This window comes from Natrix helvetica, assembly GCF_964273705.1.
Source record: "Natrix helvetica genome assembly, chromosome: 3".
Taxonomy (NCBI): domain Eukaryota; kingdom Metazoa; phylum Chordata; class Lepidosauria; order Squamata; family Natricidae; genus Natrix; species Natrix helvetica.
The window spans coordinates 172,566,739-172,709,645 of NC_138549.1; the positions used below are offsets into that span (position 1 = coordinate 172,566,739).

Here is a 142,907-nt window from a genome sequence, read left to right on the forward strand (position 1 = left end):
GGTTTTTTGGCGGTTTGGGGGCATTTTCCAGGCTTTTTCTGGCGCTCCAGCACCCGCGAAGACCAGCTGGCTGGGGCACATGTGCATGCTGGAACTCAGAAGAGGAAGAGGCGACGGCTGACATGCCCAAAGAGATGATTCTGTGTGCCACTTCTGGTTCACCATCCCAGGTATAGAGTTTCCTGCCCGAGCAGGGACTAGAAGACCTCCAAAGTCCCTTCCAAGTCTCCTTATTCTGTATTTTACGATCGTAGGATTGCTCGGCTCAATCAAAACGCTGGACCAAAACTACCCAGCTCTTTTGATGCTAGTCCGTTGCTTGAAGCCTGCCATTTCGGGTGAACTGAAAGAAGCAATATTCATCCCACCTTCCCAGAAGGGGACAGTTGGGGGTGGGGGGGGCAGCTTTGAAAGAAATTAACCAATTCACTTAGGGGGCGGGCGATGGAACACACAAATTGCAAAGCGGCACGACTCGTTTGGGGGATTCTGTTTTCATTAACCCAAGCTTTTCCAGATGTGGCGTCCGTTTCCCTTCCTTGGGGCTTCAAAGCTTTTGGGTCTGTGAGTTCAGAAGGAGCTGTGACAGCCAGTGACGAAACAGGGACGACCGTTGATGTCTGAAAAGACACACATGCACACAAATTTTGCCCCCGTCCTCCTCATGCTGGGCCTGGAGGCCTCCTCATCATTGCACATTTGTGCAGTCTGATGTCCCCTATAAGTCATGCTCGGTGCAATGTGCTAACAACATGGCACAAGGGGAAGAGAGATTGCTCAGAACGGCTCGGGAGGGGGGGAAGGGGGCTCCTCCCCTCAATGGCACACGGGTTGCGAACTTGGTGTGGGGGGGGGGGGCTGGAGAAGAAGCAAGCGGGCCGTCCCTCTGCGGAGGGTTTCATAATGATTTGGCCGCCTGCCTGTTGTTTTTTATTTTATTTCATTTTTGAGCAGCCGCCGTTGCAGCCCGCGACTGGCAACTGGGCCATGTGGATGCAAGGCGCCTGGTTCTCAGCGGGATCTTTCTCAGCAATTCTGGGGGGCCCAGGATTCGGCAGGCCCGGCTGGTTGCCAGCGAGGGACTTTGGTGGCTTGCAAACCGTGTGGCCTTCTCAAACCCTCCTCCTCCTTTTCTTCCAGGGAGGGCAGCCGTTAACTCGCTTTTATTTAGGGTGGAGAGAAATTGTATTTTGTTCGGATTCTATTCGAATTCTATACAGGGAGTCCTCGACGTACGGTCACGAGGGAGTCCAAAATGTATGTTGCTAAGAGAGACAGGGGTCAACTGAATATTGACCCATGTTACCATAGGACACGGTGGCTCAGTGGCTAAGGCGCTGAGCTGGTCGATCAGAACGGTCGGCAGTTCAGCGGTTCGAATCCCTAGCGCCGCGTAACGGAGTGAGCTCCCGTAACTTGTCCCAGCTTCTGCCAACCTAGCAATCCGAAAGCACGTAAAAATGCAAGTAGAAAAATAGGAACCACCTTTGGTGGGAAGGGAACAGCGTTCCATGCGCCTTTGGCATTTAGTCATGCTGGCCATGGGGAGTGTTATAAATGTCCAAAAACGGACATAAGTGCCTTTTTTTAGTGCCTTTGCAACTTTGAACGGTCACTAAGTGAGGACTATCTGTGTATATGTTTTCTATAGTGTTATCCTTTTTAACATTGTATGCTGTTCCAAAGTTATCTTGTAATAAGATGGGCGGCCAATAAATTGAATAAATTTGAATAAGTTGATCAGCAGCCACCAGATTTTGGCTGAGTGAGGCTAAATTGTAAATCAAATGGTAAATTGTAGGGCAGGGGTGTCCAAACTTGGGAACTTTAAGACTTGTGGACTTCAATTCCCAGAATTCCCCAGCCAGCCATGCTGGCTGGGGAATTCTGGGAATTGAAGTCCACAAGTCTTAAAGTTCCCAAGTTTGGACACCCCTGTTGTAGGGCAAATGGTTGAAGGAGCTTGGTAAGTCTAGCCAATGGAAGAGAAAGATTAGGAGGGACATGATAACAGAATAACAGTCGGGAGGGACCTTGGAGGTCTTCTAGTCCATCCCCCTGCTCAAGCAGAAACTTACATGCAGCACCCACAACTTACGGAGGTGAGTCATTCCACCGATTCATTGTTCTCACTGCCAGGAAATCTCTCTTTAGTTTTAGATTGGATTTCTCCTTGATTTGTTTAACAGAATAACAGGGTTGGAAGGGACCTTGGAGGTCTTCTAGTCCAACCCCCTGCTCAAGCAGGAAACCCTATACCAGGGGTCCCCAAACTTGGCAACTTTGAGACTTGTGGACTTCAACTCCCAGAATTCCCAAGCCAGCCAGAAGGGGAATTCTGGGAGTTGAAGTCCACAAGTCTTAAAGTTGCCAAGTTTGGGGACCCCTGCCCACTACCGTTTCAGACAAAGGGTTGGCCAATCTCTTCTTAAAAATTTCCATTGCTGGAGAATTCACAACTTCTGGAGGCAAGTTGTTCCACGGATTAGTTAATTGCCACTTTTTTCAGTGCTGTTGTACCTTCCACACTAAATGAACTGTCTCCTCAGTTCTAAGTTGCTTCTCTCCTTGATTAGTTTCCATCCATTGCTTCTTGTCCTGCCTTCAAGTGCTTTGCAGAATAGGTTGACCCCCTCTTCTTTGTGGCAGCCCCTGAGATATTGGACCGCTGCTATTATAAGGTATCACAGAGAAAAGGGGATTCAGCATCAGAGGGTAAGAGAGGAAATGATGGGTGGAAGATAGTTAAAGAGAAATACACGCTAGAAGTAAGACAATTAGAACAATTAATCAATGGAATAACTTGACTCCTGGAGTGGTGGGTGCGCCATCGCTGGTTTTTTCCGGAAGAGACTGGACAGCCATTTGACTGAGATGGTATAAGGTCTCCTGCCTTGAGCAGGGGGTTGGACTAGAAGGCCTCCAAGGTCCCTTTCAGCCCTATGATTCTATGTTCTATGAGTCTCCCTGTTGGAATAGGATCATCATATTGAGAGAGGCAGTAACAGATCTGCATGGCAGGGCGTCCCTTTGGGGAGAGGGGGCGGTATAAAAATCTAAATAAAAGTAAAGTAAAAGTAAAAGTAAAAGCGTCAGTGATTCAGCCTAAACTTCCTTTGTATTGTGAGGATGCTAGGTTTTGGAAAAACAGAATGCTAGATTTGGCTTTTTAGAAAAACACGATTCTAGATATTGCTGTTTGGAAAAACGTAATTCTAGATTTGGCTTTCTGGAAAAATGCAGTGTTGGAGGTTGGCCTTTGGAAAAACATGCTAGCTTTGGCTTTTTGGAAGAACACAATGCTAGATGTTTCTTTTTAGAAAAACACAATGCTAGATTTGGCTTTTTAGAAAAGCACAATGCTAGATATTATTATTTTTTTGAAAAACTCAATGCTAGCTCTGGCTTTTTGGAAAAACACAATTCTAGGTTTGGCTTTTTAGAAAAGCACGATTCTAAATATTGCTTTTTGGAAAAACACAATGCTAAATATTTGGCTTTTTGGAAAAACACAATTCTAGGTTTGGCTTTTTAGAAAAGCACGATTCTAAATATTGCTTTTTGGAAAAACACAATGCTAGATATTTGGCTTTTTGGAAAAACACAATTCTAGGTTTGGCTTTTTAGAAAAGCACGATTCTAAATATTGCTTTTTGGAAAAACACAATGCTAGATATTTGGCTTTTTGGAAAAACACAATTCTAGGTTTGGCTTTTTAGAAAAGCACGATTCTAAATATTGCTTTTTGGAAAAACACAATGCTAAATATTTGGCTTTTTGGAAAAACACAATTCTAGGTTTGGCTTTTTAGAAAAGCACGATTCTAGATATTGCTTTTTGGAAAAACACAATGCTAGATATTTGGCTTTTTGGAAAAACACAATTCTAGGTTTGGCTTTTTAGAAAAGCACGATTCTAAATATTGCTTTTTGGAAAAACACAATGCTAGATATTTGGCTTTTTGGAAAAACACAATTCTAGGTTTGGCTTTTTAGAAAAGCACGATTCTAAATATTGCTTTTTGGAAAAACACAATGCTAGATATTTGGCTTTTTGGAAAAACACAATTCTAGGTTTGGCTTTTTAGAAAAGCACGATTCTAAATATTGCTTTTTGGAAAAACACAATGCTAGATATTTGGCTTTTTGGAAAAACACAGTGCTAGATTTGGCTTTTTTGGAAAAATGCAGTGTTAGAAGTTGGTTTTTGGAAAAACACTATGCTGGATTTGGCTGTTTGGAAAGAACACGATGCTACATGTCACTTTTTGGGAAAAACACGATGCTAGATTTGCCTTTTTGGAAAAAACACTTTTTGGAAAGTGCCCAGGCAGCCGTAAGATGGGCCCTCCAGGGAGACACGAACGTGCCAGAGCTGTTTTTCACCATACACTGGTGGCGTCTATTTAAAAAAAAAACTCCTGTCTCTCCGATCCTCTCGGCGGCTGCAGACTGCAGGAAGATGTCCGTGGGGTTTTCTTGGCAAGAGTAGAGAGGGAGCTCGCTTCTCTTTCTTCCCGGATGGCTTTTCAACTTTCCCGTCTAGCCTGCAGCCCTGAGATTTTTCTCACGGTCTCCCCACACTCCAAATCCTGACCAGGTCTGACCCCCCCCCCCCGGGAACCGTTTCAAGAGCGGCCAAGGTGGGCGAGGTGTTATGACAGCCCACATGAAAAGGCCCTGCTGCCTTCAAGGAGTGGCGAGCCCATTGATGGGAACCGAAGTCCCTTCCTGCCTAGCGCCAATCGTCATACAAGGTCTGGCCAAACAATGGAGTTAAGATGCCGATTTGCATGGAAGTATGTCTATAGATTATTGGGCTCAGTTTGGCATCCTGCCTTTCCTTCGTGTGTGTGTGTGTGTGTGTGTGTGTGTGTGTGTGTGTGAGAGAGAGAGAGAGAGAGAGAGAGAGAGAGAGAGAGAGAGAGAGAGAGAGAGAGAGAGAGAGAGAGAGAGAGTGTCAGAGATCAGAACAACAGAATAAGGGACCTTGTAGGTCATCTAGTCCAATCCCCCAGCCAAGCAGGAGCCTGTATGCACAACATTTCTGACAGATGGCAGTCCAGTCTCTTCTTGAAAGCTTCCAGGGATGAAGCTCCCACAATTTCTGAATAACAGAATAATAACGGAGTAACAGAGTTGGAAGGGACCTTGTAGGTCATCTAATCCAACCCCCCGCGCCTCCACCCAAGCAGGAGACTCTACACCATTTCTGACAGATGGCAGTCCAGTCTCTTCTTGAAAGCTTACAGCAATGAAGCTCCCACAACTTCTGAAGGAAACTTCTGTTCCATCGGTTGATTGTTCTCACTGTCAGAAAATTTCTCCTTATTTCCAGGTTGAATCTCTCCTTGGTCAGTTTCCATCCATTCTTCCTTGTCTGTCCTTCGGGTACTTTGGAAAACAGGTTGACCCCCTCCTCTCTGTGGCAGCCCCTCAAATATTGGAAGACTGCTATCATGTCTCCTCTGGATCTTCTTTTCTCTAGACTTGTCCAATTTCCCTGCAAGGTAGGTTAAGGTAAAGGTAAAGGTTCCCCTTGCACATATGTGCTAGTCGTTCCTGACTCTAGGGGGTGGTGCTCATCTCTGTTTCAAAGCCGAAGAGCCAGCGCTGTCCAAAGACATCTCTGTGGTCATGTGGCTGGCAGGACTAAATGCCGAAGGAGCACAGAACGCTGTTCTCTTCCCACCAAAGGTGATCCCTATTTTTCTACTTGCATTTCTTACATGCTTTCGAACTGCTAGGTTGGCAGAAGCTGGGACAAGTAATGAGAGCTCACTCCGTTACGCAGTGCTAGGGATTCGAACCGCTGAACTGGCTACCTTTTTGATCGACAAGCTCAGCGCCTTAGCCACTGAGCCACCGCATACACTGCCTTCCCTCAAGTAAAGGATGCAGATCAGAATGAGCAATTTTCCTCTTACGTATCACAGCCTCAACCATTGTGGTTTCCCCTTCTAAGGGACGTTGCTTATCATGGAAGGGGTCTTCACTGGGGAAGAACCACAGCTAGTTTTTACTACAGGAGCAAAGAAAGAAAAGACAGGTTCAAGATATAATCTGAAAACCGTCTCAACTAGCCAGAGTTTCACCCGCAAAACCAACACTGAGAAATCCAGTATACAGCATGGCTGGTCTGTTCCCAGGGAATTTCTACCTCTGCTATTCAATCCCCTATTCCTTCTTTATTTCTACTGTAGATTAATTTAATCCAGTGTTCAATCAGAAGGTTTCGGTGTCAGGAGAAATTTCACCCTGAGCTAATGAGGTCTTAGACCGACGGCTTTTCCAAACAGCATATCTTCAAGAAAAACAAAAATAAAAACCCGAGAACATGTTCTAATGAAAACAAGCTTTAATATGAAAATAAGAAAATAAACAAATCTATCTAATTATTACATTTTGGCAAGAGCAGTTTGTTGCCACCTTCTTGGCAGACGAAAAGAAGATCAAAAGTAAAGAAGTCTCTGGAATGTGTGTGAGCAGGCACAGTACATCACTTGCTGATAAGGGCCTATGACCTGCGCAGTAATTATTCAGCTCGGCTAGCAAACAATTAACACAGTGACACCCCTTCTTTTGCTAGTTGGGCTGATGTCATCAAATCATCAAATAAGGCACATTCTTTCTCAGATTCTCGTGTCGTGCTGCTGAAAGTGGTTTGTTGAGCATGTCAGCAATCTGATCATGTGTAGAAACATATTGCAATTGAACAAAACTCCGCAGTGACATTCGGAGATTTCAGGTGCTACAAAAAGCTCTTTTAGAAAAGCGTTTCTCAACCTCAGGCCCTTTAACCTGTGTGGACTTCAACTCCCAGAATTCTGGGAGTTGCAGTCCATATCTTCTGGTTGTGGAATTCTGGGAGTTGCAGTCCGCACCTGCTAACTAATGAATTCTGGGAGTTGCAGTCCTCACCTGCTGGCTAAGGAATTCTGGGAGCTGCAGTCCATACCTGCTGGTTGGAGAATTCTGGGAGCTGCAGTGCACACCTGCTGGCCAAGGAATTCTGGGAGTTGCAGTCCTCACCTGCTGGCTAAGGAATTCTGGGAGCTGCAGTCCATATCTGCTGGTTGGGGAATTTTGGGAGTTGCAGTCCACACCTGCTGGCTAAGGAATTCTGGGAGTTGCAGTCCACACCTGCTGGCTAAGGAATTCTGGGAGTTGCAGTCCACACCTGCTGGCTAAGGAATTCTGGGAGTTGCAGTCCACACCTGCTGGCTAAGGAATTCTGGGAGTTGCAGTCCACACCTGCTGGCTAAGGAATTTTGGGAGTTGCAGTCCACACCTGCTGGCTAAGGAATTCTGGGAGTTGCAGTCCACACCTGCTGGCCAAGGAATTCTGGGAGTTGCAGTCCACACCTGCTGGCTAAGGAATTCTGGGAGTTGCAGTCCATATCTGCTGGTTGGGGAATTTTGGGAGTTGCAGTCCACACCTGCTGGCTAAGGAATTCTGGGAGTTGCAGTTCGCAATTGCTGGCTAATGAATTCTGGGAGTTGCAGTCCGTACCTGCTGGCTAAGGAATTCTGGGAGCTGCAGTGCACACCTGCTGGTTGGGGAATTCTGGGAGTTGCAGTCCATGCACCTCAAAGTTTCTCAAGGTTGAGAAACACTATTTTACAAATATAAGCCAGTTGGACTGGAGAATAGCAACCGAGAACTGCAGTGCTCTTATGAAGCAGAAAATATGGACACTGATGTTAGGAGTGGAGGGCATTCTTCTTCCCCATACCCGCCTCTCCCCACTTGGTTACCATCTCAAAAGGCACATTCCAGAGACCAACCAACTCAGGATTGTTTCTCAAATCCAGCCAGAAGCTGGCAGGAACCTGTTTTACCTGACTTAATAGGATAGGTAGAAAAACACTCCAGTGGAGCTGAGGATACTCAAAGCAAGGCACCACTGGCATTTGAAAGCCAGAGGTTCTGGAGGAAGCATTTGGTACGTATGCACCCTGCGTGATGGGTTGGGAAGCAGAAAGAGAGAGGACAGTTTTTTCAAAAGAGGCAGTTGGATAGTAGTTAAGGCATCAGGCTAGAAACCAGGAGACAGGGAGTTCTAGTTTTGCCTCAGGAATGAAAGCCGGCTTCGTGACTTTGGGTCAATCATCAGGAGATGGTGAGTTCTAGTTCTACCTTAGGAATGAAAGCCAACTGGGTGACTTTGGGTCAATCATCAGGAGATGGTGAGTTCTAGTTCTACCTTAGGAATGAAAGCCAACTGGGTGACTTTGGGCCAATCACCAGGAGATGGTGAGTTCTAGTTTTTTCTTAGACATGAAGGCCGGCTGGGTGACTTTGGGCCAATCACCAGGGATTGGTGAGTTCTAGTTCTGCCTTAGGAATGAAAGCCAACTGGGTGACTTTGGGCCAATCACCAGGAGATGGTGAGTTCTAGTTCTACCTTAGGAATGAAAGCCAACTGGGTGACTTTGGGCCAATCACCAGGAGATGGTGAGTTCTAGTTTTTTCTTAGACATGAAGGCCGGCTGGGTGACTTTGGGCCAATCACCAGGGATTGGTGAGTTCTAGTTCTGCCTTAGGAATGAAAGCCAACTGGGTGACTTTGGGTCAATCATCAGGAGATGGTGAGTTCTAGTTCTACCTTAGGAATGAAAGCCAACTGGGTGACTTTGGGCCAATCACCAGGAGATGGTGAGTTCTAGTTTTTTCTTAGACATGAAGGCCGGCTGGGTGACTTTGGGCCAATCACCAGGGATTGGTGAGTTCTAGTTCTGCCTTAGGAATGAAAGCCAACTGGGTGACTTTGGGCCAATCACCAGGAGATGGTGAGTTCTAGTTCTACCTTAGGAATGAAAGCCAACTGGGTGACTTTGGGCCAATCACCAGGAGATGGTGAGTTCTAGTTTTTCCTTAGACATGAAGGCTGGCTGGGTGACTTTGGGCCAATCACCAGGGATTGGTGAGTTCTAGTCCTGCCTTTGGCATGAAAGCCAACTGGGTGACTTTGGGCCAATCACCAGGAGATAGTGAGTTCTAGTCCTGCCTTTGGCATGAAAGCCCGCTAAGTCACTCTGGGCCGGTCCCTCTCTCTTATCTCAAACCACCTCACAGGATGTGGCTGTGGCGGAAATAGGTGGTGGAATAAGGTACATTCTCCGCCTTGAATTTTGCAAAAATAATGAAGGAGGAATTAATTGTTTTTTTTTAAGTTCTAAATCTCTAAAGTGGGGGGAGAATATGCTTTAAAATTCATGCAGCAGGGAATGCAATGTTGCCACTCTCACAAAGCTGTGCCTCTCTATTTATTTCCAATAACAGTTCCACTGCCACTGGTCATTTTACAAATGCTAGATCATGTACATTCGCTGTCCAGAGTCCTTTGCGTAAGATAAACCTCCCGAATAAATAAAGCAAAGCAATTAAACGCCTCCATGTCTAAAGCATTGGGCTGCAAGGTGCTATTAGTATGATAAGGGCGAGGAAGAGGAGAAGACAGTCCAAAATCTTTGCAACTGAAAAATGCATTTACCTTGCAATAAATGTCGAAATCTGGGAGCAGGTTGACCTGTGAAGATCGGAATTCCAAGCCAGTTTTATGAATGGCTAAGAAGACAGAAGGAAATCAAGCCAGCTGTCAATCATTGGGCAAAGGCCCTCCTCCTCCCTCAAAGGAGGGGACTGCTATCTGTAAAAGGTGGCAAAGATTATAAATAGATAATATAAATTATAAATTCCAAAGAAGAATTTGTCTTCGTTCACAGATTTTGAGCTGGGATGTTGAACAGTCTGTCTGGCTCGAAGGTCCCCTTGTCTCAAATGATATAAGCTCCCTTGCTTGAGCAGGGGGATGGACTAGAAGACCTCCAAGGTCCCTTCCAGCTCTATTCTGATTGGGTCTGTCTCAGGCTTCCAGTCAGCCCTCTTGCATCCCAATGCTTTCCCTCCCCCCTCCCGTTACAGTCGTCGGCTTGCAAGTGGGTCAGCCATGACGGAGGGTTATGTTGTTAAGTGAGAAAGTTGTGAGTCTTGCCCTGTTTTACGACTTTTCTTGCCACCTTTGTTAAGTGAATCACAGCAGTTATTAGTAACTCGGCTGTTAAGTGAATCTGGCTTCTCCATTGACTTTGCTTGTCAGAAGGTCGCAAAACGGGGCATGTAAGGATGTATAATTATATAAATATAATGATGAGAATAACTGTGAATTGTAACCAGGTGTACATTAATTAGGCTGTGTTGGGGGAGGTGGGTTTAAAAGCACAATGACTATACATGTATACTTTTTTGTTCTGTTTTTTTTTTAAAAAGGAGGAGAATACATTAAAATTAAATATGTATATTGAAAAGGAATTATAAACGCCATCAACATAAAATGGAGCTCTCTCAGAAGCTGAAATATACCCAGTAAATGAGATGAAGAGTGGGAAGTAGAGGAGAGAGAGGGAAGAAGAGAGAGAAAGGAAAGAGGGCGGGAGGGGGGGGAGAGGAGGAGAGAAAGGAGGAGTGGAAAGGGGAGAGAGGAGAAGGAGAGAGGAAGGGGAAGTAGAGAAGAGAAGGATGACAGAGGGAAGAAAGGAGGTAGGGAGGAAGAGGAGAGAGGGAAAAGAAAGTGATGGATAAGAACAAATATAGTATATGGAAAGCAGAAGAGCAATAATTGTTTTTGGGAGTGGATGGCAAGACGAATTGATGTAAACATTTAATAATAATACAATATGATGTTGGCTATGTAATAGGATACACGTGGATTATATGTTATGAAAATGGCAAAATAAAAAACTTTATTTAAAAAAATGGTCGCCAAAGGCAAATCACGTGACTCCGGGACCCTGCAACCGTCATAAATGTGAGACAGCAGTCAAGTAACTGAATGAAAATCTCACGACCATAGGGTCATAAGAGCGAAAAACGGTCCCAGGTCCCTTTTTTCAGAGCTGTTGTAACTTTGAACGGTCACTAAACCAACTGTCATAAGTCGAGGACAACCTGTACATTGCTGGTTGCCCCAATATGAATCACAGGCTTCTGACGGCGGTAAATGCAAACAACGGTTGTAAGTCAATTTTTTTTTTGACTGCCTTAGTGCGGTCACTAAACGAATTGCTGTATGTCGAGCACTACAGCGGTGGGTTTCACATTTTGTTACACCAGTTCGCCACGCACACGCTCAGCCTCCCGCGCATGCGCTCTGTTTGTGCACACGCCTTCTGCGCATGCCTAAATAGGATGGCATAGAGCAGTGATGGCAAACCAAATGCCAAAAAAGATCGGGCAGAAATGCTCGTCGGGGCCGTTCCCCGGAAAAGCCGAACTTCCGGGTTGTAGCGCACATGCATGACCAATGATCAGCTGAAAGTCGTGCATGCGCACACCGGTTTTCGGCACTTCTGCACGTGCAAAAGACAGCTGATTGTCATGCATGCCAGACACCCAGAAAACAATAGGCAAGGCCATGCGTGCCATAGGTTTGCCATCACGGGCATTGAGCCTTCCGCGCATGCCTAAATAGGAGGGCATAGAGTCGGGGCACGTGGGTGGCCCACCTGCGATTTCCGCTACCGGTTTGAGCGAACCAGTTCTGGTCGCCACGATGTAGAAAAGATGTGGAGACTCTGGAAAGAGTGCAGAGAAGAGCAACAAAGAGGATTAGGGGACTGGAGGCTAAAACATATGAAGAACGGTTGCAGGAACTGGGTATGTTTAGCTTAAGAGAAAGAAGGACTAGGGGAGACATGATAGCAGTGTTCCAATATCTCAGGGGTTGCCCCAAAGAAGAGGGAGTCAAACTATTCTCCAAGGCACCTGAGGGTAGAACAAGAAGCAATGGGTGGAAACTAATCAAAGAGAGAAGCAACTTAGAACTGAGGAGAAATTTCCTGACAGTTAGAACAATTAATCAGTGGAACAGAAGTTGCCTCCAGAAGTTGTGAATGCCCCAACACTGGAAGTCTTTAAGAGGATGTTGGATAGCCATTTGTCTGAAATGGTATAGGGTTTCCTGCATAGGCAGGGGGTTGGACTAGAAGACCTCTAAGGTCCCTTCCAACTCTACTATTGTATGTAGAACCAGTCTGAAGCGGCTGAAATCCACCTTTAGAGCATTCCCTTTAGGAGCATCTGGCAAACCTGGGCTGAATTTGAACAAGGTAATTGGGGGCAGGGGTCATTACCTTTGGAGGAGAAACTATCTGGAGATTTCAGGGAAAATTGGCTTCGGCGTCCTCTTCCCGCTGTCCTTCAGCAATCTTACTTTTGCTGATTATGTTACCAGCCCTCAAGACTTTGTCCTCTTGCAGGAGGACCATGACTAGGCATTTTTAATTGGGTCACTTCAATGTTCCCTTTGTACACAGTCAGCAATTAAGCTAACGACTCTCCTGAGGCAAAACCCGGCTCTAGTTACCTACAACTCTTAGAATAACAAGAGTTGGGAGGGACCTTGGAGGTCTTCTAGTCCAACCCCCTGAAGGGGTTCTCCAAAGCATTTGAGGGCAGGACAAGAAGCAATGGGTGGAAACTAATCAAGGAGAGAAGCAACTTAGAACTAAGGAGGAATTTCCTGACAGTGAGAACAATCAATCAGTGGAACAGAAGTTGCCTCCAGAAGTTGTGAATGCCCCAACACTGGAAGTCTTTAAGAAGATGCTGGATAGCCATTTGTCTGAAACGGTATAGGGTCTCCTACCTGAGCAGGGGGTTGGTCTAGAAGACCTCCAAGGTCCCTTCCAACTCTGTTATTCTAGTAACAGGTCCCCAGGAACACAATGGTTTGTTCCAGTGTTGGGTTGCTGCCGTTTCGGCCACACCGGTAGTGGAATTCAGGCCTGGGTGACAGATCCAGGCCTGCCATGCCCCCGAATGGGTCCTCTCACCACTGTTGGGCCACCGCCATTTTGTTTTTTAGTGCCTGCGTGTGCGCAGTTCACTGTAAATTGTTCTGCGCATTCGAACCAGTAGTAAAACCAACAGCAACCCACCCCTGGTTTGTTCGCAGGTAGTCCTCGACTTACAACAGTTCATTTAGTGACTATTCACAAGGTACAACGGCATTGAAAAAAACCGACTTATGACCTTTTTCAGACTTACAACAGTTACAGCATCCCCGTGGTCCCGTGACTTACATCCAGATGCTTGACAACCGACTCACATTTATGACGGTCGCAGGGTCCCGTGATCCCCTTTTACGACCTTCTGACAAGCAGAGTCAATGGGGAAGCCCGATTCGCTTAACGACCGTGTGACTAATTTAACACGTTCGGCGAGTCCCTTAACCCACGTGGCGGGAAAAGTGGCAAAACGGGGCAAACTGACAACACACATTTCGCTTCGCGACAGAAAGGTTGGCTTCGACTGTGGTCGTAAGTCGAGGACTGCCTGCATAACTGAGGGTAATGGGGGGGGGGGGAAATAGCTCCACGCCCATCAGATTTGCTCGGAAAGTCATCATTTTGACCCAGAGTACATCTCCTCTGCCGTTTAGAGGCCAACTTCCAGAAAGATGCTCTCTCGCTTTAAGAAATGCCCCCGTTGAAGTTTAGTCTGAGTGCCAAAGCAGAAGCACCAGAAGAACATCTGGCTGCTTTTAATGTGCAGCAGAGATGCTGGTGGCCACCTGGATAGCCTTTTTCATATCGCTGCCCTCGCATGGGCCTTTTGAAATGCTCCTCGAAAAGAACAGAAAGGTTTAGCAACCAGGATGACGAGGGGACTGGAGGATAAAACATATGAAGAATGGTTGCAGGAACTGGGCATGGCTGGTCTAGTGAAGAGAAGGACCAGGGGAGACAGGATAGCAGTCTTCCAATATTTGAGGGGCTGCCACAGAGAGGAGGGGGTCAAGCTATTCTCCAAAGCACCTGAAGGCCAAACAAGGAACAATGGATGGAAACTGACCGAGGAGAGATTCAACCTGGAAATAAGGAGGAATTTTCTGACAGTGAGAACAATCCACCCATGGAACAGAAGTTGCCTTCAGAAGTTGTGGGAGCTTCATCCCTGGAGGCTTTCAAGAAGAGCCTGGACTGCCATCTATCAGAAATGGTGTATGACCTCCTGCTTGGGAAAGGTGGGGGTGGGGTGGACTAGATGACCTCCTAGGTCCGTTCCAATTCTCTCTCTCTCTATCTATCTATATCTATCTATCTAAGAACAGTTATAAGAACTGGGCAGGGCCAGTCTAGTGAAGAGAAGGACCAGGGGAGGCAGGATAGCATCTTCCAATATTTGAGGGGCTGCCACAGAGAGGAGGGGGGGGTCAACCTATTTTCCAAAGCATCCAAAGGCCAGACAAGGAATAATAATGGATGGAAACTGACCAAGGAGAGATTCAATCTGGAAATAAGGAGAAATTTTCTGGCAGCAAGAGCCATCAACCAGTGGAACAGAAGTTGCCTTCAGAAGTTGTGGGAGCTTCATCACCGGAGGCTTCCAAGAAGAGACTGGGCTGCCCTCTGTCATAAATGGTGTAGGGTCTCCTGCTTGGGCGGGGGGGTTGGACTAGATGACCTACAAGGTCCCTTCCAACTCTGCTAGTTTATTATTCTGAAAGAGATTCTCTAAACTAAAGGAAGGCTGAGGGACAGAAGGCTCCTTCACATCTAGAGAATCCGTAAGAGCAGAGTTGGAAGGGACCTTGGAGGTCTTCTAGTCCAACCCCCTGCTCACGCAGGAGACCTTATAGCATTGCAGAAAAAAAAATCTGTCAAAATGATGGGGCACCTACAACTTCTGAAGGCAACCAGTTCCACTAATTACAGATTGTTCTTGATTTAGGACCACAATGGAGCCCAAAAATCTCTGTTGCTAAGTGAGACAGTTGAATTTTGCCTCATTTTATGACTTTTCTTGCCAGCGTGGTTAAATGAATCGCTTCGGTTGTTAAGTTAGTGACAGGGTTCTTAACTGAATCTGACTTTGCTGATCAGGTCACAAAAGGGGATTGCATGACCCCCAGCACACTGCAACGGTCACAAATATGAGTCAGTTGTCAAATCTCTGAATTCTGATCATGTGACTACTATGGGGAACGCAGCAACGGCTGTTAAATGAAAAAAAAGGGTCACTTTTTTTCAGTACTGTTGTAGCTTCCACCAGTCACTAAATCAGGGGTGTCCAAACTTGGGAACTTTAAGACTTGTGGACTTCAACTCCCAGAATTCCCCAGCCGGCTGGCTGGGGAATTCTGGGAGTTGAAGTCCACAAGTCTTAAAGTTCCCAAGTTTGGACACCCCTGCACTAAATGAACTGTTCTAAGCAAACCACTTGTAATTGTTCTCACTGTTTGTAAATTCCTCCTTAGTTCCAGGTTGCTTCTCTCCTTGATTAGTTTCCATCCGTTGCTTGTGGGACTCATTGGGGTAGATTGTAGGGGTGACACTGAAATATAATGTTATCATATTTCATTTATCCACATATTAAATTATTGTATTTTACTCCAATTTCATTTTAATTGTATATTTATTCCAGAGGTAGGTTCCTATTTGGTTTGGACAGCTTCGGCCGAACTGGTAGTTACTTGGTGGCCTGGGTCGCAACTCCCAGAATTCCTTAGCTGACCCGGGCCTGCCATGCCCCCAAACCAGTTCTCCCACCGGTGCCATAGGTCATCTTATCTTTGCCTTCTGCACGTGCACAGAAGCATTTTTTCGTACTGGGCATGCACGAGCGATCTCTGATTTATTCCAATTTCATTTTAAATTGTATTTTATTCCAATTCCATTTTAAATTGTTCTTAATCAGATTTTAGTAATAATTTATGTTTGGAACTCTGCACTTTGATATGGCCCATAGGCTAATCAATAAAGTAAACTAACTAACTAACTAACTAACTAACTAACTAACTAACTACCTAACTAACTTCCATTGATTCTTGTCCTGCCTTCAGGTGCCTTGGAGAATAGCTTGACTGCCTCTTCTTTGGGGCAGCCCCTGAGATACTGTAAGACTGCTATCATGTCTCCCCTAGTCCTTCTTTTCACTAGACTAGACATACCCAATTCCTGCAACGGTTCCTCATATGTTTTAGCCGGACATCTGAACCTGATCCACCCTTGGTTGAGTTGGTAGAAACCATTGCAGGAAGTTAGCACCCACCCCTCTCCTCTACATGGGGCTTCCCTTGGGACGCGCTCGAAGACTGCAGCTAGTCCAGAATGCAGCCGCGCGGGCTATTTTGGGGAGTACTAGGTACTCCCACGTAACACCGCTCCTGCGCGAGCTGCACTGGCTGCCTGTGGTCTTTCGGGTGCGTTTCAAGGTGTTAATCACCATCTTTAAAGCGCTCCATGGCTCAGGACCTAGGTACTTGCGGGATCGCATCCTACCACACACTTCCCTGCGACCGATTCGCTCTCACAGGGAAGGACTCCTCCGGGTGCCGTCCACTAGGCAGTGCCAGCGGGCGGCACCTAGGAGTAGAGCCTTCTCTGTGATGGGCCCAACCCTCTGGAATGACCTCCCCCCCCGATATCAGAACCACCACCGACTTTCTCTCCTTTCGACGAAAACTGAAGACTCACCTGTTCCGTTTAGCCGGCCTGGACCATTCATAACCTTATTATACCTCCTGGCAGATATATTTTAACTGGGTAATTTTAATCGGGTATTTTTAGGATTGTTGATATACTGTTTTTATCTGCTTCACCTGTACAGTGTTGTATTGCCTCCTCTTCCATGTTTTTATGTTTGTATGTTTGTAGTCCATTTTATCTATTTCATTTGACTGTACACCGCCCCGAGTCCCTTTGGGGAGAGGGGGCGGTATAAAAATCAAAATAAAGGTAAAGGTAAAGGTAAAGGAAAATGAAATATTTTAGGAAATATTAAAAGGGCAGATTATTTCCCTAAAAGGAAGGCAAAAAACTCTCTCACACACACACCACCACCTTTGTCAATGGGCCATTAAGGCCTGGGCCAGTCTATTCTACATAACAAAGATCTACCTCCTTCAGGCAGAGCCATAATAGGAATCCCAAAGCCCTTTCATTACATCATCACCCAGCAAGAGTCAAACAAGCCTGGGACTCAGGACGGCCTATAGAGTTGCCCCTGCATGGCCCCATGGGACTCTGACAACCAATCCGAATACAAGCTCAAATTCAACAGCTTGCCTCCAGAAGTTGAATGCCCCAACACTGGAAGTCTTTAAGAAGATGTTGGATAGCCATTTGTCTGAAACGGTATAGGGTTTCCTGCCTAGGCAGGGGGTTGGACTAGAAGACCTCCAAGGTCCCTTCCAACTCTGCTATTGTATTGTAAAAGCCCAGAGAGGGCATAAAACCAGGGACTCTCAGCATCTCTCCCCCCCTCTTTTTTTCTTCTTCACACAACATCTTCAAGGCATGTCATCCTGTCCACCATTAAACCATCTTTCCAAAACAGCCGCCATTGTTTCCAGTGTCTTTCCCCCCAATTGGAACTGAACCCAGAAGGATATTTCATCCAATGCCATCTCATACGTTCCTTTGGTGGAGGGGAAGGGGGAACCAGAGAAGATTGTCACTGCAGGGATAAGTCACTGGGACAAGTTCTCAGGCTTTGTGGGTTGTGTTGTGATAATCAATAAAAGTTACAATTTAACTCCAACCCAGGCTCAAGGATCTCCTTCTGGATGGCCACCTATAAAAGAAGTGAGGCATGTTGACAGTAGACTCCGTCTGAAATAAATCCTTTCCTGGCCTTAAAAAAAAAGTATCAGATTAAGAATTCTACGTTCTGATTTCCTTCTCCTGCAACAGCACCCAAAACAACTCCAAAGGTTACAAAACGCGACCAACAGGTGCAACACAGCTGCATTGGCACCGAGGAATTGCTGTTTGTGACCGGCGAACAGGGTGCAAAGGCGGGGAGTAGCTGAAATTTCGCTAAAGTCTGGAAAGGTAAGCATTGGTGTAAAGCAGGAGTTGAAGTCCACAAATTGTAAAGGGGTCAGCCATGCTGGTCAGGAATTCTGGGAGTTGAAGTCCACAAGTCATAGAGAGGTCAGCCGTGCTGGTTCAGGAATTCTGGGAATTGAAGTCCACAAGTCATAGAAAGGTCAGCCGTGCTGGCTCAGGAATTCTGGGAGTTGAAGTCCACCAGTCATAGAGAGGTCAGCCGTGCTGGCTCAGGAATTCTGGGAGTTGAAGTCCACAAGTCATAGAGAGGTCAGCCGTGTTGGCTCAGGAATTCTGGGCGTTGAAGTCCACAAGCCATAGAGAGGTCAGCCGTGCTGGCTCAGGAATTCTGGGCGTTGAAGTCCACAAGCCATAGAGAGGTCAGTCGTGCTGGCTCAGGAATTCTGGGAGTTGAAGTCCACCAGTCATAGAGAGGTCAGCCGTGCTGGCTCAGGAATTCTGGGAGTTGAAGTCCACAAGTCATAGAGAGGTCAGCTATGCTGGCTCAGGAATTCTGGATCCACAAGTCATGAAGGGGCTATTGTTCTCCCCACCCTGGTGTAAAATATGCCTTACACGAGGTTGTGTAATATACACTGTGGCTTTATTTGGATGGGTCAAGACTCAAGTTAGTTATGATGCTTAAGATGCTCAGTTTACCCTGAGTAAGATGGGCAGCCAATCAATTTTACAAATAAATTAATTAATCTAATGTGTTGTACAGGTAGTCTTCGACTTTCAGTGCCATTGTAACTTTGAACGGTTGCTAAATGAAAAGTTAAGGACTATCTGTATTAGATGTTACTGGAAGAGTGCTTTAGTGCTAGGGGTTCCCGAACTTGGCTGAGGAATCCTGGGAGTTGAAGTCCACAAGTCTTAAAGTTGCCAAGTTTGGAGGCTCCTGGTTTAGGCGTAACTAACCTCCCCATCAGCTGGGCTGCATGATGAGGCATAAAGGGTGAAAGCCCTAGAGGGGCCTTAACTATATGGAGCCAATCTAGGAATCCCATGACGATGAGGAAGAGGATGATGGAGAATGAGGAGGAGGAGGAGGAAGAAGAAGAGGGAGGAGGAGGAGGAGAAGAGGAGGAGGGGGAGGAGGAAGAGGAGGAGGAGAAGAAGAGGAGGAGGAAGAGAGGGAGGAGGAGGAGAGGAGGAAGAGGGGGAAGGAGAAGAAAAAGGAGAAAGATTACTATAATTCACTTCCGTAGAGACATATGAAGGGAAGGAATAACGTGGAAAGAAAGAGAGCTCTTAAGCATTTCCAAACTCCATCTATGGGGTCCTGACTGCATCACTGTGGTTTGGTTTACTTAAAAAATAAATAAAACCCCACTGGGGGAAGCCACCGCCTCTGAGCCATCTTTGCAACATCTGGACTTCCAGGACTGATGCCTGCACTGGGCAGGGCAATCTTATTTGTCTCGCTGTCTCCAATATTCCCCCCCCCCCAGCTGTGGTTGTCAAACTCTACAACGCCAGCCATGAGAAGAAAGAGAGTCCTTCTTTCTTTGCAAGAAAGAGACGGTTGGGGACCTTTGAAACCCATGGAGAGAGAGTCCTTGACTTACCACTGGTTGGTTAGCAATCATTTGAAGTTGGGCCCAGCTGAAAGAAGGGACTTAGGATACTCAGATCTGAAGTGCCAAGAGTTAAAGGAGGGGAGGGGGGCACTCCCTTTATGGTCACCTGACCGCACTTTAGAATAGAACGGAACAGAACGGAATGGAAAAGAAATAAGGAATAGAATAAGAATAGAAATAAGGAATAGAATAAAAAATAGAAATAAGGAATAGAATAAGAATAGAAGGAATAAAATAGAATAGAATTAAGGACTAGAATAAGAATAGAATAGAATGGAATGGAATGGAATGAAAAAGAAGTAAGGAATAGAATAGAAATAAGGAATATAATAAAAATAGAAGGAATAGAATAGAATAGAATAGAATTAAGGAATAGAATGAGAATAGAATAGAATTAAGGAATAGAATAAGAATAGAATAGAATAGAATGGAATGGAATGGAATGGGATGGGATGGAATAGAATGGAATAGAAAAGAAATAAGGAATTGAATAGAAATAAGGAATAGAATAAAAATAGAAGGAATAGAATAGAATAGAATTAAGGAATAGAATGGAATAGAATAGAATTAAGGAATAGAATAAGAATAGAATAGAATGGAATGGATTGGAATGGAATGGAATAGAATGGAATAGAATTCTTTATTGCCCAAGTGTGATTAGACACACAAGGAATTTGTCTTTGGTGCAGATGCAATGTGGAAATACTGACTCCATTTTCATATCCTATTTGAAGATCCTAACTTCTTTATAAGAAAAAACCCAGCAAGATCAGCTAACAAACCCCACAAATTGCCTATTTTTTTTTCCTGTAAGCGGTTCGTTATTTGATGACCTCTGGTTTAAAACAAAGCTGTAATCATTCAGAAATTGCAGTCATGAAATCTGTCCAAGGTCCATATCTCTGGATCAATTCAGTGAGGAACGTTAAGGAGGATTGCATATTGTGACACTTTTGATCATTGGGCCAATAAGGCACCTCTGCAATTTTCTGAAGCTTGCGCAAAAAAAAAAAATCAAGTTAAACCTCTCCATACAAGTGGATTCTACCCCTGGTTAATATTTAATGTTAGAGATTATATGTCTCATAAAAGTGTCATAATATAAGCATTAAAGAGAATTCTGCACACCATAAATGATCTCTTTTTACTGTCTGCGATTGCCGGGCTTGACAGGTGCACGAGTCATGAAACCGAGCCAAATAACCTAATTCTATTTTATTGTAAACTATATAGCAATAGCACTTAGACTTATATATCGCTTTACAGCGCTTTTACAGCCCTCTCTAAGTGGTTTACAGAGTCAGCCTCTTGACCCCAACAATCTGGGTCCCCATTTGACCCACCTCGGAAGGAGGGAAGGCTGAGTCAAACATGAGCTGGGTGGGTTTGAACTCATGGCAGTGGGCAGAGTTAGCCTGCAATGCTGCATTCTAACAGGATGTATGGATGGATGGATGGATGGAAGGAAGGAGGGAGGGAGGGAGGGAAAAGGGGTGGGTTCCAGCAGTCACTACTGCTGGTTCGCTTGTGGGTATGCCCCATGCGCATTTGATGCACGGACATCAAGTGCATGCATGCGCAGAGCAATAAAAATTGTTCTGCACATGCGCAGAAGCAAAAAAACAAGATGGTGATTCCAGCAACCCAAGCTGCCAAACTAACGCTGGCTGTTTCGGCTAAACCGGGCCAAACCAGTAGGAACCCACCCACTGGGAGGGAGGGAGGGAGGGAGGGAGGAAGGAAGGGCAATAGCAATAGCACTTAGACTTATATACCACTTCACAGTGCTTTACAGCTCTCTCTAAGCGGTTTACACAGCCTCTTGCTCCCAACAATCTGGGGTCCTCAGTTTCCCCACCTTGGAAGGATGGACGGCTGAGTCAACTTTGAGCCTGGTGAGAATCGAACTGGCAACTTGCCGGCAGCCGGCAGTCAGCAGAAGTAACCTGCAGTACTGCACTCTCACCACTGCGCCACCACAGCTCTTATATTAACAGAATCTCACGGTTTTGACGGTACAATTCTCCCGCCATCAACTTTAACAGGCTGATAACATTGCTGGCTGGAGAATTCTGGGAGTTGAAGTCCACGCTTCTTAAAAGGTGTCAAGATTGAGAAACACTGAGTTATGGGTGTAAGGATAATCCTCAACTTGCAATCACAACTGGGCCCCAAATTTTGTTGCTAAGCGAGTGAATTTTCCCTCATTTTACAATCTTTCTCGCCACGGTTGTTAAGTGAATCTGGCTGGCCCATCGACTTTGCTTGTCAGAAGGTCGCAATAGGTCAGGGGTGTCCAAACTTGGCAACTTTAAGACTTGTGGACTTCAACTCCCAGAATTCCCCAGCCAGCTCTGCTGGCTGGGGAATTCTGGGAGTTGAAGTCCACAAGTCTTAAAGTTGCCAAGTTTGGACACCCCTGCAATAGGTGATCACGTAACTCTGGGACACCGCAACCATCATAAAGATGAGTCACTTGCCAAGGGTCTGAATTTTGATCCGTGACCACGCAGATGCTCCAACGGTTGTAAGTGTGAAAAGCGGTAATAACTCATTTTTTTAGTGCCATTGTACCTTTGGATGGTCACTAAATGAACTGTTGTAAGTCGAGGATTACCTGTACTACATATTAGACATCCCTTGGCTTTGTGAGGATGGGGTCTGGTCATTGTTTGCACGCCACCCAGCTGGAAAAATCCAAAAGCCCACCACCAGTTGGGATACCGTTGGGATGGCCTTCTCAAAATGGTTTCTATTATTTTCGTCTTCTGGTTGCTTCTTCACAGGTTCGTCTTGGATTCTGCTGGGTGAAACATGTCCAGAGTCTTCTCCACCAGCCTCCGTTGCCGGTTGCCCGTCCTGCTCTTGGTCTTCCAAGGGGCCCTCCTCTTCATCTTTCTGCTCTTCGCGACATACGACCGACACACGGATGCTGCCGGCCAGACTGCCGACGTCGACCCGGCTGCCAACCAACTCTACACCTTCTTCTCCCTCTTCCAAGACATCCAGTTGATGTTATTGGTCGGGCTTGGGTTACTGCTGGCATTTATGAAAGGCTACGGCGTGAGCGCCGTGGCCTACAACTTCCTCCTGTCCAACTTCTGCATGCAGTGGGCGCTAATTGTGCAAGGGTTTGTCTACCACTACCATGAGGGAAAGATCCATCTAGGCCTCTACAACCTCCTGACTGCGGAGTTTGCCACCGTGACTGTCCTCATCTCGGCAGGCGCTATCTTGGGCCGAACGAGCCCCATTCAACTTCTCCTCATGGGCTTCTGTGAGGTGCCCCTCTACGTGGCTTCCGAGTGGCTCTTTTTAAGCTACTTCCGAGCGGTGGACATTGGAGGGAGTGTAACCGTCCACGTCTTTTCTTGCTATTTTGGCCTGGGGGCCTCCATAGCTTTGTACCGGTCGGGACTCCAGGCGAGGCACCCCAAGGAAACTCCTTCTTACGTCTCTGATCTTCTCTCCTTAGTGGGTGCCGTGTTCCTTTGGGTTTTCTGGCCCAGTTTCGTTTCTGTTCTCGTCCACCCGGGCGACGGCCAACACAGGGCGGTGCTACACACCTGGATTGCCCTTAGCGCTAGCGTCTTGACCACATTTGCCATCTCCAGCCTCTTGGAGAAGAAGGGCAAGGTCAGCATGGGCCACCTACAGAATGCCACCTTGGCCGGAGGTGTGGCTATTGGCACAGTAGCCGACATGGCCATTCATCCAGGCGGGGCATTTCTCCTGGGGATCATGTCCTCCGTGGCCTGCATCTTTGGCTTCAAATATATGACTCCGTTCTTGGCCAACAAGCTCCATATTCAAGACCAGTGTGGGATCCATAACCTCCACGGTCTTCCAGGCATCATGGGAGCTGTCGCTGGGATGGCGGCCATTTTGTTAGTCCCAGATGAGGCCTACGGGCACCAGCTTTACCACGTCTTCCCTGCGAGGAGCCCGCCGTTACAAAATGCCACCGTGGAGACCACCTTCATTGGAGAAAGCTCAGGAAGGAGCGCTTCACAGCAGGCTCTTTTTCAAGCTGTAGGCCTGGGCATCTCGGTCATTGTGTCCTTCGTTGGAGGGTACCTCACGGGGCTGCTTTTAAAACTCCCCTTCTTGGCCCAGCCCCCTGACCCATTCTGCTTCGACGATGAGCTTTATTTTCAAATCCAGAAGCCCCTGGAGACCTTGAGTATCCAGCCGGCGGAGGACCAAGCGGATGGAGACCTTAAGATGCCATTGAAGAACAAAGTTTGATTGCCTTTTATTTATCCCTTGTAAAGCGGTAATAAAATTCCTCTGTGGAGTATCATCCAACGCAAGCCTAGATTTCAAGGAGGGTCCTATCTCTGTGAAAATTCCACTGATCAATATTGAGAAGGTGGGATCTGCTAAATTTGGGGGGTGCTTAGCTTTGAATCCGTGACAAAACCTCCCCTTACAAACAGGGGAAACTCTGCTATTTATATCTCACTGCGTCGCACAGGTAATCTTATTTTATTTATTTATTTAATTGTCAACAAGTACAAGGAAAAAGGTATGAAAACACATGGGAAAAATGGCACAAATAAATGGATATAAATAAGCAAAACATAGCCATAAACACATACAAAGAGTACCGTATTTTTCGGAGTATAAGACGCACTTTCCCCCCCAAAAAAGAGGGTGAAAATTTGGGTGCGTCTTATATATTGAATATAGCCCCACTCATCCACTGGCCTCAACCCTTTGGCCTCTGTTTCCCAGCAATTTACCTCTTTGCAGCGACTTCAATAAGCTATAGCAACCCCTGCAGCCTGTAACAGCTGATGATCAGGAGAAATTGAAAGTGAAACTTGCTGTTTGCTCCATGTGGCAAATTGCTGGGAGGCAGATTTTTTTTTTTCTTGTGCTCATCAGGCTGTTTGCTGCAAGGAGGTAAGTCAACAACTATAAATGCCTATAGAATGTTCAAATGATTAGACTTATTTTTTAAAGACTGCTTTATTATTATTCTAGACAACTTAACAAAATGAAGAGGCTCTTTACAATAAATGCTTGATCTGAAGAGGCCCAGTGCTATTGTTTTTTTAAAAAGTGCTATTCTTTTAAATAGCAGAGAATAACTATACTCCCAGAAAGCACATAAATTTTAACAGCATCTGTACAAGTAAAGTCTGAAATATAACACTACCAACAGTGTATATTGTCTGTACTCTTTGTTGCAAGGAGGCAAATTGCTGAGAGGCAAAGGCAGATATTTCCCCCCCTCTTTTCCTCCCCAAAATCTAGTGCGTCTTATACTTTGGAGCGTCTTATACTCCGAAAAATACTGTACTTATAAATGGGGACAGTAGGGCAGGGACGGTAGGCACACTGGTGCGCTTATGCACGCCCCCTTAGGGACCTCTTAAGAAATGTGTGAGGTCCACGGTAGACAGCTTAAGGTAAGAGGTTAGAGCAGAGGTGTCCAAACTTGGGAACTTTAAGACCTGTGGACTTCAACTCCCAGAATTCCCCAGCCAATGTTGTTACAGGGGCTTCGGTCTCTCGAAATGAATACTCCAAGGTCTTTGACAAGAGTGTGGCTCATCTTTCAGATCGTTTGTGTCCTTCACTTATGACCGGTCACTTAGCAACTGTTCAAAGTTACAGCAACCTCCTCCCGCCCCACAAAAAAAAGGACTTGTGACCCAGATTTAAAGTTCTGATGATGGCCACGCCCCCCCCCCAAACTATGTGACTGCATTTTGCGTCCTAGGAAAATGGCCGACATTTATCACTCTTTGCAGGGCCTTACACTCATGTCACTTATTCGCAATATTTTTGCATTTACTTTCCATTTCCAGCAATAAAAACACCCACCCCATAGCATGCAATGGATTTGCTTAATGGCCATGGTGCTTGCTTTATGACCTTCGCGTCCCTTTCACAACTGCACCAAAAGAAAGGGGTAAAATTGGTGAGCCACGACTGCTTCTACTGTTGTGTCAGGAGCACCAAAGCGCTTTCAGGTTGAATTGGACGTGACAAAAATGCTTTAATTTCACAACATAGAGACAGGTTTAGCCACAGTTTCAATTGGGAAAATGTGGCCATCCCAGACCAGGCCAAGTGCAAAAAAGCCAGGGAATTTCTTAGAAGCCTGGCGCTCTGACAAATCAGCCATCAACAGACACATAGAGATTAACAACATCTACAGACTTTGCAAAAGAGACAATCAGCCAGCCCAAAAAAGAGAAAAAAGATTTCAAGACTTCTCCACCAGTAATCAGCACACAGATCAGCCTAGATCAACTCCAAGGTCAATTCCAGACCAACAATCAAGTAAGCAACCCCCCCAATCAAGAAACTGCCAAAGAGCCATCAGCAAATAGCCAAGCAAAGAATCTCTAAGACAACCCCCCCACCCAACACAGACAGGCAAGACACTAGAATATAAGCTGACAGCAAACAGCACTCCTTACTAGCACTGATGATGTTACCTAGTTGGGTCATGAAACGTCTGCAAGAAAACAAGCAAGCTCAGAGAGCAACATGCATCCCACAGTTCCCCTCCTCCTCCTCCTGCTTCACTTCCTCCTCTCCCTTCTAGCACTGATGATGTTACCTAGTTGGGTCATGAAACGCCTGCAAAAAAAAAAAAAACAAGCAGGCTCAGAGAGCACCAAGGACCCCTCATTTCAACGTTGAGCTACAAATATTGTCCTTTATTGTGACATCACCGCTACTTGAGGGATGCCCACTTGGGGGGCTCCTTTCATACCTACCTGTTATGTTGCCCAACTAAGTGGTGCCCATTTATCTACTTGCTATCACCCGCTTTCAAACTTCTGGATCGGCAGGAGCCGGAGCATGTGACAGGAGCTCACCCCATCATCCCGTGGCAGCAACCAGCTCTCGAACGCCGGCCTGCCAATCGTCAGACTGACATCCTAACTTTGTGAGACTGCCCCATTCCTCGGCCCATTTAACGACTGCAGTTGCAGGCTTCCATTATTGTTGGAAGTTCAAGGACTACTTGTACAGGCAGCTCTTCTGCCCCACAGATGCCCTCCGGTGTTTGGGAGAAGGAAGCAGAGAAGCGACCCGTAGATGCACGCCGTTGTTCGGAGCTCTGCAAGGGATTATCTTCGGTTTCCCGGTGGCGGAATTGAGGATTTAATTTAGCAGGGAATTCCAGAGGGGTTTAATTTAGTAGAGGAGTAGCCTCCGGGGGTGGCCTCCAACAGGCTGGAGATCAGAGGAGGAGGAGGATCCACCACCCTCACCACCCACAGTACCCTTCCTTTTGAGGAGGCCACAGTAGCACGACGCACTCTTTGGCAAACAACTGTGCAACAGGCATCCGTGTGTGCAAACGGAGGCCACAAAACCTCACTCCGTGTTGTTCTGAGGATTTTCCTGCTGCACCCGGGGGTGGATGCAAGGAGTGTGTGTGTGTGTGTGTGTGTGTGTGTGTGTGTGTGTGTATGTGTGTGTGGCCTGGGTCCCCAACATACTCCCCCTCCCAACCTATTATAGGTAATCCAGTCCATTTAATGACCAAAGTTACGACGTCACTGAAAAAAAAGTGAATTAGGACCGGTTTTTTCCCCCCACATTTCACAAACATTACAAGATTCTCCACAGTTACATGATCAAAATTTGGATGCTTGGCCGCTGACTCGTAGTTGTGACGGTCCCAGTGTCCTGGGGGGTGGGGGTGGGGGTGTTGTCAACGTTTGCGACCGTTTTTTTAATCAGTAAAGTCAATGGGGAGACCAGATTCCCTTATAACAACCGTGTTGCTAACGGAAACAACGGCAAGGATTCACTTAACCACCGAAGCAAGAAAAGTGGTGAAATAGGACAACGTTTTCCTTACCAACAGAAATTTTGGGCTCAATGATGGCCATAAGCCGAGGACTACCTGGACACAAAGCAGGCAACTACTTCGTGGAGTTATAATGCGGGTCAGTCTTGTTCACCAGCGGCAGCCAACATTTCAGGTTTTGCAAAGGTTAATACATTTCTAAAAATTTAGAATGACCGAGTTGGAAGGGTCATGGGAGGTCTTCTAGACCAACCCACTGTTCAGGCAGGAAAACCTACACCACTTCAGACAAAATGGTTATCCAAACATCTTCTTAAAAACTTCCAGTGTTGGGGCATTCACAACATCTGGAGGCAAGTTGTTCCACCGGTTAATTGATCTCACTGTCAGGAAATTTCTCCTTATTTCTAGGTTGCTGACCTTTGCCATAAAACGAGGGTGTCCCCAGGTGCGCTTTTTAAAAATAAAATAAAATAAAAAGTCAAAATGGCAGCCACCACAATGCAATTGGATCTCGATTCAGAAGGAATTATATTTTTTCTGTTCGGCAGGCCTTGAGAAAAGTTAAGATCAGAGTTCAGGTGAGGCTGGACTGCAGGGCATTTTTCATATTTAGCTAAAGCAGTGTTTCTCCACCTTAGCGACTTTAAGTCCTGTGGACTTCAACTCCCAGAATCCCCCAGCCAGCACAGCTGGCTGGGGAATTCTGGAAGTTGAAGTCCACAGGACTTAAAGTCGCCAAGGTGGAGAAACACTGAGCTAAGGAAAGCCAGGTGCATCGGTAGGGGCCCAAAAGTCAATATGGCAGTCGCAACAATCCAGCTGAATCTCAGATTTCTTTTTTTCTTCTTCTGCCACTGTTGAACCAGACCATCATGTGATAGAGCTAGAACTGTTAGCTGGAAGGAAACATGGAGGTCTTCTAGTCCAACCCCCTGCCTAGGCAGGAAACCCTATACTGTTTCAGACAAATGGCTATCCAACATCTTCTTAAAGACTTCCAGTGTTGGGGCATTCACAGCTTCTGGAGGCAACTTCTGTTCCACTGATTAATTGTTCTAACTGTCAGGAAGTTTCTCCTCAGTTCTGAGTTGCTTCTCTCCTTGATTAGTTTCCACCCATTGCTTCTTGTCCTGCCTTCAGGTGCTTTGGAGAATAGTTTGACTCCTTCTTCTTTGTGGCAGCCTTCTTCCAGGAGACCAGGGTCCCCAGCCTTTGGGCTGCCAAAACCAGTGGTGTTATTCAGCCAGTTCTAACTGGTTTGGGCAAACCTGTAGAAGTGGCAGGGGGAGCTTCTGCCCACCCACCTGGACGTCATCATCATGTCCCATTTTTGATGCACTGCACATGCGCAGAAGGTTCTGCACATGCGCGCAGGCTCACATTTGCAAACCAGTAGCAAAGGTACGTTGATTTCAAACCTAGCTAAAACATACGAAGAACGGTTGCAGGAACTGGGCATGGCTAATCAGGTGAAGAGAAGGACCAGGGGAGACAGGATAGCAGTCTTCCATTATTTGAGGGGCTGCCACAGAGAGGAGGGAGTCAAAACTATTCTCCAAAACACCTGAGGGTAGAACAAGAAGCAATGGGTGGAAACTAATCAAGGAGAGAAGCAACTTTGAACTGAGGAGAAATTTCTTGACAGTGAGAACAATGAATCAGTGGAACAGAAGTTGCCTCCAGAAGTTGTGAATGCCCCAAGACTGGAAGTCTTTAAGAAGATGTTGGATAGCCATTTGTCTGGAACCATATAGGGTTTCCTGCCTAGGCAGGGGGTTGGACTAGAAGACCTCCAAGGTCCCTTCTAACTCTGCTATTGTATTGTATTGACCAAGGAGGTATTCAACCTAGCAATAAGGAGGAATTTTCTACAGCAAAGACAATCAACCAATGGAATAGAATCAGTGGAACAGAAGAAGCCTTCAGAAGTTGTGGGAGTTTCATCAGTGGAGGCTTTCAAGAAGAGACCGGACTGCCATCTGTCAGAAATGGTGTAGGAGAGTCCAACTTAAGGCCCATGGGCCAGATCCGGTCTGCAGGGTGCTTAAACGTGGCTCGTGGGACTGGCCTGGAAATAGCAAAGGAATAAACTGTGGTCCTTTGCTATTTGGTCTGGCAGCTAAAAAGGGGCAGGGGAGGGGGGCTGCGTGCGCCTCTCCCCCCACAGCCTGTTTTCGGCCTGGACGGCCTCCCGCAGCACTCTGCCAGCCAAAATGGGGCACCAGGGGTGCGTTTTGCATCACATTTTGGCTGGCAAAGTGCTGCAGAAGGCCATCCAGGCTGAAAACAGGACACAGGGAGACGGTTTTGTACCACGTTTTGGCCGGCAGGGTCCCATCCCCATCTCTGCCCCACCCACAACCCGTTTGCGGTGGAGAACTACAATGCTGATCCGGCCCTCGAAGAAATCCAGTTTGACACCCCTGGTGTAGGATCCCTTGCTTGGGAGGAGGGGGTTGGACTAGATGACCTAGAAGGTCCCTTCCAACTCTGTTATTCCGTTCTGTTAATTCGGCAGGAGGCTAGAAGTGGGACGGAGGGCTCTTGCGTACTTGGGGGGAGGCAAAGCTTGTGGGGCTGTTGCAAAAACCGGGTGCCAGTTACAGCGTCAGCTTCTATTTCTGAGGATTGCCATCCAGAGGTCGGGAACGTTCCCACGCTGGGGAGTCACCTTAGGAGGACAGGGTGGCGCCCTATAGGCTCGGCGGGAGAGGAGAGGGGGAGGAACGGTTCAGCTTCGAGGCGCCCTGCCCGGAGTCAGGAGCTCCTTCTGGAAGGCGAGAGCTTCTGGAGAGTGGATGGAAGGCTTGGCACGGGGCCACAGGCTGGAGAGAGAGAACGCCCCTGCGCCAAGGCTGGGGGTATTGTTCAGCAAATAATCACAAACAGACCCCAGCGGCCGGAGTTTGTTTTGTTAATTGTCGGAATAAAATACGGCCCGAAGTCTGACGAAGGAAGGCCAAGGAATCGCTCCTCGGATTGGAAAATAAGAAGAATTGGAGGTTTCCTTGGGGGGGGGGAGAGCAAAGCAGGAGGAAGGGGCATTGGGGGTGGGGGAAGGAGACATTCTGGAGTTAGGGGAATAAGGGTTATGTACACTGAGAGCTTATGCGCCAAAGACAAATTCCTTGTGTGTCTAAGCACACTTGGCCATTAAAGAATTCCTATTCTATGAATTCCTATTCATTCCATTCCATGTTCTCTTCTCTTCTCTTCTCTTCTCTTCTCTTCTCTTCTCTTCTCTTCTCTTCTGGTCTACTCTAGTCTAGTCTATATTCTATTCCATTCTATTCCATTCTATTCTATTCTACTCTAGTGTAGTCTATTCTATTCTACCCTATTTTACTCTACTGTACTCTACCCTATTCTACTCTACTCTACTCTAGTGTAGTCTATTCTACTCTACCCTACTCTACTCTAATCTAATCTAGTGTAGTCTGTTTTATTCTATTCTACTCTACCCTATTCTACTCTACCCTCTTCTACTCTTCTCTACTCTAGTGTAGTCTGTTTTATTCTATTCTACTCTACTCTACTCTACTCTACTCTACTCTAGTGTAGTCCATTCTATTCTATTCTATTCTATTCTACTCTACTCTAGTGTAGTCTGTTTTATTCTATTCTACTCTACTCTACCCTATTCTACTCTACTCTACTCTACTCTACCCTCTTCTACTCTTCTCTACTCTACTCTAGTGTAGTCTGTTTTATTCTATTCTACTCTACTCTACTCTCTTCTACTCTTCTCTACTCTACTCTAGTGTAGTCTATTCTATTCTGTTCTACTCTACTCTACCCTATTCCACTCTACTCTAGTGTGATCTATTCTATTCTATTCTAGTCTATTCTACTCTAGTATAGTCTAGTCTTGTCTGTTCTATTTAGGTCTCAGGAGGGCCTGTGTTGTGGAGAGGTTTCCAAATGGTGTGGGAAGGGGTTACAGCTCAAAAGAGCAAATACTAAAGCAGTGCTTCTCAGCTTTGGCAACTTGAAGATGTCCGGACTTCAATTCCCCAGGTGGCTGGGGAATTCTGGGAATTGAAGTCCGGACATCTTCAAGACTTAGACTAACTCTATTGTCACTTTGAATGTACACTAATCGGCATACATTAAAATGAAATTTCATTGCCACCACCTCCAATATACACTCCATAAAACATGACGAAATAAGTAAGCAAATAAATGCAAAATAGCCACATATACATATAGCTACATATATGATATGACACAGACATATTATATGTCAAGTTGCCAACACTAAAGTGTTACTGGGCTATGGTAGGTCATCCTCAACTTACAGCATTTATTTACCAACCGTTTGAACTTACAACAGTACTGAACAATGTGACTTACGACTAGTCCTCACGCTTGTGACCGCTGCAGCATTTCCTTGGTCACCTGATTAATATAGGCAGTCCTCAGCTTATGACCACAACTCTTTTCCTTTCCTTCTATTTTTCTCTTTTTCCTGTCCTTTCCTTTCCTTCTATTTTTCTCCTTTTCCTTTCTTTTTCCTTCTATTTTTTCCCTTTTCCTTTCCTTCTATTTTCCCCTTTTCCTTTCCTTTCCATTTTTCTCCTTTTCCTTTCTTTTTCCTTCTATTTTTCTCCTTTTTCTTTCCTTCTATTTTCCCCTTTTCCTTTCCTTTCCTTCTATTTTTCTCCTTTTTCCTTCTATTTTTCTCCTTTCCTTTCCTTCTATTTTTCTCCTTTTCCTTTCCTTTTCTTCTATTTTTTCCTTTCCCTTCCCCTTTCCTTTCCTATTTTTTTTGCCTTTTTCTTTTCTTTTCTTTTCTTTTCTTTTCTTTTCTTCTTTCTTTGCCTTTTTCTAAGATGTTTTTCAGCCTCCCAACCTTGCCTTACACCTCAAAAACAAAAAAAAACAAAAACCCTGATCATTTCCCATCCGATTCCGATCCAGATCAGCCAAGACCAGCTTGGCGCGCTGCCAATGTCTGAGATTCAAGCATCTTCTCCAACGGCTACAGGTTAAACACGTTTGACCGCCACTTCGGCGACAGCGACAGGTCACGACCCCTACTTCTAAAGTTTTTTTTTAAGCCATTTAAAAAAAACAGGAGAGCTACCCACAGCTGCAAAATCACTCCTTATTCCTTTCCGAGGTCAGAGAACGCGAGTGAAGAGGATGTCGGAAAGACGAACGCTGAAGTCACCCGCTCTGAGTACTATTCCACATGGTGGAGCAAAGAACAGGGTGCGTTTCGAGTCCTGTCTCCCCAAACGGCCATTTTTTCATTTCCCGGTCTAAATATAAAAAATCTTACAAATGTCTTTTCCAGGGCAGAGATCGGTCATTGTGCAAAAGACGGTCATTGCACTTGGTTTGTTTTAATTGAGCAATTCATGGCGAGGACTTACAAAGGCCTTTGCCAACGGTGTCAAAGTACTGTTCCGTGCAATATCAGTTAAACGCGATTTCTTCCTGAGACTTTCGCTCTAATGGAATAATAGAATAACAGAGTTGGAAGGGACCTTGGAGGCCTTCTAGTCCAGCCCTCTGCTTAGGCAGGAAACCCTATACCTTTTCGGACAAACTTCCAGTGTTGGAGCATTCACAACTTCTGGAGACAACTTCTGTTCCACTGGTTAATTGTTCTAACTGTCAAGAAATTTATCCTTACTTCTAGGTTACTTCTCTCCTTGGTTATGTAAATCCTTGGTTGTAAAAACAGAGGCACAGACTCAAAATCAGGTAAAGTATTAGTACAGCTTTCTAAAGCTTTAGACCTGGAATGCATTTGCAGAAATTCTGCTTTCCATCCATCTTTTAGGCACAGGTACCACTGATTATGTTATCTACTTGGGTTATGAAACATCTGCAGAAAAACAGCAAGCTTGCAGATTGCCAAAGACCCCAGAGTCGTCGTCCTCCTCCTCCTCCTCCTCCTCCTCCTCCTCCTCCTCCTCCTCCTCCTCCTCCTCCTCCTCCTCCTCCTCCTCCTCCTCCTCCTCCTCTTCTGTTCCTTTTCCTTCTTTTATCTCTGCAAACCCCATTCCCTTCCAACACTGATGATGTTGCCTAGTTGGGTAATGAAATGTCTGCAGGAAAACCACCAAGTTCAGAGAGTACCAAGGACCCCACTGTCTTCCTCCTCCTCTGCTCCACAAATGCACTCCCTTCAGGCACTGATGACGTTACCTAGCTGGGTAATGAAACATCTAAGAAAACAACCAAACTCATACAATACAAGGACCCCACAGTCATCCTCCTCCTCCTCCCCTCCTCCTTCTCTCCACAAACCACACTCCCTTCTAGGACTGATGATGTTACCTAGTCGGATAACAAGAAGTCTGCAAGAAAACCGCCGAGCTCAGAGAGCACCAAGGATCTTACAATTCAACCCCGGCCTCCAAATATCCTTTAACTATGAGTAACACCAAACTCTCGTCATCCCATTGGTGGTAACTGCATCCGTTGAAAAGCTTGCATTACGTAATAACGGTTCAGCCAGCCTGCAAAGAATGCAATGGAAGATGAGTTAATGTCAGGCTGTGGATCACTGAACCCAATCCAGTTCTCTCTCACACACACCCATTGCCCATGTTAGGAATGTAAGCTAACAGTTGGGTTAGCAATATATAAACCAGGATGGTAGTACTGTTTCTTTAAGTACTGCTGTAATGTGATTGGTTGCTGTTACCTCAAGCAGCCATAAGATGGAGCCAGAATGACTGTTAGCTCTCTGTTTGTTAGATGCTGATCGGTGGATGTATCATGAGTTACTGTGTTTTTGCTACTGTTAGCTGCTTTGTGTGCTAAACTGATTATTTGATACTGGACTGTGTTTGAAGGATGATTCTTTAACTGAGAACATTGATAACTGACTGACTGAACCGTGTGTGACTTGGACTTTAAATTGAACTCTGAATACCTCTATATTTCCACATAGTAAACTACTATTATTTATACTATTCGGTGTCTCTGTATACTGGTTTGTGCGTTTTTTTCCATACCACTCTCATTACGCTTCTCTGCACACTCGCTCTCCTAACGGGGAGCTTACTTACTTAACAGCCCCCCCCCGAAAAAAACGTTCAAGGTACTCGTTTCTCTTCCTTGTTCTGTTTTTCACATACCTGCCAATCAGGGATAGGATTCAGCCGGTTCGCCCCAGTTCGGGCGAACTGGATGTTAATTTTACATCTAGTTCGCCGAACCGGTAGTTACAAGGACCGGCTCTGGATGCCCCCCCCCATTCCGCCTCGCACCTCCCGGGAGTCTCTGCGCGGCCACTCATCATACTAGGTAAGTGCAAGGCCCGCGTGGAGGCTCTGGGAGGGCAAAAAACGTGCCATCCGGAAATGGGCCTGTTTCCGGTCTCTGGAGAGCATCCAGAGTCCAAGGGAGGCCGTTTTTGTCCTCCCGGAGACTCAAGAAAGGCCTCCGGAGCCTTGGGAGGGTGAAAATGCCTCCCCCATCCCCAGCCATTTTGTAGTAAGCCAAGTAGGCCACGCCCACCATGGCCACGCCCACCAGACAGAGAACCAGTTGCTAACATTTTTCAATCCTACCCCTGCTGTCAATCTATCCTTTTCCATCCCATCCTATCTGCGATTCCCCTTGTCTGCCTGGAGTCATGGATGGGACGCCTGTAGGACTGGCTGGCCTTCAAAATGGGGTTTTCTGCCCCAGGACCAGGCAGAAAAGTGGATGATTATTTTTTCTGCTCCACGTTTTTCTTACGGACTTGTAGTGTCCATCAGGGCCAGATTACAAGACCTAGGGGCCAACTGTGGCCTAATACTCTACCTTGCTTCGGAGGTAGAGTTAGTTTTACACCTTTAAAAGGAAAGTGCTGCGGCTTACTGTAAGCCGCTCAGCGCTAGAAGACGCACCTAGCTTTTGGGGAGGAAAACAAGAAAAAAAATATCTGCCTCTGCCTCCCAGCATCCATCCGGTATTCATCTGGCCTGTTCACCACAGCCCGTTTGCCGCCGGCGCCCATTCACTGCAGCCGGTTCACCAACGCCCATTCACCGCCGCTGCCTGTTGGGCACCGCCACCACCACAGCCCGTTCTAGAACAGCTGATTGGCACTGCACCAACCCCTCCCCCCTGCCACAATATTCTCTATATAAGATGCACAGGCATTTCCACCCACTTCTTAGGGAGAGGGGTGCGTCTTATACTCTGAAAAATACGGTAATTTAAAAAAAAAAAAACCTCACCCACAGCTTCCTGGAGTGATGGGCTACTTCTTTCAAAATCTATTTGATTTGGAAGTGTCATTGTATAGGTACAGTTAGTTCTTGACCGACAAGCCACTCGTTTAGTGACCAGTTTAAGCTCTAAGGCACTGAAAAACAAGTGAGTTGCGGCTATTTTTCACACTTATGGCCATTGCAACATCCTCGTGGTTATGTGATCAAAATTTGGGTGCTCCAACATTGGGGGGTTTTCAGGAGAGACTGGACATATAGGGCAGAGATGGTGAACTCCTTTTGGCTTGCCTGGGCAGGGGGGTCGTGTGCGGGCATGCCACACCCATTATGCTATGTGCATGACCCCAGCATGCAAGCACGCGCAACCAGCGCTTCCCCCTCCCATTTTTGGCATGCTTTTTTCACCCTCCCCAGGCTCCAGAGGCTTTCTAGTACCCTGGGGAGGGCGAAAACAGTTTCCCCCACCCCCCTTGAGGCCCTCCGGAGGCTTCAGGAGCTTCCCTGAAGCCTCCAGGGCATAAAAAACTGTTTGGAAATGGAGTTACTTCTGGTTTGTTCGTACGGCAAGTTTTCACGCTCCTGAGCATTCAGGAGGCTCCAGGAGGCTTCCCTGAAGGCTCCGGAGGGTAAAAAATGACCCTACGAGCCAGTGGTGGGTTCCGGATCCTGTTCCAACCGCTATGGTTGGAACGGGCCCAGCGTCACCCACATGGATGTGCATGGCGCGCGCATGCGTCGTACCTGCCTGCGACGCCTCCGCAAGCCTCCGTGACGCTCCAGCTGCTCGGCAGAGTATCGCGCAGGTGCTGTACGCACCATGCGTGTGCGCGGAAGCACCAAAGTCTTAAAGGACAGGTAAGGAGCTCAGGCGGGCGGGTGGGCCCTCTGGAGCATCATAACGGAACGGTACCTGGTGCTCCAGGCAGGCTCCGGTACTCCCGTACTGGGATGTACCGTCTGCAACCCACCACTGCTACGAGCAAAGCAGAGGTCACTTTTGGTTTGCTTGTAGGGCCGGTTTTCGCCATCCGGAGTGTTCATCGGCCTTCAGGAGGGTGAAAAATGGCCTCAAAAGAAGACTGAAGTCAGCTGGCCAGTGGCACATGCATGCTGTAGCTGACAGGGCAACGTCTCATGTGCCCTAACAAATGGCTCTGCATGCCACCTGTGGCATGTGTGCCATAGGTTCGCCATCACAGCTATAGGGTCTCCTGCTTGAGCAGGGGGTCGGACTAGAAGATCTCCAAGGTCCCTTCCTGCTCTATTCTATTCTGTTCTACTCCTTATTCTGTTCCTTATTCTACTTCATTCTACTGTACTCTACTCTGTTTTCTATTCCAGTTCCAATCTATTCTATTCTATTCCATTCCATTCTTCTTTCTCATTCTATTCTATTCTATTCTATCCTATCCTATCCTATCCTATCCTACTCTAATCTTGCAGGCACTTCCAGGGCCCGAGTTCCAGTTCCTCCCAAAGACGGTGGCTCTTTAGGGGAAAACTATTCGCCCGCCCTCCAATATGCTGCATCTCAACTCTGAAACCGAGATATGGAATGGAGTTTTGCAGGATTCCAGATGTGTGTTGAACAATGTGGCAATAATGTCCGTCCAGGTGTTTGCGGTGGCCTTGGAGGTTTCTTGGGCTTTCCTGAGGAAGTTTCCCTCCCAACCCCTGTCTTGTGTTCGGTCATCTCACTCTCTTGGCTGGCCGCTATTTTGGTGTCTTTCCCCCCCCCCAGTTGTTTTGTTCTTTTCCCTTCTCCATCCCCGCGCTCTTTCCTCTCCTCTTTCCTTCCTTCCGTCCCTTCTTTCCATGCTGTCAGCCTTCCTCCAAGGCCGGATCGGGGAGGAAGGGAGGGGATTTCAGGGTTCAACCAAGAAGAAGGGATGGAGGGCCCAGAAAACCTAAAAAAAAACTCTCCAGATGTGGCTGAGCGTGTTTTTGAACTGAACAGGAGCAGCAGAGAAGGGGAAAGAGAGGAGAGAGAAGATGAGAGGGAGAGGAGGAGGAGGGAAGAGAAGAGAAGAAAAAAGAAGAGAAGAGAGAAAGGGGAGGAAATAGAGAAGAAACTGGAAGGGAAGGAGGGAAGGGACGGAAAGGAGAAAGACGGGAAGGGAAGAGAAGGAAAGGAGGAAGAAGGGAAGGACAGGAGGAAGAAAGGAAGGGAAGGGAAGAAGGAAAAAAGGAAGGAAAGGAGGAAGAAGGAAAAGAACATGCCCATCTTTTTGGAGAGCAAGCCTAGAGGATTTATATAACTTTTCCCCAGGAGGATGGAGGGGAAACCCAGAGTAAGTAGTGTGAATGTCAGGGGGTTGGTTTTCTTGACTTCTTACTATAGCTCTTACCAGCCCGTGTCCTGAAAGGCAAGGGATGCTGGGAGCTGTAGTTAGCAATCAACACCCAGATAAGCAGTGATGGACTCCAGACAAACAATTAAACAGAAAACAATAAAGAAGCTCAGATTTAATATGAGAGTCCCTCGGTGCTCAAGCTGAGGCCCTAGCTTGTTTTTCTTGCAGACGTTTCATTACCCAACTACGTACCATCATCAGTACTAGCTGTAGAATTCTGGGAGTTGAAGTCCACAGGTCTTCAAGGAGAGACAGCCGTACACTAAAAGTAAGGTAAAGGTTCCCCTCACACATACAGTACATGCTAGTTGTTCCCAACTCTAAGGGGCGGTGCGCATCTCCATTTCGAAGCCGAAGAGCCAGCGCTGTCCGAAGACATCTCCATGGTCATGTGGCCGGCATAACTCAATGCCAAAGGCGCACGGAACGCTGTTCCCTTCCCACCAAAGGTGGTTCCTATTTTTCTACTTGCATTTTTACGTGCTTTCGAACTGCTAGGTTGGCAGAAGCTGGGACAAGTCACGGGAGCTCACTCCATTACATGGCACTAGGGATTCGAACCGCCAACCTTTTTGATCGACAAGCTCAGCGTCTTAGCCCACTGGCTCAGAACCGGCAGCGACCTAGAACTTGCCACACCCCTGTACCGGTTCCCGCGCCATTGCTGATGCCGCCGCCATGTTGTTTTCTAGTGTCCACGCGTGCGCAGTTCCCTGCAAATTATTCTGAGCATGTGCAAAGAACAATTTACATTGAACTGTGCACCTGGGTGTGCAAAATAGCGTGCGAGAAGCAAACCAGTAGTAAAACCGGCAGCAACCGGCGCCAATGTGCGTAACACAACCCTTTTCATATCCTTACCCCAAGCACTGAGGGCCTGGGGCGCTTCAGCAACTGCAGGACCATACAGCCACGGACCCACTTCAACAAAAAATTGTTCATTCCTCCGTTATCGCTGAAAAGGGTGAAAAAATTAAACCTGGCTGGCTTCCTGTTCTTTTTTATCTGTAGCTGAACTGACAAAAAATTTAAAAAATCAGCAGGCAAATCTTTTGCCAACACTTCTGTCCTTGCCAGGAAAAACTTCCGCTTCTAAAATAATTCCATGTTGAATCCCAGTTAAAGACGCAGAGGAGAGGAAAAAATGTTGTGTAACTGCCTGGTTCCTTTCGTGAGGTTGCCATGATCCTTCTCAGGGGCTGCTCTTCTGCTCTTAATCCAGAGAGGCACTCTTTCCAGGCCCGAAAGCTGCATTTTAACGTCACAGGAAGTCTTCAATTTACAATAGAATAGAATCAGAGTTGGAAGGGATCCTGGAGGTCTTCTAGTCCAACCCCCTGCCTAGAAAGGAACCCCTACACCACTTCAGACAAATGACTGTCCAATCTCTCCTTAAAAACGTTGAGTGTTGGGAGCATTCACAACTTCTGGAGGCGATTCATTCCACTGATTTATTGTTCCAACTGTCAGGAAATTTCTCATTACTTTTAGATTGCTTCTCTCCTTGATTAGTTTCCATCCATTGCTTCTTGTCCTACCCTCAGGTGCTTTGGAGAATAGCTTGACTCCCTCTTCTTTGGGGCAGCCCCTGAGATCATTCAGTGACCAAAGTTGCAACAGCACTGCAAAAATGTAACCTGTGACCATTTTTCACACTTACGCCCATTGTAGCATCCTTATGGTCACCTAATCAAAATCCAGCCATTTGGCTACTGGTTGATATATATGACGGTCGCATGTGATCCCCTTTTGTGACCTTCTAACCAGCCAAGTCAACGGGGAAGACACATTCACTTAACAACCGTGTTACTAAATTAATAACTGGCTGGGGAATTCTAGGAGTTTGTTTGTTTGTTTTATTGCAGGGGTGTCCAAACTTGGGAACTTTAAGACTTGTGGACTTCAACTCCCAGAATTCCCCAGCCAGCCATGCTGGCTGGGGAATTCTGGGAGTTGAAGTCCACAAGTCTTAAAGTTCCCAAGTTTGGACACCCCTGTTTTATTGGATTTATATGAGTTGAGGTCCGCCTGGCTTAAAGCTGCCAAGGTTGGAGACCCCCTGTCTTAAAGTTGGGTTATTCCATTAAACATGGGGGGTGGGAGGTGGGGAGTGGCCGGAATAAAGACTTATGGGTGATTTTTCATTCTATGGCTTTTAACTCTATTTATAGAGGTCGGGATGCACACAGTTCTGAGTCATTCCCAACTGGAGGACACCTTTAACCCCAGGAGCGTGAAATAAATTTATATGTTCAGAAATGTCCCATTTTCGGATTCAGCAACGAATTAGAGGTAGCCCACTAGTGCCCCCTTGTGGCCAAGAGTGGCTGTGGTGGCGTTACATTTTTTTTTTAATTAGGGATGTTCTACCTGTAATTCAGTTTTTCAAACTTGTCCCAGAGGTGCTTTTTTCAGAAGGCAACTCGTAGGGTCGTTTTTTGCCCTCCAGAGCCTTTAGGGAAGCTTCCTGAAGGTTCTGGAAAGCAGAAAACAGCCCTACAGCCAAACCGGAAGTCCGTTCCTGAAGTTCCGGTTTGCCCGTAGGGCCGTTTTTTTGCGCTCCGGAGGCTTCAAGGAAGCCTCCGGGGGACGAAAAACGGCCTCAAAAGAAGGCCGAAGTCTTATGGCCAGTGCGTACAGGTGCGCTGGAGCTGACAGGGCAACGCCTTGAGTGCCCTAACAAATGGCTCCTTGTGCCACCTGTGGCACGCGTACCATAAGTTCGCCATCACCATTATATGCCAAAACAGTTATAGGCAATCTTTGACTCGTTGCTTAGTCATCGTTCAAAGTTCCCACACAGATCCGGAAAAATGTGCAAATTTACACACCACATTCGGTTTTTGTAAACCAAATGTACAAACCAGGTTGAGTTAAGACGCTCCCATTCCTGTATTCACAGGGTTTTTAACGCAGGTGTGTCAACCCAGACGCGAACCAGCCTGAGGCCATTTTTACGACTTTAGAGTTGCCACAAGAGAAGGGCGGGGGGAGGAGAGATTAGCTGGGGTTTTGTAGTCAAAGCAAAATGTTTCCCTGTGGGAACCAAGGACATCGCAACAGGTGGCGGGGAAGAGGAGGAGTCGAGTAACTAAGCAACCGGACGGCACCTCTATTGGACAATGTGACTGATGATTGGAGGCGGGGGGGGGGGGGAGCTTTCACTTTTTAGTTAGGTGAAAACCTCAGGAACTTTCAGAGTCGGTTTTCACCAGTCGTGCCAGTAAGATGGATCCAAAAAATTGGTTCTTTGGAGGAATCTCGCTGCCTCGGAGTTCTGCTTTCAATGGGTCCATTATTTGGTGTTCCAGTCGCCCAATTATTTTCACTCGGTTGATATGTCCCCTTCATTTTGGGGGTCCTATCAAAACCATCCACACTGGCCCTTTGGGGAGGAATTAAAAACAGAAAACGATCCGGACCAAATTGATTCGGCACCAGACGGGCGTAAAACCTAACCCAGTGATGGCGAATCTGTGGCAGGTGGAGCCATATTTGTTGGCATTCCAGCCGCCAGCTGATTCCCCCCCCCCCTTCGGGAGCGCTGGGAGAGGCTGTTTTCACCCTCCCTGGGCTTCAGGAAAGCCTCCGGAGGCTTGGAAAGGCTAAAAACAGCCCCAACGGCCCAACCGGAAGTTTGGGAACAAACTTCCGCTTGGACCATTGGGCCTGTTTTTCACCCTCCCCAGGCTCCGGAGGCTTTCCTGATGTGGTGGGGGTCGTGCGTGTATACGCAGGGAGGGGTGAAGCGGTGTAAGCACGCACACGCACAAGTTTGGCATGCCGTAAGAAAAAGGTTTGCCTCCACTGCCCTAACCGGACTTGTGTTTCATAGCAACGTGCGAGTGTTTTCATGTACAGCCATTGTGGGTGAATGCGACTTTTTCCCTAAAAAAACAAGGATACCAGGCGAAAACATTCTGATATGTTTTAATACACACACACAAAAAAAAAAGAAATTTCCTGAATGGACAGGGAATTTGATCTGGAAGGGGACTCCAGGAGGGAAGAGATAAACCAGGAATGTCTTTTCTTTCTTTCTTTCTTTTTTTTTAGAAAAAGGAAAAGTTTCAAAACACAAGATCAAAAACTATTGCTATGAGAGGAACAACAACTTTACATAAAGTTTGTTTAGGCCAGGGGTGTCCAAACTTGGGAACTTTAAGACTTGTGGACTTCAACTCCCAGAATTCCCCAGCCAGCAGAGCTGGCTGGGGAATTCTGTGAGTTGAAGTCCACAAGTCTTAAAGTTCCCAAGTTTGGACACCCCTGGTTTAGGCAATGTCTTTATACTACTACGGCAAGGAGGAGCCTGCGATTAAACCCCTTCCCTTCCACCAAAAAGCTTCTCCTTTCATACAGTGTCCGCTCTTTAGGTCTGTCCGCCCGCCCTTTTAGGAAATAAATCGGTTGCTTAAACACATCCCCCCCCCCCCCCACGCACCCTCATTTATTCCTTCCTGCTTTTTGGTATAACTCTTCTACGGATTTGAAAGCACGGTTGTTTAAAATTCCAAAGAGGAAACAAACGAACAAAACTTCCAAAGAGAGAAAAGGGGGGGGGGAGGGGAAGCAGCCCGTGAGAACGGTACCTTATTTCAATTCCGCCCCCCCCCCACCAAAAGCCTTTTGACAAGATGGCCTTGACTTCACCAGCTTCTCCTTGGGGCAGCCTTGCCTGGTTCTCCCTCCACTTTCCCTCCAACCAGAGTTTTGAATGATGTGCCGCTTTCTAACCGGTCTGGGGGTTTCGTGACTTGGTCCTCTTCTCGAAGATAAATGCCTAGCTGAAGATTCCTATAGAAGAATGGGGCACCCAAAAAATGGGGTTTTAAAACCCCTAGTGGGCTTTTTTTTTTCCTGGTAGAAAAATAGATGATGCTCTTTAAATAGCGAGGAGGGGGAGAACAAGAAGAAGAGGGGGAGGAAGAACAGGAAGAGGAGGAGGAGGAGGAAGAGGAAAAAGAAGAGGAGAAGGAAGAAGAGGAGGAGGAGGAAGAAGAGGGGTAGGAAGAAGAGGAGGAGGAGGAGGAGGAAGAGGAAGAAGAGGAGAAGGAAGAAGAGGAGGAAGAAGAAGAGGGGTAGGAAGAAGAGGAGGAGGAAGAGGAGGAAGAGGAAGAAAAAGAGGTAGAAGAAAAGGAGGAGGAAGAAGAAGAGGGAGAGGGGGAGGAAGAGGAAGAAAAAGAGGAGGAAGAAGAGGAGGAGGAGAACAAGAAGAGGAGGAGGAAGAGGAGGAGGAGGAAGTGGAGGAAAAAGAGGAGGAAGAAGAGGAGGAGGAGGAGAACAAGAAGAGGAGGAGGAAGAGGAGGAGGAAGTGGAGGAAAAAGAGGAGGAAGAAGAGGAGGAGGAGAACAAGAAGAGGAAGAGGAGGAGGAGGAAGTGGAGGAAAAAGAGGAGGAGGAGAACAAGAAGGAGAGGAGAAGGAAGAGGAAGAAGAACAGGAGGGGGGAGAAGAGGAAGAGGAGGGGGAGGAAGAAGAGGAGGAGGGGGGAGAAGCAGATGATGAATTTAAGTAGGCAAGCTGAATATTAGAAAACATTCTGGGTCCCTGGGAGGGCCCACCGGCCAGAAGCTTTTCAAAGGAACTTGGAGAAAGCAAACAAACATCTGGGGACCTCAGACAGCAGGGGAAACATCTGCCTGTCAGCTGGGACCGTTGAGTTCCTGCTGTTCGCTCTCAAGAAGGGCGAAGCTGCTATACAAAACATCTCCTAGGCAGTCCGTTGTCCTGGGGACTGGTCAGCTGCCAGGGTGGCACGGCCTGGGGCAAATAGGCTACCCAGCTCTCTCTCTCTCGGTCGATGGTGTGGGCAGGAGGGGAGAGCCAAGAAGGGTCCTTTGATCCTCTTCCTAGAAGGTGTTCTTGATCTTGGCGGCCACCAGCAGCAGGATCTCGCCAATCTTACTCTGCCAATTGCTGATGTCCTTGGAGACCTCGCACCACAGCTCCCCGTGCCGCGGCTCGGCGTTCTCGCAACGCTTCCTCGCCTCTTCCTGCTGTTCCTGTATTGGCATGAAAGAAAGGGGGGGCGGAGCTTGTTTTATCCGTACGGGGTTTAAAAATGTTTGCAATTGTATTTTTATCCTGCCTTTATAAGTTAACTAGTTGATAACCCGGCGTTGCCCAGGAATTTATTTATAGGGGGGAAATGTCTGGACCAAACGTAATTTCTAATGTTGAATTACCAGAGGGAGCCTCATGGTGGAGTACTTTGAAGCTGTTACCATGGCAACTCCACTGCTGTACAGTAGAAGCCATTTTAAGGCACAACAGGCTGTATCTTAACAAAACCTACACCCTGGGAGGTTTTAGGGGTGTCTTATCGCCACAGTATTTGTTTCCAGAGAGTAAGTCATCTGTGTACCAAGTTTGGTTGAAATTGCTTGAGGCGTTCCAGAGTTACAATGGAACACACACACACACACACACACACACACACACAGACACACACACACACACACACGTCAGATAATGTCAGATAATATCAAGGGGGTAAATATATCTAATAGTCCTTCCTCCTCCTAGTTTCCCCACAACAATCACCCTGTGAGGTAAGTTGGGCTATGAGTGAGTGACTGGCTAGTTTACCCACCTGGCTTCCATGCCTAAGGCGGGACTAGAACTCACTGTCACCTGGTGACTGGCCCAAAGTCAGCCAACTAGCTTTCATGCCTATGGTGGGACTAGAACTCCCAGTGTCTTGGTTGATCCCAAAATACTCAGTAACCTTCGTGCCTAAGGTGGGACTAGAACTCACCATCTCCTGGTGATTGGCCCAAAGTCACCTAGCTGGTTTCCATGCCTATAGTGGGACTAGAACTCCCACTGTCCTGGCCAATGACCCCAAATACCCAGTAACCTCCGTGCCTAAGGCGGTACTAGAACTCACCGTTTCCTAGTGATTGGCCCAAAGTCACCTAGCCAGGTCTCCCCGATGAGCAGAGTCTCTCCATAAAGTCCCTGGTTTGAGTTACGCCGCCTTTTCCTTACCTCGGTGCCGTGCTGAAGCTCAAATTTATAAAAGAACGCCCAAGCATCTCCCAGGTCCGAATCGATCTTCACGGTCCGATGGAACCATTCCCGAGCCTTGGTTATTTTACGTTCGCTCCAGAACAACCTGGAAGGAAGGAGAAGACAAGATAAGGAGACCAGGAACATCTTTTCTGGTCAAAACAAGAGTCTGGATGAGGACGACCATTTGACTGGGATTGCTGTAAGGCAAAAGTCTTCAAACTTGGCAACTTTAAGACTTGTGGACTTCAATTCCCAGAATTCTCCAGCCATCTGGAGTTAAAGTTGCCAAGTTTGGGCATCCCTTGCTATAAGGTCTCTTGCAAGGGGCTGGACTCGTCTGTAGAGATCAGTGGTGAAATTCAAAATTTTCCCCGACTGGTTCTGTGGGTGTGGCTTGGGGGGGGCGTGGCTTGGGGGGCAGTCATGTGACTGGGTGAGCTTGACCAACCTTTAAAAAAAAACTTTTTAAAGCATTTTTTTAACTACCAGTTCTCCCAAATGCTACCCGTTTGCCCAAACCAGTAATAAAAAAAATGCTTTAAAAGGTTCCAATGATCGTAGGGCGCAGCCGATTGTCACAGCTGATCGTGTGTGTGATTGTGTGTGAGTCCGCTGTGTAGCTTTTGTGTTAAGTTTTGTGTAAAGCGTGATAGTTGGTTTTTGAGCTCTCTGGGACTCTGTGAAGTTCCTGCTTGTTGCAGGGGTCATTTTTGTGTGAACTCCAGCTGCCTTTTGCATTGTGTGTGAGTCCGTTGTGTAGCTTTTGTGTTGTTTTTGTGTAAAGTGTGATAGCTGGTTTTGGAGCTCTCTGTGAGGTTCCTGCTTGCGGCACCAAGCCATGCCCAGCCAGTCACATGACCACCAAGCCACACCCACCAAGCCACGCCTGCAGAACCGGTAGGGAAAATTTTGGAATTTCACCACCTCTCTCAACACAAAGCCACTGGAAGGTGGACTTCAGTCTCCCTGTCCAGCTGATCTCTGCTGGTCCTCCATTCTGAAATATCCCGTTTAAAAGAAATTCCCCGAGTCAGAGCAGCAGCCTCCGTGCCATGTGTTACAGGGAGCGATTCCGCCTAGCGGGCACGGAGGCTCCATCAACACCCAGGGAGTTCCAGTTCTTGACATTTATTTAAAAGGCTGCTTGGCAGATTATGCTGTTCCAGCCAGCGTCTTTATGGTCTAATAAGCCCGATTGGGGGCAGAGGACACGTCCCTTCAATTGCCTAAAAGGGGTGGGTGGGAAGGGGGGAGGGGAGAAAGCTCTTTGCAAAGTACGTAGGACTTAGAAGCAGGAGGTTGCTGAAAGCTATTTCAAAGGCTTGTGCTTAAGAGAGAAACAGGCAAATCCTCTTTTGTCACTGCGAGAAGAGAATCTTACTTTATTTTCATCTCACCTTTGCTACTTTATGTACCGTATTTACAATACAATACAGTACAATAGTAGAGTTGGAAGGGACCTTGGAGGTCTTCTAGTCCAACCCCCTGCCTAGGCAGGAAACCCTATACCGTTCCAGACAAATGGCTATCCAGCATCTTCTTAAAAACTTCCAGTATTGGAGCATTCACAACTTCTGGAGGCAACTTCTGTTCCACTGATTAATTGTTCTAACTCTCAGGAAGTTTCTCCTTAGTTCTAAGTTGCTTCTCTGCTTGATTAGTTTCCACCCATTGTTTCTTCTACCCTCAGGTGCCTTGGAGAATAGTTTGACTCCCTCTTCTTTGTGGCAACCCCTGAGATATTGGAACAATTTTTCGGACTATAAGACGCACCAAGGTTTTGAAGAGGCCAATTTAAAAAAAAAATGTTTTTGCACTCTGCAAACCTCCCCAAAAACGGCCAATTTTTCGCGAAAAAGGGTCCGGTTTTTCTTTTTTTTTTTCAAAAAAGGGGCATGCATACCCTTTAGGCGGCTTGTAGAATGCCCCTGAGGAGTGGGGGGGAGGAGGGGGAGAGCAAAAAAAGGCATGGATAGCCTTTAGGAGGTTTATGGAGTGCTCCTGAAGGTTGGGGGCAGCGGCAAAATTGAGCAAAAACCGGGCTGTTTTTCACTCATTTCTGCCCCCCCCCAGCCCACAGGACCTCCTGAAGCAGTGTTTCTCAAACTTGGCGACTTTAAGTCCTGTGGACTTCAACTCCCAGAATTCCCCAGCCAGCTATGCTGGCTGGGGGATTCTGGGAGTTGAAGTCCACAGGACTTAAAGTTGCCAAGTTTGAGAAACACTGTCCTAAAGGGTCTGCAGGGCAATTTTGGTGAAGGGGGCGGGGTTTTGGGAGGCAAAAAAGGCCGCATTCAGTGTATAAGACACATCCAGATTTTCAGCCTCTTTTTTGAAGGAAAAAAGGGGCATCGTATACTCCAAAAAATACAGTAAGTAGTTCGAGGCAGCAAACATCCCTAATATTTCTTCCTCCTCCTCTTTTTCTTCACAATAACAATCCTGTGAGGCGGGTGTTCTGACTTAGGCTTCCCGAAACCACAAAGCAGACTCCTTGTTGCGACAAAAACCCCTTTTCATTAATTGACTGTGAATTCTGCTCATTCACATCCAACAAAGCCTTTCAAGGGAGGATTTACGGTCACAGACCTTATCTGGCTTGGAGAGCTGCCAGGCCGATATCTGCAAAACTTGGCAAGGAGTCTTGGAGAGTCACGAACCAATGAAGCGAACTAATGGTCTCCTGCAAACTCCACTCCCCTTTCGCTCCTCTTTTATACCCTATGGGAGGGGCCACTCATCGTCCACCTGTGGCCTTACTCCCAAGTCGGCCCCTGTTCTTTAGCTGTTCCCTTCGTCTGACAGCTCTGCGCATGCGTACACTGGGAACAGGCTCCAGCTGTTCCTCTGCCTCACTGATGTCCGACTCCGAAGGCAGCTGATAACTGGCATATCGTCCTGACCCCCTCTCTGCCTCCGACGCAGAGCCCTCATCAGAGCCTTCCCCAGACTCCACGACTGGCCCAGGTTCCTCCCCAACCTCCTCACTGTCCGAATCTGCTACCAGGTCTGCTGGCCACTGACGGGTCACAACAGTGGGTTGGGTTAGGGTTAGAAAATGACTCTCATCCAGCCGGTTTTCATGCCTAAAGCGGGACTAGAACTCGCTCTCTCCTGGTGATTGGCCCAAAGTGTGGGCGAGGGTTGTCTTAGAGATTCTTTGCTTGGACTATTTGCTGATGGCTCTTTGGCAGTTTCTTGATTGGGGGGTTGCTTACTTGATCGTTGGTCTGAAATTCACCTTGGAGTTGGTCTATACTGATCTGGGTGCTGATTACTGGTGGAGAAGTCCTGAAAACTTTTTTCTCTTTTTTGGACTGGCTGATTGTCTCTTTTGCAAAGTCTGTAGATGTTGTTAATCTCTATGTCTCTGTTGATGGCTGATTTGTCAGAGCGCCAGGCTTCTAAGAAATTCCCTGGCTTTTTTGCACTTGGCCTGGTCTGGGATGGTCATAGGGATACCCTCCGGATATTAGGAATACCTCTGACCTCCGCTCCTTTCGTATAAAGCTCAAGACCCACCTATTCCAAGTAGCTGGCCTGGCTCAACTTTGATCTAACTATATCGCTCCTGACGGGTTTTTATTTGGGTATTTTAATTGCATTCAATTACTTAGGGGTTTCTAAACATTGTATTTTATTGTTTTTATTCATTAGCCGACCTCCTCCTGTACATGTCGTGATATATGTTTTTGTAACATGTATGTCTTGTCTATATATTTATTTCATATGTTTTATTGTACGCCGCCCTGAGTCCTTCGGGAGAGGGTGCGGCTAAGAAATAAATATTTATTATTATTATTATTATTATTATTATTATTATTATTATTATTATTATTATTATTATTATTATTATTATTATTATTATTATTATTATTATTATTATTATTATTATAGGGGACAATCAACCAGCCCAAAACAGAACAAAAAAGGACTCCAGTACCTCTCCATCCAGAATCAGCACAGATTAACTCCAGAGCTCACATCAAACCAACAATCAAGTAAACAACACCCCAGTCAAGGAACAGCCAAAGAGCCATCAACAAACAGCTCAACCAAACTATCTCTAAGACCGCCCTCACCCACACAGACAGGCAAGACACCAGAATATAAACTGACAGCAAACCATACTCCTTACTAGCACTGATGATGTTACCTAGTTGGGTCATGAAACGTCTGCAAGAAAACAAGCAAACTCAGTAAGAGCAACAAGGACCTCACAGTTCTCCTCCACCTTCTCCTCCTCTCCCTTCTAGCACTGATGATGTTACCTAGTTGGATAATGAAACGCCTGCAAAAAAAAAACAAGCTCAGAGAGCACCAAGGACCCCTCATTTCAACGTTGAGCTACAAATATTGTCCTTTATTGTGACATCACCGCTACTTGAGCGATGCCCACTTGGGGGGCTCCTTTCACACCCACCTGTTATGTTGCTCAACTAAGTGGTGCCCATTTATCTACCCGCTGTCACCCGCTTTCGAACTTCTGGATCGGCAGGAGCCGGAGCATGTGACAGGAGCTCACCCCATCATCCAGCTCACAAACGCCGGCCTGCCAATCATCAGACTGACATCCTAACTTAAATCTCTTATGCGTGGACTTCAACTCCCAGAATTCCACTCAGAGAACTCCAGATAAGCATGGATTAACACCAGTGACACAATCAAGTGGAAAACAATAGGCCAATCAAGGAACTATCAAGGGGGAGGGGAATCACATTCCCCCCCAGTACTGATGAAGCAAGCCACTGTATATAAACAGAGAGCCAATCCCACTCCCTTCTAGCACTGATGATGCTACCTAGTTGGGTCAGGAAACGTCTGCAAGGGAAAACCAGCGAGCTCAGAGAGCACCAAGGAGCCCTCATGTCAACCCTGAGCGACAAATATTCTCCTTTATTAATGGCTTTCAGGGCAGGGAGGGAGAAAAGACGCCCAGCCTCTCCGGAATCTTTCCCCAGTCGATCTGGGCTGGGAGGGGATCGGAGAGCACATTGAGTGCCCATTAAAATAATGGGAAAGGACCATGAGTGCTGTTCCGATGTCAGGGATGGTAACGAAGAGGGACTCCCTGGCATGAACCCACGGCATGCTCCGGAATGTTTCACAGCCGAACGGAAAGGACTAAAGGATCCACTCAGGCTTAATTGCAAACAAAAATGAATAAAAATCTGCTTGGGTGTGCTAGAAGCCAGACGCTTGGTTTTTCCAGAGCGCAGCATCGACAAGTCACATGTCCGCATGACCTTTTGGGCATTCAGTGCCGAAAAGGTTCACTATCACTGCCTTATACAATTTCAGACAAGTGGCTATCCAACATCTTCTTAAAGACTTCCAGTGTTGGGGCATTCACAACTTTTGGAGGCAATTTCTGTTCCACTGATTAATTGTTCTGACTGTCAGGAAGTTTCTCCTCAGTTCTAAGTTGCTTCTCTCCTTGATTAGTTTCCACCCATTGCTTCTTGTCCTGCCTTCAGGTGCCTTGGAGAATAGTTTGACTCCCTCTTCTTTGTGGCAACCCTTGAGATATTGGAAGACTGCTATCGTGTCTCCCCTAGTCCTTCTTTCTCCTAAGCTAAACATACCCAGTTCCTGCAACTGTTCTTCATATGTTTTAGTCTCCAGTCCCCTAATCCTCTTTGTTGCTCTTCTCTGCACTCTTTCTAGAGTCTCCACATCTTTTGCCTTTTGTTTCCCCCCCCTTCGGCAAAAAAGATAGAATACATAGGGTTGAAAGCAACCTTGGAGGACTTCTAGTCCAACCCCTTGAAGGGGAAAAAAACCCTTCCCTCCTACTGAAGCTTTCGTGAGCTGCCTTTTAATAAAAGCTGTTACACAACATGGCCTGATTCCTTTTCTCAAAATAATCCACCCCACCTTTTCCTTCCTTCCCTGCAGCATTTCCCCTTCGAAAGGCTGCCTCGTGGGCATTTTTATTTTATTTCATTTTCATCCACAGAAAAGGAAGGAGGATGGGTAGAGTGACCAAGGGCCGTGTGTGTTGTTTTCTCTTTTGTCTTCAAAATAGTAAAACAGCCTTTTTCTTTCTTTTCTTTTCTCTTTCTTTCTTTCTTTCTTTCTTTCTTTCTTTCTTTCTTTCTTTCTTCTTCTTTCTTTCTTTCTTTCGCTCTCTCTCTATCTCCCGCCCCGCAAACTCCCTTCCTTCTGATTCAGTATGGTGAAGAGAGAAAACACTAAATGGTGCTGAAGAACAGCAAAAACTACAAAAAAAAATTAGTGTTAAATTATCCCTTGCTTGCTTTCATCTATTACAGTGTCTCTCAACCTTGACAACTGGAAGATTGATGATACTAAGCTGGCAGGAATAGCCAACATCCTAGAAGAGAGGTTCAAGATCCAGATGGGTCTTGACAGACTTGAACACTGGAACCTATCTAACAAAATGAAATTCAATGTAGAGAAATGAAAAGTCTTACACTTAGGCAAGAAAACCCAAAACCAAATACAGATTGGGTGAAACCAGGCTTAATAGCAGTGACTGTGAGAGGTGTTAAGTAAGTAAGCTCCCCGTTAGGAGAGCGAGTGTGCAGAGAAGCGTAATGAGAGTGGTATGGAAGAACACGCACAAACCAGCATACAGGGACACTGAATAGTATAAAATAGTATGTGGAAATAGAGAGGTATTCAGAGTCCAGTTTACAGTCCAAGTCATACACGGTTCAGTCAGTCAGTTTAGCAAACAAAGCAGCTAACAGTAGCAAAAACACACAGTACCTCACAATACACCGATCAGCGTCTAACAAAACAGAGAACTAACAGTCATTCTGGCTCCCTCTTATGGCTGCTTGAAGTAACAGCAACCAATTACATCTCTCTAGCATTTAAAGTAACAGATACATTTGTTACAATCATGGCTTATATACATTGCCATGCCAAAACTAGGATTACATCCCTAACATGAGACATCTTGGAGTCTTAGTGGACAACCAGCTAAATATGAGCCAGCAGTGTGCAGCGGCAGCCAAAAAAGCCAACAGAATCCCAACTTACATTAACAAAGGGATACAATCAAGACCAAGTGAGGTACTAATACCACTCTATAAAGCCACACCTAGAGTACTGCATCCAGTTTTGGTCACCACATTGTAAAAAAGAGGTTGAGACTCTAGAAAAAGTGCAGAGAAGAGCAACCAGGATGACGAGGGAACTGGAGGCTAAAACATATGAAGAACGGTTGCAGGAACTGGGCCTGGCTAGTCTAGTGAAGAGAAGGACCAGGGGAGACAGGATAGCAGTCTTCCAATATTTGAGGGGCTGCCAGGGAGAGGAGGGGGTTAAACTATTTTCCAAAGCACCTGGAAGGCCAGACAAGGAATAATGGAGAGAAACTGATCAAGGAGAAATTTCCTGACAGTGAGAACAATCAACCCATGGAAAAGAAGTTGCCTTCAGAAGTTGTGGGAGCTTCATCCCTGGAGGCTTTCAAGAAGAGACTGGACTGCCATCTGTCAGAAATGGTGCCTCCTGCCTGGGTGGGGGGGTTGGACTAGATAACCTACAGGGTCCCTTCTAACTCTGTTAAACCTCTTATGCGTGGACTTCAACTCCCAGAATTCCCCAGCCAGCAATTGCTGGCTGGGGAATTCTGGGAGTTGAAGTCCACACACTTTTAAACTGCCAAGGTTGAGAAACACTGGCCTAGCCTCTCAGCCTTTTGCAAATATTCCTTTTGACTCCTTTTTTTAAAAGAGGGATTCTGGACCGTGTGTCCGGAATAATATCTGCTTGAGGGGGTATATTCAGCCTCCTTAAAATAAGCAGGCATGATGACTTACTTGGCCACGGCCAGGAGGACGTGAGGATCGTGTTCGCACTTCTTCAGAGCGTCCACGCTCTTGGTCTTACGTTGAGGTCTGGCTTCTAAAAAGATGGCTTCCGACCAGAGAATTCCTGAAAGGCAGAAGAGGCAGAAAGAAGTCAACACTGACCCAGGAGGGGTCTAGGGGAAATTTGCCGCAGCCGGTTAGCCATGGTCAAGTGAATGGTAATTTGTCAGCCACGGCATCTTTTTACCATCGATACAAGCTATCATTGTAATAGGCAGGCCCCATTGGGGTGCTATGTTGAGAACTACCTGTACTTTTCTTTTAAAATGGAAAAAAGAATTGAGTAGAGTAGAATGGAATAGAAGTAGAATATAGAATTAGAATAGAAAATAGAAGAGAGTAGAGTATAATGGAATGGAATAGAATAAGGAATAGAATAGAGTATTGTAGAGTATTGTAGAGTAGAGTAGAATAGAATTAGAATAGAAAATATAATAGGTACCAGATACTCCCATATAACACCTCTCCTGCGCGGGCTGCACTGGCTACCTGTGGCTTTTCGGGTGCGTTTCAAGGTATTGACTATCATCTTTAAAGCACTCCATGGCTCAGGACCTAGCTACCTGCGGGATCGCATCCTGCCCCATACATCCCTGCGGCCGATTCGCTCTCACAGGGAGCGACTCCTCCGGGTGCCATCCACTAGGCAGTGCCAGCGGGCGACGCCCAGGAGTAGGGCCTTCTCTGTGATGGGCCCGACCCTCTGGAATGACCTCCCCCCCGACATTAGAATAACGACCGATCTCTGCTCCTTCCGTAAGAAACTTAAGACCCACCTGTTTAATTTAGCTGGCCTGGCCTAACTGTAGCTTTTGTGTCCCTCTAGCCTGTATTTTAAAGTTTAAATGTTTAGGGATAGATTTTATAGGTTGTTTTAATTTTTAACTATAATGTACAGCCTATCATATAATTTGTTTTAATGGGTATTTATAATTATTTAAGTTTGTATATTGTTTTATTGTGGACTGTACACCGCCCCGAGTCCCTTTGGGGAGAGGGGGCGGTCTATAAATTAAATTAAATTAAATTAAATTAAATAATAGAGTAGAGAAGAGTATAACTGAATGGAATGGAATAGAATAAGGAATAGAGTAGAGTAGGGTAGGGTAGAGTGGAGTAGAATAGAATTAGAATATAGAATTAGAATATAGAATATAGAATTAGAAGAGAAAATACAATAGAGTAGAGTATAATGGAAGGGAATGGAATAAGGAATAGGGTATTATAGAGTAGAGTAGAGTAGAATAAGAATATAGAATTAGAATAGAAAATATAATAGAGTAGAGTATAATGGGATGGAATAGAATAAGTAGAGTAGAAAACAGTAGAAGAGAAGAGAATAACAGAATTGGAAGGGACCTTGGAGGTCTTCTAGTCCAACCCCCTGCTTAGGCAGGAAACCCTACACCGCTTCAGACAAATGGTTGTCCAACATCTTCTTAAAAACCTCCAGTGTTGGGGCATTCACATGTTCTGGAGGCAAGTTGTTCCACTGATTCATTGTTCTAACTGTCAGGAAATTTCTCCTAAGTTGCTTCTCTCCTTGATTAGTTTCCACCTATTGCTTCTTGTCCTGCCTTCAGGTGCTTTGGAGAATAGCTTGACTCCCTCTTCTTTGGGGCAGCCCAAGGCACTGTAAGACTGCTATCATGTCTCCCAGAGTCCTTCTTTTCATTAAACTAGACATACTCAGTTCCGGCAACCATTCTTCCTATGTTTCAGTCTCCACTGCTCTTCTCTGCACTCTTTCTAGAGTCTCCACATCTTTTTTACATTGTGGCAACCAAAACTGGATGCAGGATTCCAAGTCTCTCCTTACCAAGGCCTTAGAAAGTGGTGTTAACTCTTTATTGTTAACCAGCTGATAACCTGGCGTTGCCCGGGTATTAATTTATCCTAATCCATACATTTGTCCACAAAAATAATCCCGGACCTAATATAATTTCTAATGTTGGATTTTCCCCCTTACCAGATGGAGCCCCCTTGTGGAGTACCATGAATCCGTTACCATGGCAACTCCACTGCACTGTACAGTAGAAGCCATTTTACAGCAGTACAGTAGAAGCCGTTGTAAGGCACAACAGGCTGTATCTTAACAGAACACACACACCGAGGGGTGCTAGGGGTGTCTTACCCCCCCCAGTATTTGTCTCCAGAGAGTAAGCCATCTGTGTTCCAAGTTTGGGGTTGAGCAAAGTTGCAGAACCAGAATGACGTCTTCCGTACCTGAATTGGGGCACTCCTGCAGCGCTTTGGCCATCAAGGTGTTTGCGATGTTCTTCAGCCCAGCTCTGTACTCCAACCTCACCGATTCCAGCCTACAGAAGGACGAAGCACCAGGTTTTAGCTGGCAAAGATTGAAGAGATACCACCTCCATAGAGTTCCCTTCTGTTTTTTTTTTTGCTTTAGCATTTTATTTTACAGGTAGTCCTCGACTTACAACAGTTCGTTTAGCGACCGTTTGAAGTTATTGCAATTGAAAAAAGTGACATGAGCATTTTTCACACTTACGCCCGTGGCAGCATTCTCCATGGTTCACGCGATCAAAATTTAGACGCTTGGCAGCTGACTCATACTTACGACGGGTTCCTGGGGTCACGCGATCCTCTTTTGCGACCTTCCGTCAAGCAAAGTCCATGAGGAAACCAGATTCAGTTAACAACCGTGTGACTAACTTAACAACTGCAGTGATCTGCTTAACGACTGTGGCAAAAAAGGTCGTGACATGGGACAAATCTCACTTCACAAATGTCTCACTTAGCAACAGAAATGTTGGGCTCAATTGTAGTCATAAGTCGAGAGCTACCTAAGCATTTTATCCAGATTTTATACAAATTGGAAAAATGTGTACGTATGCAGATTGATAGATAGATAGATAGATAGATAGATAGATAGATAGATAGATAGATAGATAGATAGATAGATAGATAGATAGATAGATGATAGATAGATGATAGATTTCCCCCCAAAAAGTAGACAAAACATTAAAAATATGCATTAAAAGGACCAAAGACGAAGACACCTATACATATATTATCCTCCCTGGTTGAATAATGATGAATAATATTGCAGCTACATTAGTTTCTCCCCCTTGCAAAGCAGGCTCACAATTTATCAACTTTTCTATCTAGTTAACAACCAACTAGGCCTATCCTCTATCTACTATAAATGTAATGAGTTTATCAGCTGGAAAGCTGACCGCCCGGGTTCGAGACCTCGAGCTCCATGAGATGGTGTGAGCTCCCATCCTCAGCTCAGCTCCTGCCAACCTAGCAGTTCAGAAGCATGCAAATGCGAGTAGATAAATGGGCATCACTTCCGCGGGAAAGTAACAGCATTCTGTGACATCATGCTGGCCACATGACTGTCTTTGGATAGTGCTGGCTCAATGGCCTTAAAACAGAGATGAGCATTCTTCTTTAGAGTGGGGTCTCCTACATTGGCAACTTTAAGCCTGGAGGACTTCAACTCCCAGAATTCTGGGAGTTGAAGTCCACCCATCTTAAAGGGGTCAAGCTTGAAAAACAGCTTTAGCTTTTGCAAACTGTTTTAAGTCCGCCAGGTTTAAAGTTGCCAAGGTTGGAGACCCCTGCCCTAGAGACAACAACAACCAGCGGAGTAAAAGGGACTCCTTCACAGGTTAAGCAACGTGAAAGTTAAAACTTCAAATCCCTCCGTCAATCATCTATTATTACATTTCAATCAAAGAACGTCTGCCATGGCTTGATTGATAAAGACTTTCCTCCTTACCACAAATCTTGGTTCTTGGGATTCTTCAGACGAGATTTCTCTAGGATGGCTCTGGCCCGGGTGAGCTGACCGACCTTCTCCTCCAGCCTGGACAGCAGGAGCCAAAGGGGGATTGAACCAGGGCATTTTTTCAGCTGTTGGGAAGGAAAGACGGAGGGAAAATGTTGTACAGGTAGTTCTCAACTTACCTGTTGGGGCTGGCCAGCAGAGCTGGCAGCAGACTCGGACAGTGAGGAGGTTGGGGAGGGACATGGGCCAGTCCTGGAGTCTGGGGAAGGCTCTGAGGAGGGCTCTGTGTCAGAGACAGGGAGGGGGCCAGGGCCGTATGCCAATTATCAGCTGCCTTCAGAGTCGGACATCAGTGAGGCAGAAGAACAGCTGGAGCCTGTTCCCAGTGTGCGCATGCGCAGAGCTGCCAGACGAAGCTAAAGAACAGGGGTCGACTTGGGAGTAAGGCCACAGGTGGACAGTGAATGGCCCCTCCCAGAGGGAATAAAAGAGGAGCGAAAGGGGAGTGGAGTTTGGAGGAGACCATTAGTTCGCTTAATTGGTTCGTGAGTCTCCAAGATTCTTGTGTGCCCATGTGCAGAGCTGCCAGATGTTTGTTTGTTTATTTGGCGCCCTTCTCCAAAAGGACTCAGGGCGGCGTACAACATTAAAAAAAAACACATCCCAAAAGTTAAAAAAAATTAAATACATATCGAAAAAACAAACCGAATTTAAAAGACAATACATTTAAAAAATGAGTTAAAATTAACAGGCCAGGCCGGCTTGCTGGAAAAGCCAACTTTTTAGGGCGCGTCGGAAGGACAGGAGGTCGGGGATTATGCGGAGCTCCGGGGGCAGCTCATTCCAGAGGGAAGGCGCTCCCACAGACAAGGCTCTCCCCCTGGGGGTCACCAGCCGACACTGTCTGGCCGATGGCACCCTGAGGAGGCCAACTCTGTGGGATCGTACTGGACGATGGGAGGCTACTGGTGGCAGTAGGTGGTCTCGCAGGTACCCTGGGCCTAAGCCATGGAGCGCTTTAAAGGTCATAATTAATACCTTGAATCGCACCCGGAAAACAACCGGCAACCAGTGCAGGCCGCCTAAAAGGGGTGTAACATGGGAGCACCTAGATACCCCCATGACAACCCGCGCTGATGAAGGGAACAACTAAGAAACAAAGGTTGACTTGGGAGTAAGGCCACAGGTGGACAGTGAACGGCCCCTCCCAGAGGAAATAAAAGAGGAGCAACAGGGGAGTGGAGTTTGCAGGAGGCCATTAATTCATTCCTGCATTCTTGCCAAGTATTGCGGCGTCTGAAAGATATCGGCCTGGCCGCTCTCCAAGCCTGAGAAAGGTCAGGAATTGTGAACTCTCTTGAAAGACTGTGGGAGAGGGAAGACTTGGCTGGAGAGGAATTCGCTGTAAATTAAATAAAAGGGATTTATCGGGACGAGGACTCGGCTTGGTGCTGCTGGGGAAGCCTCAGTCAGAACATTTCCATCATTCGTTTAGTGACAGAAGTTACAAGTGATCGGGGGGGGGGAGTGACTTATGCCCATTTTTCATACGTTGCATGGTCCCCATCGTCATGTGATCAAAATTCAGACGCGGGCTCAGATTTATGATGGTTGCAGTCTCTTGGGATCAAGTGATCAACTTTTGCCACCTTTGGACGAGCAAAGTCATTGAGGAAGCTTAACAATCATATTACTAACTTCATAACTGCAGTGATTCCTCAATGTAGGGGACTGTCTATTATTTCCACTTTCTGGCAAGAAAATAAAACTCGCTTATTGTGGGCAGGGGTTTCACTTAATGACCATGATGTTCTCTCAATGACCACCGTGTTTGCTTTATAACTGCTGCATTCGCTAAAGGACTACCTATGTCTAGTTTAATGAAAAGGAGGACTAGGGGAGACATGATAGCAGTCTTCCAATATCTCAGGGGTTGCCACAAAGAAGAGGAACTCAAACTATTCTCCAAGGCACCTGAGGGTAGAACAAGAAGCAATGGGTGGAAACTAATCAAGGAGAGAAGCAACTTAGAACTGAGGTAAAATTTCCTGACAAGAACAATTAATCAGCTTGCCTCCAGACATTATGAATGCTCCAACACTGGAAGTTTTTAAGAAGATGTTGGACAACAATTTGTCTGAAAAGGTATAGGGTTTCCTGACTGAGCAGGGGGTTGGACTAGAAGACCTCCAAGGTCCCTTCAAACTCTGTTATTCTGTTACAAAACATAGTGATTTTGGGGTGCGCTTTTGCAATTACATTTGTGATTGTGATTTGGCCTGTCAAGCACAGGTTTTGCAAATATTTTCCTTCAAAGAATATAGAATAACAGAGTTGGAAGGGACTTTGGAGGTCTTCTACTCCAAACCCCTATAGGAAAACCTATACCTTTTCACATAAATAGTTGTCCAATCTCTTCTGGAAAGCTTCTAGTGATGAAGCACCCACAACCTCTGGAGGCAAGTTGTTCCACTGATTCTGTCAGGAAATTTCTCCTCAGTTCTAAGTTGCTTCTCTCCTTGATTAGTTTCCACCCATTGCTTCTTGTTCTACCCTCAGGTGCCTTGGAGAATAGCTTGACTCCCTCTTCTTTGTGGCAACCCCTGAGATATTGGAACACTGCTATCATGTCTCCCCTCTTCTTTTCATTAAACTAGACCTACCCAGTTCCTGCAACCGTTCTTCACATGTTTTAGCCTCCAGTCCCCTAATCCTCTTTGTTGCTCTTCTCTGCACTCTTTCTTAGAGTCTCCACATCTTTTCTACATCGTGGAGACCTAAACTGGATGCCGTATTCCAAGTGTGGCCTTACCAAGGCATTATAAAGTGGTATTAACCCTTCACGTGATCTTGATTCTATCCCTCTGTTGATGCAGCCTAGAACTGTGTTGGCTTTGTTTGGCAGCTGCTGCACACGGCTGGCTCCTATTTAAATGGTTGTCCACTAGGACTCCAAGATCCCGCTCACATAGAATTCTATTCTACCCCATACTACCCCATACACAGAGACAAATACGTTTTGAGAGAGCCTGCGGTCTTTTTAGAAAACTAGAGAGTCTTACTCCTTGGTTATAAGCATCCCGGGCTTTTTCAATCAGCTCCTCCTGTTCTTCTATCTGCCCTTTCATCATCCAGAGCTTGGGAAAGTCTTCATAATGCTTCAGGGCCTCCTCGCAGAGTTCCTGCGCTGCGACAATGTTCCCGAGCACCCACTCGAGTTTGACGGACTTCATGAAGACCTGTAAACAAGCAGCAAGGACCTTTGACCCAAATCCAGGAGTACCCCCACCTTCCAAGGCATTTTACGTCCACCCACATGCCCACCAGAGGTTTTCGGGACGACCACTGTGCTGCAGTGTCTACTCAACTACTCTGACTGTAATCTGTGGCGGGCTGCTGGGGGTTCGCAGGGATTCGGGAAGAACCTCTAGCTAAGATTCTGTGCAGTTCGGAGAACCCCCAAATCCCACTCCTGGCTGGCCACGCCCACCCCTCCCCTCCCAGAAGTCCCCACGCGGCCTGTTTTGGATGCAGGTTAAGTGCAGGGCACACACGGAGGCTCGGGGAAGGTGAAAAACGGGCCTACTGGGAGTTTGGGGAGGGTGAAAAACAAGCCTACGGGAAGTTTTGGGGAGGGTGAAAAAGTGGCCTAGGGGAAGTTTGGGGAGGGTGAAAAACGGGTCTACGGGAAGTTTGGGGAGGGTGAAAAAGGGGCCTACGGGAAGTTTGGGGAGGGTGAAAAAGGGGCCTATGGGAAGTTTGGGGAGGGTGAAAAAGGGGCCTACGGGAAGTTTGGGGAGGGTGAAAAAGGGGCCTAGGGGAAGTTTGGGGAGGGTGAAAAAGGGGCCTAGGGGAAGTTTGGGGAGGGTGAAAAAGGGGCCTACGGGAAGTTTGGGGAGGGTGAAAAAGGGGCCTAGGGGAAGTTTGGGGAGGGTGAAAAAGGGGCCTAGGGGAAGTTTGGGGAGGGTGAAAAACGGGTCTAGGGGAAGTTTGGGGAGGGTGAAAAAGGGGCCTACGGGAAGTTTGGGGAGGGTGAAAAAGGGGCCTACGGGAAGTTTGGGGAGGGTGAAAAAGGGGCCTAGGGGAAGTTTGGGGAGGGTGAAAAACGGGCCTAGGGGAAGTTTGGGGAGGGTGAAAAACAAGCCTACGGGAAGTTTGGGGAGGGTGAAAAAGGGGCCTACGGGAAGTTTGGGGAGGGTGAAAAAGGGGCCTACGGGAAGTTTGGGGAGGGTGAAAAAGGGACCTAGGGGAAGTTTGGGGAGGGTGAAAAAGGGGCCTACGGGAAGTTTGGGGAGGGTGAAAAAGGGACCTAGGGGAAGTTTGGGGAGGGTGAAAAAGGGGCCTAGGGGAAGTTTGGGGAGGGTGAAAAAGGGGCCTACGGGAAGTTTGGGGAGGGTGAAAAAGGGGCCTAGGGGAAGTTTGGGGAGGGTGAAAAAGGGGCCTAGGGGAAGTTTGGGGAGGGTGAAAAAGGGGCCTAGGGGAAGTTTGGGGAGGGTGAAAAAGGGGCCTAGGGGAAGTTTGGGGAGGGTGAAAAAGGGGCCTACGGGAAGTTTGGGGAGGGTGAAAAAGGGGCCTAGGGGAAGTTTGGGGAGGGTGAAAAAGGGGCCTAGGGGAAGTTTGGGGAGGGTGAAAAACGGGTCTAGGGGAAGTTTGGGGAGGGTGAAAAAGGGGTCTAGGGGAAGTTTGGGGAGGGTGAAAAAGGGGCCTAGGGGAAGTTTGGGGAGGGTGAAAAACGGGCCTACGGGAAGTTTGGGGAGGGTGAAAAAGGGGCCTAGGGGAAGTTTGGGGAGGGTGAAAAACGGGTCTACGGGAAGTTTGGGGAGGGTGCAAAACGGGTCTACGGGAAGTTTGGGGAGGATGAAAAACGGGCCTACGGGAAGTTTGGGGAGGGTGAAAAAGGGGCCTAGGGGAAGTTTGGGGAGGGTGAAAAAGGGAGGGTGAAAAACGGGTCTACGGGAAGTTTGGAGAGGGTGAAAAAGGGGCCTAGGGGAAGTTTGGGGAGGGTGAAAAAGGGGCCTAGGGGAAGTTTGGGGAGGGTGAAAAAGGGGCCTAGGGGAAGTTTGGGGAGGGTGAAAAAGGGGCCTACTGGGAGTTTGGGGAGCGTGAAAAACAAGCCTACGGGAAGTTTGGGGAGGGTGAAAAACGGGTCTACGGGAAGTTTGGGGAGGGTGAAAAACGGGTCTACAGGAAGTTTGGGGAGGGTGAAAAAGGGGCCTAGGGGAAGTTTGGGGAGGGTGGAAAAGGGGCCTAGGGGAAGTTTGGGGAGGGTGAAAAAGGGGCCTAGGGGAAGTTTGGAGAGGGTGAAAAAGGGGCCTAGGGGAAGTTTGGGGAGGGTGAAAAACAAGCCTACGGGAAGTTTTGGGGAGGGTGAAAAACGGGTCTAGGGGAAGTTTGGGGAGGGTGAAAAAGGGGCCTACGGGAAGTTTGGGGAGGGTGAAAAAGGGGCCTAGGGGAAGTTTGGGGAGGGTGAAAAAGGGGCCTAGGGGAAGTTTGGGGAGGGTGAAAAAGGGGCCTAGGGGAAGTTTGGGGAGGGTGAAAAACGGGTCTAGGGGAAGTTTGGGGAGGGTGAAAAAGGGGCCTAGGGGAAGTTTGGGGAGGGTGAAAAACGGGTCTACTGGAAGTTTGGGGAGGGTGAAAAAGGGGCCTACGGGAAGTTTGGGGAGGGTGAAAAAGGGGCCTAGGGGAAGTTTGGGGAGGGTGAAAAAGGGGCCTAGGGGAAGTTTGGGGAGGGTGAAAAACGGGGCTAGGGGAAGTTTGGGGAGGGTGAAAAAGGGGCCTACGGGAAGTTTGGGGAGGGTGAAAAAGGGGCCTACGGGAAGTTTGGGGAGGGTGAAAAAGGGGCCTAGGGGAAGTTTGGGGAGGGTGAAAAACGGGCCTAGGGGAAGTTTGGGGCGGGTGAAAAACGGGTCTACGGGAAGTTTGGGGAGGGTGAAAAAGGGGCCTACGGGAAGTTTGGGGAGGGTGAAAAAGGGGCCTACGGGAAGTTTGGGGAGGGTGAAAAAGGGGCCTACGGGAAGTTTGGGGAGGGTGAAAAAGGGGCCTAGGGGAAGTTTGGGGAGGGTGAAAAAGGGGCCTACGGGAAGTTTGGGGAGGGTGAAAAACAAGCCTACGGGAAGTTTGGGGAGGGTGAAAAAGGGGCCTAGGGGAAGTTTGGGGAGGGTGAAAAAGGGGCCTAGGGGAAGTTTGGGGAGGGTGAAAAAGGGGCCTAGGGGAAGTTTGGGGAGGGTGAAAAAGGGGCCTAGGGGAAGTTTGGGGAGGGTGAAAAACGGGTCTAGGGGAAGTTTGGGGAGGGTGAAAAAGGGGCCTACGGGAAGTTTGGGGAGGGTGAAAAAGGGGCCTAGGGGAAGTTTGGGGAGGGTGAAAAAGGGGCCTAGGGGAAGTTTGGGGAGGGTGAAAAACGGGCCTACGGGAAGTTTGGGGAGGGTGAAAAAGGGGCCTAGGGGAAGTTTGGGGAGGGTGAAAAACGGGTCTACGGGAAGTTTGGGGAGGGTGAAAAACGGGCCTACGGGAAGTTTGGGGAGGGTGAAAAAGGGGCCTAGGGGAAGTTTGGGGAGGGTGAAAAAGGGAGGGTGAAAAACGGGTCTACGGGAAGTTTGGAGAGAGTGAAAAAGGGGCCTAGGGGAAGTTTGGGGAGGGTGAAAAAGGGGCCTAGGGGAAGTTTGGGGAGGGTGAAAAAGGGGCCTAGGGGAAGTTTGGGGAGGGTGAAAAAGGGGCCTACTGGGAGTTTGGGGAGCGTGAAAAACAAGCCTACGGGAAGTTTGGGGAGGGTGAAAAACGGGTCTACGGGAAGTTTGGGGAGGGTGAAAAACGGGTCTACAGGAAGTTTGGGGAGGGTGAAAAAGGGGCCTAGGGGAAGTTTGGGGAGGGTGAAAAAGGGGCCTAGGGGAAGTTTGGGGAGGGTGAAAAAGGGGCCTAGGGGAAGTTTGGAGAGGGTGAAAAACAAGCCTATGGGAAGTTTTGGGGAGGGTGAAAAACGGGTCTAGGGGAAGTTTGGGGAGGGTGAAAAAGGGGCCTACGGGAAGTTTGGGGAGGGTGAAAAAGGGGCCTAGGGGAAGTTTGGGGAGGGTGAAAAAGGGGCCTAGGGGAAGTTTGGGGAGGGTGAAAAAGGGGCCTAGGGGAAGTTTGGGGAGGGTGAAAAAGGGGCCTAGGGGAAGTTTGGGGAGGGTGAAAAACGGGTCTAGGGGAAGTTTGGGGAGGGTGAAAAAGGGGCCTAGGGGAAGTTTGGGGAGGGTGAAAAACGGGTCTACTGGAAGTTTGGGGAGGGTGAAAAAGGGGCCTAGGGGAAGTTTGGGGAGGGTGAAAAAGGGGCCTAGGGGAAGTTTGGGGAGGGTGAAAAAGGGGCCTAGGGGAAGTTTGGGGAGGGTGAAAAATGGGTCTACGGGAAGTTTGGGGAGGGTGAAAAAGGGGCCTAGGGGAAGTTTGGGGAGGGTGAAAAAGGGGCCTAGGGGAAGTTTGGGGAGGGTGAAAAAGGGGCCTAGGGGAAGTTTGGGGAGGGTGAAAAACCGGTCTAGGGGAAGTTTGGGGAGGGTGAAAAACGGGTCTACAGGAAGTTTGGGGAGAGTGAAAAAGGGGCCTAGGGGAAGTTTGGGGAGGGTGAAAAAGGGGCCTAGGGGAAGTTTGGGGAGGGTGAAAAACGGGTCTAGGGGAAGTTTGGGGAGGGTGAAAAACGGGTCTACGGGAAGTTTGGGGAGGGTGAAAAAGGGGCCTAGGGGAAGTTTGGGGGGGGTGAAAAAGGGGCCTAGGGGAAGTTTGGGGAGGGTGAAAAACGGGTCTACGGGAAGTTTGGGGAGGGTGAAAAAGGGGCCTAGGGGAAGTTTGGGGAGGGTGAAAAAGGGGCCTACTGGGAGTTTGGGGAGGGTGAAAAACAAGCCTACGGGAAGTTTGGGGAGGGTGAAAAACGGGTCTAGGGGAAGTTTGGGGAGGGTGAAAAACGGGTCTACAGGAAGTTTGGGGAGAGTGAAAAAGGGGCCTAGGGGAAGTTTGGGGAGGGTGAAAAAGGGGCCTAGGGGAAGTTTGGGGAGGGTGAAAAAGGGGCCTAGGGGAAGTTTGGGGAGGGTGAAAAACGGGTCTAGGGGAAGTTTGGGGAGGGTGAAAAAGGGGCCTACGGGAAGTTTGGGGAGGGTGAAAAAGGGGCCTAGGGGAAGTTTGGGGAGGGTGAAAAAGGGGCCTAGGGGAAGTTTGGGGAGGGTGAAAAACGGGCCTACGGGAAGTTTGGGGAGGGTGAAAAAGGGGCCTAGGGGAAGTTTGGGGAGGGTGAAAAACGGGTCTACGGGAAGTTTGGGGAGGGTGAAAAACGGGCCTACGGGAAGTTTGGGGAGGGTGAAAAAGGGGCCTAGGGGAAGTTTGGGGAGGGTGAAAAAGGGAGGGTGAAAAACGGGTCTACGGGAAGTTTGGAGAGAGTGAAAAAGGGGCCTAGGGGAAGTTTGGGGAGGGTGAAAAAGGGGCCTAGGGGAAGTTTGGGGAGGGTGAAAAAGGGGCCTAGGGGAAGTTTGGGGAGGGTGAAAAAGGGGCCTACTGGGAGTTTGGGGAGCGTGAAAAACAAGCCTACGGGAAGTTTGGGGAGGGTGAAAAACGGGTCTACGGGAAGTTTGGGGAGGGTGAAAAACGGGTCTACAGGAAGTTTGGGGAGGGTGAAAAAGGGGCCTAGGGGAAGTTTGGGGAGGGTGAAAAAGGGGCCTAGGGGAAGTTTGGGGAGGGTGAAAAAGGGGCCTAGGGGAAGTTTGGAGAGGGTGAAAAACAAGCCTATGGGAAGTTTTGGGGAGGGTGAAAAACGGGTCTAGGGGAAGTTTGGGGAGGGTGAAAAAGGGGCCTACGGGAAGTTTGGGGAGGGTGAAAAAGGGGCCTAGGGGAAGTTTGGGGAGGGTGAAAAAGGGGCCTAGGGGAAGTTTGGGGAGGGTGAAAAAGGGGCCTAGGGGAAGTTTGGGGAGGGTGAAAAAGGGGCCTAGGGGAAGTTTGGGGAGGGTGAAAAACGGGTCTAGGGGAAGTTTGGGGAGGGTGAAAAAGGGGCCTAGGGGAAGTTTGGGGAGGGTGAAAAACGGGTCTACTGGAAGTTTGGGGAGGGTGAAAAAGGGGCCTAGGGGAAGTTTGGGGAGGGTGAAAAAGGGGCCTAGGGGAAGTTTGGGGAGGGTGAAAAAGGGGCCTAGGGGAAGTTTGGGGAGGGTGAAAAATGGGTCTACGGGAAGTTTGGGGAGGGTGAAAAAGGGGCCTAGGGGAAGTTTGGGGAGGGTGAAAAAGGGGCCTAGGGGAAGTTTGGGGAGGGTGAAAAAGGGGCCTAGGGGAAGTTTGGGGAGGGTGAAAAACCGGTCTAGGGGAAGTTTGGGGAGGGTGAAAAACGGGTCTACAGGAAGTTTGGGGAGAGTGAAAAAGGGGCCTAGGGGAAGTTTGGGGAGGGTGAAAAAGGGGCCTAGGGGAAGTTTGGGGAGGGTGAAAAACGGGTCTAGGGGAAGTTTGGGGAGGGTGAAAAACGGGTCTACGGGAAGTTTGGGGAGGGTGAAAAAGGGGCCTAGGGGAAGTTTGGGGGGGGTGAAAAAGGGGCCTAGGGGAAGTTTGGGGAGGGTGAAAAACGGGTCTACGGGAAGTTTGGGGAGGGTGAAAAAGGGGCCTAGGGGAAGTTTGGGGAGGGTGAAAAAGGGGCCTACTGGGAGTTTGGGGAGGGTGAAAAACAAGCCTACGGGAAGTTTGGGGAGGGTGAAAAACGGGTCTAGGGGAAGTTTGGGGAGGGTGAAAAACGGGTCTACAGGAAGTTTGGGGAGAGTGAAAAAGGGGCCTAGGGGAAGTTTGGGGAGGGTGAAAAAGGGGCCTAGGGGAAGTTTGGGGAGGGTGAAAAAGGGGCCTAGGGGAAGTTTGGGGAGGGTGAAAAACGGGTCTACGGGAAGTTTGGGGAGGGTGAAAAAGGGGCCTAGGGGAAGTTTGGGGGGGGTGAAAAAGGGGCCTAGGGGAAGTTTGGGGAGGGTGAAAAAGGGGCCTAGGGGAAGTTTGGGGAGGGTGAAAAAGGGGCCTAGGGGAAGTTTGGGGAGGGTGAAAAACGGGTCTACCAAAAGTTCAGGAAGACCAAAAAAAGGCCCATTTCTGGCCTCTCAAGGGCCTTCAGAGCCTGGGGAAACCCTTTTCACCCTCCCGGAGGCTTGAGAAAAGCTTCTGGACCCCAGGGGGAAAAAGACCCCCCCATGGTGCAGGAAGCCAACTAGGCCACACCCACCATGCCCACGCCCATCCAGCAACCAGGCAGAGAACCCGTTGCTAAAATGTTTGAAGCCCATCCCTGACTGTAATAGCATCGCAGCTTGTTTCAAGTTGCTCCTAAGCTACCCCCGGGCTCTTAGAAAGGAAAAGAAATGGCAAGATTATAAACAACAGATATGGATTTTAGCAATATTAGGGGGGGGGGGGGGGTGTTAGAAAAATTGAACTACCAACTTGTAAAATAACAAATTAATTGTAATTGTTATGGCATGGGAGTTAATTTGCTCTAGTGATTAAGATACCAGACACTTTGAGTTCTAGTCCCGCCTTAGGCATGGAAGCCAACTAGGTGATTTTGGGCCAATCACTAGGTGACTATGAATTCTAGTTCCGCCTTAGGCATGAAAGCCGGCTGGGAGACTTTGGGCCAATCACCAGGTGACTATGAATTCTAGTTCCGCCTTAGGCATGAAAGCCGGCTGGGAGACTTTGGGCCAATCACAAGGTGACTATGAATTCTAGTTCCGCCTTAGGCATGAAAGCCGGCTGGGAGACTTTGGGCCAATCACCAGGTGACTATGAATTCTAGTCCTGCCATAGGCATGAAAGCTGGCTGGGAGACTTTGGCCAATCACCAGGTGTCTATGAATTCTAGTCCCGCCTTAGGCATGAAAACTGGCTGGGTGACTTTAATCCAATCACCAGGAGACTGTGAGTTGTAGTCCCGCCTTAGACATGACAGCACGGCCATTGATAAGAATTCTGGGAGTTGAAGTCCATACTGCTAGAAAAGGCCAAGATTGGCATACACTGAACCAAAGACACGAGCTGAAAACTACAGCTTTATGCGTTAACGATTGAATTCCTTTCAACAGATATGCATTCTACAGGTAGAGTGGACTTACTCTAGCTGTTGGGGCGCTGCTACGGGCCTTGGCCAACAAACGCCTCGCTCGTTCGTATTCGTTGTTTTCGGATTCCAACTTCACGGCAGCCAGCCAAATCTCTTCGCTGTTGGGATTGGCCTGAAAATATCAAGTCACAGAGACAGAATGGAAAAGAGATCAGAAAAATCCCATTTCATCAATTGTATGCATCAGACTGAATCCTCCACTTCTTCTCTTCTCTTATGAGCGGCATTGTGTGCTAAGTATCACGAGAGCCAGTTTGGTCCGGTGGTTAAGGCACCAGATTAGAAAACAGGAGGGCTGAACTGTGGGGTCCTTGGTGCTTAATATATAAATAGATTTAATCACCTTCCTTCATTTATTTTTGTTATTGTTATGATTATTTATTCTTCAATTCGATTCCTAGTCTGGGACTGGTAAAAACTTAACAGTTCGGGTCCTAACCAAGAGTTGTTAAGGTAACATCTTAAGTGTCAGGCCTGCAGCCAATTCCTTTTGGGATCTTTGGCCTGCCACACTAATATTCTATTCTACTATGCTGTTTCATTAGTGGGGAATTGGGAGGAGGAATGTGATGTTGTCAAAATAAAATTCCTTTCTAGAAAGCCAAGGCCATCCTTTGTCTCTACACCTCTGCACCTGACTGGAACGGGATGGGTGGAACTGCCAGCAGGGCAGTGGAAGATTGGACCATGTGATGGGCTTGTGGATGTAGGGGAAAGATCGTGAACTTTCAACTGGATGGGGAAAACCAGGAAGCTCAGATTCAGGTTTTCACAGATGTGCCAACATGGCTCTCTTAATAAATTGGAACTTTGAGCAATACTTTGCCTTGGGACTCTTCATTTAATTTTGGATGTTATTTGGAACCCTGACACTAAGTATATAGACCAGTGATGGCGAACCTATGGCACGCGTGCCACAAGTGGCACACGGAGCCATTTGTCAGGGCATGCGAGGCGCTGCCCTGTCAGCTGGCCAGCGCGCATGCGCGCTCTGGCCAGCTGATTTCACCTTTTTAAAAGCTATTTTTCACCCTCCCCAGTCTCCAGAGGCTTTATAGGAGACTGGGGAGGGCGAAAAGAGCCTCCCCCGCCCCTCCCGGAGGCTTCAGGGACCGTCCAGAGGCTTCCCTGAAGCCTTCGGAACGCTTAAAACCACCCTCCGAGCAAACCGGAAGGACTTCCGGTTTGCTCGGAGGGTGGTTTTAAGCGTTCCGAAGGCTTCAGGGAAGCCTCTGGACGGTCCCTGAAGCCTCCGGAGGGCCTCCGGGGGGGCCAGGGGAGGCTCTTTTCGCCCTCCCCAGGCTCCTATAAAGCCTCTGGAGCCTGGGGAGGGCGAAAAAAGCATGTAAAAATGGCGGGGGGATGCATTGTGCGCGCACACGCACTGGGGGATCACGCATTGCATTATGGGTGCGGCACGCCCGCACACGACCCCCCCCGCACGCTTCCCCCACTTGTGGCACGCGAACCAAAAAAGGTTTGCCATCGCTGATATAGACAGTTCGGGTAGAATGTTGGTTTTTTTGCAAAGTCAGAATATTCAGGTCTAACAAGTTCAGGATTTCCATGTATCTATGCAGCCATTTAGATGGCAAATCTAGGCAGCTTACTAAAAAGCAGACACATCACCCTGCCAACAAAAGTGCGTCTAGTCAAGGCTTATGGTTTTCCCAGTTGCAATGGATGGCGATGAAAGTTGGACCATAAGGAAGGCTGAGCATAAGAAAGAATGGAGGCCTTTGAACTCTGGTGCTGGAGAAGACTCCTGCATTGAGTCCCGTGGACTGCAAGGCCATCCAACCGGTCAGTCCTAGAGGAGATCCACCCTGGCTGCTCTTTAGAAGGCCAGATCCTGAAGAGGAAACTCAAAGACTTTGGCCACCTAATGAGAAGGAAGGACTCCCTGGAGAAGAGCCTAATGCTGGGAACAATGGAGGGCAAGAGAAGAAGGGGACGACAGAGAAGGAGGTGGCTGGATGGAGTAACAGAAGCAGCCGGCGTGAGCTTTAATGGACTCCAGAGGATGGATGACGACAGGAAGGCCTGGAGGAACATTGTCCATCGGGTCGCGATGGGTGGGACACGACTTCGCAACTAACAACAACAGGCAGCCATTATTATTGTTGTTGTTGTTATCTTATGGGGGCCACATTACTAGCTAACCAGAATCACACGTAGCCCACAGATCATGGGTTAGACATGCCTGATCTACATCATATTTTAATCTTCATTAAAAAAAACCCAACAACCTGGAAACTTTTTGAGCAGATGGCCTGTAATGCTTCTAAATAAAATCTAAAATACTATAAGCCAATGTTTCTCCACCTTGGCAACTTGGAAGATGTGTGGACTTCAACTCCCAGAATTCCCCAGCCAGCAATTGCTGGCTGGGTAATTCTAGGAATTGAAGTCCACACATCTTCAGGTTGGCATTACTGACTAACCGTAAAGTGGCCCAACCATCTGCACTGTGCAGAAAAGATGGGTAATCCTGGGGAGTTGAAGTGAGGGGAGCTGAATGTCAACTCGCAAAAGCATTTCTAGTCTGCTCTCGAGTTGCCATGGGCAGCATTCCATGCATATTTTCTTCCAGGGTCGGATCTCAGATTACGAAAGCTGGCTTGTGAGGCGTGGATTTCTACAGCCCACGGGAGTGCCTAGTTGGAGAACGTGATTTATGACGCAGACTGAGAGGAGGGGGGGAAACGGAGTCAAAGGGAGCCGTAAATTACGTGCAGCTGAGTTGAACTCACTCGAGTAGATGCCGATATGCTGCTCCTAATAAATACTTACCATATTTTTCGGACTATAAGACACACCGGAGTATAAGACACACCATGATTTTAATTTTTAAAAAAAGGTTTTTGCACTCTGCAGGCCTCCCAAACCCTCTCTGCATGCCTCGGTTTTTTTTTTGGGGGGGGGGGGAGAGGACATGCAGAGCTTTGGGAGGCTTGTAGAGGGCTCCTGGGGGCTGGGAGGGGGGGTCAAAAACGAGCAAAAACAGTCTGTTTTCCTCTCGCTTTTGCCCTCCCCAGCCCCCAGGAGCACTTTGAAAGTCTCCCAAACCCTCTGCACATCCATTTTGCAAAGGGGGCAGGGTGTTGGGGGGCCAAAACTGCTGTATTCAGTGTATAAGACGCACCCAGATTTTCACCCTTTTTGGGGGGGAGGGGGGGAAGGTGCGTCTTATATTCCAAAAAACGCAGTAGTTTTCCCTTGAAACTTGGCTCAGAGACTCGTGAGTTAATTAGGGTGTCTGCCAGAACCTTAACACACCTCTTTAAGTTGCCAAGACTGAAAAATAGAGCTAGAAATATTTTGCCCCATGTTCTAAAGCGATCACTACAAAAGGGAAGGACCCCAATGGACGCCGCCGTGCGTACTCACCTGGAAGGCCAATGCCAGGATGCTCCTGGCCGCAGGGACGTCTCCGGCCAACCATTTGGATTTGGCCCCCATGAGCCACAAGACTTCAGCCTTGGGGCAGTGAGCCACCGCCCTTTGCAAAAGAGCTTCCAAAGATTCCCTGAAAGTAGACAGCAGCCCAAGGAAATTAGAATGAAAATGTCCGGACATCTAAACCTATGATTTTAAATTTAAAGAGGCAACACGGGTAGTCCCCGACTTACAACAAGTTCATTTAGTGACTGTTCAAAGAGTACAACAGCACTTTAAAAAAATGACTTATGGACTGTGACCTGCCAGCTGGCAGCAGATTCGGACAGTGAGGAGGTTGGGGAGGAAGATGGTCCAATCCTGGAGTCTGGGGAAGGCTCTGATGAGGGCTCTGTGTCGGAGGCAGAGAGGGGGCCAGGGACATCCGACAGTTCTCAGCTGCCTTCGGAGTCAGACAGCAGTGAGGCAGAGGAACAGCTGGAGCCTGTTCCCAGTGTGCACATGCGCAGAGCTGCCAGAAGAAAAGAACAGCTAAGAAATCAGGGTAGACTTGGGAGTAAAGCCACAGGTGGACAGTGAATGGCCCCTCCCATAGGAAATAAAAGAGGAGTGAAAGGGGAGTGGGCTTTTGCAGGAAACAATTTGTTTGTTCAACAAATTCGTTTCAGGAGTGTGAAGATCTGTCCGTGAATCTCAGAGACTCTGTGCGAAGTCTTTCCTTGCACAGCACAGCGTTTGGAAAATATTCACATGGCAGCTTTCCAAGCTAGATAAGGTCATAAATACTCCTTTGAAAGACTGTTTGCCAGGCCTTTGCTGAATGTGAAGAATTCACATTCGTTTAATAAAAGGAGTTTTGTCGGGACCAGGAATCTGCTTCGTGCTTTTTGGAGAAGCCTAGGTCAGAATATTATGACCGTTTTTCATACTTTTGACCGTTGCAACATGTCCACAGTCACATGGTCAAAATTAAGACGCTTGGCAACTGGTTCATATTTATGACGGTTGCAGTGATCCCCTTTTGCGACCTTCTGACAAGGCAAGGCAATGGGGAAGCCCGAATCACTTAACAACTATGTTACTAACGAAAGGACGCGAGAAGGATTAGAGCATGCACAGAGTGTAACCTAATTCAGCTTTTGTTAAATTGCTGGTGAGAGAAGCTCCATTGTAACCTAACATGCCAACTTCACAGATAAAACTTCTAGGCGAATTGCCAAGCTTAGCCCCGTAAAGTACTTACAACTTGAAGTGTGTGTTCAGCATTCCCTAACAAAGCTCTGTCTTATATGCCAGAAAATGTATTTCTTTCCTCTTCTAAAGTCTATTGTTTTTCAGTGCGCGGAGAAAAATCATGAGGTTTGTGTAACATGAAATAATGCTTCTAACACTATGACGATCTGCACACGCTGTGTAAACACTGTAAGAAGTTTGGAAAAAGTTTTTTTTTTTCCGACTGGACGGTGAGACTCGCGTCTGTTTTTTTCTCTCTCTATGCCTGCTCTGTTAAGGTGGGAGACAAAAATGCCATCAAGTCTTTATGCTTTCTGCAGAAAATAAAAACTGATTATCATTGGAATTATTAGATTCCAATTCCATTCCCATTTCAGAGTTTCATTGGAATTATTAGATTCTGAGCTGAATTTAAAAAACTTTACACTAACCTAACACCTGCAGTGATTCACTTACCACCTGTGGCAAGAAAGGTCATAAAATAGGGCAAAGCTCATTTAACAAATATCCCACTTAGCAACAGAAATTTGGGGCTCAATTGTAAGTTGTAAGTCGAGGCCTACCTAAGCATTATATTCAGAAAGTAAAAATACAAATTGGAAAAATAGAAAAAGGAAGATTTTATTTTTCCCAAGAAAAGTAGACAAAACATTTTTAAAAATGTCCATTAAAAAAGACCAAAGTCCAAAACACATATACATATACTAGCAGGATACCCGTGCTGCACTACAAAATTATGTGATCGGGCCTGATAAATTGACACTTTAAGTTTGAAAATTAATGAGTAGTTAGGATCAGCCTTGATACATTGACACTTAAAGCTTGAAAATTAATGTAGAATGGACTCCTTAGCATCAGAGCGTGTTAATATAAGGCAACTGGCAGTTGGAACAGAGTTCTTTTCAGGTGGGGAGGGGGAGTAGAATGTCTAAACTCCCAGCCCGCAGGCCAGATGAGTCACGTGCTGGCCACGCCCACTTCCAATTTAGCAGAGGGGTAGCATCAGAGCATGTTAATATAAGGCAACTGGCAGTTGGAACAGAGTTCTTTTCAGGTGGGGAGGGGGATAGAATGTCTAAACTCCCAGCCCGCAGGCCAAATGAGTAACGTGCTGGCCACGCCCACTTCCAATTTAGCGGATGGGTAGTATCAGTGCATGTTAATATAACACAACTGGCAGTTGGAAAAGAGTTCTTTTCAGGTGGGGAGGGGGAGTAGAACGTCTAACTCCTCAGCATCAGAGCATATTAATAGAATATTGTATACAAAACACTAATGATCGAATGGTCATTTTGAAAAATCCTTTCTTGGCGAGCACCTAGAAGCCAAGAGGAACGTACGTGCCAAATTTCAAGTATGTAGGCTTTACAGTTCTGGAGAGTGTGTGATGAGTGAGTGGTACTTGGTTTTTATATATATATATAGAACATCATCCTCCCTGATTGAATGATGATAATATTGCAGCAATATTAGTTTCTCCCCCTTGCAATGTGTCAACTTTTCTCTCTGCAAGAGAAATTTGGGGCTCAGTTCTATGGCATAAAGATTAGTATAGCCTTGATTTGTCACTGTACAAAATAAATACAACAAAATTGGCTACCTGTGTGCAATTTTTAAAAGGTGCGCCACAGGCATTCATAGGAGGCCTTTTCACATCTAGTGTCAGGCCTGTCGTTATGTTCTTTTTAGGATCTTTGGCCTGCCACACTTTCTTATAATTTTCTATGTGTTTCATTAGTGTAGTAGTTGGGAGGGGGGAATAGAAAGGAGTAGGATTGTGGAATGTATTGTTGTCATTCTTTTATAGAAGCTCAAGGTTATCTTTTGTCTCCGCACCTCGACACCTGACCGGAAGCAGAGGGGTGTAGATGCCAGCGTGGAAGATGATGATTGGAACATGTGATGGATTATGGGATGTGGGGATAAGATCATGAACTTTCAACTGGGTGGAATTCCAAGAAGAAAATCAGTGTTGGAATTCCATAGACGTGCTAACTTGCCTGTACGAATAAATTGGACCTTTAAGGATAACTTTGCCTTGGACAATGATTTATTTCATACATGGTATTTAGAACGCTAACATCTAGAACCTTGTGGGCGATGTCCAAAAAGAGATTGTTTTGGCCATCCAGAAGGGCCAAGAAAGTGACAATGGAGAAAGCTTCAAAGGCCCAACATGGACAGGCCATAATTCGCCAGGAGCATTTTTGTCTTTAAAAACAAAACCAAAAGAAAAACACCCCCGTTCTGCTCCAGTGGAAACAAGTGAAGCGAAAGCCATCGTCGGAACCATTGTCACAACCAGCTTGCTGGAGAAATATTTGTGAAACGGTAAATGGGACGTACCTCGTTCCGTGATTCTTCTCAAAATAAGCTGCTCGTAACCAGACGCTCTTCTTGCTGGGGAAAACTTGCAGGGCGTAAGCGTAAATCGCCCTGGCACACTCCAATGCATTGTGCGCCACACACTGCGGGGGGGGGAGGGAGAACACGGGTCAAGGAAGCTGTTTTTAGTGAGCTCTCTCATAATCTGATCTACAGAGGCAGTCCTTGACTTACAACGGTTCGTTTAGGGACCGTTCGAAGCTCCAACAGCATCGAAACAAGGGACTCGTGACCGTTTTTTTCACGCTTATGACAGCTGCAACATCCCCATGGTCATGTAATGTTACATTCAGATGCTTGACCGCTGGTTCATATTTATTATTGTGGCCCGCCAGCGGCCAGCAGATTCGGACAGTGAGGAGGTTAGGGAGGAACATGGGCCAGTCCTGGAGTCTGGGGAAGGCTCTGATGAGGGCTCTGTGTCGGAGGCAGAGAGGGGGCCAGGGCCCTATGCCAGTTATCAGCTGCCTTCGGAGTCAAACATCAGTGGGGCAGAAGAACAGCTGGAGCCTGTTCCCAGGCAGTGAACTCCTGGCAGTGAGCAGAGCAGCCTGCAATACTGCATTCAAGAGCCACGGTGGCGCAGTGGGGTTAGAGTCCAGTACTGCACTGCCGGCTGCCTGCAATTTGGCAGTTCGAATCTCACAGGCTCAAGATTGACTTAGACTTCCATCCTTCCGAGGTGGGTAAACTGAGGACCCCAGATTGTTGGGGGGGGGGGGGGGTAATAGGCTGACTCTGTAAACCGCTTGGAGAGGGCTCTAAAGTACTGTGAAGCGGTATATAAGTCTAAGTGCTATTGCTATACTGCTATTCTAACCATTGTGGCTTCTGGAAGCAACAAGTAACGTGAGACAGGCTACGGTGTCCCACCTCTTATTCTACCTCTTGGTCCTGTCCTCAGCTTCCCCCACCTGAGGCCCTGTACTTACACTATCAGCATCTTCCATCCAGGTGTGCTTGCGATCTTCCTCTTCGATCCCAATCCCGATCACCGCTCTCATGATAGCTTGGCAGGTGGCCACACTTCCGGCTTTATCGCATTCTTCGGCATCCTGGAAAAATTCATTTCGACGTGGCCTCAGTTTAGTGCAGGGGTGTCCAAACTTAGCAACTTTAAGGCTTGTGGACTTCAACTCCCAGAATTCCCCAGCCAGCAGAGCTGGGGAATTCTGGGAGTTGAAGTCCACAAGTCTTAAAGTTGCCAAGTTTGGACACCCCTGGTTTAGGGCAACAAAGGGGCAATTCCACACAAGCATGCCCTTGTCTCACCCTCCGGAGAGCTTCACTCTGTCCCTAATCTGGCAAGGCCCATAACTGGTTGCTCTGGCCTCTTCCCACTGCATTTTCACCCAAGCAGAGGTGAGAAGCCAAGCATCTTAGAACAGGGCTCTCCGCCCGTGCCAACTTTAAGACTTGTGGACTTCAACTCCCAGAATTCCTCTTGCTGAGTCCAAGTGCTGAAGTCCACAAGTCTTAAGGTCACCAAGGGTGGAGACCCCTGTCCCCTCCTTTAGGGTACTCTAGAACACACCTTCCCCTCAGTCTAGCCCAGGGGTCTCCAACCTTGGCAACTTTAAGACTTGTGGACTTCAACTCCCAGAATTCCTCTTGTTGGCTGAGGAATTCGGGGAATTGAACTGCATAAGCCTTAAAGTCGCCAAGGGTGGAGACCCCTGTCTTATAAGAGTATATGCTTAGTTAAATACCTAAAGAGGTTAAATTACAGTGACTGGACCAAAGTTTATTAAACTGACACATTTAACTGCTCATCCAAGAATCTTATTGGTCAAAACGAAATTTTTGCTTAGGTTTTGAGTCAGAGTTGTTGGAATGTACTACCATATTTTTCAGAGTATAAAATGCACCTTTTTTCCTCAAAAAAGAGGCTGAAAATCTGGGTGCGTCTTATACACTGAGTACAGCGTTTTTTTGCCTCCCGAAACCCCACCCCTTTCATCAAAATGGTTGTGCAGTGCCTTTAGGAGGCTTCCAGAGTGCTCCTAGGGGCTGGGAAATGAGTAAGAAACAGGACTTTTTTTGCTCAATTTTGCCCCCCCCCCCCAGCTCCCAGGAGCACTCTATAAGCCTCCTAAAGGCTATGCATGCAATTTTTTTGACAAAAAATGGGCCCGTTTTTGCAAAAAAATGGGCTGTTTTTTGCTCGTTTTTCTACGCCCCCACCTCCAGAGCACTCTACAAGCCTCCTAAAGGGTATTCATGCCTCAAAAAAATAAAAAGGGCCCATTTTCACGAAAAACAGACCATTTTTGGGAGGTCTGCAGAGTGCAAAAACTTTTTTAAAAAAATTTGCCTCTTCAAAACCTTGGTGCGTCTGAAAAATACAGTAATTCTTGCTAAGCATCTTTCATTTCCAATGGGGGGAAAAACCCGCAGTCGTAATAAATTCTTTCCTCTCTAAAAATTCGCATTAAAGCAATGATCAACACTAACAGATACATGAGCTTCATTAGTTCACGGGGTAGCAGGGATTAAATATTTAACTCTAACTGAAAGAAGCAGGAGGGAAAGAAATCTCTTTTATTGCTTTTTATGTTTTTCATCTGCCTTTCTTGAACATCCAAACCATCTCTCCCATCTATTTCTGTTCGATTCCAGAGCGCCAGCTGTTTCAATCCATAACATCTAAAATATTCATATATTTGAAGAGTTCTTAGTGCTTTCTGAGCTTGGCTGTTTTTTTGAAGGCCTTTCATTACCTGAGCTATGTAATATCATAGTTTGGGTGATGAAAAATCTGTGAGAAAACAGCCAAGCTTGGATGACACTTCAACCCAGAGTTACAAATATTCTGCTTTATTCATACTCATATATTTCTCGTGGCCCAAAGTTCCACAAAAATTGTTATGAAATGCACCCGGACCTGCTAGACATTTTTTTGCAATAGATTTTACACATCTGTTTATGCTATTCCAGATCATATAGTAGCACCCGCGCTGAACACATACAATATTCCATTTTAGGCATGAAAATGCTGGGTGGCTTTGGGCCAATCACCAGGAGACGGTGAGTTCTAGTCCAGCCTTAGGCACAGAAGCCAGCTGGGTGACTTTGGGCCAATCACCAGTAGACAGTGAGCTCTAGTCCCACCTTAGGCACGGAGGCCAGCTTGGTGACTTTGCGCCAGTCCCCCCCCCCTCTCTCTCAGCCCAACCCACCTCACAGGGTTGTTGTGGGGGGAAAACAGGAGGCGGAAGGAGTATTAGGCATCTTCACTTCCTTGAATTAGGTATAAAAATAACAAAGGCAAGAAATGAATACCGTATTTTTTGGAGTATAAGACGTATTTTTCGGACAATAAGAGGCACCGGAGTATAAGAGGCACCAAGGTTTTGAAGAGACAAATTTTAAAAAAAATAGGTAGGTAGAGGGAGGGAGGGAGAGGGAGAGAAAGAAAGAGAGAGAAATACAGTAGGTAGGGAGAGTGAGTTTAGGTAGGTAGGTAGATAGAGACATAGAAAGAGAGAGAGAGAAATACAGTAGATAGGTAGGGAGAGGGAGAGAGAGTAGGGAGATAGATAGAGGGATATATATAGAGAGAAATACAGTAGGTAGGTAGAGAGAGAGTATAGGTAGGTAGGTAGGTAGGTAGGTAGGTAGGTAGGTAGAGGGATAGAGAGAGAAATAGAAAGAGATAGAGAGAAATACAATAGATAGATGGGGGAGAGAGAGATGGTCGGTAGGTAGGGAGAGGGAGAGGGAGAGGGAGAGAGAGAGAGAGAGAGAGAAAGAGAAATATAGTAGGTAGGTAGGGAGAGAGAGGGCAGGTAGGTAGAAGTATAGAGAGAGAAATAAAAAGAGAGAGAGAGAAATACAATAGGTAGGTAGGGGGGGAGAGAGAGAGAGTAGGGAGGGAGGTAGATGTTTCCAGGTGTATTTATCCATGGGCTGGAGAAGGAAATCACTGACAATCTGCAGCACCTAAGACTTTGTTTCTGCTGGCACAGCACTTGATCAATGTAATTCTCAGCAATCACTTAAAGAGCTTTCCAAAAGGGAAAAAAGGAGTTTTCTACACTCTGCAAACCTCCCAAAAATGGCCCGTTTTTCGTGAAAATGGGCCCTCTTTTTTTTGAAAAAAAAAAGGCATGAATAGCCTTGGGGGGGCTTGCAGAGTGCTCCTGCGGGGGGGGGGGGGCAAAAACGAGCAAAAACCAGCCAGTTTTTCGTGAAAACGGGCCCGTTTTTTGTCAAGAAAAATTGCATGTATAGTGTTATGGAGGCTTATAGAATGCTGCTGGGGGCAAAAAACGGCCCGTTTTTTGCTCATTTCTGCCCTCCCCAGCCCCCAGGAGCTCTCTGAAAGCCTCCATAAGGCTATGCACGGCCATGTTGGTGAAGGGGGCAGAGCTTCGAGAGGCAAAAAAAAAAAAAAATGCTGTATTTGGTGTATAAGACGCACCCAGATTTTCAGCCTCTTTTTTTGAGGGGAAAAAAGGTGCGTCTTATACTTCGAAAAATACAGTAATTAAAAATAATGCTCTAAAACCACTTTTCCCAGACTTGGTGCCTTGGAATAATTTGGGGCCCCTCCCTTCAAAAGGCCTGGAAGACACCAGGTTAGAAAAGTCAGGCTTTGAAAGATCGAATAAATCCTCCTTGGCAGGTACCTGGATCCACTGCTCTCGGTTGATTTCCACCCCGTTAGCCCTCAAGGAGGTGATGGCTCGGTCGATGATCTTCTCCACCATTTGAGTGTTCCCGTTGGCCTCCTCAAGCTTGGCAGCTGTAATCCAGATGTGCCGGTCGGTTGGGATGTTCTCGCGGGCTTTGTTTAAGACCTTGCGAGCGTTTTCGTAGGTCTCGAGCCTGGCCAGGGCAAGCCACAGCTGGAACAAAGGAAACGAAAAAGAGTTTGACGTTGAGGGCTACCCAGCGGCCTCGTAGCAAGACTTTGGCTGATTGATACTACAGAAGGCAGGGAGTCCTCGACTTACAACCAGCGGTGGGGGGGTTTCACTTACCGTATTTTTCAGACTGTAAGACGCACCGGTGTATCAGACGCACCAGGATTTCGACGAGGTAAGTAAGGGAGGAAAAAAGGTTTTGCCTTGCCCCAGCCATGCTGTACTCTGCAGAGTGCTGCTGGGGACTGAGGCAGGGCATAAAAGCCTCTGTTTTTGCAAGAAACAGGGTGTTTTTTGCAAAAAATGGGGTGCAGGGGCGGGCTTCATGAGGCCCAAAATGCCTGTATTTGTGTATAAGACGCACCAACATTTCCACGGTCTTTTAGGGGAGGAAAAGGTGCGTCTTATACTTCAAAAAATATGATATTTTTACCACTGGCTCGCCCCCTGCATTCACGCTCACTTCATCTTCCATGCATGCACCCTGACTTCAGCGAATGCGCCTGGCCTCAAAAACGTGGCTAAGTAAGAGGACATAGAGTCGGGGTAAGTGGGCAGGCCCACCCATGATCTGCACTACCGGTTTCCTCAAACCAGTCCGAACCAGCTGAATATCACTCTCTTTGCAACCATTTGTTTAGGGACCTTTTGAAGCTACAAAAAAACTAATGGAAACTAAACAAGGAGAGAAGCAACTTAGAACTGAGGAGAAATTTCCTGACAGTGAGAACAATTAATCAGTGGAACAGAAGTTGCCTCCAGAAGTTGTGAATGCCCCAACACTGGAAGTCTTTAAAAAGATGTTGGATAGCCATTTGTCTGAAACGGTATAGGGTTTCCTGCCTAGGCAGGGGGTTGGACTAGAAGACCTCCAAGGTCCCTTCCAACTCTGCTATTGTATTGTACTATTATTATTACAAGGATACAGGAGAAAAAAAATGACGCAGGTTTTTCACACTGATGATTGTTGCAACAAACTTGTGGCCAAGTGATCCAAAATGCGTCCTTTGTGTCCTGAAGATATCATGGCAGCACAACAGAAGACAACTCACGTTGCCAGTTTCTGGGCAAGATTTGTTTGACTCGTACATATCTTAATCTTATATTTTAAAGTTTTATGTAGTACGGCATGTCTTATTTCAACTGGGATGCATCCGACACAAACAAATTGGGGTCAAACTTTGGACGCACGGCAACTGTCTCATATTTATGACGGTCGCAGTGTCCCTGGGTCATGTGATCACTTTTTGTAACCTTCTGGACAAGCAACATCAATGGGGAAGTTGCTTGACAAGTGTCCAGAGTTTGATCAAATGGGCTGCGATGTTCGTAAGTATGAAAAATGGTCATAAGTCGCTTTTTTCAATGCCACTGTTAACTTTTAGCAGTCACTAAATGGGATAACAGATTAATAGATTAATAGTGTACACAACACACATCTGCCTGCCCTACCCCCCCCCCCGACGCATGTCCGCACGACCCCCACCTTCCCACCGCTCAATTTGGGCCTAGGAGGCCTCCCTGAAGCTTTCTGGAATAAAAAATGGTGCATCCCCCCCACGCTACCCCCCCGTGCATGAGCACGACCCCCCCCCCACGCCCATGAGCATGCGTCTCCCGACTGCAGAGACCTGAAAATCAGCTGGCCGGTGGGAGGTGCTTGCGCATGCGTGGTGCCACTGAGCTGGGGCAACCGGCTCTCTGCCATTGGTTTGCCATCACAGCCCTACACGATCCCAGATCAATGTGTGAAGAGATTCTCAGTCATCCAAGATCATGGTTGTCCCAAAGGTTTTTTCAAGAGCCAACTGGACATCCTGTTTTTTCTCTGAAGACGTTTTGCTTCTCATCCAAGAAGCTCAGAGCTGAAGTAGCTTCACGGATGAGAAGCGAAATGTCTTCAAAGAAAAACCAGAAAGTCCCGTTGCCTCTTGAAAAAGCACTTTTGAGATTGGATTTGGATTTATTGGATTTATGGCTGTCCAGTCTCTTCTTGAAAACCTCCAGTGTTGGGAGCATTCACAATTTCTGGAGGCAAGTCGTTCCACAGGTTAATTGTTCTAATTACAAGGAAATTTCTCCTTTGTTCTAGCTTGAATCTCTCTTTAATGATCGTCCACCCACTCTTTCTCGTCCTGCCCTCTTGGTGCTTTGGAGAATAGTTCGTACCCCTCTGTGTACAAAACCAAACTTGACCACTTACTTCCACACTGGTGGGGCAGCATTCCACAGCCCGGCTCAGCATTATCCTGGCATCCTCAGGTTCTTCTAATTCAACAGCCGCTTTCCATAAGCGGACTGAATTCGGAACATGCTCCAGTGCTAAGAAAGAGAAATGAAAAAAGGGGGGGGGGGATGCAGGACTGAACAATACCCAAGCTGCCAAGTGTAATGCAAGTTGCAAATTTAATGGAGAAACCTTGGAAGCATGCATGTAAGGGATTCACTGTAGAACAGCGGTCACCAACTGGCGGTCCATGGACTACTGGTGAGCTGTAGAAAATTTTGGTGGTCCACAGAAACCTTATTTGCATTTTTTATCTAAATCAGGGGTCCTCAAACTACGGCCCCTGGGCCGGATACGTGCTATGAATGCTTGTGTTGCTGCAGAGTGTCTAATAATAAAAATAAGTCTAATAATTTGAACATTCTATAGCCATTCATAGTTATTAACTTACCTCCTTGAAGCAAACAGCCTGACTAGCACAAGAAAAAAAAAATCTGCCTCAAGGAGCAAACAGCAAGTTTCACTTTCAGTTTAAGAGGCCTCCCGATCATCAGGCTGTAGGGGTTGGTATAGCCTAGCGATGGCGAACCTTTTTTGGCTCGTGTGCCATAAGTGGGGGGAGCGCAGGGGGGTCGTGTGCGGGCGTGCCGCACCCATAATGCAATATGCAACCCCCCAGTGCGCATGCGTGCACTACAGGCGCAACCCCCCCATTTTTGCATGCTTTTTTCGCCCTCCCCAGGCTCCAGAGGCTTTATAGGAGCATGGGGAGGGCAAGAACAGCCTCCCCCGCCCGCCCCGGAAGCCCTCCGGAGGCTTCAGGGACCTTCAGGAGGCTTCGCTGAAGCCTTCGGAGCAGTCAAAACGACCCTCCGACCGGTTTGCTCGGAGGGTCGTTTTAAGCGTTCTGAAGGCTTCAGGGACCTTCAAGAGGCTTCCCTGAAGCCTTCGGAGCGCTCAAAACAACCCTCCGAGCAAACAGGAAGTCCGTTCCAGAACTTCCGGTTTGCCCCGTAGGGCTGGTTTTTTGCGCTCCGGAGGCTTCAGGGAAGCTCATGAAGCCTCCGGAGGGCCTCCGGGGGGGGGGGGGGGGGAGGCTCTTTTCGCCCTCCCCAGGCTCCTATAAAGCCTCTGGAGCCTGGGGTGGGCAAAAAATGGCTTTAAAAAAGGGTGAACTCAGCTGACAGGGCAGCACCGCGTATGCCCTGACAAATGGCTCCGCGTGCCATAGGTTCGGCATCACTGGTATAGTCTATTGTAGCCTCTGCAAGCCCCATTTTCCCCGTTTGCTGGAAGGAGGTAAATTGCTGGGAGGCAGAGGCCAAAGGGTTGGGACCGGTGGATGGGAGGGGCTACATTTAGTATATAAGATGCACCAAAATTTTCACCCTCTTTTAGGGGGGAAAAGGTGTATCATATACTCCGAAAAATACAGTATTTCTCTCTCTGGGCACACTGAGAATATACCTGCTGAACAAAACTCCACATTGGCGACAGAAAGGGCATCTGGCCATTAAAACACTCTGCTAGCGCCATTCAGTTGCCCAGACGCCACCCTGCAGGGGCTTATGGCGTCGTTAAGTGGAAATGATAGAATAGGAATAGAATAGAATAGAATAACAGAGTTGGAAGGGACTTTGGAGGTCTTCTAGTCCAACCCCGTCTAGGCAGGGAACCCTACAGCACTTCAGACAAATGTTACTAATCTCTTCTTAAAAACCTCCAGTGTTGGGGCTTCTGGAGGCAAGTTGTTCCAGTGATTAATTGTTCTCACTGTCAGGAAATTTCTTCTTAGTTCTAAGTTGCTTCTCTCCTTGATTAGTTTCCACCCATTGCTTCTTGTTCTGCCCTCAGGTGCCTTGGAGAATAGTTTGACTCCCTCTTCTTTGTGGCAACCCCTGAGATATTGGAAGACTGCTACCATGTCTCCCCTGGTCCTTCTTTTCATTAAACTAAACATACCCAGTTCCTGCAACCGTTCTTCCTATGTTTTAGTCTCCAGTCCCCTAATCCTCTTTGTTGCTCTTCTCTGCACTCTTCCTAGAATCTCAGCATCTTTTTTACATCGTGGCGACCAAAACTGAATGCAGTATTCCAAGTGTGGCCTTCCCAAGGCCTTATAAAGTGGTATTAACCCTTCACGTGATCTTGATTCTATCCCTCTGTTGATGCAGCCTAGAACTGTGTTGGCTTTTTTGGCAGCTGCTGCACACAGCTGGCTCCTATTTAAATGGTTGCCCACTAGGACTCCAAGATCCCTTTCACAGTTACTACTACTGAGCAAGGTACCACCTATACTGTACCTGTGCATTTCGTTTTTCTTGCCTAAATGTAGAACCTTACTCTTTTCACCATTGAATTTCATTTTATTAGACAACATCAAGAGATTTTTCAGTCATTCAGGTCTACCTGTACACACCTGGCTCTCTGCGTGTTACTGAACTGCATCTCCCATCATATCCCTTCCTACCAGCTATGCTCATCGGAGCTTCTGGCAAATTGCATTTTGCAACTTCCCCTGGCTTTAAAGATCTCAAAATCCATCAAGCGGCGTTTCTCAACCTCGGCCACTTTGAGTGGGCTTCCAACTCCCAGAATTCCCCCGTCCCTCTCCCAGGTAGCAAGCAGGCGCCACCTTCCAAACCAACTGAGGTTCTCCTCGATGGGCCCCGTCTCACCTTTCCGAAGGACTCTCTTCTTGGCTCGGATGTCTGTCTCCAACTCGGCGGCTCTGATGTAAATCCGGACCGACTGGGGGAGGTGACGGACGGCCTGAGCCACCACGGCCTTGGCGGTATCTCCGGGCTGCAAGCGAGCAGCCTCCAGCCAGACGTCTTCGCTCTGGAGAAAGGCAGCAAATAAAGGAAGTCGGTGGCTTATTGGTTAAGGCAGGGGTCAGCAAAGTGCGGCTCTGGAGCCGCATGTGGGTCTTTCAGCCCTCCGCTGTGGCTCCCTGTTGCCAGTCGGCGTCACAATTTTGAGAGGAGCTTCCGGTTTGGAGGAGGGGGAAGCAGGGTGTGCCAAAAGGAGACTCTATGGCAAGGGGCGGATTTTCTGGTCAGCTCCGCAATTGGTGGGGGTTTCGGTTAGGACAGGTAGAGGGAAAAGGACGCCGCGCTAGGAAGAGACTCTCTGGTGGGGGAACCGGACTTCCGGTCGGCTCCAGAATTGAACAGGGGGCTTCCGGTTAGGACCTTTGTGGCTCTTTGAGTGTTTAAGGTTGCCGACCCCTGGGTTAAGAGATCCAAGTCCTTTAAAGCAGGGGTCTCCAACCGTGGCAACTTTAAGAAGTTGTGAATGCCCCAACACTGGAAGTCTTTAAGAAGATGTTGGGTAGCCATTTGTCTGAAACAGTATAGGGTTCCCTGCCTAGGCAGGGGGTTGGACTAGAAGACCTCCAAGGTCCCTTCCAACTCTGCTATTGTATTGTACTGCAAGACTCCTGGACTTCAACTCCCAGAGTTCCTCAGCCAGCAAAGCTTCGCTGGCTGAAGAACTCTGGGAGTTGAAGTCCAGGAGTCTTAAAAGTTGCCACAATTGAGAACCCTTGTTTCAAACGGAGGGCATGGGAGGAACCTGAGAAATACCAGTATCCGGGAGTCCTCGACTTATGACCACAATTGAGCCCCAACTTTCCACTCTTAATCAAGATAGCTGTTAAGTGGCCCATTTTACGACCTTCCTTGCCAAGCTTCTTAAGTGAATTGCTGCAGAGCAGGGGGTTGGACTAGAAGACCTCCAAGGTCCCTTCCAATTCTGTTACGTATTCTATCATTCTGTTATTCAGTTGTTGAGCCAGGAATGCGGTTGTTAAGTGAGTCCGGCTTCCTCACTGACTCTGCTCGTCAGAAGGTCGCAAAGCGTGACCCTGGGACAGTGCAACCCGTCACAAATACGAGTCAGTTGCCAAGGGTCTGAATTTTGATCGTGTGACCGTGAGGAGGCTGCAGCGGCCGTAAGTGTGGGGAAATGGTCGTAAGCTGCTTTTTTCTGGTGCTGTTGTAACTTCGAATGGTCACTCACTAAATGAATGGTCAAGGACTACCTGTGTCTTAAGTATCCAGAAAAGAGATTTGAAGATAGAGGCCTTCAAATTTCTAGGTTCTACCATATCTCAAGACCTAAAATCAGGGCTGGCTGGGGAATTCTGGGAGTTGAAGTCCACAAGTCTTAAAAGTTGCCAAGTTTGGACACCCCTGCCTAAAATGGACACCTAACATCAAAAACGTCATCAAAAAAGCACAACAAAGAATGTTCTTTCTGCACCAATTCAGGAAGCTCAAACTGCCCAGAGAGCTGCTGATTCAGTTCTACAGAGGAAGGATTGAGTCTCTCGCCTGCACCTCCATAACTGTCTGGTTTGGCTCTGCAACCCAACAAGACAGACAGAGATTTCAGAGGACAATTAGAACTGCAGAAAGAACAATGGCTACCAATCCATTGAGGACCTGTATACTGTACGAGTCAAAAAGAGGGCCGTGAAAATATCTACAGACCCCTCGCATCCTGGACATAAATTGTTTCAACTCCTACCCTCAAAACGCGGCTAGAGGGCTCTGCACACCAGAAGAACTAGACACAAGGACAGTTTTTTCCCAAACGCCATCACTCTGCTAAACAAATAATTCCCTCAACACTGTCAAAATATTTACTAAGTCTACATTACCATTACTATTAATCTTCTCATCGTTCCTATCGCCCATCACCTCCCACTTATGACTGTAACTTCATTGCTTGTATCCTTACGATTTATATTGATTGTTTCCTAGTATGATTTGATTGCTTATTTGAACCCTATGACTATCATTAAGTGTTGTACCTTGTGATTCTTGACGAATGTACCTTGTCTTTTTATGTACACTGAGAGCATCGGCACCAAAGACAAATTCCTCGTGTGTCCAATCACACTTGGCCAATGAAGAATTCTTTCTTTCTTTTTCTCTTTCTTTCTTTTTCTTTCTTTCTTTTTCTCTTTCTTTTTCTTTCTTTCTTTCTCTCTCTTTCTTTCCTTCCTTTTTTCCTTCCTTCCTTCTTTCTTCCCTTCCCTTCCTTTCCATCCATCTAAAATTCAACTTCTGCAAAACAGCCCTCACCTTGGGACACATTTCGGTTCCTTTCATGATGAGATTTCGAGCCACCTGCAGCTTCCCGGTCACCTCTTCCAAGCGAGCCGAAGCGATCCAGGCTGGCGGGTGATGTGGGTTAGTCTCCCGCACGGATTTCAGAAGTAAGCGTGCTTTCTTGATGTCGCTAAGAAGAGGGGAAAAAAACCTATGAGGCCAAAGCTTCATGCCCTGCAGTGCCAGACCTGCTTATACCAAAACGTGTTGCAGGAATGCAAAGAAGAGTCTTTCCCTATAACTTATTTTCATGCACAATCTCAACAGGAGAAGGGGTCGGGTTTGAAATGGGGAGTCCTTGGTGCTCTCTTTTGAGCTTGGTTGTTTCCTTGTAGATGTTTCACTGCCCAACTAGGTAACCTCATCAGTGCTAGAAGGAAGTGGGATTTATGGAGTGGAAAAGAGGAGTGGGGAGGAGGAGGAAGAGGACTGTAGGATCCTTGGTGCTTTCTAAGCTTGGTGGTTTTCTTGTAGACGTTCCATTGCCCAATTAGGTAACCTCATCCATACTAGAAGGAAGTGGGATTTATGGAGTGGAGAAAAGGAAGGGGGGGAGGAGGAAGAGGACTGTAGGATCCTTGGTGCTTTCTGAGCTTGGTTGTTTTCTTGTAGACGTTCCATTGCCCAACTAGGTAACCTTATCAGTGCTAGAAGGAAGTGGGGTTTATGAAGTGGAGAAGAGAAAGGGGGAGGAGAGGAGGAGGAGAATTGGGGGGGCAGGAGGAGGACTGGGCTCCTTGTTGCTCTCTTGAGCTTGGTTCTTTTCTTGTAGACTTTCATTACCCAAACTAGGCAACATCATCAGTGCTAGAAGGGACTGGGGTTTTCAGAAAGGAAGGAAGAGGAAGGAAGGGAAGAGGAGATCTGTGGGGTCCCTGCTACTCTCTGGGGTTGGTTGTTTCCTTGTAAATTGCCCAACTAGGTAACCTCATCAGTGGGATTTGTGGTGGAGTGGAGAGGTGGAGGAGAAGGAGAACTGTGAAGTCCTTGTTCTCTCTGAGCTTGGTTGTCCTCTTATAGATGTTTCATTGCCCAACTAGGTAACCTCATCAGTACTAGAAGGGAGTGGGGCTTGTGGAGTGGGGCAGAGGAGGAGGAGTGGGGTGCTTGGTGCTCTCTGAACTTTTCCTGCAAAGATTTCACTACCCAACTAGGTAACATCATCAGCGCTAATAATATCACCTAGTTGGGTAATAAAACACCCACAAGAGAACCCAGTTCGGACATCACCAGGATTCCCACATTCCCTCCTCCACAATCACCTTTCTGACTTCGGACCCAAAGTGTTGCACAGCCTCACTCTACCCACATTTTGGCCAAAATTATCACACTGATCTTCCACTAAAATCAGACCTACGTGCAGGGACAGCGAAGACCCTGACAAAGGTCACCTTAGGATAGGTTCCTATACATTCATGCAGCCCTTTTCAACACTGGTTCAGAATGCGGCCGCGCGGACAATTGTGGGAGCCACTAGATACTCCCACATAACACCTTTGCTGAGCAGGCTGCACTGGCTACCTGTGGCTTTTCGGGTGCGTTTCAAGGTGTTATCATCTTTAAAGCGCTCCATGGCTCAGGACCTAGTTACTTGCAGGATCGTATCCTGCCCCATACATCCCTTCGGCCGATTCGCTCTCACAGAGAGGGACTCCTCCGGGTGCCGTCCACTAGGCAATGCCAGCGGGCGACGCCCAAAAGTAGGGCCTTCTCTGTGATGGGCCTGACCCTCTGGAATGACCTCCCCCCAGATATCAGGACTACCACCAACCTCCGCTCCTTCCGTAAGAAGCTAAAAACCCACCTGTTCAATTTAGCCGGCCTGGCCTAATTCCCAATTTTAGTCCCTCAAGCCTGCATTTTTAAGTTTTTTAGGGGTATGCTTTTTAGTTGCTTTTAATTTTTACTTTTCTGTACAGCTGTATTAGGTTTAATTCGTTTTTAAGGGTATAGGATATTTATCTTTTGTATTCGTTTAAATGAGACACCTGTACACCGCTCCGAGTCCCTTCGGGGAGAGGGGGCGGTCTATAAATCCTGAAAAATAAATAAAATAAATAAATAAACACAGAATTTTGTATTCTTACCATATTTTTCGGAGTATAAGACGCACCCTTTTCCCTCAAAAAAGAGAGTGAAGATCTGGGTGCGTCTTATACACTGAATGCAGCATTTTTGGCCTCCCGAAACCCCGTCCCCTTCACCAAAATGGCCATGCAGAGCCTTTAGGAGGCTTCCAGAGTGGTCCTGAGGGCTGGGGAGGGCAGAAATGAGCGAAAAACGGGCCGGTTTTTGCTCGTTTTGGGGGGTCCCACCCCCCCAGGAGCACTCTATTCACGCCGGTTTTTTTGGAAAAAAAAACTGGGCCCTTTTTCGTGAAAAACGGGCCGTGTTTGGGAGGTCTGCAGAGCGCAAAAACTTTTTTTTTTAAATTGCCTCTTCAAAATCTTGGTGCATCTTATATTCCGATGTGTCTTATACTCCGAAAAATACAGTATTACGCAACACAACACCCATGCCCTTACTTGATGTCTCCACCATGTGTGGGAATCATGGAATTTAAATCCGTCAGGTAGCCTTTGGGGTCCACCACTGTCTGGCCGCTCACCGAATCGGATACCTGTGAATTAACCCAAGCCTTGTTAAGATGAGAGAATAAGAAAACCAAGGTAAAAAGCTAATGACTGCAGACATTTTCCCATAAAGTAGGGGTGTCCAAAGTTGAGAACTTTAAGACTTGTGGACTTCAATTCCCAGAATTCCCCAGCCAGCATGGCTGGCTGGGGAATTCTGGGAGTTGAAGTCCACAAGTCTTAAAGTTCTCAAGTTTGGAAACCCCTGCCATAAAGCATTTAAAGGGTTAACAATGTTATGCCCATCACTGAGGACAAGTTAGTCCTCGACTTACAACAGTTCATTTAGTCCAAACCTGCAAACCTGGCACTGAAAATAGGGACGGATGACATTTTTCACATTTACGACCGTTGCAGCATCCCCGTGGCCACGCAATTTACATCTGGGTGCTTGGCAACCGACTCACACTTACGACGGTTGCAGGGGTTCAGGCGTCACATTTTTGCTTCTGACAAGCAAAACCAGTTTCACTTAACAACCCGTGTTACCGATTTAACAACGGCAGTGATTCGCTTAACGGCTGCGGCCAGGTAAGTTATAAAACGGGGCAAAACTCTCTTAACAGATTTCTCACCACCACATATATTTCGGGCTCAATTGTGGTCGTAAGTTGAGGACTACCTGTAACCCTTTCCAAATATCATTATCTTTGGAAAAGCTCATCCCCATACATTGATTTATTTAACGTGCAACAATAATAATAAGCAACATCGCTACAGGCAGTCCTTGATTTACGACGGTAACTGAGACCCCAATGGTGGCTGTCAATCCTGACATTCATTGAGAAGGGGGTTACTGGGACCACACCTGATTTTACGACCATTGTCACGCTGGTCATAAAATAAATTCCTTTGCGTAAAACGAACCCACTGTTCTCTAAGGCCAGGGGTGTCCAAACTTGGCAACTTTAAGACTTGTGGACTTCAACCCCCAGAATTCAACTTTAAGACTTGTGGACTTCAACCCCCAGAATTCAACTTTAAGACTTGTGGACTTCAACCCCCAGAATTCAACTTTAAGACTTGTGGACTTCAACTCCCAGAATTCAACTTTAAGACTTGTGGACTTCAACCCCCAGAATTCAACTTTAAGACTTGTGGACTTCAACTCCCAGAATTCAACTTTAAGACTTGTGGACTTCAACTCCCAGAATTCTGGGAGTTGAAGTCCACAAGTCTTAAAGTTGCCAAGTTTGGACACCCCTGTCTAAGGCCATTGTTTCCAGAAAACCAGACGTTAAATGAGGAAACAAGCCCCCACCTGACGTTCTGCTTAATGACTGCACAGGATTCCTCCACAACCACAACCTCAAGTGCCATTGTACACTGAAGATCGCATTTAATTTCGTTGCGCAAGGTGCCATGGCAATAAAGGAAAGTAAACTTAACAAATCGGTTTCCAACAAAGAGGCTGGAAATCGTGATCAGGTGCCCACAGGACGTTGCAAACGTCACAAAGGCGGGCCGGTTGACAAGCCCCCCCCCTTCCCCAAAAAAATGATGTCACATGACCGCAGGGAGAAGGGGTGACGGCAGCTAAGGGAACTTCACATTCAGGTTGCAAGTAGCCTTTTCAGGGTTCAGCGTTAACTTTCAAAGATCACTTAATCCTCCCCCCGCACCGTGCCCCCTGGGCATACACGTGTGACACCCCCCATGCCGCTGCGCACGGTTTCCTTGGAGCCTGGGGAGGGTGAAAAGGGCCCACCCCCACCCCCCAAGGCCCTCCAGAGGCCGAAAACTGCCAAGTTTTCCAACTTCCAGTGGGCCGTTTTTCACCCTCCCCAGGCTCCAGAGGCTTTCTAGGAGCCTGGGGAGGGCGAAAAACGGCCCAACATGCAAACCGGAAGTTCGGGGGACGAACTTCCGGGTTGCCCGTTGGGCCGTTTTTTAGGGAAGCCTCCAGGTGGGCAAAAAATGGCTGAAAATCAAGGCTGAAAATTATCTGGCCAGCGCCTGCACTGGGACTGACAGGGTGTGCCATCAGAAACGCCTCGAGTGCCATAGGTTCACCATCACGGAGTTAGAGAATGATCGTAAGTCGAGGACTACCTGTATTTCTCACGCCCCCCCCCTTTCATGTCTTTACCTGGCTGAGACGCATATCCATCAAGGTGTTCCTAGCTTGTCCAATCTTCCTCATGTCCAGCTCCCCTGTGCCAGGAGTCATCAGTCCCGGGGTCATTCCACCTGGATAAGGGGTGTTTAAGCCCCCTGGGTAAGGGGTATTCAGACCACCGAATTGCTGCAAGATAAACAGGGGGGGGAGGGGGAGGAAGAGAGAGCATTAAGGAATTTCAAATAGTATCAATAAAAAGAAGCAGTTGCGGTGCGGAATCAACCGGTCAGTCAATCAATCGCCTATGGGGATTTAGTTTAGTTATGTTTATTGTCATTGCACCTTGTACAACGAAATTAAATGTGATCTTCATTGTACAATGACAGCTTTTGCCGCTGGACGGTCCATATGGACCTAAACCATCCCGCAGAGATGGTGATTGGGAAGAATATGTCTTGCTGATCTCAGGGACCCTGCAAAGTCCCTGATTGATCCAAGAGAAGTTCTTCTAGCCGGCTACAAAATTGCAGCCACAAGCTGATGAAGTTGGGACAGCTCCCGAACGGAAGGAAACAGAAAGAGAAAGTGTGTACAGCTGGTGAGGAAATTTTACAGTTCTTTTAAAAAAACTTAAAGCTAAATTAAATTTGAGAACGGAAGAAATAAGCGGTGAAACTAAGCTACATTGGATTGCATTGGACAGTGTGTCATCTTTCTTTTTAAATGCTATTTTATGGATGGAATTTGCACAAAGCTTTTTAAAGTGAACGACCTCTCTTAAATCTTTTGTTGAAAATTCAGCCGATCTCTCGATTATTCCTGGTTCTCTCCAGGATTTGCCTGGAAGAGGATCGCTTGCTGGTCAGAATTATTCCTGCCATCAATGTGGGCCCACACTGGGCTAGAATTGTAAAAATTTATGTTTTTATTAAAGTTTTGAATCTTTTAAAAATTAGAGCTGCACAGTGTCCTGATGCTCGCCTCACACTCGGGAGGCTGAGAGTTCAATCCTAGACAGCGACAGACGTTTCTCTATCAGGGTGCAAAGAGAAAATATCTGCTGTGAACTCCGCCTAGGCGTCAGGAAGGGCAGCCGGCAGGGAAATGCTCAGCTCCGTTCCGTCGCCCCGACTCTACCCTGATAAAAGAGATTAGAGTGTCACAAAACAAAACAAAAAACATTTAAAATTTAAATTAATAATTTAATTTTTCCCTTAATAATTTCCTGGCACAAGACGGGCTTCCCTCTGTTTTTGCACACGGAATATGCATCGATCGGAAGTCCCTTGCCAAGACATTCTTTCAGAAAACCCATTGAATCCAGGAAAATCTCACCGTCTGCCGAGGATCCACCGATGTGTGATTCTCTCCCGATTGCAAGTGCTTCGCAAAGAAACTGTCCGGAACAGGCGTCAGTTTTTCATAACGTGGATTCCTCTGGCGCTTGTTCCTGGCATCGCCCACTTCGGGGATACTTAGCCATTCTTCTTCGGTAACTTCAGCCAGTTTTCTCTATCAAAAACAACCATCACAACCTGTAATCGAAATCGCTACACGGCATTTAAATTGTCCCCTTCCTTCCCTTTTCCCATCTTTGACTTTTAGCTTGCAAATTCTGGACTTTTTTTACCCCTCCTGACAAGCAAATGTGAGGTTTCTGGATCGATCGATCTTTACGTATTTATTTCTGGAATCAAATGCCTATTGCTGTCTCTCCTTACTTTCAGATCCGAGAACTGCTGCTGAATTTTTGGTCGTTCCATTCGGTACTTTTCAATCTCCTCTTTCTCACGCTGTTCTCTAGAAAATAAAAAGCACAGCCAATACTTCAGCCAATCGCACATTTATCCCGGTTATCTTTGAAGTATTTATTGTATTTTCCGGACGATAGGATGCGCCGGTGTATAAGACGCACAAAGATTTCGAAGAGGTAAGCAAGAAAAAAAAGTTTTTATCCTCCCCAGTCCCCAGGAGCACTCTGCAGGCTTCAGCAGGGCTAGGGGAATGCAAAAATGTCCCCGTTTTTGCAAAAAACAGGTGGAAAATGGACCATTTTCCACAAAAATGGAGGCATTTTTGCCTTCTCCCAGCCCTGCTAAAGCCTGCAGAATGGGAGTTGGGAAAGCCAAAAAGCCTCAATTTTTGTGAAAAAAATGGCCTATTTTTCGCCTGTTTTGTGCAAAAACGGAGGCATTTTTGCCTTCCCCCAGCCCTGCTAAAGCCTGCAGAGTACTACTGGGGGAAGGCAAAAAGGCCTGTTTTTGGCAAAAAATGGGATGCAGGGGTGGGGCTTCGGGAGGCAAAAAAATGGCTATATTCGGTGTATAAGACGCACCAACATTTCCATGCTCTTTTAGAGGGGAAAAAGGTGCGTCTTATACTCTGAAAAATACGGTAATATTTGAGATACCCAAGGCTAAAACATGCACCAAAATCTAAAAACTAGCAGCTTGCGTTTGAATAGGAAGGTTTCGAATCAAAGTACATGAGCAGCATCTCTCAGGCTTAAAAAAAAAAAACACCCTACCTTCTCTCTTTTCTTCTTTCATCCATCCTTTTATCCAAAGCCGCATAAATGGCATCTGCTTCTTCATCGTCTTTTTCATAAGGTCCACTGGAGAACAAGCTTCCAGCATATCCATTGAACTGCACGGGACAAAAAGATCATCCCCTTCAGGTAACCCACCAAAAGCAAAACACCAAAATAAATCCAGTTTTACAGCCTTTTTAGCCTTAAGATAAGACAGACAGACCTATTGGTAGGTGATAGATAGATACATAGAGAAGATAGATAGATAGATAGATAGATAGATAGATAGATAGATAGATAGATACATACATACATACATACATACATACATGATAGACAGACAGACTTAAGAACATGCTTCCACTGAACTGCACAGGATAAAAAGATCATATCCATTCATTTTATCCCCTTAATGTAACCTACCAAAATCAAAATGCCAAAATAAATCTATTTTCATAGCCCTTTTAGCCGATGGATGGATGGATGGATGGATGGATGGATGGATGGATGGATGGATGGATGGATAGGAGATAAGAGGATGAATGGATGGATGGATGGATGGATGGATGGATGGATGGATATACATACATACATATATACATATATATAGGTGTACGTACGTATGTTCCAGCATAACTCTGGAGCGCATTGAGTAATTTCAACCAAACTTGGTACACAGATGACTTACCCTCTGGAAACAAATATTGGGAGAGGGGGGAAAGACACCCCAGGGGTGTGTGTTGTGTCTGTTTCAGCATAATTCTGGAGCACCTGGCCCGTTAAAGAGAGCGAGTGCAGCACCCTAGAGCGGCAATTGTTCGTGATGTCATGGAAGGGGGAAGGGAGAGCCTGGGTTGCTAAGGAAAACGAGTGTGGCATCCTAGAGCGGCAATTGTTCGTGATGTCAGTTCCTTTGCAGCTTCCTCTGGAAAGCCCGCCATGACATTTGCCCTCCAGTGGACCAATGGGGAAGCGCCTGATGAATGGTGGGAAAAGTGCCAGGATCGTAGACAGGGCGGGAAAGAGGAGTGCACGGGAGAGGGAAGGGAGGGGGCAGGGATGATGGGCATGGGAGTAGGGGGAAGAAAGGCCCCTCTCAATGGCTCCCCAGTCAGACAAGCGCTTTGGCATCTATAAATACCCGGGAAACACTGGGTTATCAGCTAGTTGCAAATATAACACAGCTTCATCAGCCACAAGGACCAGTATGACACAATGACATCACCTCATCATAATTTGTATCGTTCAGATCTTCATCATCGTCATCAGCTGTCTGATTTTTCTTCATCTGATCCCCAACGGTTCTCTTCCCTGGGGGAGCATGGCGGTCATCCACGGGGTCATTAGCATCCCGGGCGGGACCAATATCTGAACGGGTGGTAAAACCAGTGGCTCTAGAGGAGAAGAAGAAGAAAACACAACAGATTTGGAGAAAATCCAGACATGGTTGGACGGGGTGTGTGCGCGCGTGTGTGTGTTTAATCTAAAATTCTTCCTAAACTCAGCTTTGCAATGCTCATCACTTCTGGGCTATCAAGCAACAAAGATCTGTAAAATTAAGAATTGAGCCCTCTTTCCTAGATCAGCCAGAACAACAACAAACACTCTTTCTTTTGATATTGTTTGTGCTAAATTTCCCTATCTATCAATCTATCTCTCACCCTATCTACTTACTTATCTCCCTCGCTCCCTATTTCCCTAACTATCTATTTCCCACCCTATCTCCCTACCTATCTACTTAATTCCTCCCTCCCTATTTCCTAATCTATCAAATCTATCTCCTCCAACCCTATGTCCCTATGTACTTACTTATCTCCCTCCCTCCCTATTTCCCTATCTATCTATCTATCTATCTATCTATCTATCTATCATCTATCTATCTATCTATCTATCTATCTATCTATCTATCTATCTATCTACTTACCTATCTCCCTCCCTCTCTATCTACCTACCTATCTCCCGCCTTCCCTTTTTCCCTATCTATCTATCCCCCTCACTATCTCCCTATCTATTTACCTATCTCCCTCCCTAACTAGCTATCTCCCTCCCTATTTCCCTATCTCTCTATCTCCCACCCTATCTCCCTACCAATCTACTTACCTATCTCCCTCCCTCCCTATTTCCCTATCTCTCTATCTCTCTATCTATCTCTCTATCTATCTATCTATCTACCTATCTACTTCCCTCTCTATCTATCTACTTACCTATCTCCCTCCCTATCTATCTCCCACCCTATCTCCCAATCTATCTACTTACCTATCTCCCTCCCTCTCTATCTACCTAACTACTTATCTCCCTCCCCCTCTACTTCCCTATCTATCTATCTCCCACTCCATCCATCCATCCATCCATCCATCTATCCATCTATCTATCTATCTACTTACCTATCTCCCTCCCTCTCTAGCTACCTAACTACCTATCTCCCTCCCTCCCTATTTCCCTATCTATCTCTCACCCTATCTCCCTATCTATCTACTTACCTATCTCCCTCCCTCCCTATTTATCTATCATCTATCTATCTATCTATCTATCTATCTATCTATCTATCTATCTATCTATCATCTATCCATCTATCCATCTATCTACCTACCTAACCTATCCATCCATCCATCCATCTATCTACCTATCTACCTCCCTCTCTATCTATCACCCTATCTCCCAATCTCTCTATCTACTTACCTATCTACCTCCCCCTCTATCTACCTAACTACTTATCTCCCTCCCTCTCTATTTCCCTATCTATCTATCTCCCACTCTATCTATCTATCTATCTATCTATCTATCTATCTACTTACCTATCTCCCTCCCTCTCTAGCTACCTACCTATCTCCCTCCCTCCCTATTTCCCTATCTATCTACTTACCTATCTCCCTCCCTCCTTATTTCTCTATCTATCTATCTATCATCTATCTATCATCTATCTATCTATCTATCTATCTATCATCTATCTATCATCTATCTATCTATCATCTATCTATCTATCATCTATCTATCTATCATCTATCCATCCCCCTCCCTCCATATACATATACATACATATACATATACATATACATATATATATACATACATACATACATACATACATACATACATACATACACCTGGAGAAGATTTTTTTAGCCATGCTTGTAGACCAGAATTCGTCAATTTTTCCAGCTTTGTGGCCTGGTTGAGAGGGGGAGGGGGGAGGTTCCATGCAAGTGGTGGGCACGTGCACCCACCACTCGCGCAAGTGAAGCGCACATGCTCGCCATCTGCTCGCGCAAGTGGGAATCCACATGCAGGCTCACCCCTCACTTCTGCCTCCCACTTCTGAACGGTCACATGATCCCAGTTTGCGACCTTCTGTCCAGCAGAGCCAATGGGGAAGCCAGTTTCACTTAACAACCGCTTTACTAATTTAACTGCGAGTCCCTTAACAAATGCGGCAAGGAAAGTCGTAAAATGGAGCAAAGCTCACTTGACACATTTCTCACTTAGCAATATAAATGTTGGGCTCAATTTTGGTCGTAAGTCGAGGACTGCCTGTACTTGCTTTCCCACCTGTCGAGAAAACACATTCATTCTGCCTGCTTCATTAAATTCGGGCAGGGAACCTTTTTCATGGCAATCCAAAGCTAACTTCCTGCAAAAGCTAACAACACAAATTATTGGGTATTTTCCCCCAAAAAAACAGGTGCCAGCACCTTCTGTTCTTCACCCAAGGGGCCACTAGTGGCTGTACCACTAAACACAGAGCAGCTCTTGGATACAGACCGTGGAGCAGCTTCAACTACAGACCAGAAAACAGCTTCTGTTTAGAACACAATGAATGAGCTAAACATTTGTTTTATTTATTTGTATCTCGCCTTTATTATTTTTAGAAGTACAGGTAATCCTCGACTTACGAGCACAATTGAGTCCAAAATTTCTGTTGTTTAAGTGGAACGTTTGTTTAAGGGAGTTTGCCCCTATTTCATGAGGGGGGGGGGGCACAATTATGGTACTGAGTGAATCAGGGCAGTTGTTAAGTTAGCAACATGGTTGTTAACTAAACCAGCTTCCCCACTGACTTTGCTTGTCAGAAGGTCAAAAAACATGACTCCGGGACACTACAGCCGTCATAAATACGAGTCAGTTGCCAAGCGTCCGAATTTTGATCACATGGTTATGGGGATACTGCAACGGCCATAAGTGTGAAAAACAGTCATAAGTCACTTTTTTTCAGTGTCCTTGTAACTTTGAACAATCACTAAATAAACTGTTGTAAGTTGAGGACTATCTGCATTTTTTCCCATCACAACAACCCTGTGAGGTTTAACAGATTAACAGAGTTGGAAGGGACCTTATAGGTCATCTCATCCAACCCCCCCCCCACACACACACACAAGCAGGAGACCCTACACCATTTCTGACAGATGGCAATCCAGTCTCTTCTTGAAAGCCTCCAGTGATGAAGCTCCTAAAACTTCCAAAGGCAACTTCTGTTCCATAGGTTGATTGTTCTCACTGTCAGAAAATTCCTCCTTATTTCCAGGTTGAATCTCTCCTTGGTCAGTTTCCATCCATTATTCCTTGTCTGGCCTTCAAGGGCTTTGGAGAATAGCTTGATCCCCTTCTCTCTGTAGCAGACCCTCAAATATTGGAACCCTGCTATCAGGTCTCCCCGGGTCCTTCTCTTCACTAGACTAGCCTGAAGGCTGGGCTGAGAGAGATGGACTAGTCCAAGATCACCCAGCTGGTTTTCATGGCCCAGATGGAAGCTGAACTCCATCTGAATTCTCCAACACTGGAGACTTTTAAGAGATTGGACAGCCACTTCCCTGAACTGGTATAAGGTTTTCTGCCTGAGCAGGGGGTTAGACTAGAAGACCTCCAAGGCCCCTTCCAACTCCTATTCCTATTTTATTCTATTCTAACTCAGATCTCTTGCTTTGTAGCAACAAGCCTGAGGGCAGGACAAGAAGCAACAGGTGGAAATTAAACAAGGAGAGAAGCAACTTACACCTAAGGAGAAATTTCCTGACAGTTAGACAACTAATCAGTGGAACAAATTGCCTCCAGATGTTGTGAATGCCCCAACACTGGAAGTTTTCAAGAAGATGTTGCATATCCATTTGTCTGAAGTGGTGTGTAGAGTTTACTGCCTAAGCAGCGGGTTGGACTAGAAGATCTCCAAGGCCCCTTCCAACTCCTATTCCCATTTTATCCTATTCTAACTCAGATCTCTTGCTTTCTAGTCCAGAGCCTTAACCACACTAAACCAAACATGCACACATGCAAAGCACCACAACAACTAAAAAAGCAAACCAGAGACCTTCCCTGGATTTTACTATATACAGCCCAATCCAGCAGGGGCTGAAACACAGGTAACACCCAATACTTCAGTCCACACACGTGTCTTTGTGGACAAATCTCACCCTTCTAAAATATACGTATTTCTCCAGCTGGGCAGCTTTAAGAGGGGAGGAGGGGACTTCAACTCCCAGAATGCCCCACATTGGGGAAACAGGCTGAGGAATTCTGGGAGTTGAAGTCCCCCCTCCCATCTTAAAGCCGCCCAGGAGCAGCACGCCCCTAAACGAGCAAATCAGGCCGGTGGGTGGAATGAGCCCTCTGCACATGCTCAGGGAACCCCCCCCCCCAAGCCCCGACCCGGCTGCTCACCCTCGGCCGAGCCCCGGTACGTAGCCCAGCGGGGCCGGCATGCCCAGGAAGGGCTTCTTCTTGCGGTTCATGGTGCCGGTCAACGCCGCCGTCAGCCCCGAGGCCCCGCCGCCGCCGCCCGAAGCCCCCGAGGAGCTCGAACCGGCCGCGCCGCCGGAGGAAGAAGAAGAGGAACCCGAGGCGGGAGACGCCGCCGAGGAAGCGGCCACGGCGGCCATGATGGCGGCGGAGGATAATAGCGAACAGGCCGCGGGGGGCGGGGACGACGTTCACGGGGCGGGGCCAAGAGGTTGAGCACGCCCTCATGCCTGCTAGGAGGCACGCCCTCTGCGAGGTAGGCTCTGCCTAGTAGGGGCGGAGGGAGGCGGGGCGAGGGAGAGGGGCTGGTCTTAAGACTCCGGGGGGGGGCGTGGTTGTGACTGAGGCGGGGGTTGGGTAGTGATTTTACGTTGCTTACGTTCGCTGTTACGTTGCCAGCGTTACTTTGGCGGTCTAATTTTTTAAATAAATAAAAAAAAGAAGAGAGGGGGGGGAAGGGATGTTTTTCAGTTTATTGTCCCTTCCTACAAATATAGCGAAGCATATTAGGCAGAACACAACAGAATAAGTTGGAAGGGACCTTGGAGGTCTTCTAGAAGACAAATGGTTGTCTTCTAGTGGACGACTATTTAAATAGGAGCCAGCCGTGTGCAGCAGCTGCCAAAAAAGCCAACACAGTTCTAGGCTGCATCAACAGAGGGAGAGAATCAAGATCACGTGAAGTCTTAATACCACTTTATAAGGCCTTGGTAAGGCCACACTTGGAATACTGCGTTCAGTTTTGGTTAGGATTAGGTTTGGTTTGGTTTTTGTTTCAATATTTCCCTGTCGTCTACATTCGAAGCAAATGAATATGCACAGAAACCTCGTACGTAACACTTCATCCTCCTGCATTTTGCAATATACAAAATAGGATAGAAAAAAAATATATTAACAACACTAACCAGACAGCTGCGACTTCCATTTTCCCTTTCCTAAAATAATAATTTTTAAAAAAGCAATCTAACTGAAACTGGGGCTTACTTTGCAATCCAACCCTGATGTTGTTCAAGTACTTTTCAAAAAGCAGTGTTAGAATCCGAGCATTAAAGATCTCCGTTCTTCTCCCCAATTCCTCCCATCTTCAACCATCATTTTTCATCTTTTATCTGCCCAAGAACAAGTCAGATGGATTTGCACTGGACTCAAGGTCACTCAGCTTGCTCGTCAAAAGTTTTGGATTGGTGGAGTATTCTAAAAATGGACTGGATTCTCAAAAATAGCCCTGAATTTTATTCATGTCTGTCTGTTCCACTAAGTTTAATGGAGGGCATTGTGTCTGGGGACAGTGTGTGGACAGGATTTTCAAGAGATTGCTATACATTCTTGTGTGCCCTCTCAAAATAGCTTGAATGTTGTCATTCTCCATCGTGGGAGAAGCTGCCAACTTGAACATAGCAAGAGAATTGATTCGACCCACTTAGGCATGAAATGGAAAAGCAAATTGCTTTCCTCTGATGCCTAATTTAGCATTATTAAATTATTAATTATGGTCGTTCTGGATAGCCTGTTAACAGAATAATAACCGCTTGTATTTTGTGGTTTGCACTGCAATGTGACTGAGCCCAATGATTAATCTAGTTAGTACATATGCTGATCTATGACCATAATAAAGATATAACAGAAAAACAGAGATGGAAGGGACCTTGGAGGTCTTCTAGTCCAACCCCCTGCTCAGGCAGAAAACCCTATAACCGTGAGGGAGAAACTATGGCACGCGTAGCCATTTGTCCGGGCACGCGAGGCGTTGCCCTGTGAGCTGGCCAGTGCTCATGCACGCGCTGGCCAGCTGACTTCAGCCTTCTTTTGAGGCCATTTTTCGCCCTCCGGACGCTTCAGGAGCTTCCCTGAAGCCTCCGGAGCGCGAAAAACCGGCCCTACGGGCAAACCGGATAATGAGAAATGTACTTCCGGTTTGCTCATGTGGCCGGCTTTAGCCCTCCGGAGCCTTCAGGAGTCTGCAGGAGGCTTCCCTGAAGGCTCCGGAGGGCAAAAACACCTACGAGCAAACCAGAACATAGAGTCATTTTTTTTTCCCTCTGGAGCCTTCAGGGAAGCCTCCGGAAGGCCCCTGAAGGCTCTGGAGGACGAACAACGGCCCTATGGACAAACCAGAAGTCGCAACCGCCTCCGGGGGGGAGGCTGTTGTGGCCATCCCCAGGCTCCTATAAAGCCTCTGGAACCTGGGAAGAGCGAAAAAAGCAGACCCAAAATTGTGGGGGGAGTGCTGGTTATGCACGCATGTGCGCTGGGGCCGTGCGCATAGCATTATGGGTGTGGCATGCCCGTGCATGCCTCCTCCCCGCGCTCCCCCCCCGCTTCTGGCACGCGAGCTACAAAAGGTTCACCATCACTGCTCTATAACATTACAGACAAGTGGTTGTCCAATCTCTTCTTAAAAATCTCCAGTGTTGGAGCATTCACAACTTCTGGTGGCAAATTGTTCCGCTGATTAATTGTTCACTTACCCTCCAGAATGCTGTTCCTCCTAAGATCCGCATAGCCACTTTTCCCGTAATGAAGGTCATGTTTTAGCAAGGCTGACTTTGAATTATGTGGACCTGTTTCTTTTTTTTTCCATTCCAATTTGGCTTTTGTCAACTGACATTCCATTTTATTGTTTTTAATGATTTTTCGCAGTTATTGTTGGGGTTGATTCTGAATTGTTTTCTGAATTTGTAACTTTGTAGGCCACCCAGAGTCATAATAGTTATATATTGGTGCCTACCGGTATATTAAATAAGTACATCATTGCTAATTTTTATTTATTTTTGCTGCTTTTTGTAATGGTACCCATTTTACAATTATTTTACAATTTACAATTGTGAGCTGCCAAGACTTGTTGGGACTTCAGCAGCATACAGATTTAATAAGCAAATAAATATCTTGGAAGGAACAGTATTGGGTATCACTGACAAAGCATAAGACTTGGGTTTTTGAAGATGGCATTCCAAATATATTAAGCAAGATGCAACTATCCAGCATATTTATGTTCTCAGAAAGCTTATAAAATCCATTTGTGGCCCTGGATCATTTTTTGCAAACAGAAACAATGCTTAAGCCAGGGTGTTAATGTTAGAGAATATCCTTTTGTCATTTTTTTTTAAGTCAAAAATTTGTTAGGACGTGGAACTTGGCAATGCTTGGAATAGGCTCCTTAATTTTTTGGCTGTAGCATTTGGGATTTAAACGTTGTAGTACAATAGCTGTCTTCGCAACCTTGTTATATACTAAGGAAGGGCATTTAACTGACAATACGCTATCTATGCTACAAAGCCATTTTGATGCCTTTGAATTCTTCAACAATTCCCTCTCAAAAAATTCTGAAAAACTCTTTCAATCATGTGATTTTGGAGGACAAATACATTAATATTAGTTTGCTTTAAATTATTATTTCAGATCCAAATAAGATAATAGAATCCTGTAACACAATATTGTTAAGTAAGTAAGCTCCCCGTTAGGAGAGCGAGTGTGCAGAGAAGCGTAATGAGAGTGGTATGGACGAACACGCACAAACCATCATACAGGTACACTGAATAGTATAAAATATAGTAGTTTACTATGTGGAAATAGAGAGGTATTCAGAGTCCAGTTAACAGTCCAAGTCATACACAGTTCAGTCATTCAGTTATCAAATAGTCAGTCTAGCACACAAAACAGCTAACAGTAGCAAACCACAGTACCTCACAATACACCGATCAGTGTCTAACAAAACAGAGAGCTAACAGTCATTCTGGCTCCCTCTTATGGCTGCTCGAGATAACAAGCCAATTACATCTCTCTAGCATTCAAAGTAACAGATACATTTGTTACAATCATAGCTTATATACATTGCCAAGCCTAGGGTTACATCCCTAACAAATATGATTATAGTGAAGGCGTATTGTTAGTTGCAAATTCGTTTCCAACCCATCGCAACCGCATGGACAACGTTCCTCCAGGCCTTCCTGTCCTCTACCATCCTCTGGAGTCCATTTAAGCTCACGCCGACTGCTTCGGTGACTCCATCCAGCCACCTCCTTCTCTGCCGTCCCCTTCTTCTTTTGCCCTCCATCTTTCCCAGCATGAGGCTCTTCTCCAGGGAGTCCTTCTTCCTTCTCATCAGGTGGCCAAAGCCTTTGAGTTTCCTCTTCAGGATCCGGCCTTCTAAAGAGCAGCCAGGGTTGATCTCCTCTAGGACTGACCGGTTGGATGGCCTTGCAGTCCAAGGGACTCGCAGGAGTCTTCTCCAGCACCAGAGTTCAAAGGCCTCCGTTCTTTCTTATGCTCAGCCTTCCTTATGGTCAAACCTTCACAGCCATACATTGCAACTGGAAAAAGCCATAGCCTTGACTATGCGCACTTGTATACAGTGGAGGTGTATTACTTTAAAAAATTGAAAGATGCAGCTGCTTTAAAGTCTCAAAAAGGAGCACTTGGTAAGCCTCTCGGGCATTAGAAAGCAAAGCACACCTTACAAATGCTTTGTGCAGCCTGTTATGCAGCAGGCTTTTACAACACCTCTGAGCTCCAGCTTTTGTATTTCATTCAAAGCCGTAAATAATCCGGGTTAAAGTAAAATATTCCAGTGGAAAGTAATTATTATTGTATCACTTGCCTTTTGGGGATTCGTAGTGAAAATGTTGGCAGGAAAAGCATTAGTGCTCTTCTGATTTACATGGACAAGAATGAATTCCCCAAACTGCTTTTCAACATTTTTACATTTTCAACTTATTTACTAGGCTTATATATGTTACTCCAGTGCAAACAAACCTTGAGTATTCTCCTCCTTCAGTGAGAAGCTTAAAATAATCTAAACTGACAACCACAAAACTCCAAGCATCTAAGGAACTATCAAAGTAACACATAAAAATCCAATAATTTTTGTGTGTGTGTGTGGAACAAGCTCACTATTCACACCTTTTCCATTCAAGACGCTCTTGCAAAGCCACGATTTTCTGGCTTTTCTTTTTAAAAAATGTATAGTACCTGGGCTGAAAATGGTGGATGTCAGGCCTGCAGCCATATTCCTTTTGGATCTTTGGCCTGCCACACTTTCTATTATTCTGCTACGCATTTTCTATTGTGGGAAAATGGGAGGAGGGATTGTACGGAGTTAGATGATATGTAGCCATAACAACATTCTTTCTAGAAAGCCAAGGTCATCCTTCGTCTCTGCACCTCTGCACCTGACCAGAACTGGATGGGTGGAACTGCCAGCATGGCAGTGGGAGATTGGGCCATGACTTGTGGGCGTGGGGGCAAGATCTTGAACTTTCAATTGGGTGGGGAAAACCGGGAAGCTTTCAGATTCGGGTTTCCCCAGATGTGCCAACATGGCTCTCTTAATAAATTGGAACTTGGAGCAATACTTTGCCTTGGGGTCCAATTTAATTTTGGATGCTATTTGGAACCCTGACAGTGGAAGGCAAAAGAAGAAGGAGATGGCAGAAGACGAGACAGTTAGATAGGGTTATCGATGGAGTGAACGTGAATTTGGACAAACTCCAGGAGACAGTGGAGCATAGTCCTCGAGTTACAGCCACAATTGAGCCCAACATTCCTGTTGCTATGTGAGACATATGTGAAGTGAGTTTTGCCCCCATTTTAAGACCTTTCTTGCCAGAATTGTTAAGGGAATCGCTGCAACTGTTAAATTACTAATATGGTTGTTAAGTGAATCCGAGTTCCCCATTGACTTTGCTTGTCACAAGGTCACAAAAGAGGATCACGTAATCTCAGGGACCCTGTAACTGTCATAAATATGAATCCGTTCCCGAGCATTTGAATTGTGATCAAGTAACCTTGAAGATGCAGCAAAGGTTGTAACAGTGAAAAACGATCATGTCACTTTTTTCAATGCTATTGTAACTTGGAATGGTCACTAAGCAAACTTTGTAGTGGCTAAGATGCTGAGCTTGTCAATTTGGCAGTTCGAATCCCTAGCATCACGTAACGGAGTGAGCAGCATTTCTTGTCCCAGCTTGGGGACAAGAAATCCCAACAGAGATGAGCACTGCCCCCTAGAGTCGGGAACGACTAGCACATATGTGCGAGGGGAACCTTTACCTTTAAGTTAAGGACTACCTGTATGGTGGAGTAATTGCAAACCAATGATTTAGAGCAGAGTGTATGCGCAGTCCACCCAATGGTTTCCAATTCACACAGTTACACACACAAACACATATGCGCACTACAAGGGTACAGCAAAAAACACACGTAAAAGCACAACGCTTCTACTCTATTACCCCACAGAGAATTCAAACATTTCCTGTGGGTTCTCTTTGGAAAGGGGTTGGAAAGGATTCTAGGAGCCACACCCAGCATGCTTTCTTCTCATTTTCTTGGAGATGTATTTATTTGAACTTCATAAATGGTTGCCCGTCTTACTAGGGTGGCTCACAACAATCATTAATTCCTGATTAATTGAGCTACACAATAAATTAAAACCAGAAAGCAAGCACTTGTTGTTGTTTGCAAGCTAGGGTCCAAAGACTAGAGCAGCAAGTTCCAACCTAGGGACTTTTAACACACTCAACTTTAAGCATGGCTGGATGGAGACTTCTGGGGGTTGAAGTCCACAAGTCTTAAAGTTGCCAAGTTTGGAGACCTCTGCTCTAGAAAATCTTCTCACTGTTGCCCGTATTACTGTAACCAAGATGTACATGCCAATCCCTATCCTATTTGAGATCCTTTTGCAACATTTTTGCGTTGGTGCATAATACTGCTTTGTGCAACTTCAATCTACAGAACGGTATATATATTTATAATGGATCTGTGTAGGTGTATGTATGTTCCAGCATAACTCTGGAACGCCTCGAGCAATTTCAACCAGGAGGAAAATGATTATCTCTGGAGGAAAATGATTATCTAGACCCGTGCCAGTCCGGCTTCCGACCCGGGCACAGCACGGAGACGGCCTTGGTCGCATTGGTGGATGATCTCTGGAGGGCCAGAGATAGGGGTTGTTCCTCTATCCTGGTCCTATTAGATCTCTCGGCGGCGTTCGATACCATCGACCATGGTATCCTGTTGCACCGGCTAGAGGGGTTGGGAGTCAGGGGCACCGTTTTACGGTGGTTTGGCTCCTACCTCTCTGATCGGACGCAACGTGTGTTGGCAGGGGAGCAGAGTTCGACCCGGAGGTCACTCACATGTGGAGTGCCACAGGGATCGGTGCTCTCGCCTCTCCTGTTCAACACATATATGAAACCGCTGGGCGAGATCATCCGTGGTTTTGGGGTGGGATATCATCTGTATGCTGATGATACTCAGCTATACATTTCCACCCCGAACCACCCCAATGAGGCCGTCGAAATGATGTCCCGGTGTCTGGAGGCCGTACGGGTCTGGATGGATGGCAACCGACTAAAACTCAACCCTTCCAAGACGGAGTGGCTGTGGCTTCCGGCCTCCCGGTTCAATGAGGTGCTTCCATCTCTGGCCATTGGGGGCGTCCAACTAGCCCCCATGGAACAGGTGCGCAATTTGGGCGTCCTCCTAGATGCCCGGCTGTCCATGGATGACCATGTGACAGCTGTGGCGAGGGGGGCGTTCCATCAGGTTCGCCTGATGCGCCAATTGCGCCCCTTATTGGACCGGGATGCCCTACGCACAGTCACCCATGCGCTAGTGACGTCTCGCCTGGATTACTGCAATGCTCTCTACATGGGGCTTCCCTTGAGATGCACTCGGAGACTACAGTTGGTCCAGAATGCGGCCGCGCGGGTGATTATGGGGAGGACTAGATACTCCCCTGTAACACCTCTCCTGCGCGAGCTGCACTGGCTTCCTGTGGTCTACCGAGTGCGTTTCAAGGTTTTGATTATGATCTTTAAAGCGCTTCATGGCACAGGGCCTAGTTACATGCAGGATCGCATCCTGCCCCACACATCCCTACGACCAATTCGCTCACACAGAGAGGGACTTCTCCGGGTGCCGTCCGCCAAACAGTGCCGGGGGGCGACACCCAGGAGCAGAGCCTTCTCTGTGATGGGCCCAGCCCTGTGGAATGACCTCCCCCGTGACATCAGGATTACTTCCGATCTCCGCTCCTTCCGTGTTCAGCTGAAGACCCACCTCTTTCAATTATCTGGCCTGGCTCAATCGTAATTTTTCTTATTCCTCCTAACTGTTTTTAAATTGTATTTTAAACGTTAAATTTTAATTGTATATTGGGTTCTTACAATTGGGGTATTTTAATGCTGGTTTTTTAACTATCTATATGGTGTAAATTGTTACCTCCTCCGAGTCCGTGTCCGTGTATGCGTATGTATGTTTTGTATGTATGCCTATGTGTTTTTGTATATTCTCTATGTTTTATATGCCCCATTGTACGCCGCCCCGAGTCCTACTTGGAAAGGGAGCGGCTAATAAATTCAAACTTATTATTATTATTATTATTATAACCAAACGTGGCACACAGATGACTTACTCTCTGGAGACAAATATTGTGGGGGTAAGACACCCCTAAAACCCCTCGAGGTGTGTGTTCTGTTACGATACAGCCTGCTTCTACCGTACTGCCGTAAAATGGCTTCTACTGTACAGCGCGGTGGAATTGCCATAGTAACGGCTTCACAGTACTCCACAAGGGGGCTCCCTCTGGTAAGTGAAAAAATCCAACATTGGAAATTACATTTGGTCCAGGATTATTTTTGAGGACACATGTATGGCCATGATCAATAACACATTACTGCAACTCAGCCTGCCTGCACCACTACGTAGTTCACACAGATTACATACAAGAAGAGAACTACAGCGTCGAACAGTTAGTGCCATGATGGTGAACTTATGGCATGCGTGCCACAGGTGGCACGCGGAGCCATTTGTTAGGGCACGCGAGGCGTTGCCCTGTCAGCTGGCCAGGGCTCATGCGCGCGCTGGCCAGCTGACTTTGGCCTTATTTTGAGGCTGTTTTTCACCCTTCAGAGGCTTCCTTAAAGCCTCTGGAGCACGAAAAACCAGCTCTACGGGCAAACAGGAAGTTCAGGAACGGACTTTCAGTTTGCTCGTAGGACCGGTTTTTGCCCTCCGGAGCCTTCCCTGAAGGCTCCGGAGGGAGAAAAACAGCCCTATGGCCAAATCGGAAGTAACCATTCCCAAACTTCTGGGTTCCCCGTAGGTCCGTTTTTTGCCCTCCGGAGGCATCAGGGTAGCTCCTGAAGCCTCCGGAGGGCCTCTGGGGGAGCGGAGGGAGGCTGTTTTCGCCCTCCCCAGGATCCTAGTGCCAAAAGTGGGGGAACACTGGTAATGTGTGCATGTGTGTGTCGCTGGGATAGCATTATGGGTGTGGCTCACTACCCCCCTGAGCTGCCCCCGCTTTTGGCACGGGAGCCAAAAAATGGTTAGCCATCACTGTCTTAGTGCAAATATCGCCGACAAGAAGCCCCTTCTAAATCAAGACCAGAAAAAAAGGATGATCCTGGATCAGCCAGCAAAACAACAAGGTGGTATCACTTTTCTTGACGCAGGGAAAACATTTGTAACTTGTTTAATTGTCACCAAAATCAGGGCTTTTCCTGTCTAATACAGAATTAGGACAAATAAACACTCGGGCAATGCCGGATTATCAGCTAGTTGTTAAATAAATATCACTCATAGAAAAGCAGAGGGCATTTTCGGTTCCAAAGCTGTGATTTTTAAATTTCTGCTTTCCACCAGGTGGAGTACTAAAACTAAAGAGGACTTTTGGATAGCCGGTGACAGGGTTGCAAAAAAGCCAAGGTTACTTTTTGGATAATCTCACTTAGTATGCTGGCCTAGTTACAGGGGCAGATGATTGGAAAGATTTCATACTTTTTTCATAATTTTTTTCTTTCCCTTTTCCCTTCCTTGTGTTTAAATTTAAAAAAACAAAAAACGCCGGCTAAAATGAATTCAGCCTTCAAGGCAATAAATTCTTCCCAGCTTGATTAAGCCCCATTTGTTTCCCGGCTCAATGTTGGCCGCTTAATTTAGCACAGCAAACTGCATCGGAGAGGCCTTTATGAAATAAGGTCCTATTTTTTTGTGCGTTTTAAATTTAATACCATACAATACAATAGCAGAGTTGGAAGGGACCTTGGAGGTCTTCTAGTCCAACCCTCTGCCTAGGCAGAAAACCCTATACCGTTTCAGACAAATGGCTATCCAACATCTTCTTAAAGACTGCCAGTGTTGGGGCATTCACAACTTCTGGAGGCAACTTCTGTTCCACTGATTAATTGTTCTCACTGTCAGGATATTTCTCCTCAGTTCTAAGTTGCTTCTCTCCTTGATTAGTTTCCACCCATTGCTTCTTGTCCTGCCTTCAAGAGCTTTAGAGAATATCTTGACTCCCTCTTCTTTGGGGCAACCCCTGAGATATTGGAAGACTGCTATCATGTCTCCCCTAGTCCTTCTTTTCATTAAACTAGACATACCCAGTTCCTGCAACCGTTCCTCATATGTTTTAAGCTATGTGGATGATCTTGTTTCCTCTACTTTGCTTATTTAAGTAATAATACCCACGGCCAAAGTCAATGCAGAACAATAAATCACCCGCATCCTTTATTCGTGGCTAGAGCAAGGATGGTTAATTTTTACATCAGACTCAAATCAAAAACATTACTTGGTGCGCTGGAAATTTGATCACACAAATCTATCCAATTTTCAGGAATTGTGGCTAGCGGATTCTGGTTGGGCTAGTCTTTTTTGACTGGAGATGCACTAGTTCGGCAAATCACAGAGAGATTTGGTAAGATCGTGAGATGGCCCCTTCTGAATTAGCAAAGGGGTAAAATTAGCGTCACATCTTGAATGAATTATTATAGCCACATCCCAGAGTGAGTTTGGCGCCAGCTGCATCTGGAATTTGAATATTGTAAGCCGGCCAGCATTACCGTGGGGCGAGATGTGTGGCCAGTACATTTTATAAGTTAATAAATCGATAAAATTGTGTATGTGACCAATGGTGAGTCGAGTCTGTACCTTGACTGCACAGATATGAAAGTTTGTCACTAAGAAAGAATGAGAGAGAGAGAGAGAGAGAGAGAGAGAGAGAGAGAGAGAGAGAGAGAGAAGGTATGGATAGATGAGGCCGTTACTAAGAGTAGTATTGACCATAAGAAGAACCATCAAATGAATATATATGTATGTATGTATGTATGTATGTATGTATATGTATATATGCTGGTTTTGTTGTATTCGGGTCTTTTCCCGTGTAAAGTTGAGATTGTCTTTGCAACGTTTCAGCAGGATCGCACCTGCCATCTTCAAGCATGGGCTCAAAATGTGGGCTTGAAGATGGCAGGTGCGATCCTGCTGAAACGTTGCAAAGACAATCTCAACTTTACACGGGAAAAGACCCGAATACAACAAAACCAGCATACCTACACCCGTGAAAATCTACAAAAACATTATATATATATATATATATATATTGTGTTGTATTTGTGTTGATAAAATAAAGGGAGACTAGGATAGATTTATTTCAAGCTAATTAGCTCTCATCAGCTAGCCATACCCTTACTGGGATTAGAACCCGGGCTGTATATATCTTAAGCAGGAGTCTTAACCACTAAGCCACGGGTTCTCTTCCTTATCAGTTGAGCCAGGGAAATAGGTATGTATTTGTGTTACAACCCCTGGTATGATTAAATATGGGAGGAAGGTCACTACTCCCTCTTTCTGTCCTTCGGCTTATCACAAAGACCATGCAGGCAGAAAACCATATTTTTATTTTTAATGTTGCCTTTTTATATTTGTGTTGTAATTGTACTGATAAATAAATAAAGGGAGACTAGGATAGATCTATTTCGAGCTAATTAGCTCTCATCAGCTAGCCATACCCTTACTGGGATTAGAGCATATATATGTGTGTTGTAATTGTACTGATAAATAAATAAAGGGAGACTTTATTTATATATATATATCACCTATCACTGAAATCTAATATGTTGAGCATTTTTCCCAATTTTGCACTGCTCGTTGGCTTCCATATTTGATTCCTGACGAGAGAGAACACGTCTGGAGAGTCCTTAGTGCTCTCTGAGCTTGCTTGTTTTCTTGCTGATGTTTCATTACCCAAACTAGGTACATCTCAGTGCTAGAAGGGAGTGGGGTTTTCAGAAAAGAAGAGGAGGAAGAGGAGAACTGTGGGGTCCTTGGTGTTCTTGTGGTTGCTAGTTTTCTTGCACATCTGTCATTACACCAACTAGGTAACATCATCAGTGCTACCTACTTAGTTTGGGTACCAAAAAGTCCGCAAGTGAACAACCAAGGCCAGAGAGTAACAAGGACCCCACATTTCAACCCTGAGGTGCAAATATTCACTTTATTGAGAATAAGTAACTTTTTGTTGTTGTTGTTGTTAAAGTTGTGTCCAACCCAACGTTCCTCCAGGGCTTCCTGTCCTCTACCATCCCCTGGAGTCCATTGAAGCTCACACCAACTGCTTCGGTGACTCCATCCAGCCGCCTCCTTCTCTGCCGTCCCCTTCTTCTTTTGCCCTCCATCATTCCCAGCATGAGGCTCTTCTCCAGGGAGTCCTTCCTTCTCATTAGGTGGCCAAAGGATTTGAGTTTCCTCTTCAGGATCTGGCCTTCTAAAGAGCAGCCAGGGTTGATCTCCTCTAAGACCAACCGGTTGGATGGCCTTCCTGTCCAAGGGACTCAATGCAGGAGTCTTCTCCAGCACCAGAGTTCAAAGGCCTCCGTTCTTTGGCGCTCAGCCTTCCTTACGGTCCAACCTTCACAGCCCTCCATTGCAACTGGGAAAACCAGTTCTCTCTCTTTGGGGTCTTTGAATTCCCACCATGGTTCTCAATTCCTCATTCTCAAGCTTGGCATGGAATTGCCTTGTTCTCTCCAGCTTCCACTCCCCCCCTTACCTCCCCCCCAAAAAGCCAAAGCATCCCAGTACGAACCAGAAATGAAGCTCGATTTGGGGAATAAATGTGATTTCAACCAATAATTGGAATGTGGTGCGGAACAAGCAAAACCCGAAGGTTTAAGGAAAGGCATTAAGGGTGAGAGTTGGAAACCTCTAGTCTGCCGATGCCGAGTTTTTGAATGCCACAAGCCAGCCAGCAGAGAAGTCTCCCATTCAGCCCTTAAAACTGACAGGGTGGGAAGAAAGAAAGGGGGAAAAAATGGCTCAACGTAGTGGACGGTTATCAAAGGAGGTTTCGGCATCGCCGGTAATGAGCTGAGCTCTTTTCCTTAGCCCTGCAAGCCCCCCGTACCTTGGAGAATTCATTTCTTCTCTTCTGGAAACCAGTGACATTCCTAGTCATTATTATTTGCTCGGCGCTGGCAGGATGCCTGGAACCTTTCAGCCAATGTGTTAAAAAATCCAGGCGATCAATAAACAAGCCACGCTTTCTCTCCCTGGTTCTGGGAAAGGGGAAAGCGGAGAATCGGCAAAAAAAGATTCGCAGTCCTACTGCTTCTCCGAGGAAAACCGTGTGCCAGGCGTGTGTGGAAACTCTAAATCCGATCCAAGAAATACGCTGCTGCTTTCGGCTAAGCCAAAACTGAACGACCATATGCGACACTATCGTATCCCATCACCTACTGGATTGTAACCATATTTTGAAGCTTACTGTTCTGGCTTAGGTTTTCCCAGCAGCAAGAAGCCGAGTCCTCGTCCCGATAAACCCCTTTTCTTTAATTTACAGTGAATTCCTCTCCGGCAAAATCTTCCCTCTCCCACAGTCTTTCAAGAGAGTTCACAATTTCTGAACTTTATCAGGCTTGGAGAGTGGCCAGGCCGTATATGTTTCAGATGCAGCAATATTTGGCAAGAATGCAGGAATGAACTAACTGTCTCCTGCAAACTCCACTCCCCTTTCGCTCCTCTTTTATTCAGTACAATACAATAATACAATACAATAGCAGAGTTGGAAGGGACCTTGGAGGTCTTCTAGTCCAACCCCCTGCCTAGGCAGGAAACCCTATACCGTTTCAGACAGATGGCTATCCAACATCTTCTTAAAGACTTCCAATGTTGGGGCATTCACAACCTCTGGAGGCAACTTCTGTTCCACTGATTAATTGTTCTGTCAGGAAATTTATCCTCAGTTCTAAGTTGCTTCTCTTCCTTGATTAGTTTCCACCCATCGCTTCTTGTTCTACCCTCAGGTGCCTTGGAAAATAGTTGGACCCCCTCTTCTTTGTGGCAACCCCTGAGATATTGGAAGACTGCTATCATGTCTCCCCTAGTCCTTCTTTCTATTAAACTAGACATACCCATTTCCTGCAACCGTTCTTCATATGTTTTAGTCTCCAGTCCCCTAATCATCTTTGTTGCTCTTCTCTGCACTCTCTCCAGAGTCTCCACATCTTTTCTACATCGTGGTGACCAAAACTGAATGCAGGATTCCAAGTGTGGCCTTACCACAAGGCCTTATAAAGTGGTATTAACACTTCACGTGATCTTGATTCTATTCCTCTATTTATGCAGCCTAGAACTGTGTTGGCTTTTTTGGCAGCTGCTGCACACGGCTGGCTCACATTTAAATGGTTGTCCACTAGGACTCCAAGATCCTTTTCACAGTTACTACACTATTCCCTATGGGAGGCGCCATTCACCATCCACCTGTGCCTTTACTCCCAAGTTGACTCTTGTCCTTTAGCTGGCAGCTCTGCGCATGTACACACTGGGAACAGGCTCCAGCTGTTCTTCTGCCTCCCTGATGTCTGACTCCAAAGGCAGCTGATAACTGGCATATGGCTCTGGCCTTTCTCTGCCTCCGACACAGAGCCCTCATCAGAGCCATTTGTGTGTGTATGTATATATGAAGGCCAGATCCTGAAGATGAAACTCAAATACTTTGGCCACCTGGGAGAAGGAAGGACTCCTGGGAGAAGAGCCTCATGCTGGGAACGACTGAGGGCAAAAGAAGAAGGGGGCGACAGAGAAGGAGGTGGCTGGATGGAGTCACCAAAGCAGCCTGAGTGAGCTTCAATGGACTCCAGAGGATGGTAGAGGACAGGGAGGCCTGGAGGAACATTGTCCATGGGGTCGCGATGGGTTGGACATGACTTCACAACTTAACAACAACAGGAGAAACTAATAGAAGGCAGTCTGGGAGGCAGACAGATTTATAGAGTGAGCAAAGGAAGGAAGGAAGATCTTGATGAGAAAGAAAGGTTGATCTGAAAGGAAGGAAGGAAGGAAGATCTTGATGAGAAAGAAAGGTTGATCTGAAAGGAAGGAAGGAAGGAAGGAAGGAAGGAAGGAAGGAAATTCATTCACTTTTTAAAATACCAAACCATCATTTTTTAAAAAAAACAGCCACAGTGTTAACATTCTTCTTATCACTTCAGCTAGAAGCGGCTGGGTATTGTTGGGGTAGGGATGGGGGTTATGGCTTTAGGGTGGGAGAGTGGAGAGATGAAGAAAAAAAGAAAAACGAAGGAAAAAAGGGAAACAGTGGGTCCCTCTTTCACTCTTAACTTAACTTAACTTAACTTAACTTTATTCAATTTCTAGACCGCCCCTCTCTCAAAAGAGACTCGGGGCGGTGTACAGTCATATTAAAACAACTTAACAACAACAGGAGAAACTCTGGGAGTTTCTTCACTCTGGGAAGGAAAGACCGTTCAGAAAGAGATAGCCTGCAGCCCAGGGTCGAAGGGTCATGGAAGGCAGACACCAGGGATGGGAGAAGATGGATCACCCCTGAAACAATCCCCAGAATTAATCAGAGCAGGAATAAAAAGAAGACAGACAAACTGCCGGCAGAAGCTGCTTTTGAGCGGGGAAAAAAGACGATTAACTGAGACTCAGGGCTTTTTTGCTTCAGGTCTTGCTTAATGTCAGGCATGCCTCATTCAGTATCCAAGAAAGAAAACCTCCCAACTCCATTTATTTAGAGAAAAGGTACTTTTCCTGGACATGAAATGAAAACAGCGAAAGCGAAGCGAGATCTGAAGCAAAAATGTGCAAACTTGTACATGTCAAACGTTTACCCAAAACCTTCCCCCCACCAGTTACCCCAAACCAATGTCTAATCTGCAACTCCCAAAGGTGTCATGTGGGGTGCATCTTCAGGTGGCCTCATTCAGCTGGTATGCAGAGACGGTTGACCTTGACCAAGCCCAAACACAAGCCATCAACATACGCAGAAGATGGTGAGAATAAAACTCCCTTCATGATAACTCCTCCAGCACCTAGCAATCCTCCCCCAAATATCACGAGCCCCCACCCACCCCGTTACTCTGGCAGCTGATACCAAGCAAGCAAAGTAGAGGCTGACACCTTGTTTTTTCCCACCCTTGGCTAATGGCTCTTGGCCTGCGCTAATTGTCCAGGTGGACTTAGCTGAAAGGCGCCCCCCTCCCAACCAAAGGGAAACAAGTGGTCAGCCAAACCATCTAGAAAGCATCAGCGCATTGCTTCTTTTCTTGCTGACGCCCTTGAGGGCCGAAGCGCAGCGTCGTTCAGCTCAATTTAATTAATGTCAGGAGCAAGGACTGGATGTGCAGGAATTGCAGGACGTTGAACATTTCCTGAGATAAGTGGGCCTTATGCCAGCGAGGCCTTTTACTGGTGATAACCAGCACCGTTAATGGCACTTGGACATATGTCAGCGACCGCTGCAGCTCGCGAAGCAAAGGCACAAATGGCTGGCGCCACCACATTTTGCAACGGCTGCAACTTCCAAGTGGAGGTCAAAAGCAATCCCCTGTAGAGCAAGGGTGTCAAACTCAAAGGCCGGGGCCCAGATCTGGCCTGGTGGGTGCTTAGATCTGGCCCGCAGGGCTGTCCTGGAAACAGTGAAGGACTGGCCCGCGGTGCCTCTGCCAGCAAAAATGGAACTTGGGAAGGCCGCATCCGAAAACAGAATTGGGGAACTCGTTTTCTCTGGCAGAGGCTGCGGGAGGCCGTCGCAGCCAAATACGGAACTGAGGAACTCGTTTTCTCTGGCAGAGGGCTGCGGGAGGCCGTCACAGCCAAAAACGGAACTGGGGAATTCGTTTTCTCTGGCAGAGGCTGCGGGAGGCCGTCACAACCGAAAATGGAACTGAGGAACTCGTTTTCTCTGGCAGAGGGCTGCGGGAGGCCGTCGCAGTCGAAAACGGAACTGGGGAACTTGTTTCCTCTGGCAGAGGGCTGCGGGAGGCTGTCGCAGCCGAAAACAGAGCTGGGGAACCCGTTTTCTCTGGCAGAGGGCTGCAGGAGGCTGTCACAGCCGAAAACGGAGCTGGGGAACCTGTTTTCTCTGGCAGAGGGCTGCGGAAGGCCATCACAGCTTAAAAAGGAGCTGGAGAACCCGTTTCACTGGCAGAGGACTGTGGGAGGCCGTAGCAGCCAAAAACGGAGCTGGGGAACCCGTTGTCTCTGGCAGAGCGCTCGGGCCACCACTGGCGCCCTGGACACAAGTGATGTTGAGCTAGCCATGCCCATCCTGGCTGTGTCCACCCCAACCTCTCAAAGGTCAAACACAACCCTGATGTGGCCCTCAATGAAATCAAGTTTGACACCCCTGCTGTGCATTGTAGTAGTCCAGATGAAAGCATGAGTGATTGGATGAAGGCCACCCTGCTCCAAGTAAGGCTGCAGCCGGTGCACAAAATGGGTTTGTATGTGAGGACTTTAGCAGCAGCAGCGACCTACTCCTTGAGCAAAAACTGAGAGTCCAATAGTTCCAAATTGGACAGTAGACCTAACGGGGGAAATGCAATTCCATTTGAGATTAAAGATGGCACATGTAAGACAGGGGTGGGGAACGATGGCCCTTTAATGACTTGTGGACTTCAACTTCCTACTGGCTCAGGAATTCTGGGAGTTGAAGTCCACAAGTCATAAAGGGGCCATCGTTCCTCACCTCTGGTGTAAGATGTTTCATCCCACAGCCACCTATGCTTGTTGGGATGATCTTTAGACCCTTCTTCCTCGTCCAGTTCCCCACATCCTCTTGACACTTGCACAAGACCTTGACAGTATCCCCCAATAGTTTTGTGGGTATCATCTACATCAAGTGTGTCCAACCTCTCCAACTTTAAGATCTCTGGTCTTCAACCCCCAGAATTATCCAGCCAGCATGGCTAGCTGAGGAATCCTGGGAGTTGAAGTCCACAAGTCTTAAAGTCACCCTTGGTCTACATTTTGATGGGACTTGACCAAAAACTGGAAGATGACCTCTCAGCTCAATATCAGATATTTACCAGAAGGAACAAGAGGGTCAAACGCTGAGGCACACAACACATCAGGGACCACAGGCCTACTCTATCCTCCTTGTCAACACCTTCAGCAACCACAACGGAGGAAGGAAGACAACTACCACAAAACGTGTCCCCATTCCTAATCTCCACTGGTAGACCAAACCATACCATGATCAAAGTCTGTTCTGACCCAGGCTTCACAAGATCATGAAATCGACTCCTCGTCCCGATAAAACCTCTTTTATTTAGGTGAAAGGGAATTCCTCTCCAGCAAAGTCCCGGCCAAAATACTTTCATGAGATTTCACAACGACAGACCTTTAACAGGCTTGGAGAGCTGCCAGGCCGATATCTTCTAAACTCCACGCTGTAGCAGCAATTCCTTGGCAAGAAGTCAGGAACAGATCTTCACCCTAAAGAACTGAACTAATGGTCTCCTGCAAACTCCCCTCCCCTTTCGCTCCTCTTTATTCCCTATGGGAGGGGCCATTCACCATCCACCAGTGACTTTACTCCTGAGTTGGCCCTTGTTTCTTAGCTGTTCCATTCTACTGGCAGCTCTGCGCATGCGCACGTCGGGAACAGGCTCCAGCTGTTCTTCTGCCCCACTAATCTCCGACTCTGAAGGCAGCTGATAACTGTCAGACGGCCCTGGCCCCCTCTCTGCCTCTGACACAGAGCTCTCCTCAGAGTCTTCCCCAGACTCCAGGACTGGCCCATGTTCCTCCCCAACCTCCTCACTGTCCGAATCTTCCACCAAGTGGGCTACAACGAAGCCACTGGAAGCCACTAAGACAGGGGTGTCCAAACTTGGCAACTTTAAGACTTGTGGACTTCAACTCCCAGAATTCTGGGAGTTGAAGTCCACAAGTCTTAAAGTTGAATTCTGGGAGTTGAAGTCCACAAGTCTTAAAGTTGCCAAGTTTGGACACCCCTGCACTAAGACATCAAAATGTCTATGGAGATTCTCAAACATCCAGATCCTGATTGTCCCAAAGATGCTTTTTTTTTTTTCAAGAGGTAACTGGACTTTCTATTTTTTCTTTGAAGACATTTCGCTTCCCATCCAAGAGGCTTCTTCACCAGCAAGCATGACCGCCCCTGCCTCAGTTTTAAATCCAGGCCTGAAACCTGATTGAAGCTGTTTCCTCCATTGTTGGAAGAAATGTCCTTCTGGGTTCAGTTCCAAGTGGAGAAAAAAAAACACTGGAAACATGGAGGCTGCTTGGAAAGATGGTTTTAATGGTGGACAGGATCACATGGCTTGAGCTCCTGAGCAAAAAAAGGAATCACATGCTTCCAGATGTTGGGTGAAGAGGAAAAAGAGGCAGAGATGCTGAAAGTCCCTGGTTTTATGCCCTCTCTAGGCATTGATCTTGATCTTGTATTCTGATTGGTTGTCAGACTCCCATGGGGCCATGCAGGGGCAACTTTATGGGCTGTTTCTTTGAGTCCAAGTTTGGTTGAGCCTTGCTTCTTCCCAGGCGCCCTGTGGTGAGATCCGTAGAGGGTTAATCCTACCTTTGTTAGGTAGAGTAGACCGGCTCAGGCCTTAATGGCTCATTGACAAAGGTTGTAGGGGGGAGCTCAGTTTCTTCCTCCCTTTTAGGGGGAAATATTCTGCCCTTTTAATATTTCCCAAAAAAATTCATCATTTCGTAGAGGGATGGGTATTAACTTCCAACACCATAACACAAAAAGAAAAAGAAAACAGAAGCCAGAGGCAGGAATGTATTGAACAAATCTTACTCTTAATGCGGTTTGTCTCCCGGGAAGCCACAGGAGAAAAAGTGCAAAGGTCCAGGTATCCATTTTTGATAAACTGCATAGCTTTGCTTAAACCAATTTAGATAATGCTGCCAAGCACATGGTGAATTTTTCCACGGGAGGGGGGGGGGAATATAACAGTTTCTTCCCTGATAAATGAAGGCAAAATAATTCTAATAGGATTGTTGTAGACAGAACCAAAGCTTGCCACTACATTTTAAATGACTTTAGATCCCTTTTGCTGATTAATGGCAAAGCTCTTCTTTTTTTACTCCCTGCAATCATCCTTTTCATTTTCTTTTCTTTTTGATGGTTGCTATTAAGGACTCAGTGGCTGAGCTTGTCGATCAGAAAGGTCGGCAGTTCGGCGGTTCGAAACCTTAGCGCCACATAATTGAGTGGGCGCCCGTGACTTGTCCCAGTTTCTGCCAACCTAGCAGTTCGAAAGCACCTTAAAAATGCAAGTAGAAAAATAGGAACCACCTTTGGTGGGAAGGGAACAGCGTTCTGTGCGTGTTCAGTGTTTAGTCATGCCGGCCACATGACCACAGAGACGTCTTCGGACAGCACTGGCTCTTCAGCTTCGAAACGGAGATGCGCACCGCCCCCTAGAGTCGGGAACGACTATCACATATGTACAAGGGAACCTTTACCTTTATTAAGGAAGTGCCAGACATTGCCAGTTTCATTTAAAAGTAGGGTGTCCAATAGAAGAAAAATCTCTATCACAAGATTGCACTGGGGGGGGGGGTGTCCCTGTTGCTCTCTGATCTTTGTTGTTTTCTTGCAGACATTTCATGACCCAACTAAGTAACATTGTCAATGCTAGAAGGGATTTGGGTTTGCTCTGGGCTTATAGAAAGCCTCTTGCCCTGGCGGGTAGATTTTTGATTAGGGTATTGTTTTCTGACTGACTGATTGCCTGTTTAATCCCTGTTTATCTGTGTGTTTGTTACTGGTGAGGATGTGTTCTGGTCTTTTTGTTTCCTTCTTAGCCTTTTGAATGGTGTGTAAATGCAGTTTATGTGTTGTAGTCCACCAGCAGAGTCTGACGGTGAGGAGGTTGGGGAGGAACCTGGGCCAGTCCTGGAGTCTGGGGAAGGCTCTGAGGAGGGCTCTGCGTCTCCTTCTCCCTTTCTCTCCTTCCCCCATCTTCCTCTCCTCTCTATCTTCCTTCCCTTCTCTTCCTCTCATCTCCTTTCCTTTCTCTCCCTCCCTCCCTTCTCTACTTTCTTCTTTCCTTGTATCCTTTCCCTTCCTTCTTCCTTTACCTCTCCCCTACTTCTTTCTACCCCTTCCCCTTCCTACCCTCTCTCCTTCTCTCCTTCTCCCTTCCATCTTCCTTTCCTCACCTCTCCCCTCCTTCCCTCCTTTTCCTCTCATTTCCTCTCCTCCACTCTATTGTTGCAGGTGTCTCTTCCAGCTCTTAATTTATATTTTCTTGGGGTGGTATTTGCGCAAACCCCAAAATCATTGAATATCATTTCTTATTCTTTTTACAATACAATACAATACAATAGCAGAGTTGGAAGGGACCTTAGAGGTCTTCTAGTCCAACCCCTTGCCTAGGCAGGAAACCCTATACCGTTTCAGACAAATGGTTGTCCAACATCTTCTTAAAGACTTCCAGTGTTGGGGCATTCACAGCTTCTGGAGGCAACTTCTGTTCCACTGATTAATTGTTCTCACTGTCAGGAAGTTTCTCCTTAGTTCTAAGTTGCTTCTCTCCTTGATTAGTTTCCACCCATTGCTTCTTGTTCTACCCTCAGGTGCCTTGGAGAATAGTTTGACTCCCTCTTCTTTGTGGCAACCCCTGGTTTTCCTTCTCTCTTTTTTTTTAAAAAGAATATTTTTATAAGAATATACATTCTTATAATTGTTATTTAGCATATGTCAATTCATATCCTTTTTCCGCCTGTATATTTACATTTTGATATTTTCTTATTTTCCCCTCCTCCTATATTAATCATGTGTCGTCTGAGATACTTATTTCATGTTTTGTTCCTTTCTCTTTATATCTTTTTTCAAGCCACTCATAAAATCGTCCTGTAGTACACGCATTCCTCCTTGTCCTTGATTCGTCCTTTATTCGGGTGGACATTCGCGATGGATCCAACAACATTGAGGTTGGAAATAGGGGAGAAAGAACTAAAATTCCACAACAGCTTCCGATTAAATTTGTAATGCGCAGAAGAAAAATTTTCAGGTTGTCCAGGTTGGCCCGCAGGTAAATGGCTGGGAGAGAGTCACGCTCAAAATGGGATTAAGTGGTTTAAATGGCTCCCTCCAACTTTACAATTCTCTACATTTCTCGCCTTTCCTGAAATGCTTCAGCAGGAGATGGAACTCAAACCCAAGACGTCGGCAAGCCAACCTGTGATTCCTTCTTGGCAACCTCTGGCGTAATTATTCTCTGAATAATGGAAAAAAAGGGGGGAAAAGATAATCCGAGGCTTTGTTTCTATGCCCCTGGAGAAGCATTCTTACATGCAATATGTAATATACAATACCAATGTATATTTTAAGAAAAATTGTTCTTAAAATATACATTGATATGGAGAGGTTAATAGTATAATCTTTATATTGTGTAAAGGTAAAGGTTCCCCTTGCACACATGTGCTAGTCGTTCCTGACTTTAGGGGGCGGTGCTCATCTCCGTTTCAAAGCCGAAGAGCCAGCGCTGTCTGAAGACGTCTCCGTGGTCATGTGGCCGGCATGACTCAACAACGAAGGCGCACGGAACGCTGTTCCCTTCCCACCAAAGGTGGTCCCTATTTTTCTACTTGCATTTTTTACCTGCTTTCGAACTGCTAGGTTGGCAGAAGCTGGGACAAGTCACGGGAGCTCACTCCGTTACGTGGCGCTCGGGATTCGAACCGCCGATCTGCCGACCTTTCTGATCGACAAGCTCCACGTCTTAGCCACTGAGCCACCGTGTCACAGCCACCTATATTCATCCGTATGCAATGGGTCCTTGACTTAATGATTACAATTGAGGCCGGAATCTCCATGGCTAATCAAGGTCATTGTTAAGTGAGTTGCGCCTTAGTATATGGCACAAAGTATATGATCTTTTTGGCTATGGTTGTTGAGCAATTCCCAGCAGTCATTAAGTGAATCCGGCCGCCATTAAACAGATTCGTCCATTGATTTGGCTTGTCAGGAATCAGCTGGTTGCAAGTGGTGATCACATGACCCTCGGGACGCTGAGACCATCGAAAATTACACCTGGGTTGCCAACCACCTGAGTTTTGATGACGTGACCTTAAGGGTGCTGCCGTGGTCCTAAGTGCGAGGACCAGTTGTAAGGTCACTTTTTTCAATGCTGTTGCAACTTTGAAAAGGGTTTAAATGAATGGTTGTAAGTCAAGGACTATACATATGACAGTTTATTCCCTTTATTGGTAAGGAGGGGGTGTGTGTTTTTTGGGGGGTGGGGAGAGGCTTGTTCCTAACAGATTATTTTTATCTGCATGTCCTCAAGGCCCGGGGGGTGCTTAAATCTGGCCCGTGAGGCTGCAGTTCCTCTGCCAGCCAAAACGGAGTGCGGGGGGAGGGGGGGCTCTCTGCATCTCATTTTCAGCCTGGACAACCTCCTGCAGCACTCTGTCAACCAAAACAAGGTATTGGGCGCCTCACGCAGTCCCTTCGCACCCCGGTTTTGGGCTGGTCGGCCTCCTGCAGCACTTTGCTGGCCAACACAGGGTGCAGGGAAGCCTCATGCATCCCTCCCCTTGCCCCGTTTTCAGCCTGGACAGCCTCCTGCAGCACTTTGCCTGCTTAAATGTGATGTAGGGGAGCCTCGGCATCCCCCTATGCCCTGTTTTCAGTCTGGGCGGCCTTCTGCAGCAGCCTGACGGCCAAACGGGGAATGGGGGGCCTCCTGCAGCCCTCCCACACCCTATTTTTTCAGCCTGGAGGCCTCCTGCAACCACCTGCCAGCCAAAACAGGGCCGCAGGTGGGGAGGCCTTGCATGGCTCCACTGCGCTCCGTTTTGGCCGGCTGGATGCTGCAGGAATCTGTCCGTCCCATCCCCACCCCCCAACTGGCCCACAGAGGAGAACTACAAAGCTGACGCAGCCCTTGAAGAAACCCAGTTTGACACCCCTGTTCAAGGAGATTCAAATGCCTACATCATGGCACCCCCTGAATCCCGTCGCCAAGTTCCTGCATGGACATTTCATTGCGCACAATTAGGTTTGATAGCTATTGGAAACGTTTAGTAAAAAAATATTATCTTGGGAGCGATCTGAATAATGTCTTCACAAACATAAATCTTCGCTCCCTGCCCCCTTCTGTTTTCTACATTATAAATTATAATCCTACAGCCTTTTCCAGCACAAACTCCTTCGTTTTTTTCCCAAAGAAAACTTGGCCTAATTAAAGTCTTGAAAGCAATTTGACTTCTTCGGAGAGTTGCTCCAGGTTGCCCTCTGGTGGTACAATACAATACAATAGCAGAGTTGGAAGGGACCTTGGAGGTCTTCTAGTCCAACCCCCTGCCTAGGCAGGAGACCCTACCATTTCAGACAAATGGCTATCCAACATCTTCTTAAAGCCTTCCAGTGTTGGGGCATTCACAACTTCTGGAGGCAACTTCTGTTCCACTGATTCATTGTTCTAAATGTCAGGAAATTTATCCTCAGTTCTAAGTTGCTTCTCTCCTTGATTAGTTTCCACCCATTGCTTCTTGTTCTACCTCAGGTGCTTTGGAGAATAGTTTGACTCTCTCTTCTTTGTGGCAACCCCTGAGATATTGGAATAATGCTATCGTGTCTCCCCTAGTCCTTCTTTCCATTAAACTAGACATACCCAGTTCCTGCAACCGTTCTTCATATGTTTTAGTCTCCAGTCCCCTAATCCGCTTTGTTGCTCTTCTCTGCACTCTTTCTAGAGTCTCCACATCTTTTCTACATCGTGGCGACCAAAACTGAATGTGATAAACAGCCTTAATGTCCCCATTTTGATCCAGTCAGAAAGGGAGAAAGGTCTTCCAATTGAATTGCAACCTTGGCAGGGTTGCTTCATTATATGCTCATCTCGGGCTGATTTTTTCAGCAAATCCACGTTGGCTTTCAAAAGGCTTTTATATCGTTTGTTTTCTTCCCATCCCCCAGCCTCAGGCAAAAACCGATCCAGCTTTTCCTCTCCCTTAACGAATTGCTCCTTTCCTTGGATTGTTTTGGAACATGGGAAAAAAACCTTCCTAAAAATGTGCATCGATGGATGAAAAAAAAAACACTTGATGATTTTTTTTCACTCCAAAGCAATCAATCAAAATAGAGTTGGGACCTTGGAGGTCTTCTAGTCCAGCCCTGTGCTCAAGAAGGAGACCCTATACACGCGTGCCACAATGGCATGCGGAGTCAATTGTTAGGGCATGCGAGGCGTTGTCCTGTCAGCTCCAGAGCGCATATGCTGACAGCTAACTGGCCTTCTTTTAAGGCCATTTTGCGCCCTCCAACGGGGTTCCCTGCTTCCCCCCACTTTTGGCCCGTGATGGGGCATTTTGTGCACTCTGGAGCTTTCAGGAAGCTTCCCTGAAGCCTCTGGAGGGCGAAATAGGGCCCTATGGGCAAACCGGAAGTCAGTTCACGGACTTCCGGTTTGCTCGTAAGGCCGGTTATTTGCGTTCCGGAGGCTTCAGGGAAGCTCCCGAAGACTCCGGAAGGCCTCCGGGGGAGCAGGGAGGGGGACTGTTTGCGCTCTCCTCAGGCTCCCAGAAAGCCTTTGGAGCCTGAGGAGGGTGAAAAATGGGTCCATCGAGCGCCAAAAGTGGGGGGAGGGAGGGCGAAGGGAGGGATGGGGTCGTGCGCCCATGCGCACGGTGTGTGTTGCCCATATAGCATTATGGGTGTGGGCAAGTCCACGCATGACCCCCCCTGCGCTCCCCCTGCTTTTGACATGCGATGGGGAAAAGGTTAGCCATCACGGCCCTCTACCATTTCAGACAAGTGGTTATCCAACATCCTTGATTAGTTTCCATCCGTTGCTTCTTGTCCTGCCTCCTGGTGCTGTGAAACATAATTTGACCCCCTTTTCTTTGTGGCAGCCCCACAACTACTAGAGGACACCTATCACCCCCTAGTCCTTCTTTTCAATAGGAATAGGAATAGGAAGGGAACGGAATGGAAAGGAACAGCGCCTGATGGAACCAGATAGGTTCCAGATGGAGCTTGGGCCACCTCCTGTAGCCCTGACCCGCCCCCGGGTAGAGGACCTGGTGGTCACGTGGAATAATGCGACTACCGGGGCCTTGAACCGGGTGGCGCCTTTGCGGCCTCTCCGGGGGCAACGATCCACCCTGGCCCCTTGGTTTACCGAGGAGCTGAGGGTGATGAAGCGCCGCAAGAGATGCCTAGAGAGTCGGAGATCCTCCCGTTCTGAATTTGACCGAACACAGGCACGAGCCCATTTAAGGACGTACCTTGTGGCATTGAGAGCGGCCAAACGTCAATATTGTGCCACTCTCATTGCATCCGGAGAGAACCGCCCTGCCGCCCTGTTTCGAGTGTCCCGCTCCCTCCTGTTTCAGAGGCCGCGGGATGCCCCTTTACAGGGTAGGGCAGAGGAATTTGGGAAATATCTGCAGGATAAAATCGCTCAAATCTGGAAGGATTGGGTCCCTTTCAGTGGTCTAGTGGAGACGTCCGCGGCGAGTCTTGAGAGACCAGTCTGGGAGGAGTTTGACTTGGTTGCCATCGAGGATTTGGACAGAATGCGTGGATGACTGCGACCTACCACATGTTTACTGGACCCGTGCCCCTCCTGGCTTGTACTGGCATCCTGGGAGGTTACACGTGACTGGCTCCTGGGCCTAGTGAACGCTTCGTTGGGTGAGGGGTCTCTTCCGGCCGCCTTGAAAGAGGCGGTGGTGAGGCCCTTACTCAAGAAGCCTTCCCTGGACCCTACGGAGCTGGCCAATTATCGTCCTGTCTCCAACCTTCCCTTTTTGGCGAAGGTTGTAGAGAGTGTGGTGGCTTATCAGTTTCCACGACATCTGGAGGAAAATGATTATCTAGACCCGCGCCAGTCCGGCTTTCGCCCCGGGCACAGCACGGAGACGGACTTGGTCGCGTTGGCGGATGATCTCTGGAGGGCCAGAGATAGGGGTTGTTCCTCTATCCTGGTCCTATTAGATCTCTCGGCGGCTTTTGATACCATCGACCATGGTATCCTGTTGCACCGACTGGAGGGGTTGGGGGTCCGGGGCACCGTTTTGCGGTGGTTCGGCTCCTACCTTTCCGGCCGGATGCAACGTGTGTTGGCAGGGGAGCAGAGGTCGACCCTAAGCCCCCTTACTTGTGGGGTGCCACAGGGGTCGGTCCTCTCGCCACTCCTGTTCAACACATATATGAAGCCGCTGGGTGAGATCATTCGTGGTTTTGGGGTTGGATACCATCAGTACGCTGATGACACACAGCTGTACTTTTCCACCCCGAACCACCCCAACGAGGCCGTCGAAGTGATGTCCCGGTGTGTGGAAGCCGTACGGGTCTGGATGGATGACAACCGACTCAAGCTCAACCCCTCCAAGACGGAGTGGCTGTGGGTTCCGGCCCCCCGGTTCAACCAGTTAATTCCATCTCTGGCCATCGGGGGGCGTACAACTTGCCCCCATGGAGCGGGCGCGCAATTTGGGCGTCCTCCTGGATGCCCGGCTGTCCATGGATGACCATGTGACAGCCGTGGCAAGGGGGGCGTTCCACCAGGTTCGCCTGGTGCAACAATTGCGCCCCCTATTGGACCGGGACGCCTTACGCACAGTCACTCATGCGCTGGTGACGTCTCGCCTGGACTACTGCAACGCTCTCTACATGGGGCTTCCCTTGAAATGCACTCGGAGACTACAGTTGGTCCAGAATGCGGCCGTGTGGGTGATTATGGGGAGTACAAGGTACTCCCATGTGACACCTCTCCTGCGCGAGCTGCACTGGCTTCCTGTGGTCTATCGGGTGCGTTTCAAGGTTTTGATAACGATCTTTAAAGCGCTCCATGGCACAGGACCTAGTTACTTGCGGGATCGTATCCTGCCCCATACATCCCTGCGACCAATTCGCTCGCACAGAGAGGGACTTCTCCAGGTGCCGTCCACCAGACAGTGCCGGGGGGCGGCGCCTAGGAGCAGAGCCTTCTCTGTGGCGGGCCCAGCCCTGTGGAATGACCTCTCCCCGGATATTAGGACTACCTCTGACCTCCGCTCCTTCCGTGCAAAGCTCAAGACCCACCTTTTCCAAGTAGCTGGCCTGGCTCAACCATAGTTTGATCATATCGCTCCTGACGGGTTTTTAATCTTGTAATTTTATTTAGGGGATTTTAAATTGTGATCTTAATTGTTTCCATTTATCTGTCTACCTCCTCCACGTATACGTCTTTATTTTTGTGTATGTACTGTCTATATTTGTATTTTATGTGTTTTTTATTGTACGCCGCCCCGAGTCCTTCGGGAGAGGGTGCGGCTAACAAATAAAATTTTATTATTATTATTATTATTATTATTATTATTATTATTATTATTATTATTATTATTATTATTATTATTATTATTATTATTATTATTATAGAACAGAATAGAATAGAATAGAATAGAATATGGAATGGAATGGAATGGAATAGAACAGAACAGAATAGAAAAGGAATGAATAGATAATGGAATAGAATAGAATAGAATAGAATAGAATAGAATAGAATAGAATAGAATAGCAGACTTGGATGGGGCCTTGGAGGTCTTCTAGTCCAACCCCCTGCCTAGGGAGAAGAAGCTTGGCACGATTAGGTTAACAACTCTTAATGCCTTTTTGGCAATGCTGTTACAGTGACCTCTGGTGAGTTGGCCACGCCCACCCAGTCACATGACCACCTAGCCACGCCCACCCAGCCGGTCGTTAAGCTCATCGTATTAGTGGTCCGCGGGGTATAAAATTATGAATGTAGTCTTCCCTGAGGTCCGAAAGGTTGGGGAGCCCTGCTGTACCTTTCTGCTCTTCACTTGACCTGCCTTGAGATGGAATCGCTCAGTGACGGCGAACCTTTTTCTTATGGCGTGCCAAAATTGCGTGTGCGTGTGCTATTGCGTGCGCACACGTCCCCATGCCAATGGAATACTCCCTGCCCACCTGCGCATGCACGTGTGTGATACACCCCCCCCCCCAACACGTGCGTGCACGATCCCTCGCCAGGCTCCGGAGGCTTTCCTGAAGCCTGGGGAGGGCAAAAACCGCCTCCACCGGCTCTCCGGAAGGCCAAAAATCAGCTGGCCAGCACGCCTATGTGCTCCGGAGCTGAAGGCTGGTATGCCAGAAAATATGGCTCCACTTGTCACCTGTGGCACACATGCCATCGTTTCACCATCACGGGCATAGCTACTGTGGGGCCTGTTCCCGTAACGCTGCAAATTTCACGCTTCCGCGAGTTTAACGCAGAGGGCTGAGAACCTGTGCTAAATACCCAAGAAACGGAAAGCTGGATTGCAGCTGAGTTAATCTCTTTAAGCCCCTCCATGACTCTGCTAGAGATACCATTTTCCAATCTGTCCTGAATGAGTGGTTGCAAATAAATTAGTGGGGGGGGGGGGGTTGGAGAGAAGGGGAGAGGAGGAGGAGAGGAGACATTTGCTCCTTGAGAAAAGATGACAATACAGATGTATTTATTTTTTAAAAAAACCATTAGATTTGGGCATTGGAGATGGTAGAGCTCATAGCGGAAGAAGGGCTGCTTCCGACTGGTGTAGAATTGGTAGCGCCTTCCAGTCTGACCCATCTGTCGCTAAGGAAGATGCAGGTCGTGCGTTTCCATGGGAACACCATGGTTAAAACTCTCCCTCCCTGGGAATGCACTGCAGCCGTCTGGAAAAGGGGCGTGGCCGATTATTGTGGGGGTCTTTAATGCTGTCTGAGCTTGGTTGTTTCCTTGCAGGTGTTTCGTGACCCAACTAGATAACACCATCAGTGCTAGGAGGGAGGAGGAGGACTGTGGGGTCTTTGGTACTCTCTGAGCTTGGTTGTTTTCTTGCAGACATTTCATGACCCAACTAGGGAACATTATCAGTGCTAGAAGGGAGGGACAAATAGAACAGAATAGAATGACAGAGTTGGAAGGGACCTTGGAGGCCTTCTAGTCCAACTCCCGGCTTAAGCAGGAAACCCTACACCACTTCAGTCAAATAGTTATCCAACATCTTCTTCAAAACATCCAGTGTTGAAGCATTCACAACTTCTGGAGGGAAGTTGTTCCACTGATTAATTGTTCTCACTGTCAGGAAATTTCTCCTCAGTTCTAAGTTGCTTCTCTCCTTGATTAGTTTCCACCCATTGCTTCTTGTTCTGCCTTCAGGTGCTTTGGAGAATAGTTTGACTTTGTAGCAGCCCCTGAGATATTGGGGGTGCATTATGGGTGTGGGTTCCCCCATGCGTGCGCTTTCAGCATGCGACCACAAAAAGGTTAGCCATCACTGACCTAAAGAATCGATCTATAGCAAGCAGCTGATTAACCAGTTCCTCCAGGTAAAAAAACCCCAACAAGATACGAAACAAATGTAAGTTTCTTCCATTAAGCTGACCCAAAAAAAAAAGGCTGATCATTTTTCTGTTAATCTTCTTTATAGGTACAGCGTTGATCAAAAGATACGTATTAATACTAGAACATTAATACTACTTTATAATGCCTTGGTAAGGCCACATTTGAAATATTTGCATTCAGTTTTGGTCACCACGATGTAGAAAAGATGTGGAGACTCTAGAAAGAGTGCAGAGAAGAGCAGCAAAGAGGATTCGGGGACTGGAGGCTAAAATATATGAAGAACGGTTGCAGGAACTAGGTATGTTTAGCTTAAGAGAAAGAAGGACTAGGGGAGACATGATAGCAGTCTTCCAATATCTCAGGGGTTGCCACAAAGAAGAGGGAGTCAAACTATTCTCCAAGGCACCTGAGGGTAGAACAAGAAGCAATGGGTGGAAACTAATCAAGGAGAGAAGCAACTTAGAACTGAGGAGAAATTTCCTGACAGTGAGGACAATTAACCAGTGGAACAGCTTGCCTCCAGAAGTTGTGAATGCCCCAACACTGGAAGTCTTTAAGAAGATGTTGGATAGCCATTTGTCTGAAACGGTATAGGGTTTCCTGCCTGAGCAGGGGGCTGGACTAGAAGACCTCCAAGGTCCCTTCCAACTCTGCTATTGTATTGTATAACATCAAACAGGTCGTCCTTTCTTTCCTCTAACAGAAACTGAATGAATAAAAAGCAAACAAAATTAAGCCAAGGGTGTAATGCTTCCATTTATAACTTTGATAATACGTATTCGTTCATTCATAAAACATAAACAATCTGAAGCTGGAAAATTAGTCCCTAAAGTATACCCTCTCCAGCTTCTTCAGATTTGGTTTTGCTCAGGGAGGTACATGTCCAGCTAAATTTTGCATTTTCAAAAGAAACGAGTGGGCAGAGTTAGCCACTGTTTGCTATTTCTTCATCCAAAACACCCGTGGGGAGAGTTTGTCTATAACTCCGAGCCAGCTCAAGCGTTGCAAGACCTCGCTAAGTCAGATGTACGTAAAAATCTGCCAAAAAAAAAGGCAGTTAAATAATTTCCGATTCTCCCCCGCTTCGCACTTTGTTTACCATCTGGCCTCACGGGGAGTTGGTGAACTCAAAACTCTTGCCAACTCTTCCTGACCTTGATAAGTAGGCTTTTCATTTTAAAAAAAAATGACGTGTGGCCTTGAAATACAATTTTGGAATGGTGCTTGACATCCCGCAAGGATATATTTTCTTGTCATGTCACAATATTCAGCCTGCTTTTGAGAGGGCCTTTCTATTTTACACTGGGGCTGGTGCGTTAAATTACTCAGTAATTTAAGGACTACTTACTCTTTCAAAGTTCCTTTGAATCTCCACGCTGCTCAGGTGAGAAGAGATCAAAGAGAACTGACGGTGCTTAAAGGATTTGGAAAAGCAAGATAAAAGCTTCGGGGTGTAAAAAAGTGTGGAAATGCTAAACCATCAAGCCTGACCTTTGATTTCCTTCGCTGGCAAGCACCTATTATGCTGTCTGGCTCTTTCCACCCAATCTGTTTTTTCTTGCTATCTTAAAACACCTTTCCCCCCCCCATCCCACCTTTTGAAATTCTTCCCAGCACAGCGAGCTCTAGAAATTTAAAATAAGAGCCAGGTGTGGCCAAAGGAAGGAGCCAGCAGTGTGCAGCAGCAGCAGCCAAAAAATGTCAATGCAATCCTAAGTTGCATTAACAGAGGGATTCAATCAAGAACATGTGAGCTACTAATACCACTCTATAAAGCCTTAGTAAGACCACAGCTAGAAGACAGCATCCAGTTTTGGCTACCACACTATGAAAAAGAGGTTGAGATGCTAGAAAGAGGGCAGAGAAGGGCAGGGGTGGGATTTGGTCGGTTCGAATTGGTTCGCGTGAACTGGATGCTAATTTTGCATCTGGTTTGCCGAACCAGTAGTTGGCAGGACTGGCTGGCCCCACCCACCCCTCCCAGGAGTCTCCACGCTGCCCGTTTATCATGCCAGGTAATGGCATGCCTGCATGGAGGCTCTGGGAGAGCGAAAAAAGAGCCTTCCAGAAGTCCAGAAACGGTCCTATTTCTTGCCTCCGGAGGGCCTCCGGAGGCCAGGGGAGGCCGTTTTTGCCCTCCTGGAGGCTTGAGGAAAGCTTCCGGAGTCTGGGGTGGGCGAAAAATGGGCCTCCCCCATCGTGGTGCAGGAGGCCGAGTTGGCCAGGCCCCCTGGCCACGCCTACCCACCATCCGGGCAGAAAACCAGTTGCTAAAAAATTTTCAATCCCACCCTGGAGAAGAGCAACAAAGATAATCACCAGGGACCCGGAGGCTAAAACACGCAAAGAATGGTTGCAAGAACTGAGCCTGGCTAGTCTAGTGAAGAGAAGGACCAGGGGAGACAGAATAGCAGTCTTCCAATATTTGAGGGGCTGCTACGGAGAGGAGGTCAAGATATTCTCCAAGGCACCCAAAGGCCAGACAAGGAAGAATGGATGGAAACGGATCAAGGAGAGATTCAACCTGGAAATAAGGAGAAATTTTCTGACAGAACAATCAATCAATGGAACCGAAGTTGCCTTCAGAAGTTGTGGGAGCTTCATCACTGGAGGCTTTCAAGAAGAGGTTGGGCTTCCATCTGTCAGAAATGGTGTAGGGCAGTGGTGGCGAACTTATGGCACATGGGCCAGAGGTGGCACGCAGAGCTCTCTCTGTGGGCACATGCGCCATTGTCCCAGCTTTTGGGGGTCTCTGCTGTGCATGCATGCATGCCACCCACAGGCCAGCTGGTCTTCGGGTCTCTGGCGCACATGTACCACACATGCGCATGCATGGGGCATGCACATGTGCCCACGGTTTGCAGTTTGGGTGCATACATGCACCTTGGCACTCTGTGCCTAAAAGGTTCGCCATCCCTGTGTAGGGTCTCCTGCTTGAGTATGGGGTTGGACTAGATGACCTCCCAACTTTGCTATTCTACGCAGGAACCTCTATGCAGCTTTACTTCCAAGCTGGTCTTGTAGTGGTGGTGATGGAAAGAAAACCCCAACCGCCAAAATGATGGCACGCTGGAGAAAATAATGAAGCAAAATAGATAAGCAAGTGGCCTTGACTTCAGAAGATTTCTGTGAGGCCTTCCAGGGTATATAAATCAGGGATGTCCAACCTTGGCAACTTTGAGACCTGTGGACTTCAACTCTCAGAATTCCCCAGCCAGAACTCTTAAAGCTGCCAAGATTTGGCATCCCTGGTATAAACCAAAAATGGAGCTTTTAAGTGTTGGAGAGAGGAAATCGATGGAAAGACATTGCTAGCAAACAGGATGCCGATTGGCATGGTCCCTTCAGCACCAAGGAGAGCTCCCGAGGATGTGTGCCTTATTCTGGCATTTCTCAGTCAAGTCATCCTCCACATGGGGAGACATCAATTCCCACGATTCCTAATCGGAATAAGCTTTGGTAAGAATTCTGGGTGCTGAAGTCACACAACTGGGAAGCTGCATTATCTTGACGAGAATAAGAGCCAATAAGATAATCTGTTCAGAGGGAGAATTCAGCAGGTTCTGACCAGTTCTTAGAGAACCAGTAGTGAAAATTTTGAGTAGTTTGGAGAACCAGTAAATACCACCACCGATTGGCCCTACCCCCATCTATTCTCTGCCACTTCAGACAAATGGCTTTCCAATCTCTTCTTAAAGACTTCCAGTGTTGGGGCATTGACAACTTCTGGAGGCAACTTCTGTTCCACTGATTAATTGTTCTCACTGCCAGGAAATTTCTCCTCAGTTCTAAGTTGCTTCTCTCCTTGATTAGTTTCCACCCATTGCTTCTTGTTCTACCCTCAGGTGCCTTGGAGAATAGTTTGACTCCCTCTTCTTTGGGGCAACCCCTGAGATATTGGAAGACTGCTATCATGTCTCCCCTAGTCCTTCTTTTCATCAAACTAGACATACGCAGTTCCTGCAACCGTTCTTCGTGTTTGTATGAAGGGGGAAAATTGTCCCTGTGCCTAGTTGTGTTGCATACAATACCCTGTGTCCTAGTTAAAGAAATACATCGGTTTGTCTATTTAAAGAAAACATAACCACTGGTAGCTTATTCAACAGCCATCATTAACTAGACCTTGGCTTACAATACAGGGGGAACAAATTGGCATATCTCTTCTCATTATTATTATTATTTTGCTCTGTATCTTTCTCAGTAGATATGGATGCTTTATACAAAAGCCAATTTGGTTCTCATATTTGGTGTTGTCATTAAGGCAGCATGCTACAAAATGGGATACCGGGAGTTCTAGTTCTGCCTTAGCCACAAAGCCAGTTGCCTGGCCTTGGGTCAGTCTCTCTCTCTCTCTCTCTCTCTCTTTCAAATCTGGGAGAAAAAAAAAGGCCAAAGCAAACCTGGAAATGTTTGAAATCTTGCCAAGAAAACTGCAGGAATTGGTCTGGGCAGTTGGCAGAAGTCAAGACTAACCGGTACACGACACACAAAAACCTTTATATTAAAAAAAATGGTCATCTCATTATAAAATGGCAAATTGCATCCGCCTCCAAAATCTTCTTGTTTAAGCTGCAAGGCTGATTCTCTCTTTTGAAGTTCCCCCTGTCAGGCCTGTGGCCATCTTTTCTTTCAGATCTTTGGCCTGCCCCACTTTCTATTATTCTACTGTGCTTTTTTCTATTGTGGGAAAATGGGAGGGGGGATTGTACGGAGTTAGATGACATGTAGCCATAACAATATTCTTTCTAGAAAGCCAAGGTCATCCTTTGCACCTCTGCATCTGACCAGAACTGGATGGGTGGAAGCTGCCAGCGTGGCAGTGGGAGATTGGACCATGTGATGGACTTGTGGGTGTGGGGGCAGGATCTTGAACTTTCAGCTGTGGGGGGAGGGAACTGGGAAGCTTTCAGATTCGCGTTTTCCCAGATGTGCCAACATGGCTCTCTTAATCAATTGGAACTTTGAGCAATACTTTGCCTTGGACTCTGATTTACTTTTGGATGCTGTTTGGAACCCTGACACCTCCATTATGTCCTCAAGCACCCTTCAAACCCAGGACAGGATAGCAAAAGATTGAAACACACTCAGGGGTAGCTAATCGTAATTGCACGGTTTGGATTCATGGTGCACTGAGATACGCGATGCAATCAATGCATTGAATGTGATCAATTAAAGACTCCAAGTGTCACCCCTTTCATGTGGCAAAATCGTTCAAGTGTGTGTTTCAGCCATGGATGCAGAACAAAGGAGGTTGATGAGCTTTGATGACCAAATTCAATTTGAAATCAGCGGAAGAGGTCAGCAAGATGTCCTGCTTGTGATTGGAGAGCAGAATGCCCAAGTTGGAAAGATGAACATGTAGTTGGAATTTTTATTCATTTGTTTGCTTTCCCCAACCAGCTGAAATTTCAAGATCTTGCCCCCCCCCACACCCACAAGTCCATCAAATGGTCCAATCTCCCACTGCCAGGCTGGCAGCTTCCACCCATCCAGTTCCAGTTCAGGTGCAGAGGTGCAAAGGATGACCTTGGCTTTCTAGAAAGAATATTGTTATGGCTACATATCATCTCACTCCGTACAATCCCTCCTTCCATTTTCCCACAATAGAAAATGCAGAGTAGAATAATAGAAAGTGTGGCGGGCCAAAGATCCAAAAGAAAAGATGGCCACAGGCCTAACAGGTGGGCATTTTGCTCTCAACTTTTTCCACCCTGACTTATATTTGGGGGGGGGAGGGGGATACAGTGGCTGAACGAATCTGTTGGTTCCCTTAACCAATTAAATATTATTGCAGCCTTATTTTCAAAGACTGAGCAATGCAGCCTCTGAGGAGACATACTTCAGTTAATTGAACATTTAGACGCTCCGGGCAACTCGAAGCTGAGGCGAGAGTGACAGGGCGGAAAAAGCGTAGAGAAACCAAATCAATTTTCATATTAATAATACACCTAAAGTTTAATGTAAAAGAAAAAGTACCAGTAGCTGGTTTGGAAAAGAAATACCTTCCCTCTCCTTCCCGGATAAATTCAGATGATATCAGGCTTCTTTTCAATTAGGGATGTACAAATCTGAAAGTTCCAGGAATGGATTTTATTTTATATGGTTGATAACTCTGCATTGCCCGGGTATTTATTTATAGGGGGGAAATGTCTGGACCAAACGTAATTTCTAATGTTGGGTTGTCCCCCTTACCAGAGGGAGCCCCCTTGTGGAGTACTGTGAAGCTGTTACCATGGCAACTCCACAGCACTGTACAGTAGAAGCCATTTTAAGGCACAACAGGATTTATCTTAACAGAACACCCCCCCCGAGGTATCTTACCCCCGCAGTATTTGTTTCCAGAGAGTAAGTCATCTGTGTACGAAGATTAGTTGAAATTGCTCAAGGCCTTCCAGAGTTATGCTGGAACATACACATACACACAGAGCCATTTTTGTATATAGATTGATTGTAGAACATAAACATAGAATAATAGGGCTGGAAAGGACTTTGGAGGGCTTCTAATCCAGCTCAAGCAGGAGACCCTATACCATTCTGGACAAATGGCTGTCCAGTCTCTTCTTTAAAATCTCCAGATTTGGAGCACCCACAACTTCTGAAGATGTCAAGTTGTTCCTCTGATTAATTGTTGTGTCAGAAAATTTCTCCTTATGTCTAGATTGGTTCTCTCCTTGATTAGTGTCCACCCGTTGCTCCTTGTCCTGCCTTCAGGGTGCTTTGGAGAAGAGCTTCACCCCCTCTTCTTTGTGGCAGCCCCTCAGACATTGGAAGACTGCCACGGTGGCGCAGTGGTTAGAGTGCAGTACTGCAGGCTACTTCTGCTGACTGCCGGCTGCCTGCAATTTGGCAGTTCAAATCCCACCAGGCTCAAGGTTGACTCAACCTTCCATCCTTCTGAGATGGGTAAAAATGAGGAGCCAGATTGTTGGGGGTGGGGGCAAGAGGCTGGCTCTGTAAACCGCTTAGAGAGGGCTGTAAAAGCATTGTGAAGCGGTATATAAGTCTGCGGACTATTGCTATCCCGGCCTTTTCTTTCTTTCTCTTTTTAGACTAGACATCGTTCCAGAAATGCTTCGGATAATAAGGTAGGTGACATACCAATTTAATAAATAAATAAAATCAGGCTGCAGAAGATGGGGGAAGATCTATATTTTGGCCCACCACAGCCGCGTGCCAACTCCTTGGTTCTGCTGCCAAATTGAAGAACAAGATGGTAGCCTTGTCCATTCTGTGAACAAAAGCTAAATAGTCATCTTGTTCATTTTTTCCAGGACTAGAAATGGGATATATTGTGCTGTGCTGTACAGACAGTTCTCAACTAATGATAGTTCATTTAGTGACTGACGTTACAATGGCACTGAAATTAGTGACTTAGGATCCTTTTTCACACACAACGACCGTTGCAGCAGCCCCATTTTGGTCATTTGATCAAAATTCAGACATGTGGCAACTGGCTCGTATTTATGGCGGTTGCAGTGTCCCTGAGGTCTCGTGATCTCCTTCAGTGACCTTCTGACAAGCAAAGTCGATGGGGGAAGCCAGATTCACTTAACGACCAGGTTACTAACTTAACAACTGCAGTGATTCACTTAACAGATGGGGCAAGAAAGTTTGCAAAATGGGGCAAATCTCACTTAACAAATGTCTCACTTAGCAACAGAAAGGTGGGGCTCAATTGTGGTTGTAAGTCAAAAACTAATATACTAATACTTATATCCATACCATACCATACCAGGGATTATATATTATATAATTACTAGCTGGATACCCATGCTTTGCAAAGAAAGTATGTGATCAGCCTATGCAGGAGAAATTTGGTTCACAATCCATTGGCTCAGTGGTGGTCGGTGATTGAAACACATAAGGGAATATCGCTCCCGCCACCTTGAGTCTGGAAGCAGTTCCATAAGTGGACAGCATAGACATTTTAGGTACCAATGTTTAGTACTGTAAGGAGCCCCAGACTGCTCCTGTGTAAAGGAGTTTGAACTGAGGTAATAGAATGTGAGGCTACTGGTAGTTGGAACAGAGTTCTTTTCAGGTGGGGAGGAGGAGTAGAATGTCTAACTCCTTAGCATCAAAGCGAGTTAATATAAGGCAACTGGCAGTTGGAACAGAGTTCTTTTCAGGTGGGGAAGGGGAGTAGAATGTCTTAACTCCTTAGCATCAGAGCATGTTAATTACTGTATAAGAAATACAAATGATCTGATAGTCATTTCAAGAAATCTTTCTTAGCGAGCAACTAGAAGTCAAGAGGAACATACATGCCAAATTTCAAGTTTGTAGGCCTCGCGGTTCTGGAGATTATGTGATGAGTGAGTGGTATTTGGCTTTTATATAGATAGATAGATATAGTATATGATTATGTTATATCTTTGAGAAGCTATCTCATATTACTTTCTCCAAAGATTATTTTAATTAGGTGAGAGAGGATTTTGACCCTTAAAACCTGGTAATTGCCCCAGATGTCCCTCCAGGAAAATCAATACCACCAAAGGAGATCAGATATAAACTATCAGTTTAATCATTGTGGGTGCCTCCTCAAAAGGAGAGACTTGATCGTAGTTTAGTTTATATGCCAAGTTATATACGCATACACATCCATCTGGGTTATGGGCCTTTCCTGGTTCACTTACGTAAGGAGGGATCAGTTTCTTAAGTGTGTAGCCCTTCAGCACTATCCATTATCTTCATAACGTTTTCTTCTCTTGCGTAAGAATTCTCTTTCTGGAAGAAAACAGCCCTCTAGACATGCAGACATTCTTGAAATGGGCTTTTGTGCAAAAATGTTAACCAGGTGGACTGTAATTTCCCCCCCCCCCTCCATCTTAGCAGCATTAAGATGCCTGGACCTCAACAGCCAGAATTTCCCAGCCAGCTCTCTGCCTAGGGAATTCTGGGAGTTGAAGTCCACACATTTTTATGTTGCTAAGGTTAAGAAACATTGGACCAGAGAAAAACCTTTATATATATATATATATATATACGCGGTGGCTCAGTGGCTAAGACGCTGAGCTTGTCGATCAGAAAGGTCAGCAGTTCGGCGGTTCGACTCCCTAGTGCGCATAACGGACTGAGCTCACGTGACTTGTCCCAGCTTCTACCAACCTAGCTGTTGGAAAGCACATAAAAAATACAAGTAGAAAAATATGGACCACCTTTGGTGGGAAGGGAACAGCGTTCCATGCGCCTTCGGCATTTAGTCATGCCGGCCACATGACCACGGAGACGTCTTCGGACAGCACTGGCTCTTCGGCTTTGAAACGGAGAGGAGCAGCACCCCCTAGAGTCAGGAACGACTAGCACATATGCGGGAGGGGAATCTTTACATATATATAAGCGTTTGGCCTTATTTTCAGGGAGGCCTTATTATTTTTCAGGTTCAGGAGGCAGTGAGCGAGGTCACCTCATACAATAATAATACAATAGTAGAGTTGGAAGGGACCTTGGAGGTCTTCTAGTCCAACCCCCTGCCTAGGCAGGAAACCCTATACCGTTTCAGACAAATGGCTGTCCAACATCTTCTTAAAGACTTCATGGATTCTGCTGTGTTACAATATTTTAGGGCAGGGCTTATTTTCGGGGAGGGCTTATTTTAGCACATGCACTCAAAAGCCCAATTGGGTTTATTATCCGGGGAGGTCTTATTTTCGGGGAAAGAGGGCAAACTCTTCAGCATTTTTTGTTTCGGAGTGTGTTTGTGTACTTTTTAAAAATGACACTACAGCAGAGATGGTCCCAGCATTACGACTTGATAGGAAAGAGTGTTTTGCAGTTTCCTTCCTTGTTTTTCCAGTTTTTCAAATCTCCTTCATTGGTTTATATTGTTTCCCAGCAAAGGGAGTTTGTGTGGTGAATTGGAGCCCACAGTCTGAAATGATCTCCTCCTCCTCCTCCTCCTCCTCCTCCTCCTCCTCCTCCTCCTCCTCCTCCTCCTCTTTTTCCTCTTCCTCGTTGACAGTACTGTCAGTGAGGAGGAGGAAAAAGAGGAGAAGGAGGAGATCATTTCAGACTGTGGGCTCTGTGCTCTCTGAATGGGTCTGTTCTCTACATTTCTTGGGCGTTTCTGAATCTTAAGATTACAGGACACTCATCAATATGTGGCTTGCTTCTTTTGGCCGACATGATTGAGGAAGACGATGTATAATGGGATTTTCCAAATGCTTGTAAAAATCAATTCACCAGGGAAAATAGGAGGGCAGGAAAACAGAGGGCAGAGGAAGGAAAGAGCAGAGAAGTGGAAGGGGATAGAAAGAGGGGGGAAAATGGAGGAAGGCAGGGAGGGAGGGAGGGGAGAAGAGATGAAAGGGAGGGAGGGAAGGAAGGAAAGAAGGGGAGGGAGAGGGAAGGGAAAGGAGGTAATGGGGAAGGAAGGAAGGAAGGAAGGAAGGAAGGAAGGAAGGGGGAGAAAAGAGGAGATGGGAGGGAGGAAGAAGAGATGAAATGGAAAGGTGGGAGGGGGGAGGAAGGAAGAAAGGAAGAGGAGGGAGGGAGAGGGAAGGGAAAGGAGGTAATGGGAAAGGAAGGGAAGGAAGGAAGGGTCAGCGTTCCAAATATCATCCAAAATTAAATCAGAGTCCAAGGCAGAGCTTTCCTCAAAGTTCCAATTTATTAAGAGAGCCATGTTAGTACATCTGTGGAAAACCCGAATCTGAAAGCTTCCTTCTGCAGGCCTGACAGGAACTGGGAACATAGGAATCCCTATGTTATTCACTTTCAGGAAACGTTTTTCTTCTGAGGAGAAGCTGCCTGTCAGGCCTGCAACCGGTTCCTTTTAGGATCTTTGGCCTGCCACACTCTCTATTATTGTGCTATGCTTTTTCATTAGTGGGGAATTGGGAGGGGGAATAGTAAGGAGTAGAATGTGTTGTTGTCAAAATAAAAAAAATCCTTTCTAGAAGCCCAAGGCCATCTTTTGTTCTCTGCACCTCTGCACCTGACCGGAAATGGATGGGTGGAAACTGCCAGAACGGCAGTGGAAGATTGGACCATGTGATGGACTTGTGGGTGTGGGGCAAGATCTTGAGCTTTCATCTGGGTGGGGAAAACCCAGGAAGCTTTCAGATTTGGGTTTTCCAGATGTACCAACATGGCTCTCTTAATAAATTGGAACTTTGAGGAAAGCTCTGCCTTGGACTCTGATTTAATTTTGGATGATATTTGGAACGCTGACAGGAAGAGGGAGAAAATAAGAGGTGGGGGGAAGGAAGAAGAGATGAACAGGAAAGGTGCGGGGAGGGAGGGAAGGGAGATAAGGAGGAAGGGGAGGAAGGAGGGAAAGAAAGAAAGAAGGAAGGAGAGGAAGGGAAGGAAGTTTTGTAATATGTGTTTTTTAATGCTGTACACCGCCCTGAGTCCTTTGGGAGAAGGGCGACATATAAATCCAATAAAACAAACAAACAAACAAGGAAGGGAGGATGAGGGAGGAAAGAAGAGATGAGAGGAAGGAAGAAGAGATGAAAAGAAGGAAAGGTGGGAGGGAGGGAGGGAGGGAGGGAGGGAGGAAGGAAGGAAGGAAGGAAGGAAGGAAGGAAGGAAGGAAGGAAGGAAGGAAGGAAGTGGTTGAAGTACCTGACTGTAGTGGTTGGGTTTGTGTCAAGGCCACGGTTACTTTTAAGGAAAAACGGATGACTGAGAACAAGACTAGAAGTATGTGGAGCAGAGAGAAGCTAGGAGGCTCCTGCATAGTGGCGCCTACTTGCCTTCAATATAGAATATACAAAGAGAAAGGGAAAGTGGGAGGAGGTCCTATTTCCCATAGGACATGCTGGTTAATTTGGGCTGGAGAAAAGACCCAAAGGTGGCAGAGGTCCGGGAAGAATAGCATGGAGAAAAGGAGGAATCGCATGGAGGAGCTTATGACACGTGTGAAAGGCCAGGAGGAAGATTTCTGCTGTGCGTACCAAGATTGAGATGCTGAATCGATGGACGTTTGGGAGTTAAAAGAGATTTCTTTGGCTGCAAGACAGCTGCGGGGGGGGGGGGGAACTAAGAGACATTTCACTGTCCGTAACTGAGATAAGGAAAGGGAGAACAACCGCAATAAATTACAAGCAGAAAGGGAGGGAAAGAAAATTTAAGATGTGGGGAAATTAACTAGGTTAAGACTTGATTTCTTATATATCTTACTAGCTGGATACTCGTCCTTTGCTACAAAACTATGTAATTGGGCTTATTACTTAAAGCTTGAAAATTAATGTAGCATTAAACATCAGAGCATGTTAATATAAGGCAACTGGAAGTTGGAACAGAGTTCTTTTCAGATGGGGAGGGAGAGTAGAACAGAGGTGGTGTTCAGCAAGTTTTGACCAGTTCTAGAGAACTGGTACTGGAAATGTTGAGTAGTTCGGAGAACCGGTAAAAACCACCTCTGATTGGCCCTGCCCCCATCTATTCTCTGCCTCCTGGGAATAGAGGGGGGGGGGAGGGAGAGAGAGAGAGAGAGAGAAAGATTGGAAGGTTTTTCCATGTAAACTGTAGGGTGAACTCTAAAGTCCTTGACAAACACACAATGAGAATGTCATGCAACATGGGAATTATTTTAGTAGTCATATAGTCTCTGGAATTCCATGAACATTTGATAAGGTTCTGGGAAAGACTAACAGCAAAATCTATATATGTATAAATGGCTGTGTGTGTGTGTCAGGGGTGGGTTTGTTGCACATGTCTTTTGTGCGTGCGTGCGCAGTTGCCTGTAATTTGCTCTGTGCATGAGTGGAACATTAAAAAAGGACTAAAAAACATGCCAGCAACGGCATAGGAGACCAGGGAACCAGTTTGGGGATGTGGCCCAGCCTGCCGTCTCCACCGGTTCAGCAACTCAGTCCCGATTTCCACTACCGGTTAGCCCGAACCGGTGCAAACCGGG

General features: G+C 46.9%; 2 protein-coding genes and 1 long non-coding RNA gene across 8 annotated transcripts; 2 read left to right on the forward strand and 1 right to left on the reverse strand.

The window, feature by feature from the left end:
* The first annotated feature begins 7,844 nt into the window (after window positions 1-7,844).
* Window positions 7,845-24,190, forward strand: LOC309390410 (ammonium transporter Rh type B-like). 6 transcript variants are annotated; one of them, XM_081949734.1, is made up of 3 exons: window positions 7,845-7,945; window positions 17,553-17,840; window positions 22,207-24,190. In XM_081949734.1, the coding sequence occupies exon 3, from the start codon at window positions 22,235-22,237 to the stop codon at window positions 23,666-23,668; it is 1,434 nt and encodes a 477-aa protein (XP_081805860.1). In that variant the 5' UTR covers window positions 7,845-7,945; window positions 17,553-17,840; window positions 22,207-22,234; the 3' UTR covers window positions 23,669-24,190. The 6 variants fall into 6 exon arrangements, with proteins under 6 accessions (XP_081805860.1, XP_081805863.1, XP_081805859.1 ...); XM_081949733.1 differs by lacking the exon at window positions 7,845-7,945 and adding an exon at window positions 7,966-8,122; XM_081949736.1 differs by lacking the exon at window positions 7,845-7,945 and adding an exon at window positions 8,576-8,591.
* Window positions 24,191-41,674: 17,484 nt separating this feature from the next.
* LOC309390469 lies at window positions 41,675-43,141 on the forward strand. Its single transcript, XR_014175132.1, has 3 exons — window positions 41,675-41,881; window positions 42,025-42,827; window positions 43,127-43,141. It is a non-coding gene; the product is annotated as an uncharacterized lncRNA (long non-coding RNA).
* Window positions 42,593-99,845, reverse strand: PRPF6 (pre-mRNA processing factor 6). The gene is made up of 21 exons (XM_081949695.1): window positions 99,567-99,845; window positions 95,143-95,311; window positions 93,915-94,033; window positions 93,109-93,187; window positions 92,723-92,899; window positions 91,418-91,573; window positions 89,221-89,315; window positions 86,669-86,825; window positions 84,254-84,416; window positions 81,552-81,670; window positions 79,112-79,330; window positions 75,413-75,535; window positions 74,442-74,563; window positions 70,854-70,992; window positions 67,456-67,575; window positions 59,431-59,607; window positions 56,360-56,493; window positions 54,835-54,926; window positions 52,558-52,672; window positions 44,738-44,864; window positions 42,593-43,749 (listed from the first exon to the last, which is right to left on the reverse strand). Exons 1-21 carry the CDS (start codon window positions 99,782-99,784, stop codon window positions 43,597-43,599), a joined length of 2,973 nt encoding a protein of 990 aa, XP_081805821.1. The 5' UTR covers window positions 99,785-99,845; the 3' UTR covers window positions 42,593-43,596.
* Window positions 99,846-142,907: the final 43,062 nt, after the last annotated feature.

Excerpts from the sequence above, each read along its gene's own strand:
- LOC309390410 (XM_081949734.1), top strand. The coding sequence starts at position 22,235 with ATGTCCAGAGTCTTCTCCACCAGCCTCCGTTGCCGGTTGCCCGTCCTG.
- PRPF6 (XM_081949695.1), bottom strand. The coding sequence starts at position 99,784 with ATGGCCGCCGTGGCCGCTTCCTCGGCGGCGTCTCCCGCCTCGGGTTCC. Across the intron at positions 79,331-81,551 it reads GCTGCCCCACCAGTGTGGAA|CTGTGGCTTGCCCTGGCCAG; the intron begins GTAAGTGGTCAA and ends CCTTTGTTCCAG. Across the intron at positions 59,608-67,455 it reads GCAGCGCCCCAACAGCTAGA|GTCTTCATGAAGTCCGTCAA; the intron begins GTAAGTCCACTC and ends GCTTGTTTACAG.